This window comes from Lygodium microphyllum, chromosome 19 (assembly GCF_053477565.2).
Source record: "Lygodium microphyllum isolate KBCC chromosome 19, Lygodium_microphyllum_v1.1.10, whole genome shotgun sequence".
Classification (NCBI taxonomy): Eukaryota; Viridiplantae; Streptophyta; class Polypodiopsida; order Schizaeales; family Lygodiaceae; genus Lygodium; species Lygodium microphyllum.
The window spans coordinates 48,210,300-48,354,478 of record NC_141153.1 but is presented as its reverse complement, the minus strand read 5'-3'; the positions used below and the strand labels follow the sequence as shown (position 1 = coordinate 48,354,478).

The 144,179-nt window shown below is 40.5% G+C and overlaps 2 protein-coding genes and 1 pseudogene across 4 annotated transcripts; 1 reads left to right on the top strand and 2 right to left on the bottom strand.

Annotated features, from left to right (window-relative positions):
* The first annotated feature begins 12,986 nt into the window (after positions 1 to 12,986).
* LOC148019840 (protein FREE1-like) lies at positions 12,987 to 50,913 on the top strand. 3 transcript variants are annotated; one of them, XM_087700037.1, is made up of 10 exons: positions 12,987 to 13,124; positions 13,322 to 14,614; positions 15,935 to 16,021; positions 48,595 to 48,726; positions 48,817 to 48,975; positions 49,051 to 49,116; positions 49,215 to 49,325; positions 49,420 to 49,512; positions 50,048 to 50,350; positions 50,447 to 50,913. In XM_087700037.1, exons 2-10 carry the CDS (start codon positions 13,520 to 13,522, stop codon positions 50,519 to 50,521), a joined length of 2,121 nt encoding a protein of 706 aa, XP_087556163.1. In that variant the 5' UTR covers positions 12,987 to 13,124; positions 13,322 to 13,519; the 3' UTR covers positions 50,522 to 50,913. The 3 variants fall into 3 exon arrangements, with proteins under 3 accessions (XP_087556163.1, XP_087556161.1, XP_087556162.1); XM_087700035.1 differs by having other exon boundaries at positions 13,235 to 14,614; XM_087700036.1 differs by having other exon boundaries at positions 12,988 to 13,124; positions 13,205 to 14,614.
* A 32,305-nt stretch (positions 50,914 to 83,218) lies between these two features.
* On the bottom strand, positions 83,219 to 138,925 carry LOC148019838 (UDP-Glycosyltransferase superfamily protein). Its single transcript, XM_087700034.1, has 15 exons — positions 138,621 to 138,925; positions 138,161 to 138,194; positions 137,870 to 137,925; positions 137,642 to 137,776; positions 118,236 to 118,384; positions 99,529 to 99,618; positions 99,378 to 99,444; positions 99,002 to 99,291; positions 86,374 to 86,531; positions 85,986 to 86,096; positions 85,586 to 85,647; positions 85,448 to 85,500; positions 85,271 to 85,346; positions 84,017 to 84,143; positions 83,219 to 83,920 (listed from the first exon to the last, which is right to left on the bottom strand). Exons 1-15 carry the CDS (start codon positions 138,711 to 138,713, stop codon positions 83,904 to 83,906), a joined length of 1,518 nt encoding a protein of 505 aa, XP_087556160.1. The 5' UTR covers positions 138,714 to 138,925; the 3' UTR covers positions 83,219 to 83,903.
* LOC148019839 (putative copper-transporting ATPase HMA5 pseudogene) lies at positions 100,710 to 104,479 on the bottom strand (annotated as a pseudogene).
* Positions 138,926 to 144,179: the final 5,254 nt, after the last annotated feature.

Here is a 144,179-nt window from a genome sequence, read left to right as displayed (position 1 = left end):
TGTTTTTTTGTTGCTCCACTGTTAAATTTTATCTCGTTTAGACAAAATGTATACAAGTTACATGCATACTGAGCTTTCCTTTGTTTTTTTACTCCAAGAATCTCTGAGGGTGAAGAACAATGATTTATTAAGAACTCAACTTCTACAACATCTTTGGGATTTTTTGCAGAGAAAGCCACAGGTATATTGCCATTTTTTACTACTGTTCCATGGTTAAATTTCAACGCATTTGGACAAAGCCTATATAAGTTATATGTATGCGTTGACCCAATATTTCTTTTGTTTTTGTACTACAGGAATCTGTCAGTGAAGGAACAATGGTCTTGCTATAAGTCAACTTCTTGTTCAACATATCTAGGGATCTTTGTGAAAGAAATTACAGGTACAATGTTTCTTTTTTAAATTGATCCATTTAAATTTAATTTCATTTGGAGAGAACATTTGCAAATTATACACATGTTGATAGGTAACTTTTGTATTTGGTTGTTACAGATGTCTTCACGGAGGAAAAATATCAGTAGCATACTTGCAGTGGAGGTCTTCAACAGGAAAGATAATGGCGGTAATTGGATTTGTGATAAGTATTATAAGTTGGATTGGATTTTGATGCACCCAAGTACTCGAGGGAGTTTCAAGGTGAAGCGCAAGGATGTTGCAAACCCTAGCAAACATTGGAAAGGTAGAATTCTAGAGTTCAGAAAAGTGTTTAATGGCACAAGTGCAGTAACAGAAGTGTTGATTCAACATGTTTATACGCATAAACAAATCTCTGTACACGACGAGAACAACATTGCAAATTATAAACAAAACAGTAAGTTGTTAAATTTTATCATTGATTATTCTTTTGTATCAGAGTTCTTTTTAAAAGTCTTTGCAGTATTCTAATTCAGTCTTGTTTGATTGACAGCTCTATATCCATCGACTTTGCATGAATGGCAGAATGTGGAATGTTTAAGCGGCAAGATACATGTTTGGCATGAAGAGATAGGTTCTTTGATCTATGATAATACCTCTACAAGTCAACTTGCCACTCAAAATATCTTTTTTTATAATTCATTGTATGTGGTAGAAAGCCAGAGATTGCAACATGTCCCATTGCCGCCACTGTCTAGTGGTGAATGGTTCATTGGTAGCTTGGAGTTGTCAGGAGCTTGCAAGTCGAAGATAAAATCTGACATCAATAGTGCTATGAAACCCACCACAGGCTCCAAAGATGTGCATCTTAATTGGTTTATTCCATTCTCATTGTTTGCACATTTGTTTGGTTCATGTGATGTTTTGAAGAAAACAAAGATTACTTATCAATGCAAGTGTCCATCCGAGGAATGGATGAGTCAGCTATTGGGTGAGTCTTGGGAAGTCAAAAGAACACATTTTGATGAGACGATTGAGTGCAGGGTCAACCAATCTGATATTACATTCAGGTAAAACTTTTTTTACTACTTTGCATACCTTGATTTAATTGACATAGGTCTCGCTTAGATGAATTGTTATGTTAGTCGCATTGATCACTTACCATTATTTTTGTTTTTATTACAGGTATTTCATTGCTAGACAAACTCTGTGCGTTCGCTTTCGATATAGAAGATGGCGACTTTTGCGAGGGGAGTGGATCAGCTTGGATCAAGATATCCGAGATGACACACATACAGCGCTCGTAGATGTGGTAATCTTGTGGAGTGGTCATAATCCTTTCGTAGTCAGTGCAGAGAGTCATTGGCCCATTTATTTTCTGAGACAAGAAATCCAATTAATGTCCAGTGAGCCCCTCTACAACTGCTATTTCAAGTTAGATAATAGAAAAGTCAGGACTCGTAGTGAGCAATCCATGACATGTAAACAATGTGCTTCTCCACATATCCTTGAGATAGTGGAATCCTTGTAAAAAAAACTTTATAAAGAGCGAATACATACCTTTTTTGAACTTCTGAGTACTTTAAATTTTAGTTTACTGTGATCCAAGCGTGCGATAATACATATTGTAATTACTTAATCGTGCAGTTAAAAATCATAATTAAATTGCAGGTTAGAGGTCTATAATCTAGAGAATATTGTCTTTGCACAATGATATATTGTAGCGCATCTCTGCTGCTCGTTTCTTACATTTTAATATTAAATTGGATCCAAAGGGAATTTCAAGGCCTTTTAGATTTATTTTCTTTAAAAATTTATATATTTTCTCTCGTTAGACTTGAATATACTCAGCGACCCAAACATATTCGAGGATATAATAATGTAGAACGAAGCGTTTGTCTGTATGAGTAATTTTAACAGTGACTTTAAAGTACTGAAATAAAGAAACTAAGGTAAGAGTTTTAATTTGAAACTTTAGAATTAATAACTTTATAAAGAACCTTTATTTAAAACCCTAGACACATAAAAGCTATAACTCCAAACTCATTTTCACTTTCATTCTCCACTTCCCTACACTTGTGCTCTCATTCCTTCTCTCTTTGTGTGCCATGGCTACCACTCCCGCCTTCGCCGCATGGATCAGTTCCACATGCTACGCGCACATAGGGGACCAGATATACCCTAGGTTTTGCGTGACCTTGAGTCTAGAGAGCTCGCTTTCTGCTGTAGACCCTGACTCTAGTATACTAGCATCGTTTTGTGATGCAGTGAACCCTCTCACTTGCTCTATTCCCGACTCCACTCTCAGGTGGGTTCCCATGGATTTTTTGTATAGTTTGTGTGCCGGATCCAGCCATGCAAAGGTGATAAGTCGAGCCCTGGTGCATGTGGGGCAACATCTCCGCGCTAGAGCAGTGCCCACCTCGTCACAGGACCACGTCACGATGGATCTCATTGAGAGGGATGCCGCCTTTGCCATATATGTTATGTGCACTGAGGTGCAAGAGGACAGTGACGAGGACATCGACGCACCCTCTCGGCCACTATTAGAGTACTTTGAGAGGGAGCCTGAGGAGATCACTCTCGATCTGAGTGTTGAGGCAGCACAGAGCTTGGCCATTGTGCACCCACCTCCCTGCCCTGATGAGATGCCCACGAGCGAAGAGCCACCCCTCTCTTCTCTCCATGCTATCACCATCGAGGGGGTGGAATATCTACTCATGCAGGATGTGCTAGAGTTGTTGGAGCTTAGGGAAGAAGAACTATACTGTATCATGGTGCGTGATGCACCTAGTGATTTCATAGATTTTGATTTACAGGATGCCCCACCACATGTTGATGAGGTAGCTCGTTATGATGGCACGAGCATCGATGACATCTCTGCCATTGTGAGCATCCAGGAGCAGATTGAGGATGCGGCGCCACAGTATCAGATCTCTGATGAGGAGTTTGAGCGGTTGCAGGAAAGCCTTTTTGGTCCTCGACCCGACTATGCAGTGCCTACCCAGGAGAGAGACGAGGGCAACCCAGTGGCAGGAGCAGACCTGGATGCTCCATTACAGCGGCAGATAGATGATGCAGAGAAGGTAATGTTCTCGGTTTCATATGCCCTAGAGTCCCTACTGGTTAAGTTTCATATGAATATGATTTATATATCTTCAGCACACTCCATGCATAGTGAGTCTGATACTGAACTTGTGTGTTGCAGGAGATTGTCTATATAGATGAGTTTTCATCTAGGCAGGGTGGTCGATCTGGTAGCCAAGGAAGGGTGCAAGACTCGGCATTGAAGGAGTACGTTGGGCAGCTTGTCAATGACATTATTGTATTTCATAAGACATGCTCCCCTGCTTTTGCAGAGAACTTCTTGAAGTTGAGGGCACTAACAAAGGCCGGGCCCTTCAAGACCATCCCGACCAACTCCAGCCTGGAGAAAGTAGTGTTGCTTCGACGTTCGAAGCTTCTCTACTTATTCACGAGTACTAGGTCTGGCCCACTTTTCTCCATGGTGGCCCGTGGCATGGTTGCCGGTGTTGAAGACCCCACTGTCATTAGACAGGAACTATTGGGGCAAAATGTATTGTTGCCTATGATCAAGAATAGCTCTGACCATGGGGAGCCTAGCTCCAAGAAGCCTAGGAGAGAATAGATGTACTTATTGCCTACTGATATCGCATCACTGATATATTGCCCTTTGTAATCTTCTCTTCAAGTAATGAAAACTGATGTTTGTTGGATTCGAGTGCAATGAAGTTTGTGATACGTGTCATTTACTGTTTTTTTTTACTTGAATGTTACGTTTATTTATCGAATTTATACGTAACACGATTCGTACCCTAAATTTAATACACAGTGCTTTATCGAATTCGTGCGCGACGTAAATAAAATAAATATCAAGCGACTAAACAAAAATAAGACGCGCCAAAAACTTTGTATTTGTATTAATAACAATTTTACATGGGGTCCATTACAACCAAGGCTTTACAAAATGTCTTCAGAAGCTACATTCCATGTGCTTTTGAGTTTGTACACCTCTATCCTTGCTGACCTCCGCGAGGACTATCTTTCCATTTCCGAAAGAACCTGACTATCCGCAGATCCCTCTCGGTGACAGTGACCCTCCTTGCATGCACCGCTGCATAGACTGAGTCTCCAAATAAGTCGATGAGGTAGGCTTCAGCAGCTTCTTGTAGTGTGAGGAGGGCCTGGGCAGTCCAGCGATCCGGTTGTTTCGCGCGTGATGTGTATGGAAACTAGTTCCTGTTGTTCATGATCAGTATGCCCTCCATGATCTCCCGCACCAACTTCTGGAATGAAGCCTTCGGTATCAGGAGGTGAGTGGTCTTCTAGTAGTGGCGGATCTCGCGAAGAGCCACTGTGCCTGGCTTCCATCGACGCTTGCGATGCTGGCGTGGTGGTGGTGGTGGTGGAGCTGGAGGACGTGGCTACCGTATGGAATTTCCAGGGGGGTATCTCCGGGCCGCTTGCTTGGTGCGTACCATGTCTTCTAGGAGAGACAACTCAGAACTCAAAAGTGAAATGTGTAAAATGAGGTGAAACTTTAAACTTATAGCCAAACTTTTCAAAAACCCTAAAATTTCAATTAATGAATCCACGCTTAGGAAAAATATCACCAGTGCTCCGATTCACATGAAATTTTACCTGTAGGCTCCTCAAGGACACATCAACCACCCAAATTTTTTTTGGCCCCAACAGAAGCCTCTGGATCACCTGTCCGAAGGCTCGCGTCTGGGGCCCTGAATCTTCGCGTCTGGGGCCCTGAATCCCCAGATTCAGGGCCCCAGACGCGAGCCTCCGGACAAGTGACCCAGAGGCTTCTGATGGGGCCAAATTTTTAATATAAATGAGTTTTTCTAATGCCTAGCATGAGGGTGAAGTTTCACCAGATTCCGATTTATAAATTTGACGGTTCAATCTTTTTTTGAAAATGCGTTAACTGCATTATACTGCACTGATAATGTATTGTCAACCTCGCAACTGTAGATTAAATGTATTGATAATGAGTGTGCGCAACTGCAGATTAAATGTATTGTCAACCTCGCAATGCGAAACATTGGAAACTTAAAAATTGACAAAAAATAAATCATGGGTAAAATGGAATATCGCATCAGATATACTGTTGCCAAACCACTAAATATAGTAAGGATATAGTGCATCGGTCCATGTACAACTGATCACCGACGTGTACGTGGTTGCACATTGAATTTATCCTCAACAAAACTACTTACAAAATTGGAAACTTGGAAATTCACACAATGCGAAACATGGTCAAAATAGAATATCACATATTGGATTTAGCATTGCGAAACTATGAAATACACGGTAGATAGTGCATCGCACCAAGTACAACTAGAGCTAGGGAAAATTTAGCTCCATTTTGCAGGCCACTACTATCAAATACTTGAAGGTCTACTGGAAAGATAACCCAAAACTAAGCTCCTTACAATCTACAACCAAACCTGAGCTAAAAACATAGATCCAATTACAAGGTAGCTTCTCAAAGCATATTGTTGAATTAAATGCATCCTTGTTATTGCGGATCCTGCGAACAAGAACCAGATCTATGGGCTTAATAGTGATACGTCGGGCATGAATGGCTAAAAGTTGACCATCACTCATTAGATCAATCAAGTAGCTTTCAACTGCTTCTTGGAGAGCAAGCAAGGCTTGGCTTGACCATCGCCCCACATTCCTTGCCTGGTTCCTCGAAAAGAACTTGTGATGATGCCCTGACTGTAGATCTTGCAGTATTTCTCGCACCAACCTGGAGAATGGTGCCTTAGGAATAATCAAGTCGGCACTCTTCTGGAATTTCCTTATCTCGCGTAGCGCAACTGTGCCTGGTCTCCATCTTCGCTTTTTATGTGTTGGAGGGCGTGGGCGTGTATTACGAGCTGGAGCAGTAGTGGGAGGTGGAGCAGCTGGAGCATGTGGACCACCATTTCTGGACAATGGCGAACCATCATTATCGACCATACTAGGGCCACCATTGTTGGCCACAGTAGCGCCACCATTATTGGCTGCAGTAGGGCCACCGTTATCGGTCACCAGGGGATCTTTGTCACTCACAGTACGCTCACTAGATTCGGAAGAGTGTTGAGCTCTTGCTCTCGCAGGCGCCTTTTTGATAGGAAGCTTGGAACATGCCATGGCTGTGATGATGAAGGATAGAAAGGTGGAGGGTAGAGTGGAGAGCAATGGGAAAAAATGAAAGGAGAGACGACTTAAATACGAAACTTTCAAACTTACTGTGGTGTAAATGAATTTTAAATTTATCATTTCATTTCATTTCTCCACCCCATCCCTACCTCTCTCTATCTCCTGACACCCCCCTCATGCCCCCCCTCTCTCTCTAGGCCAATGAATGTTCCAATGTTTAGAATTTTCATATCTTTGTCTTAGGATTTCAAAATCGACTTTTCATAATTAAAAAACAAAGTTCGAAATCGACTTTGAAAAATATAGTGACAAACCTTTGAAATTTTAAAGAAAATTTATAAGACATCTCATGTTAGAGATATGAGTATTGATGTGTCATATCCTTGGGACTTGTGCTCTCTTGTGGACTCTAAATGCATCAAAATTATTATCTTTATCTAGGTCTCCATTTTTTGCCATCTCTCTCTTGGGTTGCCAACCATTCTGCGTGCCGTTGTCTAGCTGTGCTGTTTTCATATCTTGCTTTTCTCACTTCATATATTGCCCTACTTACAGATTCTGCTTGAGATGTTTTGGACTTCTTTTCTTTTTCCTCGTATCGTATCTCTAGTCTCCTATACCACCATTGGAATAATTGCCTCATAGAATTGGAATCATTGATGCCACCTCCATGATCAGTTGCCTTTTGAAAAGCACAGCGAGCTTGCCAGTGAGATCTTTCCATGCCTTGAGTTGACCATATTGCCAAACTTCCTTGATCTGCAAAGTATGGACCATGTGCTTCAAGTATATGCTGCACAAGAAAAGAGATTAGAAACACAAAGTAATTCGAAATGATGATTTTTTTTTGCAATGGTGATAATACTGACCATGTAGTGTGTTATGCTATTTGTAGTCCATGCCTCCACCATGGACTTATGAAATTTAGCAGCTGTCTCTTTAAATGCATTGGCATCACCATCCATAAACCCCAACTTCTGTAAGAGAGCTGCTAATCTATCTAGGTGTATCCACACTTCTGCCTTCGCAATCCTCGTTCGTCCCCCATTGCTCCAATCTGAAACAGCAAGGTGCAACTTTTTCCATGCTTCGTACTTCTCTGGTTGTTTTACTAGTATATTGCCTTCCTCATCTCGAGGTGGAGATAAAAACTTTCTAGCCTTGGGTCCGCCAAAGCATGGTTTACAAGGAACATTTCCACTCTTCCCCGATTTTTTCTCGTCCTTTTTTATTTCTACTTGGCCTCCGTGCAATCCAACTTCAGAGAGGACTTGTTCTACCTTCTTGCATGTAGCATCAGATTCTGACACGGGCTGCATCTTGTATGCAAAGCATATATATTCATATACTAGCTTCTCAATTATTCTAACCAAACAATGCAATGTGCAAAAGTGAACCCTTGTTAGTGGTATTTCCAAAATAGGGCGCCAGTTTGGATCCACTGGAATTAGCATTCCATTTCTCATGACTTTCTGATCACGTGTCGGAGCACCCTGTTGTCCTGCCTTGGCAAGCCATTCTTTCTTTCCATCTTTCCCTTTCTTCCTAGTTTGCATGCAGTATATGCACGGAAATTTTGCATTTGCTGCATTTGATAAACCAAACATACACTTCAATGTTTTTAAATCACCTGCAAGATGCCATGTAAAACTGCTCCATTATTTTGCTGTTGAATAACACTGGGTATATTAGTGAGGTTAAAAAAAACTTTAAGTACTTCATGGTCCTCCTTTGGTACTTCAAATGCTGCAAGCCACCATATTTCATTCTCCGATTGTACACTGAAGTATAAAGGATGTTTTTCATCGATGTTGGGATCCAATGCTCGATTCATAAGTGTTATACTCACACGCTCAAGTTTTTGCCCCTTGATAATCTCACTCTCATCAAGTTTGAGGACAAACTTAAGCTTGCCTCTACATTCTTCCATAGACATATTGTAAAACTTGACCATAGCAATCTGAACCCTACATATATCCAATACAAAGTTGTTGGATGCATTCAATACAAAGGCAACTTCTTTGGAACCATACTTCAATATGTGTGTGTGTTCCAGATGCGTAGGCTCACCAATTAGTTCTAAAACTTTCTCATTTAGTTGTTTTCGAGCCTTCTTCACGTGAAATGGTTTTGGCAGAGGCATTACTCGCTTAGTATTGAAGACTTGCTTAAAACCTGTATCCAATTGTTGATAGAGCATACTATATGACTCAGAACTCATTCCCACCTTGTCACATAATCCCTGAGCATCTGTAGCAGTAAACAAGTTGCTCACATCCCTAAGACGTTCACTAGCAACACCATCCACAATGTCCCTGAATTTACGATTTTCCAATGCATTTTTGACCATATTCTTGCTAAGGACTTTGGCAATAGTATCATTCTCTGCATGAGGAAACATATTTCTCATTGTAGTAGATTGAGCATATATCCGTCTATGATATTGTCCACTTCCTTTGGCTAATTGGCCAATTGGTTTAATGGATCGGATGCGCCGACGTGCCTCTTTGGTTTTTAAAGTGGGCCCAATCTCCAAAGTTTTTGTGAGTGAGCTTCCTCTCTATGTTTTGATTCTCCTTCTCCAAGTCATTGACTTTAGACTGTAACTCCATATTCTGCACGTGTGTAGCATGCATAGCATCTTCAATGACAGACATTGCTTGTTGTAGGTTCTGGTTCTCTCTATCCTTCTCAGCCAATAATCTATCCTTTTCCATCAAAGACTGCATATTCCCTTGTAATCTTGTCTGCATATTTGTCAAGGTTTGATGAGCCCCTGCTAATCCTTGTGTGACAAGTCTGCATGTGTATCCATACAATCCTTCATTGCCTTCACAAGCAAACTTTACAAATGATGTAAGCCCTTCAAATTGTGGTGGCCTTCGAGTGAGTGGATCGGGTGGATAAATGCACCCATCAACCCAAAGGTCCACATTTTTTTCCCCTGCATTCCTTTCTTGTTGCATCCTGCATCTTATTGCATCATCTCTTTCCACAGTTCTTTTGAACATTGGTGCATATTCATCCTCCAATTGAAAGTGAATATCTCTCTTTCTCTTGGTACATCCTGCACCTGCATTCTGCAAAAAAAAAAGTATGCAAATGTTAACTTGGATTAACATTCAAATCGCAGAACTAGACCCCTTTGATTCACTATATCTGTGTTTTTTTTTAAACCCAGTTGGTTCTTGTCTCTTTCTCTTGCTTTCAGTCTTGATAGACCCTAATCAACCCCTAATCAGCCTGTAATCTTGGCTTTTAATCTACCTCTAATTAGCATCAAATCTTATCTTCTGTTCTATCCAAAATATTCTCTCTCTCTCTCTCTCTCTCTCTTTCTCTCTCTCTCTCTCTCAACAAAAATTCATCAAGGAAACCCTAAACACATTCATACTGAAGCTTGGCTAGTGGAAAACAATAACATCATCTTATCTTCTACCCTAATTTACTATCTGTCACTCTATCACTTATTTTCTTTGTTCATCTCACACAGTCCTCTCTGTCCCCCCCTTCTCCCCTCCTCTCTCTCTCTCTCTCTCTCTCTCCCCTCTCTCTCTCTCTCTCTCTCTACGAATTGATGCTTAAGGACTGAACAACAACTGTGAAGAATAATAACATCACAAAGATTTAAAAAATAAAGATACCTCCATTATCACTGGATTGCTTGTAGTATAGACTGTTGAAGATGGAGATTTCTTACTGCATATTTCTGAAGAGGAAGATGGCTTGTAGCAGGGTAGAGTGTGTTGTAGATAGAGATTCTTTGATTTCAACAAATGGTATCAAAACTACTCCTCAATGCTGCTTCAGAAGAACTCGTATGCAAGAAACCATATTCTGGAGGGAAAGAGAAGAATGCACAAAATTTGGGACAAAACTAGAGCTTTCTGAGGGAATGAAAAAATGCCCAGAAATAGGTATATACTTGTCCAAAAAAGATGAAAATTTACAAGGAAACTCTCGAGTCAAAAAGGTGTCTCTGGGTAAAAAAATAATCTTAAAATATGATGTGTACGTCATTTTATATCGTTTTTTAACTTCCGCCCTTTTAAGAAGCGAGAATGAGAATGATTGAAAAGTCATGAGGGCACTAAAGAGGGCATTAAAGAGTCATGAGGGCATTAAAGAATGATTGGCTGCGTTTTTAGAAAAAATAGAATTGTATTTTTTTAGTTATGAGGATTTTGAGAAAAAGTGACCTTATCCTGCAGTTTGGGAATAAAATAATAGGTGAAATCTATTGAAAACACAAAAACGAGATTTGCTTGATTGTAGAAGATCTCTTCTTATAATATTATTTTGGAATCTCTTTTTAGAGAGAGAGAGGTGAGAGAAACCCCTTAAGGGGCAAAAAAGAGAGTCCATATTTCTCCTAATGACTAACTTACTATTTAACTTATCTAATCAACTAACTAAATAAACTAACTAAACTAAATAACCACAAACAACCAAAACTAACTAAATAAACTAACCAAACTAAATAAACAACCAAAACTAACTAAATAACTAAAATAACTAAACTCTGAGCTTAATGCCTCTTCGTGGATGCAGCAAAGGAGCTTAATGCCTCTTCGTGAGCAACAATGCAAATGTGAACAATGGTCTTCTTAGCACACATGGGAATGCAACAATGCAAATGTGAACTGAAAATTAGTGAGCCTAACTGGTTACTTCACTCGTGGTTATTTCCTGAACACAATTTTTTTTTCTCAAGTAAACTAACTCAAGCAACTAACTAACTCAAGTATAACTAACTCAAATATAACTCTCTCTCTCTCTCTCTCTCTCTCTCTCTCTCTCTCTCTCTCTCTCTCTCTCACGCAGGGCGAATGATCAGGGCGGACGATCAGGGCAGATGTTTTGCGCCTAGGTACACGCAGGACGAATGGACGTTTCGTAGGATTGCGTTTCTCGTAGGACGGACGAATGGATGTTTCTCGCAGGACGCTTGTCTCTCTCTCTCTCTGATGTCCGTCACAGAGAGAGAAGTAAATCCGCTTCTCTCTCTCTCTCTCTGACGTCTGTCTGTGGCGTAGGGCTTCATGGAGGATACGGGGCGCATCAAGGAAGAGCTCAAGGAGAATGAGGAATATACGGGGCGGAGAGAGAAGGTGTCCGTCAAAGAGAGAGAGAGAGAGAGAGAGAGAGAGAGAGAGAGAGAGAGAGAGAGAGAGAGAGAGAGTAAACGCGCCGACGGATGCGATAAGGGGGAGTGGCCTTGCTGGATGGGCAAGTCGAAGGTCTTGATATAGCCAGGAGCTAACGCCGACGGATACGATAAGGGGGAGTGTGGAGTGAGCGAGCGCAGAGAGAGAAGGTTAAGCATACGGGGCGTCGACGGATGCGATAAGTCGAAGGTCAAGCATACGGGGCGCAAAAGGTGTCCGAGAGAGAGAGAGAGAGAGAGAGAGAGAGAGAGAGAGAGAGAGAGAGAGAGAGAGAGAGAGAGAGAGAGAGAGAGAGAGAGAGAGAGAGAGAGAGAGAGAGAGAGAGTAAACGCGCTTCTCTCTCTCTCTCTGACGTATGTCTGAGAGAGAGAGAGGAAGAGCATACGGGGCATAGGAGTACAGAGGGAACCAGGAGTTGACCAGGAGCTGACGCCGAGCAAGCGAGCGAGTCGAAGGTCTTCTTCTTGAAGATGAAGGGGGACTATCATTGTTATCTCGCGGAGTTCAAAACGGGTGCAGAGAGGAAGAAAGGAGCCGAAACACATGCGCACGCACGGAGAGAGAGAGAGAGAGAGAGAGAGAGAGAGAGAGAGAGAGAGAGAGAGAGAGAGAGAGAGAGAGAGAAGCACGAGAGGTGTGAACTGAAGACGTGAGAGAGAGAGAGAGAGAGAGAGAGAGAGAGAGAGAGAGAGAGAGAGAGAGGACTGACCTGATGACAGACAGGCGTGGCAGAGAGAGAGAGAGACAGAGAACACAAAAATGCCCAAAGAGAGAGAGAGAAAGAGAGGACTGACCTATTGCCTGCTGCTTGCTCCTGCTGCTTGCTGGCCTGCCTCCTCCTATCCCGTGAGAGTGAGAGTGAAAGTGAGAATGAGAGTGAGAGTGAGAGAAGAAGAGAAGGTGGTGGAAGGAGACCACGTTTCTTTCTTTCTGCCCCCAATCATGTGACATAAATGGTCACTTACCTTTCCTTCTGCTCTCAATCATGTGACATTAATGGTCACTTTGGTTTGGTTTGGGAGCTAGGTTCGGGAGCACTGTGGTGGTTCGACACTTTCTCGAACCTGTAGCTCAAATAATAATGTAGTATAGACATTAATGATCACTTTGGTTTGGTTTGGGAGCATTGTGGTGGTTCGACACTTTCCCGAACCGTAGCTCAAATAATAATGTAGTATAGATTTTTAACATTTTAAACATTTAAAAAGACTTTTTCGAATGTCCTTACTCATCTTCTAAGGAATAAAGTGATCCCTTGGGGACCCATTTTAGTGGTGGCTGTCTACGGTCGGAAAATTCGGAGTTTCTTCTTGTCGTGATAAAATGGCACTTAATTTCCTGTTCTTCTTCATCGCCTACAGAGCAAGCAAGCGTCTCTTTGCAGGCAATCAACCCGCATCCCCTGAGAATCTCGCAGCACAGGTACGTTCGTCTCGCCATTGGGTATCGTGCGGTTGGCCTACTGAGTGAAGAAGGGTTGCTCTCATACGAGGATCTGGCAGCCTAATGCTGGGCCTGCCATCTTGTCACAGGCTGCAGGGATCTATCAGCAATCACACGCTCTAAAGAAAGAGATCAAATCATCTCCTCGGTTTCATGCTTCTGCATTGATTGCGCAGGTTGTCCAGGCTGCCCGATTTTGTACTGAGATCAGGGTTTTGATTCTCTGGGAGCAATCACTGCTGCACATACAGAATCGAGAGCATTCATAAATCATGCAATAACGACTGTGGAATTGCCTCCCGCGCGCCATAGCATCCAGGAATCGGACTGTACACAGAGAATTCAGAGCATACAGAAAAGCATTCATAAAAGCCATGCAACCCGCAGGGCAGTACTCAGTCGGTAGCTACTATACAGCAGCTCCCGGAACAGTGGCTGCGGTTCCTGATCCCCATCCCTACACCAATCTGGTCTGTACCTATGGTTCTGCACCTCCTTACACACCATCGACCGTCTATCATGCGCCATCGCTTGTAGATGCTCCTTATCAAAAGCAGGATGCACCAACATATGCTCCTCACTCTTCACCATATCCAACTCGGGATGCTCCATATCAAAAGCAGGACGCACCAACATACGCTCCTCAGCCTTCATCATATCCAAGTCAGGATGCTCCAACTTACGCCCCTCACCCTCCCTCTTATGTACCATCTCAACCCTCGTTGGCAGATTCCCTGGCAGCATTGAATATCTCACCTCAAGGATCTTACTCTGCCCCCCAGGCTTCTCCGTATGCCCCAACTGTTCCATCTCACGAGCAGTCCTACTACCCACAAATTGGGCCCAGTGTTTCCTCTAACATCCATCAACCTCCTAGTAATAATAATACTATAGGTGGACAATCATTTCCAAGTCATTCACAGGTAAATTTTGATGGACATTATGGAACAGATAGACAGAGCTCACAGTTGTATGGTCACGGCAGTACCCTGTCTCAGAGTAACATAGGCATTTATGAACAAGCAGGTGGACTGTATGGTGAAAGTAGGGGGTATGATAGATCTACATATGGACAAGAAGGAATGTATGGTGAAAGTAGGGGGTATGATAGATCTGCATATGGACAAGAAACAGGTTATGATAAGGCATCTCGAAGTGGTTATGACCATCAACCTGCTAAGGGTGGCTATGATTTCACGGATGTTGGGATTGGAGAAGTTTTTGCTTATGAGGGAGGGACTGTAGAGCCCTATGGCTCCAGGGGCACTGGGACCACTAGTTCTAGGAAAGCACGTGAAAGCGTTCCTTCGTCTGCAAAAGCAAGCTACCCTTCATTCCTGGAATCTAGAAGCTCGAGTCTGCCTAAGGCAGTACCAAAGGTTGATAAAGAAGAAGGAGACAATGGTGTACAAAAGTATCGTGTGAAGCTGCTGGGAGATTCTAATGGCCCTATGGATGTTTTATGCCAGGTACATAACCACACTAGGTTGTCATAACATATAGTGCAGAACAGTTTTCTGTGTTGAGATACATGGGTGTGTTTCGAATGTCACAATGTATATTAATGTGAGAAACAGTTGTGTGTCGGGGCAAATACTCTCTTCAGTCTTTTTAAAGACCATGCCACTTCTTTAACATATATATTGGCTTTCGGTATAAAATGTCATACAAAAGGTTAATAGTCAACATCCTGAGGTGAAGTTTAGTGTCAACATGCTGGTGTGAAGTTTAGTGATTCATATAGCCAAGCACTGTCTTCAAGAAAGAATCCATGGTCTTTTTTAGCGAGATGCGGATTGGGTTGCATTCAAAAAAGATATTTAAATTATTTAAAGCATTTGAGAAAATTAATGCAATTGAATACATTTCCTTATGCAAGGATTAATTTTTGTTGAGTCTCCCTTCAAGGAGCTCACCTTTTCAAATTTGCATTTCTATTTGTACCATTAGAATTTGAAAATCAGTATTTCTACTATGGCCATTTGGGGAGTTGAATGAAAATTTTGAAGTTATTGATCATGGAAAATGTGGAAATGTGAGGAACTAATTACATTTAGAGGGTTTATAGATTGTTGACCATGAACTCTATAGTTTTGCAACCAGGCATACTAGATGATCAAATATCAAGTTGGATTGCTAGAAATTTTCTAATGATTTTCCCCAATCTAACTACTTTTTTTCCTTGTTACTAGATATAAATTTTCTAGTGATTTGCCCCATTCTAACTAAATTCAAGAAGTAATTCTTTGGTATGACTTTCTGAAACTTAATCACATTTAATGATATGAATTAATATATTCTACATTTAATCACACTTAATGATATGAATTAATATATTCTACATTTGAAGGCATCTCACCTGAATGTTTCACTGGGATCCACTTGCCTTGTGAAATATCTCACCCTGAAATAATATGCAGGGGTGGGACATTTCTTTCTTGAAATGTTTTGGGATGTGATATTGAGTTATTCTATGACACCTTGAAGAACAGACTAATGCAACCCACAAAATAGGTTAACTCTGTCCACTACGACTTGCAGTTGAGACCTTTCACTTTGTGTGCATGTCTCAAGCCTTAAAGACATTCCTCCCTTTTGGCCCCCTTCATTCCCATGCGCCTACGGCTCTGTTGTGATGACATTTTGCTTGTTTGTCAGTTTGTCTTTGTTGTGACAGGGTAGGTAACTGACTGGTGTGCTTATGCTGTCAACCTATCTAGTTGTTTTTATTGTGTACTTAATGCAGTTTCTTGCCAAGTAACCAGTTTATTTGATGTTTATGTCTGTAGATTGGTTTGGATGGTGTACGAATGATTGCTCCTAGCACAGGCAAGACGGTAAAGATATATCCACTAGAGACTATCACAAGATGGGAGGTAAATTTTAATATTTTTTGGATTGATCTTTTGCAACACTCTACTACTTGTAGTATTATTCTATAGTATTTTAGTGTATAGTGGTAGCAAATATATAATTGGATCTCTAGTGTATTGAAGCCAATCATATGCTTTAGCCATTTTAATCCTGTAGGCTTTTTGTTTATTCAAAAATGCATAGATAGTACACACACCCTTTTTTCTTGAAGGACTTTGTTCATGTTATAAAATGACTGCTGCAGACATTCTCTAAAGAGAGTAAATAAATCAATAGAAGAGTCCCGATGACCACATGGTTTCGAGTTTCCGAAATGGTCAAAAGTGCCTGACACATAATGTGAGCAAAAAACTGTGAAGGTCTCCTCAAACTAAGAGGTAGGATTTCAAACATCCAGAAAAGTTTTGTCCAAAGTATGGGACAGGAATCAAAGCTCTCAAATATGCCCACCACTCTATCCAAAGGAAAAATGCCAAGAATCAGAAAATGTGATGGAGTGTCTCCACGGGTTCAATGCAACATCCAAACCTAGAACTTATAATACCTCTCCTTGCAAGAAGTGCCATAAGTTTCCATGTTCTATAGAATTTTCTCCATCACTTTATGGGCTTTGTCAAATTCCATAAGAGTATTAGCACGATCCTTTATCCACGACAAAGGAATATGCTGATTGACCTCTTTTATAGCTGCCAATTGCAAGGATAAAAGTCCAGCAGTGGGAAAATGATGCTGTAGGCTGAAATTAGACTGTCTAAACTAGAGGAGGAACTGGTTCAAAGGCTTGATGAGCTCATTGATTGTCCTCCAAATGGCCTATAATGCTTGCCCAATCCATATTGACTAGAGGGGATGGAGTGCAGATTCTATATACAAGTTATTCCTTTCTTTGCATTGTAATACACTCCTTGGTTCTAACATGGAGGGAGGGGTTTCAAATAACTTGCTCCGTTGACTACTTTCAAGGTGCATTTGATTTATTTGCTAAGTTTTCTTGGATATCCCTTTACATACATTAGAATCCTACTTCAGTTCATAATCAGTTGTATGGAAAATGACAACCATCTATTGAAATTGGCCTTCATGGAGCAAAGGGCAGTAATTAACTATTAATTTGCAAGCACTTTATGTAATCACAATTGCAGCAACTAATTCACATATGGATGGGAGCTAGAATGCTCTTGCTTAGAGACGAAAAATGGAGATAGGCCCCAAAGCTTGGCCTCCCTTGTGTTAATTTCCTTAAGATTACTAGAGCCGTTCAAACTGAGTACAAAGAACCTGATCCTGCTCTGAAACCCAAATTTGTCCAGCCCCATCTGCTCACTAGACCACAAGTTGCTCTCACCAATTATGATTAAAACAAACTCCAAAATGGACCAAACCTGCCTTGAAAACTCCAATGTCTGCATTAAGTCTTCAGAAAATGATGAAATGAGAATTGAAGGTGCAATATGTGTGGGCCCCTATAAATAGGTAGTGGGAACAAAACTAGCCAACTTGGAAATAGGGTATATGACCTGCTTGAAATCAAGTACAATATTCCAACTAAATGACCCTAAAACAGGTCCCTATGTGAGTGAACAGTAGGTTTGCAGAGATAAAACAACAACTAATGCTGGCAAAAACTTTGAAACTCAAAGAATGAATGAGTAATAACTAATGAGATACGGTGGGGGAGCTCAAGGAGCGGAGCTTGTCCAATAGCCATTCTCTGGTGGGTGCTGGCTGAGGGGGAGTGCTGGAGAGCGGCAATCCACCAATGTTGATGATCTGGAAAGTGGAGGGTGCAAAATGAAACACGGTCCTCCGGGCACTAGGATGTTTGTGAAGGCTCTAGGGCAGCGTTATGCAGGTTTCTAGGCTAAAATGCTGTCGAATCTTGATATGATGATGATATCATCAGTCCTCTTCCTGGCTGCTGTGCATGGTACACAAGCAGTAGTAGCTGCAGACAGCCTGCAAATGACGATGATATCATGAAATGGCTATAGTGGCTGACAAGCTAGGATAGTAGGCGATGACTTATTGAGACGGGGTCACAGCTCTAGCAGGTTGGTGGCAGCCTTAGGCAGTTAGGGTGGTAGTAGCTAGGCACCACCACCAAGCAGTGGGTAGCAACAGGCTGAGAGTAGGCGGCAACAAGCATGCAAAGACAACTACTACTTGAAGATGAAGAGATTATGAAGGTAGGTGATGGAGAGTTGGCACTAAAAATGAGAGATGCCACCAAACAAAGTATCCTTTCCCTTAAATATCCTTTTTGGGGTTGTTTTTGTGGAGTTAATTTATGTCAAAACTTGCAGTGATTTAACATTTATTGAAACCTTTATTTTTAATTGATCAACGTCCCCTCTCAGGCCCAAAAAAGATGCCTAATGGGGAGTGAGTATAACTTTGCCTTTGTGTACCCAAAACCTCTCCAAAGAGATCAAGGCATTGGACCAAGGGTGTCATGATTGATTGTCCAAGGGCCTACTAGGATTGGAGAGGTGATGGATGTCTTCTTTTTTGGGTAGCCCAAGTGAACGGGTCTCTTTTTTTGGGGGGGAGGAATAAATTACAATTTTGTTGGGATCTCCCATAAAGGACAATCATATGGCAAGGGTGTCAATGACAAAGTGCCGATGAGGTAAAACTCCCAAGGTGTAATGTAGCAAAAGAGAAACAATATCAAATCAATGGCTTAAGAGGAGGCCGAATCTTCTTATTGAGCCGAGAATTTGATGAAGAATGAAAAAAGCACTTGTACCATAGTTTGACATGTGAAGGAATAACAATAGTCAAGGTTATAGCTCAAGATGCATGAAACTCAAATCTTTCAAAGGGACAACTAGCTCTCCCTCTCCATGCTAGCAAGAATACAGAGGCATGCTTGATTCTAGGCTTTGGAAGAGGGAGTGGATTGTGGAGTTGACATCCAACAGCCATGTTCTCTTAGTGGAGTGTAGTGTAGATCCAAGGTCACGGCGGGGGAAGCATGTTAGCTTGTCTATGTTAGTCATGTCAGTTTGTCATCTCCTGGTTGTGTGCTCCTGTTAGAGTCTGATAGAGGCATAAGAGCTTTGGTAGTTTAGGTGCATTTTCTTCAATTGTCGGCTTCGTGTGTGCATTCCTAGGCCAATTTCTACTTTCCATAGTTTGCCTACACCTGCCGGACATTATCATTGTCATCTGGGATTTTTTCAGGGCCTCCCCTATTTTTTTGGCATTTTTCTTCAGTGGACCATCATTTCATTTATTGCTGGATGGCCAGCATTTATGGCACCTATTGGTGCTAGTTGGCCAGATTTTGGTAGTGTTGACTATTTATAGCCTCATCCCCCACTTGGCATACACAGTCTCTTCAGTCTTCAATCTTCCGTTTGCAGGTGCACACTCCGACTCTGCGTGCTTGGTGCTGCCATCATCATCAGCCTGATTTGGTGCCCTCAGTGATGCTTTGGGCTTGCAGGGAGTGATCAATCCATCCCCATTGTATCAACATTCTTCTTCAGTCAGTGTAGTATTCTTTCTTCATCTTTTGCTTCCTCTCTCTTTCTGTGTGTGTGTGTGTGTGTTCGTGGTAATCTTTTGTTGTGCACTTTCACATGGTATCATTGCCTAAGTGAGGACACGGTCTGGAGATTTTTTGCAGAGTAGGTGTTCATCGTGGAGGAGCAGCCCGGATCTTTCATTGTTGCATTTATAGCCCTTGCAGGTGGTCTAGTGAAACCAACCTTCCTCTTTGGATAGGGTGGTAAAACTTGATCAAGCACTTAATTACAACCATAATTTCAGGTGCTGAATTTAGTGTATGATGCCTTCTCCTAGTGGCACGGGTCCGAGGTGGCTGTCAAACCCTGATTTCTGCAGAAATTTAGGGTTTACAGCAGAAATCCTCTTGCTGTCCACTGAATATGATGGAGATTTGCTCTAAATGGCTAAGAAATGTTGAGATCTTTTGATAAATTACTGGAGAAGGTGAGAGAAAGCAAAGATGAGAGAGATTTGATTTTCGTCGTGAGAAAATCCTAAAATCTGCTTGCTACTTGCTCCAGTCTGCATTTAATGCAGTTGCCTACTGCTAGGCACCTCCAAAATGCTGTTGCCAACCCTTGGAAGGTGTCTCCTTGCTGTCTCTTGCTTGTTGAGGCCTCCAGATGGCTGTCTTTTGCAGCAAATTGCTGTTTTTTGATCAGAAAATGGACTAACAGTGCCCTCTCTCTCTTCCTCAAGCTGTAAGCTAATTGAATGGCTGAGATCCAGCCCTCAAAAACGTTTTCTCAGCTTGCATGGGCATTTTTGCCAAGTGGCAGCCTTCTACACCCATTTCCTAGCATTATCTAGCCATTAAATTAATTTTCAAAATCAAATAATTATGAAAATTAATGTCAGCCATTTTGACCCTACCCAAAATCAAATGTGCCCATCTATAATTAAATTGGCTAGACCATATACAACTTGGAGTGGTCCCCAACCTTTATTGACCCTTAGACTGACATGCATTAATTAATTAATGCTAGTCCCTAGTGTTACCACTAATACTTATTGGCCAAACAAGTGTGCTAGGGTCAAAACTGACACCAATTGATCCCCAAAGCCTAGCTGACATTACTTATCACAACTTTTGTCTTTGATACCCACTGCATCCTTGGGGTCCTTGGCCTATTACCATGAAATAAGTGCTATGTGCATCACATGTGCTAAACAACCTTGCACATTTGATTGATAACTTAATCAAATGTTATTAGCAAGATTAAAGCATCTCAAAATTTCATGTCCTTGTGACAGGCATCCCCCTTGAAATCCCTACAATTGTCCTCAATCGCATTGCATTGTGCCAAAGGAAAAGCATATTGCACTGGAATTTCCATAAGGCATCACAATCACAACGTTGGCCACTATTGTCTAACCATGCTATATGCCCTAGAGCTTACTGAAAAATTTCAGCCTGCATAAACATAAAATAATATTGAGAAATAGTCCAAAACTGTTGCTAGAAACCCATTGGATGCATCCATAACTCATGTTTCTTAACTGTTCTCACTTCAAAACCATAGTAAAACATATTATCAGCATAAACCATGGCTGAAATTGTCGATGGTATTTGCTAACATGCTATTGTCCATGGAACTAGTTGTAAACCATTGAAAACTGAGCATAATCTGATCATAAACTGATCACTTATTGAACTAAGAACTGATTACAAACTCTTGCAAATGTGACCCCAAACTGATCACAAACTGATTGCAAAAACTGATTAGTAACTAATGCAAAACTGATCCCAAACGTGACTATAAACGGCTCTCAAATTGATTAAAAATTGAGCTAAAATTGAATCAGAATTCGATTTCAAAACTGAGGCAAAAGCTTATGCCAAATTGACCATGAACTAGTTTCTAACTGATGCAAAAGTATGGTCTCAGAGCCGCGGTAACAAGCATACCCATTTGCGTACATCTCACAATGACTAGTACAATGAGTAGTAACCTCATGGTAGACATATTGTCAACATAGTACCTTGGATGCATGCTAAATACATCTAAGATCCACTACATATGAGAGCTATCCACAATTAGAGGAGTGGAAGAGCTACCTTTCCCTTGAGCATCAGGTAATACTCCAAATCCTTACTTTGCTAAACTTGATTGTGCCCGAACTAAAGTTGACTGTAACTGAAAGGCATCTAGATAAAGCTGCAACAATTGAGGATGGTCTTCTAAGTCATTCTCTTCCATCCACTTTACATCTATTGGTGAAACAATGCTAGGTTGTAGGTTTTTCTTCCCCTTGAGCATTGCGATGATTTATACTTTCATATTGCCACAATTTCATCTTAACTAATACGCAACATTGCATCCAGTTGACTAGCCCCTCATGTGTACCTGATGTGCATACCTGACATGCTATTTACACCAGATACATTAGGAAACATTCTTATTTGCATACTTTGAACCATTGCGAGGTGATTGTGCATGGGAATTTGCATACCACCAACCATACCAAGATGCATTTTCCCATATGTTGCATGCATTACTAGCTGCATTTTTTCTCATGTAAGCATTACTAGTTACATTTTTCCTCATGACCAACACTACACAGAGCATTTGTATGACTAGCATTAATATCACGAGTCCCAAACATAGTGGGTTGCATATATGCATTGCCAAACTTGCCACTTTGTGTCCTAGCATCATGCCAACATTGTTATAGATGGGGTTATGCATATTACCAGCCATACTCGGATACATTGGGCCTTGCACATCACGCATTAGTTGCTGCATATGATAAGGAATTGTGTCATACATCCCCGTATACGGTCCTTGGCTCACCATAGCATGGAAATTAATATCACTACCTAAGTAACCTGGTTGCCCCATAATTGCATGCATGTCTTGCTGTCCACAAAACATTGGATTGGTACTTCTGAGTTGGCCTTGCATATGCATCAATTGCCCCACTAGCATCATTTGCTTATTCTCACTACCCACATTAAGAACATCATGGTATTATATTGGCTCTTCCTTCGGTGCATTTTACTGTCCCTAAGCTCTGGAAGATGATTTCCTCTTCTTGCCTTTGCTACCCTCCTCTAAGGGGCTCAAAAAGCGTATGAACTAAGGATCATTTGCCAATTGCATTAACATTTCAGTTGTTGTCCTTAGTTGATCTTTACATTGATCATCAAATTCCTATCAAATTCCTCTTCCTCTTGCTGGTCATTAGCTTCAAGAGACCTAGAAGGGCCCACCTCTTGTCTAATTCACTCATTCTCAGCTTGTTGCCCATGCTTTGGGCCTTGTCCAAGATTAGGCATTGCATTTTTTCCAACACTTTGTGAAATTTCAGATTGAGAGGCATCATCCTTGCTTGATCCCATCTCACTATTTGAAGACATTCTTGTTGTAGTGCTCAATTGAATACAATTTCAGCACTAGAGCAAAGCTTTTGACCTTCAATCAAATATCTCATACCCACAAATTCGAGGGAATTGATGGTATCTCGGCAATGGAACCATGAAACCAGCCTTCCTTTTCGGATAGGGTGGTAAAACCTGATCAAGCACTTAATTAGAGCAATTAATAATTGAGTATAAATTGGAATGCACAATTTACCTTAATAATCTTGGACATTGGATACCCTATTGGCCCCAAAATTGGCACCCCTTTCGGTATTTCTTTAACTTTGATTGGTAATGGAATGAGTACAGGTTGAGATTTCACAATTTCCTTTGCTGTTTTAAAAGCCCCTTGTTGTAATAACAATCGGTAAGCAATTTGGGCCATTTGCCCCTTGACTTTTCACCCAGGACTTGCACAATTGGAACCACAAATTGGCTCAATGCTGCCCCATTTTACAATGAATGGGTTGACATTTGAATTCATGAAACCAACCTTCCTCTTTGGATAGGGTGGTAAAACTTGATCAAGCACTTAATTACACCAATTAATAACTGAGCATAAATTGAAATGTACAATTTACCTCAATAATCTCGGACATTGGACATCCTATTGGCCCCAAAATTGGCGCTCCTTTTGGTATTTCTTTAACTTTGATTGCTAATGGAATGAGTATAAGCTGAGATTTCACAATCTCCTTTGCTGTTCCAAAAGCCCCTTACTGTAATAACAATCAACAAAGCAATTTGGGCCATTTGTCCCTTGACTTTTTGTCGAGGACTTGCATAATTGAAGCCACAAACTGGCCAAATGTTTCTCCAATTTACAATGAATGGGCTGTCATAAACTTGCCTTCCTCCTTGGATAGGGTGGTAAATAACCCGATTAAGCACTATTTACAGCAATTAACAAATTCACAAAACTGAAACGCACACTTTATAATCTTGGACATTGGACACCTTGTTGGCCCCAAAACTGGCGCCCCTTTTGGTATTTATTTAACTTAATTGAAGAAGAAGTTGATGTACAATGGGATTCTCCCAATCCCTTTTGATATTTCAACTTCCCTTGCTATCCAAAATGACTGGCAATTCTTCAATTTGATTTGCCCTTTGATTCATGTAGTCAATTGGTCTTCACCCGCTTTGATGGAGATGGAAAATGCCCCAAATTCATTGATTTGTTGGTTCCTCCACCTGAATTTGATTGAAAACAGCTTCAGCCCTATTGAATCCAAGTCTTGGAGCTTCCAATTTCTAGCACGCTTCTTGAGGCTATTGCCAAACCCTAATTTCTACTTTGCAGATTAGGGTTTACAGTAGAGAAATCTGAGATTTCTCAGCCTTTGGTGATCTCAAAGCTGCGATCTTTGGAGCAAGGTTGTAGAAAGGCTGGGAGATGAGAGAGATTGCTGAGGAGAGAGAAAATTTAGACTTTTTTCGCGAAGAATTGAAGAAAATTAGTCATTTACTGTTGCTTCCCTGTCTCAACACCTCGTAGATGCAAAGAACTAAAGAAAATTAGTCATTTACTGCCGTTGCCCTGTCTCAACAGCTTGTAGATTCTGTCACCTGTTGTTGATTGGTTTTCTCCTTTCCCTGGTTGCCTTAGAAGATCATGCAATGGCTGCAAATCAAACCAGTAGCATCTCCATCTCCTCCCTCTCTCTTGTAGGCGGAATACACTTAAAATGCCTCTCTTTAGCCTCTGAAGACGTTTTTTAGTCTTGTATGGCTGTTTTTGACAAGTGACAGCCTTCCCAAATGGTTTTTTAATCACTAATCATAGTTAAATATTAATTTTCAGCCTTTAAGTATTGAAAATTAATCTAATAATTGTTTCGGTGCCCTGAAAAATAATGTGACTGACCAATAATTAAATTGGCTAGGCAACTTTCATTCTCAAGTGTCTTTGCGCCTTTGACCATCGGATTGGCGATAAGTACCATTAAACACTGCTTCTCTAGTGTCACCAACTAACACTTATGGACAAAATGAATGACCTAGGACAACAACTGACACAAGATACCACCAAGTACGTGTGCGACATAACTTATAGCAACTTTTGCCTTTGACATTCCGTGATTTTCTCAAGTCCTAGGCTCGTAAATTTACTTTAACCTCAATTACTCCTCACATGTGCAACATTTACTTAACCATGTGATTAAAAATTAATCTACATGTTAAGTGAGGTTTCAAAAATACATGTCCTCATGACACTGACATCTAAATTCCTTAACAATTACATAAATTTTAGGTGCTGAATTTAGTGTACGATGCCTTCTCCTATTGGCATAGATCTCGAGGTAGCTATCAAACCCTGATTTTTGAAGAAATTTAGGGTTTACAGCAGAAATCCTCTTGCTATTTATCAAATAGGCAAAAATTTGCTCCAAATGGCTAAGAAATATTGAGATCTTTTGAGAAATTATTGGAGAAGGTAAGAGAAAGCCAAGATGAGAGAGAAATCTGATTTTCTTTGCCAGAAAATTCTTAAATCTACCTGTTGCTTGCTGGAGCCTACATTTAATGCAGTGACCTATTGCCAGGCACCTTCAAAATGCTGTTACTTGATCAACTATACTGTTGTCAGTCCCTGGAAGCTGTTTCTCTATGTCCCTTGCTTGCTGAAGCACCTAGATGGCTGTCTTCCGTAGCAAATTGTTGTTTTCTGATTAGAAAATGGAGCAGCAACTCTCTCTCTCTCTCTCTCTCTCTCTCTCTCTCTCTCTCTCTTTCAAGCTGTAAAATAATTGAATGGTTGAGATTCAACCCCCAAAAACGTTTTCTCAGTTTGCATAGGTATTTTGCCAAGTGGTAGCCTTCTAAATCCATTTTTCAGCATTATCCAACCATTAAATTAATTTGAAAATTAAATAATTCTAAAAATTAATTTCAGTTCTTCTGACCTTGCCCAAAAGTAAATGTGCCCATCTATAATTAAATTGGCTAGGCCATTTGCAACTTGGAGTAGTCTCCAACCTTGTTGACCCTTAGACTGGCATTAATAAATTAATTAATGCTAGTCCCTAGTGTCACCACTAAAACTTATTGGCTAAACAACAATGCTAGGGTTAAAATTGACACCAACATACCCCAGAGCCCAGTTGGCATAACTTATCATAACTTTTGCCTTTGCCACCCACTACATCTTGGGGGTCCTTGGCTTGTTACCATGAAATAAGTGCCATGTGCATCACATGTGTTAAACAACCTTGCACATTTGATTGATAACTTAATTAAATGTTATCAGAAAAATTAAAATATCTCAAAATTTCATGTCCTCGTGACATTGAGTGCCCGATTAATCCTTTGAGACCAGGGGACATCATCCTAGGCAAGGCGATCCTATCTAAGCATTAGGCGGCTCTTGATTTCAGTGTTTTGCAGCAAACATAAATTTGTGTTTTGCAAGCGATAGCTTCTTGGGTTAGGCAATAGGTTCCTAGTGTAGGCGAACCCCTTTTGGTGGCATGTAACAACTTTCTTATAGATGACATAGTTACAGTCTATGTAGCTGACTATCTTTTGTTTTTTGCGTTGTCTCCGTCTCTTTGCAGTTTTTTGGGTGATTGCAGAATTGAAGATATTTTATTTGTTCACAAGCTTTGATAACTCAGAGGAGGAGCTTCTTTCTAGATACTCTTTTGAGCAGAGATGCGATTATTGCAATTATAGTTAGCATACCCTTGGTATAGATGCCTATCATACCTTCATTACCCAAAGAAGACAAACTCTATGGTTCCAACTATTCGTTGTGGTCGTGTAAGGTGGAGTCAATACTCGTCACCTTTGATCTTTGGGCTCTTGTTTCTAATTCTATCCCCCGTCCTAAGGAGATGATTCAATAGATGGGACTTCTATGGACTGAGTAGCCTTGTGGAATCGACTCAACTCTCGAGTTTGATCCTTTCTCTTTATGAGTTTGCAAGATTGTGTCCTTGTGCATGTTTGCAGGTTGAAGAGTGCGGTGGAATGTGGAAGAAGCTTGCATCTTTGTATCAACACAAGACGTTTGCCCACAGGATTTTCCTTGAGAAGAAGTTGTGGATACTAAGTCTTGATGATTCCTTCTCTATGAAGGAGCACATTACAAAGGACATGAGGGGTGAGCTTGTGTCTCTTGGTTGGATGATATTCTTTGAAGACATGGCTATGATTCTTTTGACTCAGCTGCCATCTCCTCGGTTTGATGTCTTCTACACCAACCCAATCACCTTGAGGACATGTGAGACATTGATGGGAGGAGCTTTCACTGCTTGTCTTGGAGCATGAGGAGCGACTCAGAGAGGTTGGGGCCAATGGTTTTGGCTCCGTCGAGGCATTTACTGTAGGTAGATGTGGAGGGAAGAAGAAGAAGACGCAAGCCAAGGACAAGAAGCAGGAGGACAAGAAGGATGAGAAGTAGCCCAAGTCCCCACACTGTAGGTAGACGTGGGGGGAAGAAGAAGAAGATACAAGCCAAGGACAAGAAGTAGGAGGATAAAAAGGATGAGAAGAAGCCCAAGTGCCCACACTATGGGAAGGGCACTTATCCCGGAGAGAGGTGTTGACAAAAGTATCCCCATTTGAAGCCAAAGGAGAAAGATTCGAAGGATACGAAGGCCACCCTCGCTACGACAGTCTATCTTTGTGTATGTATTTGGTGAGGAGGATATAACTTTTGCTTCTGTCCCTTAGGAGAAGGCTTGGCTCATGGATAGTGGGGCCTCTTCTTACATGATCTACAGATAGGATTGGCTTCAAGACATGAGTGCCTGAGGGGGCATTGTCACCATTGGTGACAACTCTACTGTTCCCATTCGAGGAGTGGGGACTATTTCTTTATTGCCAGATGGGAAATCTTCTTTGGCCAAAGTTCTCTATGTACCAACTTTAGGTTTCAACCTATTGTTGGTTCATGGTCTTACATGGCTTGGTACTTGCACGGTCTTTATGTAGGATGCAGTGATAGTGGAGGATGAGTCTACAGGTGCTGTTCTTTGGATAGGATCTTAAGAGGGTGGGCCTTACATGTTCATAGCCTTAGCCACGAGGTCTCCCCATGAGCTTGGGTTGCTTTGGAATGCTCGTTATGCCCATCTAAACTTTGGCGCTATCCTTTGGGCTTCTCGGAAGAAGATGATAAAGGGACTTCCTGATTTCCCTTCTATTCACACTTTATTCCCTAGCTCTTCGAGGGGCAAGCAACATAGGCAGCCGCATCCCCAGGTTGCCACTAGGAGGGCTCCTGCTCTGCTTGACTTGGCTCACACCGACCTTTGTAGACCTACGGGCACAGCCTTCCTTGGGAAGGCCAAGTATTTGATGCTAATCATAGGTGGCTTCAATCGTTATGTGTGGCCTTATTTTTTGGAGTACAAGATCAAGTTGTACTCTTGTTTCTGCTAGTGGAAGGTTTTTGTGAAGACACAGACTACTTTCTTAAGTTCATGGTATTTGAGCAAATCATGGTGGAGACTTTACTTCTAACCTTTTTTCTTAGTTTTGTAGGGATCGTGGCATTTGGGTGGAGTATACCCATCCGAACACACCTTCGGAGAATTGTGTGGTGGAGCATGTGAATTGGACCATGCTAGAGATGGCCTGATCAATATTGGAGCATTGAGGTCTTTCTCATACTCTTTGGGGTGAGGCGGAGGCGAGTCTATTGAGTGTAATCAGACTTGGGAGTTGGTTCCATGTCCCTCAAAGTGGAAGGTGATAGGTGTGAAGTGGGTTTATAAGCCCAAGTACCTTGCAAATGGTTCCTTGGACCAGACTTGTTGCTAAGGGCTTTGCTCAAAGGGCTGGTTTGGACTATTTTGAGACTTTTGCACCTATGACTCAGATTTCTACTATTTGGGCTATCTTAGCTCTTGCAGCCCACCACTGTTGGCGCGTTTATCAAATGGATGTAAAGTTTGCCTTTTTGAATGGTGTCCTTGAGGAGGAGATTTATGTTTCATAGCCTCCAGGTTTTCTTGTGCAAGGGAAGGAGGACCATGTCTATAGATTGTGGAAGGCCCTCTATGGCTTGAAGTAGGGTCCTAGAGCTTGGTATAAGAGGATTGATTGATTCTTTCTATAGAGTGGCTTCCATTGACCGGCTCATAACCCCAACCTATACTACAAGGTTTAGGGTGACAGGTGTGTTTTGCTAATCTTGTATGTGGATGATCTTATCATTACATGGAGCTATACTTAGGAGATTTTGAGACAAGAGTTTAACATGATGGATCTAGGGATCCTACAGTTTTTCCTTGGATTCGATATTTATTAGATGGCACAAGGCATCTTTCTTTTCTAGCATAGGTACATTACCGAGCTTCTCTCGGAGTTTGGTATGGATGATTGTTGGCCTATTTCATTCCTCAGGGACCCAAAGTCCAAGCTTTTGGCAGTTGGAGCTCCCCTTACAGATGCCACTCATTACAGGTGTCTTGTTGGCTCCCTCATTTGGCTTATTCACACTCGGCATTGTTGTCCTCTTTTATGAAGACTCCCACTCAAAGCATTGAAGAGCGGCCTTGCACATTCTTTATTTACAAGGGACTTGATTCTTCAGGATCATGTATAGAGAGGGGGTTACTCTCTCTGATTGGAGTGATTCTGATTGGGAAGGTGATATGGATTCGAGACGGTCCACTACAGGTAATAGCTTCTCCCTTGGATCGGGAGCTATCTTGTGGAGTAGTAAGAAGCAACCTATTGTTGCCCTTTCTTCTACAGAGGCTGAGTATTGTGCATTGTATTCTACATCTATGGTGGTGGTTTGGCTTCATCGCATGTTGGCAGAGTTTGGCTTTTCCTAGCTTGGACCTATGGAGCTGTGTGTGGACAACCATAGTGCTCTAGCCAGCTCTAGCAAAGAACCCTATGTTTCATGCTTGCATAGAGCACATAGAGGTTTAGTATCACTATGTTTGAGAGTGGATTGTAGATTCCAAGTTACTAGTGGCATAGTATCCTGCAACAGACAATGCAACATATCTCTTCACAAAGCCTTTGCCCAAGGCTTCTATGCTTCATCACATGAGGTTGTTGGGTCTTCAGATACTCCCAGGATTTGAGAGGGGGTGTCTATGTTAGTCATGTCAATCAGTCATCTCCTAGTTGTGAGCTCTTGTCAGAGTTTGATGGAGACATAGGAGCTTTGGTAGTTTAGGTGCATTTTCTTCAATTGTTGGCTTCTTGTATGCATTTCTAGGCCAATCTACTTTCTACAGTCTGGCTACACTTGATGGACATTGTCACTGTCATCTGGAATTTTTATGGGGCCTTCCCTACTTTTTCGGCATTTTTCTTCAATGGAGCAGCATTTATGGCACCTATTGGTGCTGGTCGGTGAGATTTTGGTAGTGTTGACTATTTACAGCCTCATCCCCCACTTGGCAGACACACTTTCTTTAGTCTTCAGTCTTTCGTTTGCAGGTGCACACTTCGACTCTCTGTGCTTGGCGCTGCCATCATCATTAGCTTGATCTGGTACCCTCATTGAGGCTTTAGGCTTGCAGGGACTGATCAGTCCATCCCCATTGTATCAACATTCTGCTTTAGTCAGTGCGGTATTCTTCATCTTTTGCTTCCTCTCTTTCTCTGCGTGTGTGTGTTTCTCTTTGTGTTCGTGTTTCTCTTTCGTTGCACACTCTCACAAAGCCATTGTACCCTAAAATAGATGGGTGAAACCTCCATAACATGAGTTGATGACATCCAATAGCCATTGTCTCTTGGTAGAGTGGATTGAAGATCCAAAGATCATGGCTTGGAAGCCACTATACTCACAATAGTTGGGGAATACCTTTGTAGTAGGTTGCCGTGGTCTCAAGGAGTGCCTTATTGTCAATGCCTCGATGTATTCAAAAGAACTTAGTGTGTGCCATGAGTGTCTTATTGCCTTGAGCAAAGAAAGAAGTAGGAGAGGGAATATCTGCAACAATTTGAGTTTGTCTCCATGAGGGCTCACAAAATGTACAACCAAGATTGAAACACAAAGACTCAAATAGTGATGTGCAAAACTCAAACCCTAAACGCAAAATGCTAAACTCAAAACTAAAAATGCAAAAAACACAAACACAGATGTTGGAAGCGATAAGGACGCAGCCCGAGCAGGAGTGAACGAGTGAATGTGACGGCTTAAGAGAGTGTGAGCAAAGTGAAAGTACGAGATGATAAGAGTGTGCCAACAATGTGTTGGTATACAAAGAATAAAATGTATTTATACTTAGGGCACGTAAAGGGTGCGTTCACATGCACAATGTGCGTGTACTATACACCGAGGTTACCGGGCCTTTATATCCTAACAACCTTCCACTTAAAGGTCCGATATGAATCTCTAGCTAACCAACTCCCACTAGTCGAATGCAATGCTCGTGCTGAGCTTTGCTTAGACTTTTAGTGAGAACATCTGCATGGTTATCTTGTGTTTTAATCTTGGTCAATGTGATTTGACCATCTTTCAGAATCTGTTTGATGAAGTGATATCACACATCTATATGCTTTGTGCGTGAGTGATGCATGGCATTGCGTCAAAGTCACCTGCCATGTCTGCATCACAATAACCCTGCAAACTAAGTGCACCTTGCCCATAGCAAATACTTTTTCTTTGTGTACCCTTAAGGTATTGAAGAATACACTTGATAGCCTCCCAATGTGCTTTCCCAGGATTTGACATAAACCTGCTAACAACTCTCGCTGCATGAGCAATGTCTGGACGAGTAGCAACCATAGCATACATAAGAGAGCCACAAGCTGATGCATAAGGAACTCCCTTCATAGCATTTGCTTCCACGTCATCTTTCGGGCTGTTGGCTTTGCTAAGCTTGAGATAAGGAGGTAAGGGAACCCCAAAAGGCTTAGCTTCAGCCATGTTAAATCTGTCCAGTACCTTTCCAATGTACTTTTCTTAAGATAAAAATAGCAATTTCTGCATTCTATCTCTGTGAATCCTCATGCCCAAAATATGCTCTGCATTCCCCAAATCTTTCATGGAGAAAGCTGATTTCAGCTGATTTTTGAGAGCATCCAAGCTAGTCTTTCTTTTCCCAGCTAGTAACATATCATCCATATACAAAACAAATATGATGGGGCTACCATTTGTATTCTTTTTCATGTACAAGCAATGATCTGCATGGCTGCGTGTAAACTCATGAGATAGCATAAAAGTGTCAAACTTTTTATACCACTGCCGTGGTGCTTGTTTCAGCCCATACAGGCTGCGTTTTAGCTTACACACCATTTGCTCTTTTCCAGGAAGTACAAAGCCCTCGGGCTGTTTTATGTAGATTTCCTCATCAATGTCACCATGCAAGAAAGGTGTTTTTACATCCATTTGATACAAGTCTAAATCCAAAACAGCAGTGAGAGCAAAAAGCACACGTAAAGTGGTCATCTTCACAACAGGTGAGAAGACCTCTTGAAAGTCAATCCCTTCCTTTTGTGCATAACCTTTGGCAACTAGCCTTGCCTTGTACTTGGGTTTCCCATCAACTGTCTTGACTTTGTACACCCATTTGTTTGGAAGTGGTTTCCTTCCCTTTGGCAATGCTACAAGATCCCAAGTATCATTTGCATATAGAGATTTAATCTCTTCCTGCATAGCTAGCTCCCACTTACTACTAAATTCTCATGGCTTGGCCTCTTTGTATTTAAGAGGCTCACCCTCATATGTAAGCATCACATAATGCAAGGAGGGGTCAAACCTATGTGGTTGCCTTCTTACGCGTGTAGACCTACGTACCCAATGATCAACATTTTCAGGAATTGGGTCTACATCTGGAGGTATATTATTTTCAGCATTTATTGATTGCTGTAAACCATTTTCAGCACGCTGTTCATGCTGTACATCACCTTCATTTTCATTTCCAGCACCTACATTTTCATAATCAGCAAGCCTTTCTTGCTGTCCATGACCTCCTTGTGCTTCTATTTGTTGTCCAACATTATCTAGCTCAAAAATAACCGGCTGATCATCAGTTTCAGCTTGTGGTACAGCACCTTGAGGCTCATTTTCTGAAGTAATGGGTGGCTGCAAACTTTGAAATTTCACATTTTTCAGATCTTCATTAGAGGTTAAAGAGCTTTTCAGTAAATTTGCCTCATTAAAAACCAACATTACGGCTGCGAATAATTTTCTTGGACTGAGGTAACCACACTCTGTAGCCAAATTCACCCTCACCACCATAGCCCATGAAAATGCCTTTGGTGGATTTTGGGTGAAGTTTATTCCTCAGCTCATCCCTAACATGCACAAAAGCATCACAACCAAATATGCGTAAATGGTCATATGAGGCCGATTTGCCAGACCAAACCTCCTCAGGGATGCCATTATTTAAGGACCTGTTGGGAGAGCGGTTGCAAATGTGAACCGCGGTTTTGAGTGTATCTCCCCAAAATGCATGAGGGAGATTAGCAATGGACAGCATGCACCGCACTCTTTCACATAAAGTCCGGCTATATCTTTTAGCCATCCCATTTGAAGAAGGGTTGTAAGGGGCTGTAAGCTCCCTCTTAATACCATGTAAGTCACAAAATGACTTGAATTCAGTCGATGTGAACTCACCCCCATTATCAGTTCTCAAGCATTTCAGGTTTCTACTTGTCTGAGTGGTCACAAATGCATGAAAAGTTTTAAAAACAGCAAACACTTCACTTTTCTTTTTCAGCAAGTACACCCAAATCTTCTTGAAACAATCATCAATAAAGGAGACAAAATATGCAGTACCACCCAATGATTTCACGGGCATACTACATACATCAGAATGCATTAAGTCCAAGACATTGGACTTACGAGAGATATCAGAGTAAAAGGAAAATTTTATTTGCTTTTCAAACTGACACTCATTACAAAAATCAAGTTTAGAGCCTTTTCCATCAACCCTCTTTAGAGAGGTAAGGACATCAAGTCCTTTTTGGCTCATATGGCCTAATCTCTTATACCATAACTCCAAGGGGCTGCAAATTTTAAGCAAGTGCAAGAAACTTGCCATTCAAGGCTTTACAGTGCAAACAATACAATGTGCTCTTCTTGGTTCCTTTTGCAATCAGCATGGAACCCTTTTTTACTTTCCACAAACCACCATCAAACAGTGTGGTGTTGCCATGCAAGTCAAGCTGACCAATAGATAGTAAACTCTTTTTAATGCGAGGCACATATCTGACATCTTTCAACACAAGCTCTTGACCATTGTCTAAAAGACAAGTGTACGATGCCAATCCCATCAATGCTACAAGCATGGTTATTTTCAAGGTACACATTTCCATAACTGCCTGCATTGAACATAGCAAAACACTCTAAGCAAGGAGTTACATGGAAAGAGGCACCAAAGTCTACAATCCAAGTCTGAGTGACACCATCATCAACTGACAAGAGTGCATCAATCACATCAGCCTTGGTAATTTGCATATCCTGCATGTGACGTACAAGGACATCATAATCAACTGCACATAATACATCAGCCTCTGTATCTGAAAGCTCTTCTATGACTACGTTAGAGGCCACATTGGCCTTCTCTTTGCCTTTGGTTGTCTTTGATGCATTTGTCTTTCCTTCTTTTTATCTCCTGCATTCTTCTTTCTCTCTTGTTCCTTCTTATAATACCTGCAATCAGGTTTCTTGTGGCCCTTCCGACCACATTGATAGCAAGTAATGTCACTCTTATCCTTTCCTTTGCTCTTGCTCCTGTTTCTTTGCCCTGCATTTGCATTTTTCTTTTCAGCCCTGCCTCTTACATTATAAGCTGAGTTGCTGCCTTCTCCACTAGACATACGTCTAATTTTTTCATTCAAGATAGAACCCCTCATCCCATCATATGAGAGATTGGGATTATTACTGAGTGAAACCACCAAGGTTTCCCACAAATCCGGCAGTGTCATGATCAAAAAGATCGCCCTCAACTTATCATCAAAGTCCAAGTTTGCATCTTTGAGCTGATTTAGAATTCCTGTAAATGCACTCAAGTGCTCAGTTGTAGGCATTGACTCATCGAGTCGCATATTTACCAACTTGCGCATTAAATGCACCTGATTAACAAGTGTGGTGATCTCATAAGTAGTTTTCAGCTTCTCCCATATTGCATAACCTGTGTCTAAACCCTTAATGTCTGTCAGAATGTCATCAATTACCCATCTTTATGTAAGCCACAGCCTTTTTATTCACTCTGGCCCAATCTGCATCAGATGTTAGTGTGGGTTTATCTTCGTGCAAAGCATCCTCACAATCCTTTAGGAACAAAATGCCCTGCATACTGTCTTTCCAAAGGTCAAAGCCATGACCATCAAACTCTTGATGTCTGAACTGGAAGAAGTTGCAGCCATTTTATCACGAACACAATAGTAAATGCACTAATTTGCAAAAGCACAAGCTGAACCATCAAAATGTACTGCTGTTCTTTCTCAACCAGAAGTAAATCTTTGCTGTTTGTATATTAACCAGCCACTGCACGGGCAAAAGATGCAGAAATTTACCAAATTCTGTGCAAATCCCCAAAATTTCAAGTCCAAAATTGCATAAATGTCAGTCAATCAGACCCAGCCGAGTAAACTTTGCCAATACATGAAAAGCCCCAAATTTCTGGGATCCAATGCCAGGATATTTTACCCAAAAATGCAAAGTTTCGACAAAATTGGCAAAATCCCCAATTTAATTGAGGTCATTGCTCGCGATGTCTGCAATTTCTGACTCAAAATTCACTGACAAGCATGAATTATGTCAAATCTGGGAAAAGTCCCAAATTTCTGGCTCGAATCCTTACAGATCTGTGATCTATGCTTCTGGCGTCTGAACTCCCGTCAGTGGCAAAGTGGTAATGAGGAGATTAGAGAAAATTTTGATTTTAAAACCAAAGGAACTGACAGGCGGGGGCGGTTCCTTGATCCTTTAGGCAGGTCGCGACCAAAGGAACTGATGGGTAGGGGTGCGGGGGGGTCCGTTGACCCTTTAGGCAGGTTGCGTGGCTTGTCTGCCGACGACTCGACGACTGGCCGCGACGACTGGCCGTCACAATCCTCCCATGTCAGCTGCTACTTGGTCCCTTCCACGTGCCACTGCCCGTTTTGCCCACGACCAACACGCTTGGCTGCTTCGCCTGCATGCATGATCTTTTGCCGTCGTGCCCGCGTGCGCCTTGCAGGTCGTCACGACTCCCTACAACGTGTGTTTGCTAGCGCTACCTGTTCCGCGCTGCGACTGTAACGAGTACGCCTGTTGTCCCATTGAACAATCAGCTGCAGCAAAACCGCAAGCCCAACAGTCGTCACCTGAATCTTGGGAAGTGTGTAGAGTCTTGGCTCTGATACTAGTTGTTGGAAGCGACAGGGACGTAGCTTGAGCAAGAGTGAACGAGCAAGTGTGACGGCTTGAGAGAGTGTGAGCAGAGTGAAAGTACGAGACGATAAGAGTATACCAACAATGTGTTGATACACAAAGAATAAAATGTATTTATACTTAGGGCACATAAAGGGTGCGTTCAGATATACAATGTGCGTGTACTATACAGGGAGGTTACCGGGTCTTTATATCCCAACACACAGATAGAGAAAGAAGAGAACTTTGAAGTGAATGAATCAATGTAGTAAATGAATGTAAGAGTATACAAAATGCTCAAGGATGGAGTGATGAGTATCAGAGTGTGATGTCCACCAAAGACAGATTCCAAGTGTCGTATCCATTAGTCAGAGATGAAGAAGATGAGGAAATTGCAAAACATTGAACACTTGGGGTTGTAGGATTCCCAGTGACAGTAGAGGAAGAGGTAAATGATGTTGGTGGTCCTCTGCTATAGGCATCCCTTCCAAACGTGTCAATCAAATCAGATTAACAAAAGCAAAGGTACACACAGTAAATGCTCTTACTACCGGTGGTTCTATTCCCATGATTAGTGTACAACTAAAAAATATGCCTCAATTTTCCTTATATGTAGATGCCCTTTTAGACATTGGTTCTAGTCTAACCATCGCTTCGTATGAGCTTTTCCCTCCAAATTGTATAAAAGTAACCACTCCTATCATAGTAGAATTGTCTAACAATAAAAAGGTCACTCTCATTCATGTGATCCAAGCATATCTGCAGTTGGAACATATCAAAGTTCCTATTGAAATACAGCTAATGAAGCAGATGCGCTATGATTTGCTCATTGGGAGAGACATCCTACAACCCCTTGTCCCATATACTTTTTGATTGGAGCATTTTACTATTTCCTATCTTGGAAAGAAAGTAGATATTCCACTACTGCCCAAAATTGGCGGTAGTATCTACTTTATATTAGAACTTCCCTCTCAACAAAAGACAGTTGCCAGAGAACAATGGATGCAGAAGAGCAGAAATATGCCCAAGCAATCCAAAAGGTAATAGAACATCTCAAGTCTTTTATGCATGAAGAACCTCTTATGTATAAAGAGAAAAGAGTCTCTTATGCTATTCCTCTTCCTTTAAAACCCAATGCCGTCCCAACCAAAACCGTACATTTTGGAATGAAGGAAGAAGATTTGCTTCTATGTAAAGAAGAAATTGAAACTCTTTTAGATAAAGGTTTAATGGAACCTGCTAACTCACCTTGTGCATGCCAAGCCTTCTATGTAAATAAACACTATGAACAAAAGAGAGGAAAAAAGGGAATGGTGATCAACTACAAGCCTTTGAATGCATATCTCATCGGCCATAGTCACCCTATTCCACTGAAGGACGTCCTGATCAAGAAGCTCAAGAAAGCCAATATTTTTAGAAAATTTGATTTATAATCAGGATTTTGGCAGCTTCCTCTGAAGAAAGAAGACATGTATAAAACAAGTTTTTGTGTCCCTCAAGGGCACTATCAATGGACGGTGCTGCCAAGGGTGGACGGATTCAATTTTTACTAAAATTTCAAATTTTTTAGTCTATATTGATGATATTTTAGTGTTCTCTGAAACCATTAAGGAACACATAGATCATCTCTATCGGCTTGCCAAAGTAGTGGAAGACGCAAGAATGGTACTCTCCCCAACAAAGTCTATCATGTTCACTACTACAGTTGAATTTTTAGGCTTAGAAATTCAACATGGTACTATCAAGCTCCAAGAACATGTATTGACGAAGGTTTTAGACATGCTAGATGAAGTGACAAGTATAAAACAATTACAATAATTTCTTGGGTGTCTACATTGGATAAACTTAGCACACCGAATTTGGCTCTTCACTCCAAAGACCTATACCCTCTACGCGAAAAGATCAATTTCAGTGGAAACCTCTCCATACAGTAGCTGTACAAATCATTAAAAACTTAATTCGTCATTTACCACCTCTGCGACTCCCTACTGGGCTACCCCTCATTCTCTACACAGATGCATCAAATTCCGGGTGGGATGCTTGCTTATGTGAAGAAGATGCGTTTACTTCTCCACTGACACTACACATTTGCCGATATACGTCAGGTATAAACAAAACCCAACAAAATTACTTGTCCTATCAAAGAGAAATCTTGGCAATGATCAAAGCCATTAAAGCTTTTTGCTAATTTGTGGAATTTGTTCCTTTCACTATACGAACAGATCTCCAGCATGTGCCAAGTTATCTTACTAAAAAACAACCAAATGAGATTGGCAATAAACGACTACTAAGGTGGTCCCTCTTTTTTGATGCCCTTGATGTAACTTTTCAACATATTCCGGGCATACACAACACTGTGGTAGACCTTTTGTGATGCCAATCACCTTGACCCACCTATTTTGTAGCCTTTTGCTTTTTGTACAATATTCCATGTGTACTATGTGCCAGCAAGTATGTACTAAAAGATGCGCACTCACATCCCACTAACATCAATGATTGTTTCCACTACCATAACCTATTTTACATCCCTTGTAACTCATTTGAGGACACGAATCAAGAAGAGCATTCTAGCATTCAGCACTCAAGCTTTGTATCCTCTCCCAAGCTTTTTTTTCAGCCTTGTACTACTCAACAAGCTAATATACGTCTTATTGCTCATCTCTGCTTCATCTTGGCTGCACCTTAAGTGTTCGTTTTTTGTGTGTTGTGTCGTCCCTGTGTCTATATCACCGCTTCCACCACGCTGCTTTGTGTTTGGTATCAGAGCCATTAACATAATACCATCTGAGAGAAGTAAGGTTGTTAGTGACGTGTGAGGTTTTGCTTGTTGTTAGGCAGTGATGCTGTTGTGCTGTTGTTTGAGCGTTTTGTCCTCAAAGTCCAGTAAATCCTCATGGCTTCCTCCAACCTGTGGCAATGTGTTTAGCTTTGCATTCAAGACACTGTTCGAGTGCTTCAAGTCGTTGGGAAATTCAACTATCATTGTGGATGAAGCAGACCCCAGTTCCAAATGGATTTTGCTAGACATTGGTGCTGCACATATTTATGGTGAGAATCAACTTTTCAAGTTCAAGGCTTCCACAGTTTATATAGAAGATCAAGGAATTCTTACAGTGGGAGATACATTAGCAGAAGACCAACATGTTAATCTATTGTCTCTAGTCCTTCCCAAAATACAAAAACATCAACAAAAAAAAGATTATCCTTATTTGCATTTTGGGTATATCGCCAGAGGCATTATCTCCTTGTTCCGTAGAGGTCTTAATGTCTCATGTATGGCTGCAATATTAGATACTAGGCATGTAAAATTGATGGATATGATTGTAGGTGCTGCTGTGTCGTCTTTGTTCAATGGTGCCATTTTCTTTGAGCTTTGCCCTAATTATGTTATAGCTATGGATGATCCATACCTCCTTGAATTACTAATGTTGCATATCAGAACTATGGGTCTACAGATGAAAGTCTCATCCGCTCATCTAGCGATTCAATATAGAATGGTCTTTAGGTGTATGTCATTAGCTATTCCCAGAGTAGTAGAAGGCATCAACTCCTCTAAAGATAGAGGGCAAATCATCATCATGAAATCGGATGAAAGGACTCGGCGCTTTCTTCCTGATTGTGTGAATTGGTCGGAGATTGAGCTACTCCATGAGTGGCAATTGGATATCTCCTCCCTTAAGAAAAAAGAACTACTACCCCCTAGAGTTATAAAAGTACAAAATATCAAAGATAAAACACTTCATCTTCCACAATGCATGGCTCCTGAAACTGTAGAAGAGAAAGCTCTACAAAAACTTCTTGTCCAAGGTTAGCCGCAGCTCAGAGTATCCCTATCTCAAAGAGCAAATGTGTTAAAATTTCACACCCAACCATGTGATCATGCTCGCATCATACATGGAATTTGCCAGCATTGTAAGAAACTCATTGACCAGGCCTCCTCCATTATCAATGCCGTCCAAGAGTTTGAGTATGAGAACAATAAGTACAAGGCTGCTGTGTACTTAAGGCCACAACATTCTGCTTCTTGAACAGCGGAATTACAAGCCTCTAATTGGACACATCTTGCTCTTACAACAAGCCTAATCAAGAAGGTTGATACTCTACACCAAACCTGTGATAATATTGTTGTCTTATGTCAGCAGTTAGTCAAAGCACAAGTGCAATCTTCATCAGTTCCTAGCAGTGCTTCTTCTTCTACCAATCCTTCTCCATCCACCTTGCTGTCCTTCACTCCTACTACCGATTGGAATGCTCTCTACTCCGAGATTACAAAAAGGTTAGAGTTCATACTTTGCTTCTCCTTCACCAGGGTCCCTTAATATGCATCAGGTTCTACTTGTATCAGCTAAAGGTAAAGGAAAAATTATTACTGTCTCTGAACAAGGCACTAGTAAAATTCATGAAGGAACCTATGATGTGCCTTCTACTTCTTATTCTGTGCTTGACTTGAATCAAGAATGGCAAGACTCTCATGAGTCTGATGACAATTTAGATGGAATCTTTAAGGAGATACAACTGATTTATTGCCCTTCTCTCATGTTTGTCATGAAAGGTGAAACTCCTATGCAACAACATAGTTTGTTTCAGTCTTCCTTACACCGCTAGGAGATACTGTTGAAGAATTGTCAGAGTATCTTGAGCTCATGTCTCCTGAGTGGTCTAGACCATGACTATAAAGTTGCTTTTGATCATATTGATGAGTATGTCTTTGAGAGAATTAGAAGACAGAGGGAAAAAAATCAAGTTCTGGACCAAATGCACCTATGTATCGATCTAGAAGACAAGCAACGGTTAAACCCTTTGATAAGATCCCATAGGTTTTGGGAGTTTAAGACATGCCTCATCAAATTGGACCAAGTGATGTAGTTAGACCCGTTGAAACGAGTTTTGCACTGAATGAGTTCTTAGCAGTTGAGGAGCTAGAACCATGAGGTGTCGGTGGAGGGGGGTAAGTGTGATGTGGTGGTGGAGGATAATTAGGGGGATAAGAAATAGGGTAGTCAGAATGAGTGCCAATTACTGCGGAGGCACTGGAACAAAGTGTTTCCATAAGGTGCCAAAGGTGTAGATGAAGGCACTGGGACATGGTAGCCCTGCTGTCTAAGAGTCGACTGGGGCACTATAGAATGACCAAGTGGTCCACTAGGTAAAGTCATAGAGGCAAACTGTGGTACCAAATGATCCACACTCGAAGAATGCCCTAGAGGGGGAAAACTTGAAAGTATGTGTGTGGGAGGATGAGCTCCCATCACGGGTACACCACTCAAATAGGAGAAAGGAGTCGTCCTAAAGGCTGTGCCTAATGAAGGACCCCTCGGTGTGGTGTGTGGTGGAAACGTAGGTGTGTGCAACGGAAGATGAGGGAGGGATGGGGTGGGATGCCAAGTGGATTTGTGATGGGTGTAGATGTGGGAAACATCATTGGTTCCTTTTGTCCATTAAATGCAACAAAATGAGATGTACCTACTCTAGTATGACTATGAGAAACAAAATTATTTGAAGGAAAAGGAAGAGTAGGGATACTTACAAGTTATTGCTTCTTTTTCTTACCGTGTTTGGAGTTTTCAAAGAAATATCTATCTTCCTTGTTACTTTCAAACCAAAAGATGTTATGTATTACCCATTTTTCAAGAGGATCTCTCAAACCATGAGGAATAGACGAATTAGATACCATAGAATCAGGAACAAGATTGTGCATACCTGGCGTTGGAGAAAAGAAGTAAGATGGAAGTGGTATGTAATCCGTGCTAGTTTCCACTTGAGGATGGCTAGTCTGAAGTGGAGATTCCGTTGTATTTGCATGGTCAATAGTTCTATGCATTGAATCTAAAGGAGAAAACTCAGGCTTACCTTCAATCTGCTGCTAAGCCCTATGCATAAGGATGAGATCATACTCAGCGGTTGAAATTTGATATGCTCGATGGGACTGTTTAAGTCAAGCTAATGCATTTTTAGCTCAACAAATAGGAGGTATATAAGGTCAACTATACGTTATGCACAGGTACGCTTCAAACTCCTCTTTTGTCAAGAGACTAAAATCTAGAACATGAGAATAAAAAGAAGGTGAAGGTGAAGGTGGGGTGTCGTCTCCCTTGCTGAGTCCAGAATGCCTCATTCAGGCCTCCAATAATGGAGAATCACGATCAGACATCGTGGGATCTTGAGAAGAGAATGTCCAAGACAAAATGAATCAGTAACGTGTCATTCATGTACCTCACACAAAACCAAGCCTCCACAATATCAACAAGATACTCTTTACAAGAGTATCGGCTCTGATACCATGTGTAGATATGCTAGGGTTTACAATATCCGCAAGATGCTCTTTACAAGAGTACCGGCCCTGATACCATGTGAAGATATGCTAGGGTTTGCATTGAGGGAACATACAATGTATGACCATGAGTGAAACACAAAGACTCAAATAGTGACTTGCAAAACTCAAATCTCGAATGCAAAATGCAAAACTCAAAGCTCAAAAGGCAAAAGGTAAGAAACACAAACACAGATAGAGAAAGAAGAGAACTTTGAAGTGAATGAATGAATGCAATAAATGAATGTAAGAGTATATGGAATGCTCAAGGGCAGAGTAGTGAGTGTTGGAGTGTGATGTCCACCAAAGATGGACCTCAAGTGTTGTAACCACCAATCAGAGCTGAAGAAAGTGAGGAAATTGCAAAACACTAAACATCAGAGGCTATAGGATGCCTAGCAATAGCAGAGGAAGAGGTAGAATGATGTTGGTAGCACTTGAAACTATCGAATGCAGCAGCAGGAACTATTGGCTGAGTGTGGAGCCTGTTGCCAAGAGCTATGGACAGCAAACGCAAGCTGATCAAACTGAGGAGAGAGGCCACCGATGGCAGCAGATACCAAATGAAGAAGTGTAGACCATACCAGGCAGCAGGGTGGTAGTAGGAGAGAAGTCGTCAGGTGTTGGGTGGGCTGATGGAGAGATGACAGTAGTCATGAGGGTTGGACAACCACTACGTGGAACGCTGATGGCTGAAACTAATTCTAAGAGTGGTGACACAACTTATAACTTGAGTTGTGTTCACTCTAAGAATTGAAAAAGAACTAAAGACTAAAACATTGGGCATTGCCCATAGAATTGGAAAATTCTAACACCCCCCTACAGTGCCAATGTGGTAAAATATAGGAATGATCAATCACCAAAGGGTAGCAAGTTTAAGGACTTGGTATAAAGCCTCAACCTTCTCAGGAGATAGTGCCTTGGTGAAATGTCTGCAACATTTTCATGTGTAGGAACATACATCAAGTTGATCTCTTGCATAGCATCTCTCTCTGACATAATGGTAATGCACCTCAATATGTTTTGTGCGATCATGAAACACAAGATTTCGTGCCACTGCACTAGCACTTTGACTGTCAGAAAGAATGGGTGTAGGACCCTCCAATGGTAATTGTAGATCAGCCAACAATTTGCGCAACCATGCACATTCCATTATTGCCGTGAAGGCTGTCTTGTACTCAACCTCACAGGACGAGGTAGCCATTGTAGGCTGTTTCTTGCTTAGCCATGAAATGCATGAATGGCCCATAAAAAAACAGTGTCCATTAGTAGACTACCTACTGTTTGCATCATCGGGCCAATTTGAATCATTGTAAGCTTGTAATTGCAAGTCTCCCCCCCGGGAAATAATAATGCATGTGACTGAGTACCTTGTAAGTATTTGAAGATCGCTTAACAACTTGCCAATGTATAGTTCATGGGCATGCATATACCTACTTACCTGAGATATTGCATATTGAATGTCAGGGCATGTGTTGCAAATATAAATAAGACAGAAGCCAATAGCTTGACTGCAACATTAGACATCTCTTCACCATCATGCATAGCCTGCTTTAAGCTTGGCTCCATAGGAGTGCACACCGGTTTTCAATCTTGCATATTAAACCTATATAACAACTTATCCACATACTGTAATTGTGACATGATGATACCATGCTGATTTTGGGTGAACTGAATCCCCAAATAATAGTATAGACAGCCCATATCTGACATAGCAAATGCATGTTTTAATTCAACCTTGAAATCTGCAGTTTTTGCTTTTGGGGGTCTAGTGAGTAGCATGTCATCTACATAAAGAATGATAATCAGCAAGTCCCCTGTCACGAGGACGTGAAAATTTGATGCTTTGCTTATGTTTAATTGACATTTGATTAAAGGATTAATCAAATGTGCAATTAAAAGATGCACATGTGTTGCATATGTGAGGTACAAGCTACTTTTTACCGTTGAAGGCCCAAGGACCTTGTGAAAAGATGGGTGTCAAAGGCAAAAGTTGTAACAAGTTACATTTGTTAGATTCTAGGTGAATTCTGGTGTCAGTTTGCCCCTAGGACCATTAATTGGCCATTAAGTGTCAGTGGTGACACTAGTGACTAGGCATTAATTAATGGATTAATGCTTGTCCAAGGGTCAATTAATGCATGGGACCACTTTGGGTTGCAAATGGCCTAGCCAATTAATTTTTGGATGGGCAAGGTCAATTTTCTGGGAATGAATTAAGGGCTGAATTAATTTTCAGAATTAATTAATTCTGAAAATTCGTTAAATGGCTGGAAATTGCTGAAAATGGATTAAGAAAGTTGCCACATGGCAAAGCTTTCCCATGCAAGTGGGGGAAAGGCTAAATAGGGCTGAAGGGAGAGAGAAATCTCGTTTTTTTTCATTTTGGAGCTGTTGGAAAGAGGTGTTGGATTGTTGCTGCCAGCTTTTGGGGCCAATTCCCAGCCATTGGAGACCATTTTGGTGATGGAGATTGCATATTCTTGACCTTGGGAAGCTGGCAATTGCTGCTAATTCACTTTCTTCTGAAGATCACAGTCTCTGATGCTCCTATTGTTGTTGGTGCATCCGTTTGGGGCTGGTACAGCAGGGCAGCATCTGATTTTGATCGGTTCTTCACGACAAATCTCAAAATTTTCTTTCTCTACAGCATTCTCTCATCTCCTTCAGCCTATGCTCAGCCATTCTCAGCAATTCTTAGCCATTCGGAGGAGATCTCAACCATTTTTGGTGGGCTGATCTGTAATTTCTGCAGTAAACCCTAATTTACAGCAGAATTTAGGGTTTAGCAGCCACCTTGGGATCCGTGCCAGAGATTGAAGGCTCAAGGGACTGAAATCAGCAGCTGATAATTGAAGATTATCAAGGGATTTCAAGAGCCAGCCCATTCTAAATTGATTTGGGGCAACATTTGGCCAGCCAAGGGTCAAATTGGAGAAGAAATCCTGCGTGAATCAAGGGGCAAATGACGCAAAAGGCTTGCTGGTCATTTATGACAGCAAGAGCGATTGGTTAGTAGGAGGAGATTGAAGAATCTCAAGTTGTACTCCTTCCAATTGAATGAAAGCTAAAGAAATACCGCAAGGGGCGTCAGTTTTGGGGCCAACAAGGAGTCTACTGTCCAAGAATGTTATGGTAAAGTGCGTATTTTCTTTTATGTGCATTTATTTATTGCTGTAATTAACTCTTAAATCAGGTTATCACCACCCATTCCAAGAAGGAAGACTGGTTTCCCCCCCCCCCCTCTCCCCCCTTCTTCATTCTTAATGTATAGAGTAGGAGCAGTTGGTCTGTTTTTGAACCCTTTGCTAGCCAAATATGCATCAATTTTAGAGTACCATTCACGAGGAACCTGTTTGAGACCCCCCCCTGGACTGTTTTTGAACCCTTTGCTAGCCAAATATGCATCAATTTTAGAGTACCATGCACGAGGAAGCTGCTTGAGACCATAAAGAGCTTTGTTTAGCTTGCATACCATGAGCTCTTTCCCCTTAACCACAAACCCTGGGGGGTTGTGACACACAAACATTCTCATGCAAATCCCCATTCAAAAATGCTATCTTAATGTCCAACTAATGTACCTTCCAACCATAATTTGCAGCCATAGTAGTTACACATCTCACCGTACTCATATGGGATGTAGGAGCAAAGGTCTCTTCATAATCTCCAGGAGAGTTTGTAACAGCCATCTCGGGATTCAAGCCTCCAAACCAATTTGCCCCTTGGTTTGCTTCGGGATTTTCCTTCATCTTGCTCCTTAAAAGACAAATTCAGACCCAAATCTGATGTTGGTTGGCTCACCTCTTGAATCTCCTTGAAATTCCTAAATTTCATAGTCTGGAGTTCCAAGTCCTAGACCCTCAATTGTGAGCACATATCCCGAGGCATCTGTCAAAACCCTAATTTTTGCTGTAAATTAGGGTTTATAGCAGAGATTGACTAAAATCTCTTCCTCTAATGGCTCAAATTGCTGGAAAATGCTGAGATGACCAGGGGATGAGAGAGAATTCTATAGAGAAAGATTTCAAAATTTCATTGTGAGAAACACTGGTGCAAACTCATCCATCGCTAAATACTTAAACAAAAAAGGATAAAAATCCACCACAGACGGCTCTAATGTACTGGCCATTGGTTCACGATACGAATACGTTCGCTGAAAACTGTTGTTGCCCTACTCAAATAGCCATGGAAGCTATCACCTGTAGCTTAGGACCACCAGAAAGACTGTTGCCCCTTCTATATACTGTCATCTACACCAGAAGAACCCTGGGCTGTTGTCACCTGCTCTTAGAGGGCTCTGAACTGCTGTCACACGCTATAAGACCGATCCTTGTTGGCTGCAAATCATGTTAACAACCTCTCCTTGCTTTCTAACAGTCTCCTTCTCTCTCACAATGGTTGGAATAGACTTTCACTAGCCCCTAAAAACGTTTTTTCCACTTGCATGGGCAAGTTTTGCTAAGTGGCAGCCTTCTAATCCAATTTTCTAGCATTATCCAGCTTATTAAATTAATTCTCAGAATATTAATTTTTAAAGTATAATTTAATAATTATTCTAGTGCTTAAAAAATCAATTCCACTAGCCAATAATTAAATAGGCTAGGCTAATTTGTCTTCCAAGTATCATTGAGCAATTATTGACACTTAGATCGGCAATGCCTAGTCTCTAATGTTACCATTGATATTAGTGGCCAATAAATTGGTCTAGGCCCAGATTTGACATTGGGTACCACCTAGCACGTGTCAAGCAAAACTTAATTACAACTTTTGCCTTTGGCACCCATTGCAATGTTTGGGTCCTTGGCTTGTTACCATGAAATAACTGCCATGTGCATCACGTGCTAAACAACCTTGCACATTTGATTAATAACTTAATCAAATGTTATTGGCAAAGCGCCAAAAGGTTGAAAAACACTTGATCGTAGGAACTTGTAACTCAACAAGAATGCACCTAGTTAATTTGCATAGTGTACCATTATTTCTCAACCCATTGTCAATCTCTATGAGCGCTTTCTCTTTAAGACCTCTTGTTATTTTGTTATTTATCCATCTTCATCCACCATATGTTAAGCTTCATCTCCATCATGTCTTGGTTCTTTACACATTGTGTTTTCTTTTCGCCGTTGTATAGAGTGTCTAGCTAAATGGAAAGATCAACTTTGATGATAGTTCCACTTGGTGAGTGGTGTTTAAAAGTGAGGAATGATCTAGCTGAATGGCTTCCCAAGTTATTGTTGATCTTATGAACCACCATAGAGGTGTGAAAATTGACTGAATCATACAATTGAGAGGCAGTGGGGCATTTTAACACAATGCTGAAAAGGACAGGTTATAGGTTGCTGTGATGAATTTCCAATATGACTACAAGCTGGCTGACTACCAGCTGAGTGCTAAAAAGTACAACTGAAAATTGTGGTAATTGAAAGCAAGTGAAGGTTGCAGTCATTCATGCTTATTTTACACCTCCGCATTCAGGGGCAAGGCCAAACTTCCTTAGGTTTGTGGAAGCAAAGAAGGCAAAAAATTATCTTGGGCATATGAAAATAAAGAGTGCAGGCAGCACTTGAGTGGACATTTTCAAGGATAAACTGTGTCAATTACCTTTCGCTGTCATAGTCTTTAGCTAGTTTATACTTGTGAAAACCTTGTGTACTGTTATATAAGATGTCGCAGCCCTGGGGTTGTCAATTTCCATGGGTATTTCAATTGAATAGGTGAGCAATACTCTGCCATCTCACCATTGGCTTTTATCAATCACTTGCAAAGTGATGTATTGAATATTAGATGGAATTATATATGAGACTGTTCTTCTATGCCTTCAGGCACAAGGCCTAGCAGCAGTCTGGTGAGCCAAGTGTAGTATTGAATCTGATAGGAAGTTTTAAGGAAAAGGTGACCTTGTTATCAAATAAACCATACACTTGGTGTGTCATCTTCTTAAAGATACCTACTATAAGGTATCTGGGTACAAAGTTCGAGCATCTCTCTATTCCACTGGTGACTGATGTATTTTTGGTGTGAGTAAGACCTTGACGGCAAATATTTTATCGCATTATTTGCATTCAAAAATATGTTTCTCAAGCGTTTCTATTTGTTAATTTAACAGGTGAATGAACCCTCAGTTTTCACATTTTGGGCAAAAAGTGCTGTTGACATAGAGCCAAGAAAGATAAAATTGCAGTCAGGCAGCTATACAACAAACACTATTTTAGACACCTTGACAGCAGCTTGCGTACAGGTTTGATCTTCTACATTCTCAACTATTTTGTAAAAAAGGGGAATAGGGAAAACTGGATTCATGCAATTGTCAATTTGGATCCTGTTTCAGTTTTCAGAGATGGTGGGCAAGGATGGATCTTTAGATTCCAAGCCAGCAAGTGACATTGGAAAGGGGACAGAACAAGCTCAAGAGAAGAAAAGGGCCGGCTTTGCAGCTTGGATGACATTGAGGAACAGACAGACTATTCCTGAGGAGAAAGATCATTGGGTAATGCAAATTTGTGAAGGAGCTCCAGTCACGCAAAGTGCTTTAGTACTTTTCTAAACTAGCTTTTCTTTGCAGGTGCCTGATGAAGCAGTTACAAAATGCTCTGCATGTTCAAGTGAATTTGGAGCATTCTTAAGACGGGTTTGTTTTTGGGAAACTCTTAGTGGGTGCATGTCTCTCATTTCTAAACAGATGATTATTGATGCTATGCTTTTTATTTTATTGTTTACTGCAAACAGCATCATTGCAGAAATTGTGGTGACGTTTTTTGTGACAAGTGTACACATGGAAGAACAGCTCTGACTGCTGATGAGGATGCTCCAATTGTGCGAGTTTGTGATCTTTGCTTGGTAGGAAATTTTCTGTTTATTCTGTTGTGTAACGTGTTATGCTTATATGGCGAGTTCCTTTTGTAATCCTGTTTCTGGCCTTCTGGCTTTTCAGGCAGAAGTTACTCAAAGGTTGAGCAATGCAAAACAGCTGAGCAGTAAGCCTCCTGCTCCTCGAAGTCATGAAGATCTGGCCAAAAAGCTCCAGGTTGTTCATCTGGCTTTGCTTTTTCTGACTTGAGCAAGGGAGGGAGAAACGTCCAACAGTCATAAGACCTGTGAGCATTGATAATACTCCTCTCATGTCATGTTGGAGATTGTTGGCAAAACCCTGCTGTATCTGACTCACCAAAAAGAGATCAATTAGGCTACAAGATCTGTGACATGGGATTGTAACGTCATGTCTGACAATTTGCTGTAGATCACTGACTTTTGAGAGTGTTGGTTGCCCCTGATATATCTGGCTCATCAGAGAGGATCAGCCTCTTAGAGGGTGGTCTGTACAGATGGCAAACCCATCTGACTCGCTGAATAAGGTTTTAGCCTGTTAGAGGGGGGATTCAACTGAAACTTGGGTTTAAACTTGCTTGTAAAAAAACAACTACCGCAAGGCAAATTTAGCAGTTTAGGTTGCATCGAGGACAAATGGTAGAGAAATGTAAACCAAGTAACTGCATGTTTCTACAGAAAATATACGGTGACCAACTTATTTTAAAAAGCTATCGATGATTCTGTTTGAGCAGGAGGAGCTGGAACGAAATGCTCCAAGGAGATCAACAAGTAATCCTTTCAGCAGTCATGGAAAGGAAAGATCCACACAGACAACAATTTTGAACTGTAATGCTTGTGGTTCCATCTCTCTGGTAAATGAAAATAGTTCGAGGTGTCCAGCTTGTGGAGCAGATACTTCTGCAAGCCGCTCTGGAAGGGAAAGAGGCTCTTCAGTGAAGAGTTCATCCATTTCTCGGTCAAATCAGTCAAACTTTGAGTCCTCTGGAAAAAGAATGCGAGAGGTGGCTTGCCCCACCTGCACAGTTCACCTTCAGGTGAGTATGTTCTTGTATGTTATATCACCTCCAAGTTGCTCTCACAAGGCCTCAGACACAGGAATCAGTTAATACTTTCTTTTTTTGCGACTGCAGGTTCAGGTCCCAAGCTCTGGCTCAGAAACTGTAGAGTGTGGTATCTGTCAACATCCTTTCCTTGTGAGTGCATAATGAGTTAGGAATTCCTTGCCAATTTACTGTGGCAGTTGAATGGGTATTTGCTGAAGCATCATGGTGCATGATGTTTGATGAGGGAACTGAAGTGTCCATCTTGTCTTCAGATCAAGTTACAGGCACATGCTTATGTACATCTTAAGAGTCACCCTTTTTCTGAACCTTTTGCTTCTATTAGGTCTGGTTCAGAAAATCAGGAAATCCCAGGTGCTCTGTTGCAGGGGCTTCTGTTTCTTTGCTGTATTTATTTACGGTTATACATGCAATCAGCCACAGCTACAGTTTGTCTGTATTTTCAGAAGGCTTTTCAATTTAAAACGTAATAGCTGACCACTTGGTTTGTACCTGGCATTGTCTTAAACTCTTTCCATATACATGGGTGCTTTGGACTTGTGGTTTGTCCAGTAGTGTACATTGCAATGTTGTATTAATGGGAACCGTTGGATTCCTAAAGAGTGTTATCATCAATACACTCTGTTCAAGTTGAAAAAAATGCAATATTGATGGGAACCGTTTGATTTCTTTATGTTCTATATTTTATGGAAACATGGTCAATCTGTCTATGTTCTTGATGCATATCAAGTTTGGTAGTAGGAGGGCATCTATATTCCAATACCACCACAAAGAGGTGATTGCAGAGTAGTAATTGAGGTTCTGTTCATTTGGGAGGTATTAGGGAGTGGAGGCCATGTTCCTTCTGCAAATGTACCAAAGGATAGAAATGCTACAGTACAAATCTACAGAAATTTACGAAGTCTAAAACACCTAGACCAGGGAGTTAATGCTGTAGGGCATATTCCCAATGCCTTCCATGCGCATAAAGATGCAAGACTATATCGGGGGAATAACTGACATACGCTTTTGTTAGGCATCCATGATGTAGAAAATGCTGTTGGCCTCCACTTGCCCTGTTGATCCCTGCTGAAGTAACACTACCCCTAGACCACAATAAGCATCTGAAGGTTGGGTACAAAAGGGTGGACTTGCCAAAAGATTTTAGACTTTTGCAAACTGGTTGATAGGGGTGTGCAAAAACATTTACATGTAGGGTTTCTATGTAATGAAGATGTGCCAAAGTATGCATGCACATTTTTCATGTTGTTTTATAAGCCAAAATCGGATGAAGGCTGCCATATCTAATATAAAAGTAAAATAATTGAACTTTGCTCATTTGAGAGGCCAAGGGTTAAACATTTACCTTGAATGTGGGAAACTTGCATTACTTTGGAAAATCACCAAAGCTTGTGCATTTCAAAGGCCAAGTTCAAAAGTAGAGGGGGAAAGTTAGAACTTGCTTTGCTCGAGTAGTAGGTAGCTAAAAGCTTTCTTGTTTGGAAACTCAAGTGCTAATAAGCTATTGTAAGCACCTTAAGTGCTAACTTCTAATAAACTATTGTAAGCACCTAGTAATCAATTTGAAAGTGCATTCCCCACAAGCATAAAGAGTAACACGATAGAGTGAACAATCATTTTGCCCTCTAGAATTGCAAACCCTTTCTCAAAAAGTGTCAGATGTGCTCATCATAACAATGGATTTGATGTATAGTGGATTGTGGTATTGGCTTTGACATGAGAAAGATTCATGGAACCCTTTGCAAGAACAACTATTGAGTAGGTTGCTCTTGTCGCTTGTTACATTAAGCTACCCTCAATTGTCCATTGGAGTGAGTAGCTATACTTAAATATCGATTCCTTATTATATTCAAGGTAAATTAGAAATAATTCAAAAAGTTTCTTGCTCATCCATCCCTTGCTTCCTTGTGAAGTAATTACATGATAAATTGTTTTGAATCTTCATGACGACTCTCTTGGAATACAAATGTTTGAAAGGGTTAGAAAATGAATCCACATGAATCTCACCCAAAATAATAAAATAGGCAATATAATAGTTGTATCCTCCCTTGTGAAAATAGATATAAAGAAAGAAAAAAGATGAAATCTCAACTATTGATAAATTATGTAATTTAAAACATCAATAAACATTGAAACAAAGTTGTAGCAATAACGATACTGAATATTATAACTCATGTATATAAACAAAATAGCTATTCAAACGAAAAAATGAAAAGCAATGAGAAAAACAAAAAATATTTGTTATTAAAAAATAAATTTTTTAAATTTAAAAGTAATGATGACTTCTTACAAAAAGGTGTAGCACTTTCATAATGTTGGTGCAAGAGGCCATGTATCCACAGTGCCATGTTTATTGAAGGATAATTCAAATTATAATTTAATGTGTTGATTAGTTATGTATCAAAGAGTTGTGCTCCAATACCATGAGAAGAATATATAGGTTAGCTGAAGTTTTGTTGGCTGACATATTTAGCTGAAAAAAGTATGAGAGTTGCAATGGAGGGTAGGAATTGCTATGGTTTCACTTTTTGATTGGAGGATTTGGATTTTGGAGGGAACTCCTTTGATGAGGACAATTAAAATTCTAAGAATATTTGCATGGCCATATAATACTAGAGCCCCAAGTGATATGAGACAAGACATATGTGTATTATTACTTAGTTAAAGAGGGAAATAAGTAATACCTTTGACGAGGACAATTAAAATTCTAAGTGAAGAGGCTAGTAGATTCAAAATTATGGAAGTCTTAATTAAGTCTCTTTGCAGCTTTTATACCTTGCTAGTGTGATTAGGTATTCCCTTGTATTTTCCCCATATTTCCCACTCTTTACAGTGAGTACCCACTTTGGTATTGTAGTATAAAACTGATAGTGAGAGTAGATAAAAACATGCTTAGTAAGACTATGATGATCACACATGTAATGTATTTATATTGATCAATGTATATGAAAAGCTATTGTTTAACCTTTACCTTTGAAGTTTGATGTTAGTTATGTGAATGTACTTTTATGGGAGATTTTCAACAACTAGATAATCTTTTTCAAGGCAGTGATACTTTGATTATCAGATGATGCCCCAGATCTTGATGTGGAGAAAATTGTGAACCAAAATCTGAAGTCCCCTTAAAATATATTGAAATCACTTTGTTGTGATGCTAATGAAATCTTGCTTGATTTGCCATAAATTGTCCCAACATATGTGAAGAGATTAAAATATTGGGTCATGTTGAATGTCCCAACTATTGAAAACCTCCAAATAAACTAGCATAATGCACATACTTCATACATTGATGTTCGTCTTTAAAAAAATGTCAATAAAGAATTTGGGTTTTCTTTTTCTTTTTTTGGGTTGTGGTGGTCGGGGGGGGGGGGGGGGGCGATCATCATGTATAAATCCAATATATCACCCACATTCAAGACTTCTTTTCAAAACCTATATTTGTAAATTTCTCCATTTAATATGCAAATTGCCTTTGTATGGTACCCTTTTTTTAGAAAGTGTAAAAAGGAGTTCCAAAAATAGTCATTTTGTTGTTCTCATGTGCTATACTTACACTTTTGTGTGATCCCTCCTCTCCCTTTGAGATGAAAAAGATGCCTTTGCTTGGAGCTAGTCACTTTAAGAGTAGATACTAGATGTGCCTCTCTTGAAGACAATATAAATATGATCGAGTGCAAAGCATACTTGTGGAACCAACACAATACCTTTTACCAATCTTGAGATGTTTTAAACCAAGACAAATGAATGCCACCTAAATCCTCCATCTCAAAAGAAAAATCAAAAAGTTTTTTTTTTTCTCAAGTAACTGCAACATTTTTTTAATTGTAATTGTGTCATCAACATATAAAGCTATTATGAAAAGCAAGTTCTCCTTTCATAGATTGTGTGTGTGTGTGTGTGTGTGTGTGTGTGTGTGTGTGTGTGTGTGTGTGTGTAAGCTTTCACATGGATGAAAAGCTGTCGCTTTGAAGAAGTCCATCAATTTTGAGATAACATGCTATAAAAAATCTTTTTGGTTATTCCATTTAGATCTCTTCTCAAACATATCCATTCAAACTAGGTAGACATATACAACCAATCTTGTTGGGCTTAGATGATGTTTGGTGTGAATAAATATCAAAATCAATGAAGATGCACTAATAAAAATAATCCACATATTTTTAAGATCTCTCATTTCATTGGCCTTCAAAATACAACTAGTGAGGTTTGCATTGGATTCAAAGCACTTAAAATTTAATGAAGATAAGAAGGTTAAACCACATTCCCCTCTTGTGGTACGTGTTACTCTCTTGGTGAATAGTACATTGTAAAAGATAAAATAAAAAGAAAGCAAAAAACTTGCTCAAATTCTATGTAAGAACTATTTACTAATTTTTCACAACAATCACATTGCAAGTTTGTAAGCAAAAGTAGTAAATATAAAAACACAATTGTGCTAATTAAATAGCATGGTAAAGAGTTGGCACGAGTCTCTTCATTCTTTCATAAATATGGATAAAAGATTTATTCGCTCATATGCATTCAAGAAGGATATTTATTTATCTATATTGTATTATTTTTTCTATTCATTACTGCAAGGTCATATTGAAAATATCTAGTTTTTATGATAGATTCTAACATTTAGCAAATATCGAATTTTTGAAGATTATGCTCATTCTTTAATAAAGTGAAGCATGTAAACATGATAATAAAACATATCATTCTACATTGTATGAGTGTTGTGCAATGCCATTAGGCTTGGCTATACATTTTATGACTTCCTTAGGTGGCTCTAGGCCGGCCAAAGACACTTGGATGATATCAGGTCTATGGTTTTTGCATTTCTGGCAATGCTTGGACATGAGCAACAATGTCATTCTAAGTCATAAGAATGAATCTCTTTTCCATCCCCACTTAATTAATCATTGTAGATAAGTAGTTGGGTGGCTCTACACCTAAGCAACACTTGGAAGTGAGAGGGTATGAATGGTACCCAAAAATCATATTTGTTCACCTTGACATTTGGCTACCATCTTTAGTGATAGGAACTTAATATGCATTTGCATCATGCAACTTTCCAACAATGGCCCTCAAATGCAAGACATCTCCCTTCTTAAGATAAGGTGAACTAGCTTTATGTTTGTTATTCTAGCATGATAAGTCACACTATGAGAGCTCTACAATGTGGGCTATTTCTGAAATAATTCTCATAGGCTCCTAGCTGTGGGCATGGAAGTGATGGAGGGTATCTTGGTCTTTGCTTTCCTAGCAAAATTTATCCCCAAACCATGTAGTAGCCTCTTGCAAGGCCTCAACTTGTGCTCCTTACCATTTGTATGATTGGAAGATGGCCATGCTCACTACTATGCAAGTTGTAAGATCTCATGGTAGAAGTCTAGGTGTTTCAATTCTTAGATAAGTTAAAGAGTGTTTATATTGTGAAATTCATATGAAAAGGGGCCAATTAATGCGTCTCAAGAGAGGATAAGGAGCCCAAATTAAAAAGGAAACTCTAGAAAAGTGCCCATTTATAAAAGCTAGAAAAATTCAATAGGAACTCATTCTAGTATATGCCAACTTATATTCAAGCTTTCTCTATCTCTTGCTTCTTGCTTCTTGCTTGCTATTGAGAGAGAGAGAGAGAGAGAGAGAGAGAGAGAGAGAGAGAGAGAGAGAGAGAGAGAGAGAGAGAGAGAGAGAGAGAGAGAGAGAGAGAGAGAGAGAGAGAGAGAGAGAGAGAGAGAGAGAGAGAGAGAGAGAGAGAGAGAGAGAGAGAGAGAGAGAGAGAGAGAGAGAGAGAGAGAGAGAGAGAGAGGGGGGGGGGGGGGGAGCAAGGGAGAGGAGCAAATGTGAGCTTGCGGGATTGTAAGGGACGAGAGCTAAAGTGCTCCAACAATCCCATCATCTTCTCCTTATTCTTCACCTTATGCTCTTGCAATGGCAACATGAGCTTGGAGGAGGCCTAGGAATTCAAATCGAGAGTGTGGAGCTTGAGGAGGTTGCATGAGGATCGTGAAGCCACCCTTGAATACACATTGAGATTACAATGACAAACAAGATTGAGGTATATTTACTTCAATCTCAAAGCTATTGGTTTGTTTTTCTTGATAGCAAGAGTTAGCTAATGGTTTGGGAAAGAAAAGTGAGTGACTAGGTGAGAGAGAGTGAGCTTTGGGTGGTTTGAGCTCTTGAATGTATGGGAGTTCTGTTTGTGTCCCACTGTTGAGTGCACTTAAGACTCAATAGGGAGAACAAGATATAAGGAAAAATATCATTACATGGCAATGTGCAAATCACTTAGAAGTTAAGCTCTTTGTAAGAAGATTTCTAGGGTTCTCATTCATGTGTATCTTGACAAGTTGTGTGGCTTGTCCTCAAGCACCTTTCTAGTGATATGATAATTCTAATGTGCCTATCTCTAATGAATCCTAATGGCATGAATTTTTGGTAGTCTATCAATAGGTAATTAAGGTAAGTTCCATTCGAAACTCCCTTGAATAAATGAACTCCATAATTTTGAACTATTTGAGCCTGCCTTATAGGGAAAGCTCCACCTAAACCCCACAAGCATTGACATGAAGTGAGGTAGTGATCGCTTTGCTATCATTCATCAAACTAAAGGAGGCCATTGCTGCACTTGGTTCAAAGAGAGTAAGAAATGAGGGGGAGTGATATGCATTGACCCCTTCACCCATAAGGTATAGTCTTGACTAGCCCTCTAAAACTACATTGGTTGAGATCCTCAATGACACACTAGGATTGTTCAGCCCTTCCTAACTTGTTCTAATCTAGTGTTTCAAATTTTCCATGGAAGGCTCTCGGCTAATGAGACCACCTTGCCATAGGAAAGATCCTTTAGGATTGAATCACTTGCTTCACTCACGGAGTAGTTTCAGTTTTATAATTCACCCAACACAATTTAGTTTGATTTATAAAACCAACTTCATTACTTAATCATTAAGTAGTATTCCTTCATGTAAGTTAAGCACAAACACAATCACAAGGGAAAATAATCCTTTGAAAAATACAATATTTATTCAAATTTATTAATTTTATTATTATAATTATTCAAAACTATTAAATTTATTATTATTATTATTATTTGTCTAGTCCACATTAGAACTCCACCCAAAGGAAAAAAAAAAAAACCCACAAAGTCCATTTTTAGCTAGCATATCAGGGCCTTCTAGGAGATCTATCCGTAGCTTGTAGGGAGTAAGATAGTCCTCGAACACCTAAGGAATTACAAATAGAGCTCCCCATGGCTCCTTAGCAACTCCTAGATAAATGACGAGTCCCTATGGAGAGATCTCTTGCATCCAACACTGGTTCTAGCATTTGGAGTGGTAATCTAGCTCCTTAGTGAAGAGCTAGTGCAATTAACTTTGGGGGGTCTAGTCCACATATCCAAGTGTTAACTTGTGTTGGACAAATTATTTCTTAGAATCCACAAATAATTCAAATATTCCTTTCAATGTGACAAGTAGTATAACAAGTATATTTGTGTATAAGTATTTTCTTCTAGGGCATGAGCCTATAAGTATAGGTTCTGCTTGTCTTAAGTCATGGTTTTGATCTTTGGTCTCAGGCTTTGCCAATGCGATGTTTTTCATTGGTCTATTTTATTGTCAATGTAACTAACACATCTATTTCAAGCATTTACAAACTTCATTCCTTAAAAGATCTAAGTATATCTAGGTTTCTTTGTTTCAATTTCATGATCTCAAATCATGAATTATTTTCCATTTAAGAATGAGATTTTTATTGATATAATTTACTAGAAAATTTTGTAGAAAAGATATGATGTTCTTCTAACCCTTGCTAGCTTAATAGATCAATCTCTCTTTACTAGTTGATTTTATGAGATAATTAGGATAGTATCTAACCATCATCCCTACTTAACTTCCTTAACTTTTTTTATCTAATAAAAATTTCATTTAAAAAGGCAAAAATTAACTTTTATTTATTTTTTGATAAATTTTCTTAATCAAGCATTTCATTATTGCAATATAAACATCTAATTGTTTAGAAAGCATTAGGCATGGCCTATGTACCAACATGGGAGGGGTTATTCCTATTAGAATTTCCTCCTAAGCACCTATGTTTTTGGATCATCTACTTAACTCTCAGGATGTCTACAAGGATCCTAGGACTCAAATAGTTGTGTTCTAATTTGTTATAATCTTCTAACCAATATTTCTATTATCATTGCAAAAGGATAAGCTCAAATAATTGTATAGAGTTTGATTGAGCAAGAAGAAAGTGTCGGCTTATGAAGAATGAGCTCAATAGTAAGATAAAGTAGGAGATATGATGGATTGGAGTTTTTTGATGCATTCTTGATTAGATTTAGGATGGAGAGTAGGAGATGTGAAAAAGGTAAAGGTGGTAATTGGATGAACTAATGATAAGGAATGGAGAGGGGGTTTACACAATTAGTTGGGAAGTTATTAGTACTGATTTGGGTGTAGACAGATGGAATGAGGAGGGTGACTTGTAGAGGGTGAAGAGATCTATGAGTTACTCAATCCTCTGAGACTCGAACATAACCCTCTTCTTATTGAATCTCTTGCTCTCCTTTCCTACTCTCCCCCACACACACACATACACGCACGCACGTACACAGACACACATTCACCCTTCTATATCTCTCCTCTCTCTATCATTTTATTGCATTAGCTAGTCTCTCCCCCTCTTGTGTTTTTTAAGTGGGTACATCCTTACCTTGGTTAGTTGGATTGATTGCATAGATCATCATTTTCGTGATTGAAGATTGTGTGGAGATCGCAAGCAAGCAAGGAAAATAGCTTTCTATGGCATCAACAATGACGATGGAGATGAAGATGGCAATGGTGATGTCGGAAGCTATCCCTATGAAAAAATATTTTGTTTTAAATTTTAAGGAATAAGGTTATTACATCCTCTCCCCCTTAGAGGATTTGAGATTGACTCATCTTGAGAGAAACTAGGGGTATTATCTATATATAGCTTCCTCACCAAGCCAAGTGGCATCCTCTTTAATATAGTCCTTCCATTGGATGGATGTATTCCCTTAAAGTTCTAATCCTAAGGATTCTCTCCTTTACATATAGTATTCTCTCATATTGGATCTCAAGGACTCCTCACACACCAATAACAAGAATTAAGGGAAAAGCTAAATGCTTCTCTCTGGTTTACATAATCCTATTAATAATCAACATTCATGTCCTTTGTGTTGGGGTAAAGGCTAAAGGCCAAATGCGTAGCCTTGTACAATAGAGGCATAAGAGGCTGCCCATTAGTGGGTAAACATACAAGATTGTATAATTCTTTATTGATTGAAGAAGGGATATTGTAGCTATGTTATCCATCGAGATAGTGTGCCCCCATCTCGTTGTGTGTGTGTGTGTGTGTGTGTGTGTGTGTGTGTGTGTGTGTGTGTGTGTGTGTGTGTGTGTGTGTGTGTGTGTGTGTGTGTGTGTGTGTGTGTGTGTGTGTGTGCGTGCGTGCGTGCGTGCGTGCGTGCGTGCGTGCGTGCGTGCGGGCGGGCGGGCGGGCGTGTGTGTGTGTGCACGTGCGCGTGCGGGTGCCACATGCCTTTGCTCTAATGCTTTCATTTTTGCCTCAAAGCATTGATTTTGGTTGATTCTGTTGATATAGAAAGAGGAGGTAGAACATACCATTTAATTTAGATATTTACTATCATTTTTAGCAACAAATAGTAGTCACTCTAGGTAGCAAACTGTAGCATTACTACTACCATTTACAATAGGCATTTGCTATCACTTTTAGTAGTATGTAGTAGCCATTGGAAGGAAAGAGTAGCACTCTCATTGCCATTTATAGTAGCAAATAGCAGCATCATTGCTACTATTGGCAACACGCATTAGGCTATGTTTTTTGTTTCAGAGTTCTCAGAGTTGCACTAGGTGATTTTTTGGGGTGTAAGTTGGTCATTTTTAGCAGTATCTAGTAACCATTTCCATGCATAATTAGGGATAATAATAAATAATGCATTTTAGTCTTGCAAGCAACATGTTCTGGGAGTATGAACTAGTGTAACCAAGCTAATAGTAGACATGGTATTCATAGAAGCAACAAGAAATTCCTTTTGGGCAATAATAATAGCTTAAGAGAGTGAGTGATAATATCATATATAGCAATAATTTTGGCAATAGTAGCTTTATGGAAGAGCGCTGCATAGATGGAGATGGATTATTTGGTGAAAAATGCTACTTTAGTTCTTTTTCCTAAGGGCAAGCATGCACTGCTATGCAAATTGGTTTACAAGTTGAAGGTATCTCCATTTGATGCATTGCCTAAGCATGAGGCAAGATTGGTGGCTAAGGGATTCAAGCAAGAGAAGGGGATTGACTACATAATAGCTTATATGGTTTGAAATAGGTTCCCATGGAATGATATCATAAGTTCAATGCCTTTATGCAATCTAAGGGATGCATTATAAGTTAGACTAACTACCTATACATTAGGAAGGCTAGGGATGGCAACCCTATGATTTTGATTCTCCATATGCATGACATCTTGATTTTGCTAGGAAGTTAGTCAAAGATGTGGATGTACTAAAGAAAAGGTTGCATGAAACCTTATATATGAAGTACTTGGGGAATGCTAATCACATTCTTGGCATGTGCATTATGCAGGATAGAGAAAAAAAGGTACTTTTTTTTATAAAAAGAATACATTGTGAAGGTATTAGAGCATTTCAATATGGAGAGGGTGAAGGTAATCAATGTTCCATTGCCTCCATATTTGAAACTTAGCTAAGAGGATAGCCCCAAGTCAAATGAGTAGAAGGTCAAAATTGCTAAGGTCGCTTATGCATCCACAATTGGTAGCTTGAAATATGCCATGGTTGTTACATGTCTAGACATTGCCTATGCAATGGGATTGGTAAGCTATATGGCAACCCCTAGCAAGAAGTATTGGGAGGTAGTGAGGAATATCATGAGATACTTGAATAGAACTAGAGATATGTGCATATGCTTGAGAATGAAGGATGCATTTATTCTTGGATATGTAGGTGCTGATTTTGCAAGGAGTGTATACTCTAGGAGGTCTCCTATATGTTCTATCTTTATTTTCATAGGCAATGCATTCTCTTGGGTATCTCGATTGTACGACTTTATCTACCATTGTGGTTGAGTATATTGCAACCATTGAGGCTTGCAAGAAAGTTGTATGGCTCACTTATCTAGTGGGAGACTTGGGCTTTACAAGAGAGGTTGCTACATTTTAATGTGATGTAGTCAAAGTGTCATTCAATTGGCATGAAACCTCTCTTCCATGCAAATATAAAGCACATTGAGGTGAAGTATCACTTCATTAGGGAGATTCTTGAAGATAAGCACATTGAGCTTTTCAAGGTCTACATGAATGATACCCCTATAGATCTTCTCTCAAAAATTTGACCTTTTGAGTGCTTTGTTGATGCATTGGATAGCATCTTCACTTTTTTCATATACTTCTATAAAGGAATATTAGCCTTTAAGTGGGATGTTGGTGGGACAAAGACTAATGGCCAATAGTTGGATGGGCACCGCTTGTATAAGTACACAATGTATAGTCATATATAAGTGAAGATAACAAAGAATAAGTGTACCATTCATTATACCTAGTAAACTATCTTGTGTGCTTCTCTCTCTCTCAACCCTCTAACACTCCATAGCTTCTACCTCACATTTCACCATTTCTTCTTTTTCAAATCATAACAAGCTAGCTAATCTAAATAGTAGCAAGTCGTGTATTGGGCACCAATAAGCTTTTGAGAAAACTATTGATAGGCAAATTTCTTTGAAGTTGAGATATTAGCTTAAAGGTCTTTTGGGAAATAGTTAACTTCTAAACAAACTATTGAGAGGAGAATTTGTTTGGAGATAAGGTATTAGATTTGAATGTGTTTTTGGGTAGTTATATATTAGCTTTTAATGTCATTTAGACAGGTATGGACCAAAATAACAACAAGCCATATTGGTCTATATAGCAGCAACCCATTGTTAGGATTGCCATTAACTATATATAGGTTGTAAGCTACATGAATTCTATTTGAAAGCCACCATTGGTAATGCACAGATATGATCTTAAGAGAAGTTGGCTCAATCAAATATTGAGCTTTGTAAGCATCATGCAAATGGATTGAGCATGTTGTCTGCATAGACACTTTAGTGTGCAAGGAGCTAAGCATCTCAGTGTAGTGGGCACTATCGTTTTTCACTTGCTTACAATATTGAATTGGATATATTATTGGACAAATGATGCATTGAGTTATGGCATACCTAGCTTATGTTATACCTTGGATTTTTATAATCCTTGCTTACTTCTAACATATTAAGTTGGACATTGATGTATTGAACTTAGAATAGCCCTTGTTCATGTCATTTTTGAGTAATGCATTGATGCTTTGAGTTTGTGGATACTCATGCTTGATATGTAGTACAATGATTCTTTGATCTATTAACAATGTCGGAAACCATTGATGGGGTTTGGATGCATAGTTAAAATCTTGCAAATATTTAGCAGCATCATGTTATGCCTTGCCTAAATATTTCCCCTATTTTGGGATCATCAACTTGTGCTAAATTCAATCAAATTTTTGAAGTATCATTATGGCTTCATCAGTTGAAGTAGATAATGCCCATCCATTTGAAGGGCATGGTACCTGGAGATTATTGATTGGATGAGCTTGCAATTCCATGATCATGTTCAACTTGTTAAAGTCATTTTACTTCAATGTTAGGGGTACAAGTGGTGGTGGTGGTTGTATGGGAAAAGCTATGCAATCTCTATGAGAGAGTGCTACGAGTTGATTCTATTGGCTTAAGAACCTTATTTATTTGTGGATGAAGGAAGATACTCCCATGTCTAGCCATATAAATGAGTTCAACACTATTCTTAGTAATTGAATTCTCAAGAGATCCATTCTAGGGTCCCATAAAAGCTATGTTCTTTGTTGTTATATTGCACGTAAGAGTTGGGATCCATTTTGTAATACCAGTGAAAATATTGAGAACAAGTTGCTCATGGAAGCAATTCCACAATACCAGCACAAATATTGAGAACAAGTTTCTCATGGAAGCAATTCCACAACACCAACACAAATATTGAGAACAAGTTGCTCATGAAAGAGGTCAAACGTAAGAATGTTGATGCTAACAAGATCTCTAATGCTTTGAAAATGAGAGAAAGGCATCAGTTAAGGGGGAATTCTTATGCTAGAGGGGACTTTCATAATAGAGACAAGTCTTGTAGTAAAGAGGGATTGCTACAAGTGGAAGAAGGATAGAAAAGCAAACAATGATAAGAAGAAAGATATCTAGAGGGACGACAAGGGAAGGCCAAAATTGAGGAAGTGAATACAATGGGGATACTCTTTATGCATCTAAATTCATTATTCTTTATACTAGTGATGATGGGGATATTCTTTATTCTTTGCATTTTTGGTGTAACCAGTAGTTGCTATCATAGAGCAGTCATGTGTTTCTTTTTGGTGTTGTTGGTTAGGGCATATGAGCCAAAAGAAATGGAAGTTGTTTCTCATTTGCAATGTTTGGCTAAGTTCAAATTTTTAGATCTTTCTACTTTGTGAACATTGTGGTTATGGTAAGTCAACTAGGGTATCTCATAGACAACATGTGTGATGATTAGAATAGGAAAATGCTAGAGTAAGTGATGTATGTGGACCAATGCCCAAAGTGTGGCTTGTTGGAGAAGCGACATACTTTTTCATGTGCATTGATGGCACAACTTAAAAGGTTTGGGCTTATCCTATATGCAAAAAACATGATGTACTAGATGTCTTTTAACAATTCCTATCATATCGTAACTTAATCAAGCAAGATGCTCAAATGCTTATGTATGGACAATGGTGATGAGTATATGTCTAATGCTTTTAAGGTTTTTGTGACAAGCATGGCGTCAAGAGGGAGTTGACAACCCCTAATGGTCTTGACGAAATGGTGTTGTTGAGAAGATGCGAACTTAAAATATACAAGAAAAGTCCTTCATATACTATCTAATGCTAGTTTACCTCAATAATTTTGGGCTACAGGTACAAAAACAATAGTTCATTGGATAAATCGATTGCCAAGCAAGGCATTAGCATTAAAAATGCTTAAAGAATCATACTCTAGCAAATTACATCATATAAGCATCTTAGAGGTTTTGGCTATAAGGCATATATGCATGTAACCAAAGAAGTGTTAGAAGCTTGATCCTAAGTTAAGAAATACATATTTCTTGAGTGCAATGGTGCAAGTGAGATAGAAAATTATGAGATCCCAAAGTCAATAACCATATTTCCAACATTTATGTTATCTTTGTTGAAGATATAGTATACAAGAAATCTATGAAAAATATTGAAGTATAAAGAGTTGTGTTTCTAGATGATGGACAAATATATTAGCCACCTAGAGATGCTAGAAATGGGCATGATGTAATCAACCTAGAAATGGTGAGCAAGAGAAAACCCACAAAGTGTTATGGTTGAAAATCTACTTCATTCTATAAAGAAGTTATGATGTAGGATGATGAGCTTAAGTGAAAGAAGTCTATGAAGTCAAAAGTGGACTCTCTTATTAGGGATTCTACTTTTGCAAATCAATTCCATCATCGAAAGGGAAGAAAGCTCTTTCATGTTAATGGTTTAGAAGATGACCGCCATCAATCTAGAAGTTGCATTGCCCAAGTATCTAAGTAAAAAGCAAGATCAATGGCAAAAGGATTCAAGCAAGAAAAGGGCATTGACTTTGATGAGATATTTTCACTAGTGGTTAAAATGGCTATTCTTCATATAGTTCTTACTTTGATTCCTAAAGAGGACCTACAACTTTTAAAAATGGATGTCAATATATTATTCTTGCATGATGGTGTTCATGAGGTTATCTATATGCAACAACTAGTGAGTTGTGTTGTGCTTGGGAATGCATGGTATGTAAAGTCCAAAAAAGTCTTTATGGTTTGAAGAAATCCCAACGGAGGGGTATCATAAGTTTGATACATGCATGCATGCTCAAGGATATAATGGAGTGAGGTGGATCACAACCTATACACAAAGAAGCTACTTGATGGAAGTCTTATTGATACTATATCCGAATGATATATGGATTGTTGAAAAGCACAAGCATGATTTGGATCCTTTCAGATAGAAATTGCATGAAAATTTTGATCTAAAGGATTTGGGTGACTATAATAATATTATTGGTATGAAAGTGTTGTGAGATAAGGAAATCTTATCTTTCTATCTCAAAAGGACTATGTTGGCAAGGTTCTTAAACATTTCAATGTGGATAGTGGAAAGATGTTGCTACTTCAATGCCTCCATATGTGAACTCAACCAAGAAGATTGTCCCAAATTTGATGAGTAGTGGGCCAGATATCCAAGATTTCATTGTTTCCATGGTTGGTAACTTGATGTATGCTATTATAGCTACTCAACTACAACATTGTTTTTACAGTGGGAGTTATTAGTAGATTTAGTTGACTCTGACAAAAAGCATTAGTAGGAGGCAGTGAAGGGGATCTTGTATAGATGTATGGTAAATGGAGATGTGCATTTTCTTTGGGAGGAAATATGCATAAGACCTTGATAATTAAATGCAAAATTTGAGGGAATATAGATCACACGATGTCTACTACAAGACACATGTTCATTATTGCTAGATATGTAGCTTCTTGGGTCTCTTATCTAGAATAATGTATAACCTTATCTACCATGGGAGAAAAGTATGTGGTACACACATAAGCATGCAAGGAGGATATATGGCTTGCTCATTTAGTGGAAGATTTGGATCTTACAAAGTAAGTTCCTATTTTGTATTGTGACAATAAGAATTCTATCTAGCTAGCATAAAGTCTAGTCTTCCATGCGAAGACAAGCCATGTGGATGTGAATTATTGTAATAACTTAGGCCTTTAAAATTTTGAAAAAGAAAGCTTGAGAAGATTTTCATAGAGGGACAATTGCCAAAGTCACCATCACCATCATCATCTCCATCATCATCACCACATAGATGCCATTGAAAGCTTCATTCCCAGCTTGCACATGATCTCCAAAATAAGCTTTGATCACAAGAAGGATGATTTGCAATTAGCTAAAGTGAGGTAAGGATGTGGCCAATTGAAAAGCATGAGGGGAAGACTAGCTAAGGCTATATAAAGCCTTAGTCACTAAGGCTTAGTGCATCATGATATATTGATGAGAGAGAGAGAGAGAGAGAGAGAGAGAGAGAGAGAGAGAGAGAGAGAGAGAGAGAGAGAGAGAGAGAGAGAGAGAGAGAGAGAGAGAGCGCAAGTGATAGAAGGAGAAGAGGGTCATTTTTAAGTCCCAGAGGATCAAATCACTCGTGGATTGCTTTTCCCTCTACAAGTTACCCTCCTCACTCCATCTATCTATCCCAAACCAGTCATGCTAATTTTCCAACTATCTATACCAAACCCTCTCCATTCCATATTGCTATTTCATCCAATTACGATATTTACCTTTGTCACATCTCCTACTCTCCATCATAAATCTACCTAAGAATACATCAAGAACCTCCAATCCATCATACCTCCTCCTTTATCTTACTATTGAGCTTGTTCTTCATAAGTTGAGATTTTCTTCTTACTAAATCAAACTCTATACTTTCCTTTGAGCTTATCCTTTTGTCTCAACAAGGCTTGACACAAGGACATGTAAGCCTTAGAAGACTAATAAATGCCCAAAGGAGAAGTGAGTCAAGGGATATGCTATGAGAAATGATGTGCACAATATGGCCCCAAAACAAAGGGATGTTGAAGATGGATGAGAAATAGCACATAGAAACAATGTTCCCATCACCAAAACTCAAGTCAATGTGCCATTTTTGTGGTTTTACAAGTAATTTTGATACAAGACATACATATATTGGTTAGAAGATAATAACAAAATTAGGATACTACTTGAGTCCCAAGATCCTTGTGGACATCCTAAGAGTCAAATAGATGAACAAAGACATAGGTGCTTAGGAGGAAACTCCAATTGGAATAATCCCTCTTGTGATGCCTAAAACTTTCTAACCAACTCGATGTTTATACTGCGATGATGAAATTATTGATGAAGAAAAATCATTAAAAAATCAAATTTAATTTCTGTCTTTTGAAATGAAATCTTTTTGCAATAAAAAGTTCAAGGAAGTTAAGATAACTAGGAATGATGATTAGGTACTATTGTGGTGATCCCATAAAATTAATTAGTAGAGAGAGATTGATCTCTCAAGCTAGCAAAGGTCAGAATAACATTGACTCTTTGCTAGAAAATTGTCTAACAAAGTATCTTGATGAGAATTTTATTCTTGAATAGAAAAAAATTCTCAATTTAAGATCATGAAATTGAAACAAAGGGTAACCTAGTTATACTTAGATCTTTCAAAGAAGAAAGTCCTTAAATGCTTGAAATAGAGGTGCTACTTAGATTGGGAATAAAATAGACCAACGAGAGGCATCTCACAAGTAAAGCCTAAGAGATAAGATCAAAACCATGACTTAAGACAAGTAGAACTTATGGTTGTTGGCTTAGGTCGTAGGGAAAAAACTTATGCATAAGTGTACTTATCTTACTACTTCTCACATTGAAAGGAATGTTTGAATTGTCTGTGGATTCTAAGAAATAATTTATCCAACATAGGTTAACTCTTGGATGTGCATACTAGACCTCTCCCAAGGTTAGTTGCATTAGCTCTCCATTGAGGAGCTAGATTACTACTCCAAATGTGAGGGCCTACACTAGATGTGAGAGATCTCTCCATAGGGACTTGTTGTTTAAGGTTCCAAGGAGCCAAGGGGGCTCTCACTATATTTCCTTGGGCATTTTAGGACTAGCTTACTCCTTAGATTCCAGGATGGATATCTGAAAAGATCTCGATACTAAGACAAAATTGGTTTTTTTTTTGCCTTTAGGTGGAGTCTTGATATGGAATGGATAAATTATTATAATAAGAATAAAGGAATCCAAAGGATTAGTTTCCCTTGTATTTGTATTTGTATTTGTGCTTAACTTATGTGAAGGAATACTATTTAATGGTTATTTAATGAAGTTGAATTTATATTTCAAACTATTTTTAATTAATTAGAAAAATAAACTACTCTATGATCGAGGGATAAAGGTGGCTAGATCTTGGATACATCATCTCTACATCAAGTTGGCCTCGGTTAGCCAAGAGGCTTCCATAGAAAATTTAAAATGCTAGATTAGGACAAGTTAGGAAGGGTTAAATGCTGACTCTCCTAGTGTGTCATCCTAGATTAGGACAAGTTAGGAAGGGCTGAATATTCATTATCCTAGTGTGTCATCCTAAATCCCAATCAATCATGTTTTAGGGGGCTAGAGTGGAGACTTCACCTTATGTGTAGAAGGGTCGAGGCATATTGCTCCCCCTCATTTCTCACTCTCTTTGAACTAAGTGCACCAATGTTTTGCTTTAATTTTTAGGGATGATAGCAAACTAGTCACCTCAAGTTGATGCCAGATAATGTTGAGGGAAAATCCTAGTAACAATTGGGTCCCTCTTCAAGTTGATCCTTATGGGTCTGATGTGGAGCTTTCGTTGCCAGGTAGGCTCAAATAGTTCATGAAGTTTGATTATCCCAAAAGAGTTCCAAACAAAAGTTACATTGATTACCTTTTGATGGAATATAAAAAACTCGTTCCATTAGGATTTGTTAGATAGGCATGTTATACTTGGTATCATAGTCAAAAGAAATATTTAGATATGAACATAGATATGGTCTCCAAATTACTAGACAAGAGTTAGTTGAGAATAAATCCTTTATGATTTATTTTTTCATTAATGCTTAATGAATTTATATCATAATGATGAAGCTTGGACTCATTTCCTTGTTTTGAGCTATGTTCACTTTAGCCATGTACTTTAGATTTTGGATGGAGGTATCAGTTTATGCACACCTTAGATGACTTTATGATTGTTGTCCATGGTATCACAAAAGGCATTGGATATGGAATGTCATATATTGCTTCATCAACATCAATTTTCTCCCTTATATTCAAACCAACCTTAAGCATATATAATGGATGGAAAATCTAAAAGTTGTTAAAATATTCATTTTTAAGAAATCTAGCATCAATCCTATTCCTTTCATAGGAGTATGGCAAATTCATCTAAATCATTATACTTATGAGACAACGTAACTAAAGTGATTCGAGTTGATAGAGTTGTTATTTCAGGCCACAACCAAAATTATTATAAATAAGGTCAAGAGGACCTTCTTTCCAAATACAGACAGGTGGATCTCTACAATAGGATCCTTATCGTGATATAATGCCTCTTGGCTATTTGAAAAAACTTAAATAAAAAATGTTTCTTTCACTTCTATTTATGCAAGATCAAAAACTCTGAAAAAATCTTACGTTGAAATGTAAGAAGGTTTATATGGAATTAATTCATGATGTAATGCTCAATTTAGTTTTTTCATTGGTTCTTGCCCTTAGCTATGATTAGACTTTTCCTTTATTTTTTGTCCACACTTAAGACAAAGCATACAATCACATCAATTGGGTCTTTATAAAGGGTAATCTATCTACACTTAAGTTTGGTCCAATTTTCTCAAGAGATTGATGAGTACTCTCTTTAGTAATGCTATAACATCTATCAATATTAATGGTTGCTTTTCCAAGCCCTTTCGTTTCAGAAGGTCCATTCATCAAGGAGGGTGCCCATTGGCACCCCTACTATTCAAACTAATCATTCACGTGCTCTTAAGTAATTTAAATTTTAACTTAATGTTTTTAACTCATGTGTTAATTAATAAATAAAATAATTAAATAAATTTAGTTTATCAGTTGTGACATTAATCCCATTGAGTTACAAGAGAAGGAATCCCTTCTCAAGCAAAGAAAACCCTTGAGTTTGATGGGAAGGGTAAGAATGTAGCAACAAACACTAGATTGAATCCATGGAGGATTATTTTTGAGCCACAGAAGGACAAGTGCTCCTAACCAAGCCATGTTAGTTAAGTTGAAATAGCAAGGGAAGCATATATTTGGTGGAAGCAATGGTGTTGAGATATTGGAATTTCGAAGGCTGTTACTACTTTGGGAGCTAATAAAGGAAGCCATACATGGAAGGTATCTTCCACCTTCCTATCACGCCTTGAAGATAAAGGAGGCCTTTGAACTCCACTTGTTATGGTTGATCCTAGAAGCATACTACTCTCAATTTGTGATCCTCAAGAAGTACACCCCATCCACTGATATCTCTCAACATGTGGATAAGTTTTGTCAACACTTAAAATTCTTCCTTGGACATTCAATTGCAAGTTATGCATCCCACAAAACTTCAAGATGCTTTCATAAGAGCTAGACCACTTAGTCTCCAAGTAAACCCAAGGAACAAAAAATATTAGGGTCAAGGATCACCCAATAAAGGATCCCATGCCTTCATAAAAAGAGCACAAGGACAACAACAATTTGATGCAAGAAATAAGGCCGAGATTAATACAACCAGCACCTTTGTCCCATTAAACTGAAGCAATGGCACTCAAATCTATTTCCATTGTAATGAACCAAGCCACTATAAAACCAACCTTCTTGACAAGGGAAATTTCATGGCCAAAATAGAGGTGCAACAAGAAGAGGAAGAGGAAAGATTGTTGTAGTGACCCTCATAAGAGGAGAAGAAGAAGAGCCACAATGGAAGGTGAAATGAAAAAAGAAATGGCCTATGCTACTATCAACAAGAAGGAACCAAATCAATAGTTACCAATGGTCTAAACATTGGTGAACTATCAAGGTAAACCCTTCTACACTTTGATAGATTGTGAAAACGCTCATTCGTTTGTTTCTTCCTTTATTTCTCCAAAGTGTGCTTAGAAACTAGACATAGAGTGCAACATGCAAACTTTTGGTAGAGTTAAGGAATGGAAAGGAAGTTATATCATCACATCAAATTAGAAATGTGGACTTTGATCTAAGCAATGAGCCCACTAGCATAAGGTTATGTGTCATGAACTTGGGTGCTTATGAGTGCTTATTAGAAATCGACTCGCTAATCCCCAATGATGCCCACATCCATTATGGAAGAGACTAAGTCTCATTTCGAAACCTAGAATGAAATTAAGTGACTACTTACAAGGTAAAGCTAGTAGTAAGCCAAAAATCTAGTTAGCCAAAGCTTCACAAATAATGCAAGGGCTAAGAAAATGATTATACGCATACTTAATAAAACTCAATAAAATTAGTTAAGATAAGAAATCAAAAGAGGATCCTTCTTGGATCAGGGAGTATGTAGACGTTTTCCCAAAAGAGTTAGTTGAACTTCCACCTCAAAGAGAAGTTGACCATGAAATCAAGCTAGTACTAAGAACTACTCCAATTGCAAAAATTACTTACCAAATATCCAATCATGAGGCTATTGAGTTGAAAGAATGACTCAAGTAATCATTGGATTAGGGATATATCTAAGCAAGCAATTTTCCATGGGGAGCTCGGGTCCTATTTAAGAAAAAGAAAGATAGAAACCTTTGTTGTTGCATTACTATGGGTTGAACAAGGTCATAGCTAAGAATAAGTATCCAAACCCTAGTATTGATGAGTTACTTGACAAACTTTAAGGAGCAAAGATATTTTCAAAGATTTACTTACGGTTTGGATACTATTAAATAAGGATAAAAGAAGAATACATACCCAAAACTACCTTTAATACAAGGTATGACCACTATGAGTTCATAGGATTGTCTTTTGGACTAAGCAATGCTCCTACAACCTTCAACAAATTAATGTAGCATATCTTTTGACCTTATCTTGATGACTTATTTCTCATTTTCTTTGATGATATTGTGACCTATTACAAGAAAGATGAGAAACATGAGCCACAACTCCATATTGTTATTAAACAATGAGGGTACACAAGCTTTATGCTAAGAAGAAGTGCACATTATTCAAGAGATAGGTTGAGTACCTAGTTTATAGTGTTAGAAGAAGGAATTGCAGTAAATCTTGCCAAGATCAAGGATGTATAAGAATGGTTGCTAGTCTAAAAAGTGCACAATTTCTTAGGATTGACTAAATGATACCCAATCTTTATCAATGATTATGCATTGATTGCTTTATCTCTCACTGACTTACTAAAGAAAAAAACTTATGTCGTATGGATCCCAATACATTAATCCAGCTTTGAAAGACTCAAGTAAAGTTTAGAAATAGCTCCCATTTTGAAGTTTTCCAACCTAAATCAAGGGTTTAAGGTTGTGATTGATGCAAGCTCTCTTGCATTGGGTTGTGTACTTATGCATGAAAGACATCCAATTTCTTATTCCTCAAGGAAGCTAAAGATACATGAAAGAAACCATGATATTCATGACTTAGAGTTGGTGGCTATGATCCATGTTCTCAAGCTGTGGAGACACTACTTGCTTGGAAAGAAATTCACCTGGGTAACAGATTATAAAGGTCTCAAATGGATCTTTACCCAACGAGATCCAAACATGAGACAACCAAGGTGGGTTGAAATCTTACAAGAGTTCGACTTTGAGATTAAATGTAGACTAGGAAAGTAAAATATAGTTGCAGATGGTTTAAGCTGCAAGGCATTCCTCAATGCTCTGATTATATAAAAAACCTCAAGGGTAGAATTATTAGTTGGCATATTATCAATGGCAAGTAACCCAATCATCCAAATGACAAGAAAAGAAGCTGCAAAGGACCCTAAATATCAACATCTAAAAAAGCTAAGATTCCCCCTTGGTTGCAACCTTGGTCTCTATCAAATCCAAATATCCCTTGGGGAGAAACAAGGGACAAAAATCAACTAAAGGTGCTTACTAATCTTGGCATTTAGATAAGATATTGGGATTCTTTAAAATCTGCAAGATATTTGAGGCTTAAATAATCTCGTCTCACCCTAGACATCCTGTAAAAAATTATCTACTAATATCAAAAGTTAATCGATATCTAACCATATTGCCTTATTGTACTTCATGATACATACATATCATGGTAGTGTATGGAAATATCCTTAGATTTTGTATGTTGCATAGAATTTCAAGAGAATAGCATTCCAATTATGTACTTAATGGTAAGAGGTGCCCTAGATCTCCAATCAAATGGCTCAACCAAACTAGATCTCTTGGTGCTAAAAAGCTATAACATTTCTTGTAATGATTACAAATACACATCTTTGCTACCCAATAAACCAAACATGAATTAAGCAAAACATAGCTACTACTTGTAGGATAGGTGAAGATCTAAGTTGATCCAATCTACATATGTATACCTTGAAAGATAGGGTGTTGAGGTTGAACGCGGAACATATTATATACCAAAATATTGAGTACCCTTAGGACATCTTAAAGATTTCTTTTCCACATTTCAATGAGCTCTTGCTAAATTTTACCATAAATTGTCCCAAATAATTTGTAGTGAATAAAATGTCAAGTCATGCTAAATGTGGGAGATATTGTGAAGAGCTTCAAATAAATTGACCTCTTCAAATAAATTAGCATGTGGTATGTCCTTTATACATTGATGTTCATCTCTAGAAATCTTCAAGCATAGAAGATTTTATTTGGATTTTTGGAAACTTCATAAACATTTGAAATTATTACTATTGGGGATTATACACCAAACAAACAATTGATATTAAATATATTGCATACTCTTAAAGCTTTTGAACTTCAAACTGTTGTAGTGATCCTCAAAACAAAGAAGGCTTGGAGTTTGACAAGCATGTCCCTTGCAAGCTCCTTTGGTAGGGCCACTACTTGGGCTTTTTCTTGTTCCATTTGCATCTTCTATTCGATCAATTGTAGCTTGGCTTCCTCTCCTTGCATTTGTGCCTCCTCTAGGCTATAATTTAAGCTCTAATCTTTTCTAGCTCCTTGTCCATGTTTCCCATATCTTTTTCCTTACCTTATGGTTGGATATATAGGCCTTATCATTGTTGATTGCCAACCTATAGGAATCCCTCATAGACTTCCATAGCTTTGTCTGGGCATGCCTTGGTGTTCACAGCTTTGTCCTTCAGCATTTGGTCCTTCTCATTCTAGACCTCTTCACACAACTACTCCATTGTGGCATGATCTGCTTTTGTGGAGATGACTTGAATTTCACATTGGTGCAAGTTAAGTGTGTTTATGCTATTTGCAAGTGTCCTTCCCCTCTAGATGTGGCCTTATCTATTAGTTTCATCCCTTAAGATCTAACAATTCTACTTGCAAGGTATGAATGCCAACATTTCTAAGGATTCATTGACCTTTTGCTTCCCCCCTTAGAGCTCTATACTTTTTTCTCTCTTCCCATTATATGCTCTTCCCTCTTGTGCATGTCTTCTAGATAGGATTCTCATATGACCATGAGTAGATCTTCTTGCTTCTTTAAGAGCATGTCATGTCCTCAATGCATTTCCTTCAAGTATTCTCTTATGGCTTGATTGAGATCAACCCTTTCCTCTTCTCTTTATCCTTCTGCTTGCTCCATTGCACCTTGCTCTCTTGTGTCTTGCCCTCTATCTTTCTCTATAGTGGATGCTATTGTGGTGGAGATTGCACCTCCCTTGGATGAGCTAGACTTTGTGATTGCTGATGAGTACCTTCTGGTGAGACTATCAAAAGTGGTACTCCCAAGGCAACACATATGACTTTGGTGAGGGAAAATCCATACACTCACACACTATCTCTTGCCTTTGTGCTTATAGGCTTTCCTAATGGTCTACAAAGTTTGCTTTCAGTCTTTAATCCAGTCCATGAATCAACAAGACATCCAAATTTTGCTTTCTAATGTACCTTGACATAATTTCCTTCCCATGATACCCTTGGGGATTCTGCTTGTTGTTGACGTGTTGGGCTTGTTGTAGGTAAACATGGTGTGGAAGACTTGAGTTGTAATCCTGAAGCCTTCATTTGTGCTTGCAAGCTTTCCCAATGGTCTACAAAGTATGCTTTCGGCCTTTGTAATTAACTCCATGACAATTTCAATCGACAAGACATCCAATTCTTCTTTCTAATGTCTCCCTGACATAATGTCCTCCATGATACCCTTGGGGATTCTACTTATTGCTTATGTGTTGGGATTATTGTAGGTGAACATGGTGTGGAAGACTTGAGCTATGACCGTCAAGTCTTCAGTTGGGATTATTTGAATAGTATCCCATTATTATTAAATTTTTTCTTGTTGTGCTACTTGTTTGACACCATTATTTCTTTCTTTGTTAGTTCATTATATCTCTTTCCATGCCTTTAGCCCTAAGGTGTACTCAACTAGCTGGGGTGTGAGGGCTACCAAGCATCTCACCATCTCTTTAAAACTCACCATGATGGCTTTGGTCTCTAGTCTACTCAACTAGCTGGGGTGTGAGGGTTACCAGGCATCTCACCATCTCTGTAGAGCTCATCATGATGGCTTTGATCTCTAGTCTCAAAGTTTGCATGAAGATAAAGCACCCTAATATCTAACCCAACATGTTCATGGCCTTCATGTAAGTAGCAAGTTTGCATTTCTTGATTAATCCTTTGGTAATGATGTTGCTCTCTATGACTTTGTTTAGATTACCCAAAAGGTGGAATTTCAATTCTCGAATGTTGCATAGTTGTGGTCAAAGGTCAAATTCTCATCCCTACTCATAGTGGAAATGACCTTCGTTGATTTTCAATTCTCCAATGTTCCAAAACTATGGTCAAAGGTCAAATTCTTGTTGATGCTCGATAATGAAGACGATCTTATCCTAATTCTTAGTATCCCTCACAACTTTGACTCCTTGATGTGGTGCTTGGTTACCATCACACAAAGGGAAAAAGTAAAAGTAAAGGCTCTCTTGATGCTTTTCTAAATCAACAATGACAATTAAACAACAATTTCTAAACTAACAATGAAAATAAGTAATAGTTTTTGAATTAATATGACAACTAAGCAATAATTTTTGAATTAACAATGAAAAATAAACAATGATCATAAGAATTCACAAGGAATTATTTGTTTAAATGATTGTGTTTAAATTTTCAATTTAATTATGGTTTTAATGATTTTTAGTTGGGAGTAGGGTTTTGTGGTTACTAAGGTGCATGTGATATGGTGGAGAAGAAACTTATTTATATACATATGAAAAGGTGAGTAATTTTATTTATGTATAAGGTTAGCATGTTGCCTATTCGGGACGTAGAAATGCGGATTATATTGTAACTTTGCAAGATTATCCAAATCAAATATCAGTCAATAAAGATGGTCCTTCAGAGTAGCTAGTGATGTGTGATTCTTCCTCCATGAAGAGCTTTTCTAGAGATATGTTATTTTATTGTAATTGTAGAGACTTGCTTGAAATGTTCCCTAAAAAGAGTGCCAAAGTGCACACGCCTCAATAGAAATAGGTGATGATATCAGTCGATAGCGATGGTCCTTCAAAGTAGCTAGCAATGTGTAATTCTTCCTTGAGGAGACGATTATCTAGAAGAGAGTGATGCTCTACCTCAAGAGGGTAGCTCAAGTTTTGTGAAAGAATGATGGATCAGAGCAAGAATCCATCACAATATGTGGGGTCGTGTTATAGTGTTTTGATGGCCCATCATTGCTCTGCATTAGTGAGAGTTGATTGACATAAGAGACAATATCAAATTGTTGAGCATACCACTCCTTCAATAACTTTTGGTGAGAAATACACTTTTGTTTTAGTTGATTGACCTCTTAGCACTTGGCATTCTTTTCAGCCAGTGTTTTAAGCGTCTTTTTGCATTGACGTGCTTTTGCAAAAGATATGCTCGTGGTCTTTTCATATGGCTTGCCAACAGGAGAAAATCTCAATCATTTATTCTTTTGTGATCCCCAAGTCAATCATCTTATAGATTCTTTGTGAGCATTTCAAAGATCTAACTAGGAAAATCAATCACAAAGTCAAAAGATTAGCTTGCATAGCCAAGGAGCTTGCCATTTGGTAAATTGATCAGTACATAGTGCTAGGTTTCAAACCAACTAGCAAACATGGTTTAGTTGCACTAATTTAGTGTTGGCTTAGGTCAACAGGTTTACAAGTTCTAGTTTTTTCTCAATAGCTTGTTCCTCTTGCATTGACTTTACACTTTTTTTGAGGATTATTTCAATACTGCCATTAATTATTTAGATAGATTTATCGGTTTTGGAGTTAGCAACACATGGTGTGCTTTTGTTGCATCTCTTAAAGAGTTAGAGCCTATTATGTTCATGCACAAGTGCTATTGATATATTATCCAAGAGAGTCTTAGTTTTCTTAGGTCCTTACCTTGCAAGGGTTTTTAGGATTGTGACTATGTGGTCAAAATTTTGTGTGTTACAAATTTTCCTGTAATTTGTGTCCGCTCATGTTTTTACTTTGCTGATGCTCAAGGGGTCTGCCAAGTTGTGTGTGAGAGCTTGGGAATCCATATTAGGCTCTTGCTTGGATAATATCCCTACGCCATTAGATTCTCAATACAAGAAGATACTAATATAATATTAGATTGAACAAAAGACAAGACAAGATAAGATAAGAATTAGAGATACATGGCTTGAACTAGAATCGGAGAGGACTTACCTTGTGCAACATTGCCAAGACTAAAGGGATTTGGGCTATTATATTAGAGTTGAGGAGGTTAAGGAAGTTTCTAGATGATGACATCATTGATGGCATAAGCATTGCTGAGAGTCTTAGGCAACCATCTTAGTGAAGTGTATTGTTGTTATGGTTCCTTTTGCGAGATGATGTAGTTGTGGGTGTGTTTTGATTAATTTTCTAGTAATTTCAACTTGTTTCTTTGGCCACCACTAGAGGTGAGTTTAAAGGTTGCCTTAGCAAAATCTCTTGCCCTACATCTTCTCTGTTCAGAAGAACGTAGAAGATGGTGGGGATGCTTTCGATTTTGATCATCAATATGAGTTGGCACTTAACTAAAAAGGAGTAGGGTTTTCCATTGTACAAATGAAGCGATGTCATTTGGCACAAGTGGGGGTTGCCCTTATTGGATCACACTCTCTTGCTCCATGGCTCATGTCACTCAATAAGGAAATAAGAGAATCAATATCTCATACCCAGTTGGAAAGTCAACAAGAGGAATGGCGCAAAGGGAGTATGCCAACATGTACAGTTGATAATGCATCAGTGCATCCCAATCCATTTGGCATAGGTGCAAGAAGGCAGGCTAGGCCCAAAATCGATTGGGCAAGGTATTGAAGTTGAAGTCCTCATCCATGAAAGCTTTGGTTTTGACTTCCTTGGAAGAGCTAGCCTGACCTTAAGGTAGGCAAAGATTGTGTCTTCCATCAAATGAATGTAAACAATGCATTCTTGCATCGTGAGTTGCAAGAAATGTACATGAGAGTTGGATCCTCATCCATGTCAAAATTTATATTGCCCATTGCCTTGATATTGAAGTTTTGTGGTTTTCCTAGGTGCAAACAATTTTGGCATAATGGCTCAATTGTTGGGTTAAGATTAGCTATAATGCTTGTCGGTGCTAAGGGTTAATTGTATTTATGATGATATGGGTGCTAGTATTTCTTTGTGTACAATCCCTTCCTCATTGAAAGATCTCTAATTCTACATTGTTTATTTGACCAACTGCATGTAGGGTCCTAAATCCCTATTATTTTTTTTGTATGTGGTCTTCTAGCGAGTATGGGAGAACTAAGTCCCTTGCATAGAATGTCCTTTGTTGCATATGCATATCAAACTAGGTCTTTTGATGGGCGTTCTTAACAATCATTGCATGGGTAACTAGAATTCTAGTTTTTATGAGATGCTCCAACTCAGTGAGGCACTCAATCCAAGCTTTGTTTCCTCTCCATTTCTCTTGCACTACTATGTATAGACTAAGGATTGGAAACTTAACAAGAATTATGGCATCACTACTATAGGTCAATCTAAATGGTGTTTGGCCCATGGCTATCTTATATGTTGTTTGATATGTCAAAAGTGCACCCATGAGTCTAGTATTCCAATCTGCTTGCGATATGAAGTTATCTTTGTCAAGATATTAATTAGGGTTTTTTTTGTTGATTTCACTTGGTCATTTACTTGTGTATAATAAGGAGTTGATATTTTGTGGATGACCATGGATATTGAGAGCAAGTGCTCTATGACTTTGTTAACAAAATTGGTATTTTGGTCACTAACAAGTTTGATGGGGCACTAAAGCTTGATAGGACCCTCCTCCCACAAAAACTTGGCCATTGTTCAAGTGACATTTTTGTGCATGGCTTACTTCGTCCCATTTCACTTTTCTTTTACTATAAACAACATGAAATGAATTTATTTAAGGAAAAGGAAACCTTTTGGAAGAGGAGGGAAATATTCAAAATTTTCCCTCCACTTTTGGACACGTTGTGGGGCCAACCTAAGATGTGAGAGGTAAAACTTTGGATTTTCTTTGGTGGGGGGGAAGTAGGTAGGGGACAAGCCTAATTGTAGTGGATCCAAGGGGGAAAAACAAAGTGGATTAAGTGCATGCACTACCCTTTCTCCCATTGGTCCACCTCAAATCTCTCATCATTAGGAAAGTCTTTTAACTCCTAAGCTAAAGGCTCCTTTTTGAGTCCATATTTTCCCTAATGCTTATGGCATAATATGGATTAGAGATGGTGGAAAAAACTATGGCATCTTGTTGATAAGCAGCAAAGGCCAATCCATAAACAAGGTAAGTACTTATATAGCAACCTAAGGGAGGAAAAATAGAAGCATCACAAGCAAGCTAATGTTAAACTTTAGCTAGAGAAATCGACAGCTTGATAAAACACAGAACACTTTGCATTGAGATGTAGATGGTAGCTAATGATAGTCAAGTAAGATGTTAGCCTTCTAGCATGCAATAAACTTGCTCTAAGAATAGTAGCTTCCCAACATAATGATATCATACATTTATTAATAAGTCCCTATGTTTGGCAACTATAGGATGATAGAAATCATGGAACTCCACTTGTAGTGGATTATCAATGCGGCCAAGTGTGGGTCCACAGCCCCACACCCACTTTAAAGGGACCCAAAGATAGAGATCCTAGATAAATACTTGCTAAATATATTGTTGTGACTAACCACTTGAAGATAGCAATTGAGTGATGCGATTACTTCTCGAATGAGATGCTCCAAGGCTGATGTAGATCATGCCTTTGTGAAGCTCTTCTTGACTTGGAAAACACCGCATTGATGTTGGAAAGTTTGTTATAGCTCAAAAGTGAGATCTTGTTGAAGCAGTTGAAATATAATTTTTTTTGTGGAACTTCTTATCAACTTTTCATGATGCCTAAACGAAATTTGAAAAAGAAAAGGAAGGTGGATTCCTAAATGAATCTATAAGAGAGAGCATCAATTCAACATGTAAGAAGCCGAACAAAGCATTGTCTAAGATGCATGTAAGTTACCAACCTAGGACTAGGTTCTAATGTTGTGAATTATGAACAATGCTCAGCTAGGAGCTTAGTGCTCTAATACTATGTGGAAAATATGCAATGACAAAGATTGGATAACAAGATAGACAGGTATAGGAAAGATGTGATGGATGGACAATTGCACTAACTAATTGCATGTTTGTGTATGTTCTTCAACTCTTCAAAAAGTATCTAAGAAAGCTTATTAGCTTAAGGCCCATTATATGCATGCATGTGAATTTTTCAATTGGTCACTAAAATGGTTTATGAAGGAAGCATTAGATCAAGGATTCCCAAGAAAGTGAGAGATCCAGTCACTTATGCACATGCCAATTGATCGCCAAAATGGTTGCTTTACCAAACAAAGGATGTAATACATATTGTGGATCGCATGCACCTTTCATGATATGCATTTTTGCCAAGTTCTCATGTAACATAGAATCCAACCAATGCATATGTGGATTTTTCAAAGTGCACCAAACAATTATGTGCTTTCTCTTGTGGAAAAGTATTTGATGCAATAGATTAAACTTCAACTCTACATGGAATGGGCTTATTTTCACAATGGGAATCGTAATATACTGGGTTGTACAAAACTTATAACAAAGTTTCATAGATGTTGAAGCAAGAATGGGCTTGGAGATTAGGCAAGTTGATGACCTATTTTTCATGCCTAAGGATGTTGTCCCAATATTAAAACAATGATGTAAGCTTTAGAGTTGCTTGCACTGACATGAAGCATTGGATTCTAGTTGTGTGAATGTGAATACAATTTACAAAGGTTGACCATAATCGTTTAAAAATGGCCTTTTTGAAACATTGGAACAAAGCATTATTGAGATCGACTTCCCATTTTTATGCAATGTATCTTCAACTCTTTGTTTCTCATATAAGAGATTGATGAACGTCAATGGGTATGTTCTTTGAAACTTCAACAATTTGACTTTCAATATATCATAATGGTGATCTAGTTAAGCATTTGTGGATGAATTTCTTATATACAATTTTGTCCAATTTTGGATATCTAGTCGTTCAATAACTATTTGATTACATTTTGAAATTACTTTAGCAACCATGATTAGGTTAGTGATTTGTGGATGCATTTACTATACATAGTAATGTTAAATGTTGGCCACTTAAGAGTTCAATGACTATTTGATTACATGTTTTTTAACTTATTAGTCAAGTTTTTAGGAGTTATCATTATCCACTTAGGACAACTTGAAAATGTCTACGACAATTTCATTCAAATGCACAAGGGTATGATTTGATTTAAACTGTATTTGCTTATGAAAATTGAATTCATGATTTCTATTTTTAATATGACCTTTTATGTGCCATGGCATTGAGTTTCATAGTCTACCTTTCACTTTCACAATCTGACCTTTCCATTGTATTGTAAAAATTACAAAATATTAACTTTTGTTGCGATAATAGTTCTTAAAAGAATTTGGCCTCAAGGCTAGTCATTGCATAGGTTTGTCCTATAGCCTTCGATAGTTTTCCACATTTTCATCGTAGAAAGGAATTTATTATCAACTTCTAATTGCCAAAATGATGGTACCAAAACATAAGGCCAAACATCTATTTTGCATTAGCTTACATAGGAGGCAATAAGTAAAATGACACACATCCTCCCCTTGATTGCCACCTTTTCATTATTATCTATGAGATTTTCCTTACTATAACAATCTCAATCAAATGCATGGGAATTCTTAACATGTATTCATAACTATATTTGAACACCAACTCATAGTTTATTTTGAGATGACAAAATCTTTAGGCTACAAATTGACAACGCAAACAATAGACAATGTACCATATATCCAAATACAAGTCAAATAGATACAAATAGTGCACGACCTTAAAACTAGGATTGGCATAAATATCTCCATAAGCCTTTTCATTTCAAGTACCATTGAAATATAGGTCAAATAGATACAAACAATGGACAAGACTTTAAAACTAGGATTGGCATAGATGTCCATGAGCCTTTTGGTTTAAGGTACCACTAAAACAACTAATTATGCTATCAACTGTTTTTTGTGTCCCAATAATAAAATGTAGAAGTTTGTGTATTAAGTAAGATTTGTGACCATTGTTGTTGCACAACCATCTACTATCTTATACTGTAGAGAGCATGCTTAAAAGATTGAACCTTACTTTTTGGTCTTTCATTCGTGTCTTAATGTTTGTTTCCACAACTCGAGAGCACTAGCAATACATTCCTCAAACATTCATTCAGTGGCAATACTTTTGGTAATGTCCATATTCCAAAGAGGGGTTATCTTTTGCCACAAAAGGATATCAAGTTAGGTTCCCTAAGATATCATACATGTTGGTTCCCGGTTTTGGATGTTGATCTTGATGATCCACATCCATATCATCTCACTTTCTTTCCAAAGGTCAATTGGAACGATTTGCGATACATTAACATGGCTCCTCAAAAAAGAGGAAACAAGAAATTGATCAACTCCTTACTATGCACTTTGCAAGAAACATGACGTCACTCGTCAAAAGAGTTTCGTTCAAACTTATTAATTGATCATTGCACCTAATTCCCAAGACAAAAAGAGATAGAAACAAACTGACAAAAAGCAAAGCAACGGTGTATGAGTTTCCAATAGGACCACTCTCCACCATTTCACGTTTTGATATTGCATAGACATTCCAAGGAAAATAAGCCACAGTAGCAAGCCGTGGATATACATACCACCTTTTTTCAGTTAAATCCGCCTTGGATCAAATAGTAGAAACACCAGTTCTGACTACTCGTTGTTATGGATGAGTGATCGTAGGCTTTTATATTCCTGAATACCCCCTGGCTGAACAACGATGATAGATGTGGACCAGCACCACTCGAACTAATGTGACATGATACAACAATTTGTTCTATTATGAGGAGCCTGTATGAGTTATCAGTGAGAGAGAAAAAGGGCATCAAGGATATTTCACCACGTGTATGACGTTCCTAATTGGTGATTATTCTCACCATTTCTTGTGGCCAAGCAGACAGCTATTGCCATAACATAGTCACTCTTTTGCAACGCCATTGACCTTGCAGAGTAAGATGTCAATCAGGTGGCAAGGGATGTATAACAGCACTGAAAGTAGGAAGCTTGCAAATGGTGTTGACATCCAAATGCATGCTCCAGCAGCATACCTCATGTTGACGGAGAGCCAGCATATATCAACATAACATCAAAATAGTATGAAGTGGTTTCATTTCTTGAAGTCACCTGCAAGGATTGAAACAAAAACACGTTCTTGCATAATTATTCAATTGCTTCATGTTCAGTGCTAAAACAAAAGCCAGTCAAGAACAATATCAGCACCTTTAAGAAGAGGGAGCATGTGCCTATCCCATTCATCTTCCCACCGAGAGCTCAAGCCAGAGGCCACAGCACCCGTTTGCAATTTGTGCAAGAGATGGCAATCATGAGGAAACCCCTTAAAAAGCTCCTGCAAAAGGAAGTAAGACAGGTTCAGTTAGTATAATAGCCTGATTTCTAGAGAGAGTAAAAGTAGACTCTCTTCCCAGAAAAGTTTGATCACACACAAACCATCATGTCTCTAGAGCCATTCCTACCAGCGTTGTCTGTACTAACAACTACTTCTGTTATTTCACAAATAGCACAACGAGCAAGCTAAGGATCAGAGGCAAACATTTGAGTTCATGAACACACCCCCCCCCCCCCCCCCCAAAACCCCAAACCAAAAAAAAAAAAAAGCATCTATAAATGGCGCACATATTCAGACCCTATGAATTCAAGGGAACTAGGAGCCTAGTGAAGTGCAAACAATCGCTGGCTGAAAGAGAGATTCCAGACATAGTAGAGCTCTACAATGGTAGGTCTGGATTGACTGAATGCCTCTAACACTTATCAGCTTAGGCATGCGCATCTAAAATTAACATTTTTATTTTATGCAATTGACTCGGTTCCTGGGCAGTGGGATTATATGGTCTGCCTGGGATTATTTAAGCTAGGAATCACAAAGATGCATGATCAAATGTGGCCTTGGGGTCAAACAAGACTCCCAAGCACTATTGCTTAGAAGTATTGAGATTTTTAACCTTCCCAAAACACCATCACCCCCACCCACAATAAAAAGAAAGGGAGGGAAAAAAAATCTCTTTCCAATGCACTTTTTTCGTAGTCAGGATCTCCAAGAAAAACGCGCGGAGTTGAGAAAGTTTTGGGGAACTTGTTCGTTTAGGGGCATCCCAAAATTTGGGAACTTTGATTGAAAATTGAATCTGGAAGAAATTGAGAGATGAGATTGTGCATGCTTAGACTCCTTTTTAAAGGTTGTCAGGAAAGAAACTCTGGATTGCAAATTGGCAAGCAAGAGAATCGAATGAAAAAGCTACTACAACATAGAAGGTCCACTCTAAAGGGGCTTCAAGTGAAGTTGTCCAATGAGCTTTTGAATTATGAACCACAACCAGGACAATTACGAAGATGCAGAGAAGCAACTCAGAAAGGCAGAGACTCTTATGATTACTTATTTATTCTTTCGGGGTTTTTCTTACATAGATTCAGATCAAAATCAAGTTCATACGGAATCCAGAAATAAGAGTCTCTCACCAAGAACTGATCTGCAAGCTGTAAAGAGGACCAGAAGAGTAACCCATTTTCATCATTCTTGACAAGCTCATCAATGCTGCAAAGTGTGGTTACCACAACAGATCCATAAATAGTGAAAAAGTAACTGCAACAGCTTTTATATTGCAAGTCACCATTCTATCAAAATTATAGGAATACCAGGAATAAGAAACAGCACAAACAGGAAGGCCACAACCGAACATGTCGACAACCTGAAAGACAGTTGTATGGATAAAGTGTTATTGAATGATGCAGTGATATATACGTATTAACTAAAATAGGATGTGATCTCCTTACTTTCATGGGAAGATCTAATCCTGAAGAAGATGTATGGAGACAGACACCAAGATCGGCTGATCCTGAACACAGAAAAAACGAGATGAGTGGCTTCAACTCTGGACTAGCAGTAGCTTAAAAGTTTGATCAGAATTGCAAACATGGGCATTGCTTAGATTCAGTACAAACTAGAAGGCAGCAAAGAGAATGCTGTTAAATGCTGAAGTCTGATAAATATGTGGAGCCTTCATGGTGACAGTCTATGCAAAAATGTGACCTTTATCACAATTTGTAAAACTTATCTACACCTCTGGTAGCCAGCCAGTAGGGCTTATCCCTTGAAGAGTCCAAAGAATATAAACAATGAATTGCTATGTACCTACAATCAGTTTTATCATCTTTGTGAAATGGAGTTTCTCACCGAGTAGAAGTGGATAATCCTGGGGTGAGACCCACATAGTCTTAAATGCTACACGTCGTAGCCGCAGCTTTTGAATACGTTTTTCATACTCTTCTCTCATTGGCCCCTTTCCTTGATACCAAAAACCACATCAACCAGATTTACTCAATTATGATTACATATGTTTAGACGCTTTTAAAGAGGGCACTTCACTCACTAGAAACTTCTGTACTAAAACAGTAAGGTTCATTTAACTTAGATAAAGCATCAAATATTTAACTTGCTATGATAGTTGAAACTCAGCAAGTGTGACAAACCAGTCACTAAAATAGTAACGTTCATTTAACTTAGATAAGGCATCAAATATTTAACTTGCTATGATAGTTGAAACTCAGCAAGTGTGACAAACCAGTCACTATAATGAGAAGATGTGGAAAGGGTGCAGATCCACTTTGCCGTTGAGTATTTTTGTTTCCAGCTGAATCATCTTCACCTAAAAGGACACTAACACGACGATCGTAGCAAACCGCTGCCTCTAAAAGCATGCCAAAATCTTCATCAACTGTCCTGCATAAGATGGACATACCCTGATCAGTCACTTCATACAAAAAACACTAGCATCAAAAGTTATTCACTCTCTCCGATGTTTTGTTCCACACAAGTCATTGTCTCTTTTGTAAATCTAATCTGTAAACACATGAATGATGAAAGAGTAAGAAGCCAGAAGCAATACAAAAAACTGGAACTGACAACTGAATGCACCGTACAGAAGGCAACCTATAAATAGGCCGAGGGTCTGCAACAGCCAGGACCTGGGGCCATAGAATGCCGGACAAAGACACTAGATATTGAGCTGGACGAGTTCAACAAAATATTTCAACAACCCAAGCTCAAGCTGCTCACGACTAAGATGCCAACAAATCCTTATTTGCTAGGTCCATGAATGGAAGATAGGGTTTCTGGCTAGAGCAAAAGCACTATGGATGTTCAGCTGGATGACAATAGGCTGCTCCTTTGCATGCCCTATCCTGTGTTCTCTGAGCTCTCTATCACTGTCCATTCTACTCAATGTTCAGCAGTTGTGCTCTTCTGCTTCTATTGCTCATTCTCACATGGCATCAAACAACCATTGTTGCTGGTTTTGGTGCTTTGCACTGCTCAATTGGGTTGTTTGATCCGCTTTGATTGTTGCATTTTCAGCTGCTCAACCTTCTCATTGCTGGGTGACCAGCTAACAATGCATACTAGATACCCTGCATTTTCTGCCAATGCTTCATTTCAGCAGCAGCTGTGTTTGACTTCCTTGACATTGCCTTTCGGCCTAGCGACTTTGTTGACGCTTCGCCGTTTCATGCTGAAGATTGTCCTTTCTAACACATGGTAATTTCATTTTTATGGCTGGTGGTAATCTGATTATGTTTTCAGCTTTAGAGAGGGTTCACGTGTGCTGGTTGTCATGTTTATTCACTACATTCTTGATATTTTTGTCCCTATCTCTTGCATTATGATTGAAATGTATGAGTGGACTGTTGACCCTTTTTGATTATTGGGGCTGGCTAAGTACCCCCAAGCATCTCTTGCTCTCTATTTGTTGGGAATAAAGGCCCTTGTGCCTTTTAATGTGCTCAGGTGTGAACACACCCTTATATATACATATATATACATATATATACATATATATACATATATATGTATATATATATATATATATATATATATATATGTATATATATGTATATATATGTATATATATAACCTAAAGTGGTACACTCGTCATTGTACCCAAACAAATCGTGCACACTCTCTCACTCTCTTTCTCTCTCTGCTGCTAACAATCCCTGCGTGTCTCGATCTTCGCGCTCTCCGTCACTACAAACTAGTATCAAAGTGGGCACAGATGGAACAATTCCCGATGTAAAAGGCAGCTCGCGTACAGCTGCTGGGTGTTTTGTCCGTCGGCAGACAGGAGTGGAAACAGTCACTTCAAACTGCCCAGCAGGTGACAGGTCCAGCCAGGCAGGCAGAATCATGGCAAGATCATGGCAGGTCCAGCAAGCGATGGGCAGCAGCAGGCCTGACAGTCAGCAGCGGGGCTCGCGGACGGGACCAACTAACAAGACGCTGGGACCAGCGGGCGAGCAGGCTGCGCTGACGAACGACCAGGCAGCGACCACGCGACTGTTAGCACGCGATGGGACGGGCAGGTGACCAAGCGGCGGGTCAATGGACCCATCATCCAACATTTTTTTTTCTCTTCAAAGTGCTCAAGTGTGAACACACCCTTATATATATATATATATATATATATATATATATATATATATATATATATATATATATATATATATATATATATATATATAACCAACCTAAAGTGGTACACTCGTCATTGTACCCAAACAAATCGTGCACACTCTCTCACTCTCTTTCTCTCTCTGCTGCTAACAATCCCTGCGTGTCTCGATCTTCGCGCTCTCCGTCACTACAAACTAGTATCAAAGTGGGCACAGATGGAACAATTCCCGATGTAAAAGGCAGCTCGCGTACAGCTGCTGGGTGTTTTGTCCGTCGGCAGACAGGAGTGGAAACAGTCACTTCAAACTGCCCAGCAGGTGACAGGTCCAGCCAGGCAGGCAGAATCATGGCAAGATCATGGCAGGTCCAGCAAGCGATGGGCAGCAGCAGGCCTGACAGTCAGCAGCGGGGCTCGCGGACGGGACCAACTAACAAGACGCTGGGACCAGCGGGCGAGCAGGCTGCGCTGACGAACGACCAGGCAGCGACCACGCGACTGTTAGCACGCGATGGGACGGGCAGGTGACCAAGCGGCGGGTCAATGGACCCATCATCCAACATTTTTTTTTCTCTTCAAAGTGCTCAGGTGTGAACACACCCTTATATATATATATATATATATATATATATATATAACCAACCTAAAGTGGTACACTCGTCATTGTACCCAAACAAATCGTGCACACTCTCTCACTCTCTTTCTCTCTCTGCTGCTAACAATCCCTGCGTGTCTCGATCTTCGCGCTCTCCGTCACTACAAACTAGTATCAAAGTGGGCACAGATGGAACAATTCCCGATGTAAAAGGCAGCTCGCGTACAGCTGCTGGGTGTTTTGTCCGTCGGCAGACAGGAGTGGAAACAGTCACTTCAAACTGCCCAGCAGGTGACAGGTCCAGCCAGGCAGGCAGAATCATGGCAAGATCATGGCAGGTCCAGCAAGCGATGGGCAGCAGCAGGCCTGACAGTCAGCAGCGGGGCTCGCGGACGGGACCAACTAACAAGACGCTGGGACCAGCGGGCGAGCAGGCTGCGCTGACGAACGACCAGGCAGCGACCACGCGACTGTTAGCACGCGATGGGACGGGCAGGTGACCAAGCGGCGGGTCAATGGACCCATCATCCAACATTTTTTTTTCTCTTCAAAATCTTTTTTTGAAATTCCCCTACCAAGGGTTCATGTGTGGAGGCACAGCTTCAAATTTTCGTACAATCTAAGCCCAGAAATTTGGGGCTTCTCCAGAATGAGCATTGTTCATGCAAAGTTGAGGCATCCGTGTCAAAAAATTGCAGACATTGTGCTAATTTGAATTGGGGATTTTGCCAAAAAAATTGAAATTTTGCTCATCTAAGTGAAATTTCTCAACATTGGACCCATAAAATTTGGGGCTTTTACTGTATTGATGAAATTATGTACAACCGAGTAAGATTGGCTGACATTGGTGCACATTTGGACCCGAGAAATTTGGGGCTTTTGCAAAACCTTTGGAATTTGGCTAATTTTGCCCATTTTATGCTTTTGGGAACATGTATTAATGCAATTGGGACAGATTGGTCAGTGAAATTTGGGGATTTTGCTAAAATTGCTCTATTTTGGCAAAGCTGGCCTATTCTATGCATGTCAGAGACAAAGTAGATGTCTGGTTGATGATTTGAGCACAAAAATTTTGGGGCTTTTGACCGTGTGTGTCAAATTTTATGCCCGTGGGTACATGTACAACAGAAATTGCAGCTAAAATTTGGGATTTCTCATGTAATGTGATGTATTTGCCCTTGGAACAGCTGTAATTAGTTGTGAAATGCTGTAGCACATGGTTTGATGCTTCTAAAAATTTACTAACAGATCTGAAATTTCTGCTTCTACGTGCTCATTTATTGCTGGTTGGTACTTATTTGTATCTGGGTCACTGCTGAATTTTTTGGTAAAGAAGCTTAAAGGAGCACATAACTTTGCAGTTTGGCAAAAACAATGCCACAATATCCTGTTGCAAAAGAAGCACGCAAAGCCGATTAACACAAAAGGGACGAAACCCGCAAACATGGAACAGGACAATTGGGATAAGTTAAATGAGCTTGCACGCTCAACCATTAAGCTATCGATTTCTAATGCCTTGTTGTTTAACATTGAAGGTTTGGATTCTGCATATCCTATTTAGACTCGACTCGAAGAACTGTATCCACAAAAGAGTGTCGCAAGCAAAGTGTATTGGCTAAAAAAGCTTATGGTTTTCATATGAAAGAGGGTACAGCAATGTCTACTCACTTGAGTGAGTTTAACTCCATTTTCAGCCAGCTGGTTGCCTTGAAGTTCTTGATTGATGAAGAATTTAAGGCTACGTTCTTGCTTTGCACTCTTCCAGAGAGTTGGGATACATTTAGGACTGCTATGAGCAATTCTAATGCAATTCTTTTGTATGCTGATGTAGAGAGTGCTCTACTCATGGAAGAAATGAATCGGCAAGACAATGCATCCAGTAAGTCTTCTAGTGCTTTGCATACTAGGGGCAGATCACAACAGAAAAGCAAATCTGATAGCAAGGGACGCAGTAAATCACGTGGCAAAGATGTTGAATCCCATCATTGTGGCAAGAAGGGTCACTTTAAACGTGACTGTTAACAAATGGAAGAAAGAGAAAGGAAAGGGCAAGAAGACAAATAATAGCAAGGAAGATAAGAAAGAGAGTCAACCTAAGAAAAGTAGTGTTAAAATTGAAGAGGTGAATGTAGTCACCCATGACAGTGACAGTGAGAATGATGTACTCTTTGTCTCTTCACACTTTGGTGCACATGCTTTACTTGCAGATATAGATGATGACATGCATACCTCGATTCTAGATTCAAGTGCTTCTTTCATGTCACCCCTCATCGTGAGTGGTTCTCTGCCTATACAAGGGATCGACACGGTGTTGTCCATCTTGAGCAAACTATGCATGTGACATTGCAGGTATTGGCAGTGTGCAGTTGCAGTTTCAGCATGGCTCTCTCATCAAACTTCAGTATGTACGGCATGTACCTCAGCTCAAGAAGAGCTTGATTAGCATAGGGCAGCTAGATGATGATGGATTTCATACCACCTTTAGTGATGGGAAATGGAAGATCTGTAAGGAATCTAGAGTGATTGCCAAAGGTTGTAAAAGTGATACCTTGTATCCTCTCCATGTATCTAGTGTGAGTAATCATGTTGTTGCCGTGACAGAGCAGCCAAGTGTTTCTTTGTGGCATGGTCGATTGGAACACATGAGTCAAACTGGAATAAATGTGCTCTCTCGTTTGAGTTACTTGCCTTGTCTTCGTTATGCTGGTTTTGAGCATTGTGATCATTGTGTTTATGGTAAAGATGGACAGACATCTCATAAAAAGTCTCTTTCGTTGATATCTTCTCCTCTAGAGTTAGTACATTCCGATGTATGTCAAATGCTAGGATTATCTTTAGAGGGAAAGAAATATTTTGTCACCTTTGTTGATGATGCTACACGGAAGGTATGGGTTTACCCTATTCGTAGCAAGGATGAAGTACCTGACAAGTTTAAAAAATTATTGGCATTGGTTGAAAATCAAACTGATAAGACACACAAGTATCTTTGCTCTGACAATGGTGGGGAATATGTGTCCAAAGCCTTTCAGGCATTTTGTGACAGCAAAGGGATCAAGAGGGAGCTCATTGCCCTCATAATCCATCGCAAAATGGAGTTCTAGAGCGCATAAATCGGACTATACAGGATAAGGTCCGTACGATGCTATCTCATGCTGCATTACCCCATGGTTTTTGGGCAGAGGCTGTTATGACAGCCGTACACTTGATTAATCGGTCACCAAACAAGTCTTTTGGGGCGGGGCGGGGGGGTCTCTCCGAGAAGCGTGGTCGAGAAAGCCACCTTCATATGCTCACCTGAAAGTGTTTGGCTGCGAGGCTTTTGTGAATATTCGTAAAGAAAAACGCAGCAAACTTGAGCCAAAGTTCTATAAATGCATTTTCCTAGGATATGGTGACGAGGGTGAAATGGGATCTAGATTATGGGATCCCGAGAAAAGGAAAGTAGTACGTAGCAATGATGTTATCTTCCGAGAAGATCGCATGCATAAACAGCCTGAAAAGACTAAGAAGGTCCGAGGGTTGTATTCCAAGAAGAAATACCTTTTGGACAGCAAAATGTGCCCGTTGTACAGCAGCAAATACCTACTGAAAATGAACCTGTAAATGCGGAAAAATAATGCTGGAAATGATCAACCACCAATTGCCCATGATAATGAGCCCCTACATGTGCAGGAACAACCAGGACAGCAAGCTGTTAATGCTGACTTGCAGGCTTAAATGCTAGGACAGCATGCTGAAAATGGAAATTTGCAAGAACAGCCAGCAAACAATGATCATTGGGTTAGGAGATCATCTAGGGCTACTAGACAACCTGATAGATTCATTCCTCGTGCAAACAATGTGGCTGATTATGTCATGTTGACAGAGTATGGTGAACCGTCTTGCTTCACGGAAGCAAAGGACAAATACGACAACAAGAAATTGTATAAAGCCATGTTGTCAGAAATGGAATCTCTTGAGAAAAATGGCACTTGGGACTTGGTGCAGTTGCCTAAAGGGCAGAAAACACTTCCATGCAAATGGGTTTACAAAATGAAGGTCACTTCTGGTTCCTCACCAAAGTACAAAGCAAGATTGGTTCAAAAGGGGTGCAAGCAGGAACACTGAATCGACTTTGATGAGATCTTCTCTCCTGTAGTCAAGATGACTACATTGAGAACCATTTTGGGCTCAGTTGCAACTGAAGATATGGAGCTCATACAGATGGATGTAAAGACTGCATTCTTAGATGGTGATCTGCATGAACACATATATATGCAGCAGCTTGAAGGGTTTGGGGAAAAAAGGAAAGAGAAGATGGTATGTAAACTCAAAAGGAGTTTGTATGGACTGAAACAAGCACATAGAGAATGATATCATAAGTTTGATACATTTATGCAGTCTCAAGGTTTCCATAGAAGTCAAGTGGATCGCTACTTATACACCAAGAAGGCAGCAGATGACAACCCTCTTGGTTCTGTATATTGATGACATGCTGATTGCTGACATGGATACTCATGCCTTGGACTCACTCAAGCAAAGTCTTCATGGCAGCTTTGACATGAAGGATCTTGGTGATGCGAATCACATTCTTGGCATGCGAATACTCAAAGATAGGTCAAAAGGATTACTCTATCTATCTCAACAGGAGTACATCTCCAAGGTTTTGCAGCGTTTCAATATGGAGGGAGGGAAAACAATTGGGGTTCCATTGCCTCCATATGTGAAACTCAGTGCAAAGGACAGCCCTACATCTGATGATGAGACAGCTGAAATGGCCTAGATACCATATGCTTCAGCTGTTGGCAGTTTGATGTATGCTATGGTTGCTACACGTCCTGACATTTCCTTTGCAGTGGGAGTGGTTAGCAGATACATGGCAAACCTTGGTAAAAAGAATCGAGAAGCAGTGAAAGGTATTATGAGATACCTCAAAGGCACAAAGAACTTGTGCATCTGCTTTGGAAAGTAGAAGGCATTTGTTGTTGGCTTTACGGATGCAGACTATGCTGATCATGCAGATTACAGAAAGTCCACTTCTCGGTATGTGTTTATCTCACAGGAGGAGCAGTCTCTTTAATCTCCAAGCTACAAAAGTGTGTTGCATTGTCTACTACAGAGACAGAGTATGTGGCCACCACTGAGGCATGCAAGGAGGCTTCATGGCTTTCACATCTGGTGGGGGAGCTTGGCATTACAGAGTTACCTGTTCTCCATTGTGACAATTAGAGTGCTATCATGCTAGCACGGAATCCCGTCTTTCATGCGAAGACAAAGCACATACAGGTGAAGTACCACTTCATTAGAGATGTACTTGACAGCAAGAGCATTGAGCTTGTCAAAGTGCATATAGATGATAATCCTGCAAACCTTCTCACGAAGGGTCTTCCAACAGAGCGGTTTGCTCATTGCTGACAGATAATGGAAGTTGGATAGATATATGTATTTCAACTTTGTACATACCTAGACTTAGTTGATTCTTTTCTCCTCTTAAGGCACATTGCCTTTAGGTGGGAGGTTGTTGGGAATAAAGACTCTCGTGCCTTTTAATGTGCTCGGGTGTAAACACACTCTTAACACTTGTACTTACATATGTATATCTATCTAAAAAACCTAATGTGGTACACTCGTCATTGTACCCAAACAAATCATGTACACTCTCACTCTCTGTCTCTCTCTACTGCTAACAATCCCTGCATGTCTCGATCTTCGCGCTCTCCGTCACTACACTATTCTCTGAAATCATCTTGCATATCAATGTATCACCAATCTTCATTATGACTATTCTATTTAATTGCTGAAGATTTCTTCACAATGGCCTAACCGTCTTCTTTTGAGGCTTTCTTTTCCAGCTTGGAGGATGCTTGGTTCTTGGTTCACAACTACAAGTTCTTCACCTCCTCTTTGTAGATCATCTCTGCACCTATGGTGCTTCATAGACTTCTTATAAGGATGGTGATTTCCGGAATGCTTCATCAAGTCTTCTTGGTGGCTGCTTTCCGGTGGCATTGACACCCACATCTATGTACTACACAAATGAGATCATGTCATGCTTCTCTAATGGTGATTGTGCTAACCAATCAATAGTAGTGACCGATGCAAAGGGGCTCGCCAAATTCATTGTTTGGTAGTATGGCTGGTTCTATTGCTGGAAAAATGGCTACTACATTGAGTTAGACCCTTAGACTCATTCAAACAGTCGTTTCGTGTTAGGGAGGGAAGCCGACTTCTCCTAAGGCATGGTTCCATTAGACCAATGCTTGGTGGGTTTGCCCATGCGAGTTCTAGCACTCTTTGATCTCCTCTATAGCAACACTTCTCCAGTGCATGCCTTGGCATGAAGTGAGGATGCTCTTGTCCTACAGTTGTAAAGTGATGCTCCTCACGTATCTTATAGCCAAAGAGGGATAATCACGATAGGGCGTAGGTAGGGCATGTTGACGCCTACTATGCATCTTCATGATACAATATGGACCTTAAGAGAGGCTTTCTATATGCATTGGTTTATTCCAACAATTCAAAGACATACAAGTCCATGACGGGATGGTTCGGCAATGAGCAATGTTTGCTCCTAGTCAATTTCCACATGGGAAACACTTCAACGGTCTAGTTTAAGGTGAGGAGTGGTCATGATGTATTTGAAGCATCCATGTTGCATCTTTGTCATTGTTTTATGTGCTATAGTGGCATAGGTTTTTGCTAGATCATCGATGTGGTACTAGAAATGGTGATGGTCCCTAGGGCCCAAGGGCTTGTTATTCTGCATCATTGTATATTTTGTTATACTAATCATCACCCATGATTTGAGAGAAGATATTAGTAATGGACATTTCATGGGGGTCGGGAAAATTCATTAGGCTATCCTAGGATGCATGTATGGGCAATCGGGTGGCTCGCTTAGGGTTAGTCCATTTGCCTCAGGTCTTGTCCCGTACTCTATATACACTCCACTCTTGTAGTATTGGATCAAATCCACTTGGAGAGAGGGAGACTAGAGATGCTACTAGTCGTCACAGATGCCATCACTTGTGTGGTTTGTATGATACATCTCATGTCCAATGTTATGAATTTTGTTACCTAGTTATTCATTCTTTGAGTTGTATCTCTCTTTCATTGTTCGTTCTTCTCGACATTCAACACTTGTGTTTTTCCATTTTTATTGTTCATTCTTAAATGAGTATCCTCCATGTGAGAACCCCATATCAATGTCACTGTCCCAATCTAAGTCTAAATAGCCCTATAAAGTAGTGTTTATAATGGACGCCAAAGGACTCTTGACCTAGTGAACCCCACATGCATGCTTGGCAATCAGTCTGCAAAGGAAGGTACAAAAATCACTCAAGATGCTAACAAAGAAGGAAAAGTCTTGCTTAACAGGCTTGGTAAAAGAGGGACCCAACCAACTATCACTATCAAGTACAGTCAATTAGCTTGTTGTTCGGATTTATGGGAGTAAATACAAGGATGCACTCGGTCATGCCATAAGAAGAGAGGATCTCAAAACAATTCTTCTGCCCAAGACGATAATGAAGCCAACCTAATTCAATCACATAAAAGATGGTGCATAGAAACTAAATCACACCATCCACCTTGGCCGCATGCGAGCTTGTGATAATAGTATCATCAGCATGAAGAATAATAAAGTCTGCGGAAAACACATAGAGCTTTGTGTCCGACTGATTGAGGATGAATCTTGTAAAAGAAAAAAATATCAATTTGTTGATATTAAAACTAGCCTCCCTCGTCGAAGAGGATGGTAATTATCTGATTTAACAGTAATCACAACAAGCATAAAATTCACATAAAATTGAAAATTCACACTTTAACACTTTAATCTTGAACAATGGGCAACCTGTTGGCCCTAAAACAAATACCCCTTGCGATATTTCTTTAGCTTTTATTGCAAGTGGATGGAGTATAATTGAGATTCTCTAACCTCCTCCGCTAATCAAAGTATCACTTGTTGCCAAAATTCACTAGCGAGCCTTCAAACCAATTCAGCCCTTGGTTTGCTCAAGAATTAGCCTTCACCTGGCTCCTTGAAAGACAAGTTCAGCCCCAAAATCTAATATTGATTGGATCGTCACTTGAATCTTTCTAAAATTCCTCAATTTCAACCATTGGAATTCAAGTCCTAGGCTCTCAATTCCAAGCACGTATCCCGAGGTGCCTATCAAATCCTAATTTCTACTGCAAATTAGGGTTTACCACAGAGATTGTCCAATATCTCCACCTTTGATGACTTAAATTACTGAAAAATACTGAGATAACTTGAGAGATGGCTAGGGAATCAAAAAGAATGTTGTAGAGAGAGATTTTAGAGTTTCATCGTGAGAAATGTTGAAAAAATGTTAATGTCCTACTCAAACAGCCACAGAAGCTGTCACCTACAGCTTAGGACCACCAAAAAGATTGTTGCCCCATCCTATATACTATCACCTGTACCAAAAGGACCTTGGGTTGCTATCACCTACTCCTAGAGGGCTCCACATTGCTATCACCTATTGTATGAATGGTCCTAGGTGGCTGCAAATCACATCAATAAAATCGCCTTGCTCTCTAATAGCCTCCTCTCTCAGAATGGCCAAATTGACTTCCACCCGCCACCAAAAACGTTTTTTTCAGACAAGCCTTGCCAAGTGGCAACCTTCTAATCCCATTTTCGAACATTATCCAGCTTATTAAATTAAATTTTAAAATATTAATTCTGAAATTCAATTTAATAATTATTCTAGTGTTCATAAAAATAATTCCACTAGCCAAAAATTAAACTGGCTAGGCCGATTTATCTTCCAAGTATCCCTGAGTAGTTATTGACCCTTAGACTCGCATTAATGAATTAATTAATGCCTAGTCTCTAATGTCACTGGACATTAGTGACCAATAAATTGTCTAGGCCCAAATCTAACACCAGTACCACTTTGTACCTATCATGCATAACTTATGACAACTTTTGCCTTTGGTATCAATTGATATTTTAGGGTCTTGGGTCCCACGCCGTGAAATAATTAACTTGCACCTCATATGTGCAAGTCACATTAGCACATTTGATTAACTTTTAATCAAATGCTAAGCAAAGTAATAAAATGTCATGTCCTCGCAATAGATACCATCCTCAAGGGGCTTGCTTCAAGCCACAAAGAGCCTTTCACACATGATTGAGACATTGCCCGTGTCCTGGAATGATGAAGCCCTCAAAGCTACTCCACATTAACCTCCTCCTAGATCTTCCCACTAAGAAGGCACACCTGATATCCACTTGATACATGGGCCAATGATGATGGGATGTCAAATTTCAAAGTCAAGACTAATCTAATGGTAGTCATATGGGCCACAAATAACAAAGACCAAAAAGAAAGAGAGAGCCTCTTCACGAAGTATTAATAAGACAAAAACTCTTCATCTGACTGCAACAAAACTTCTACTAATGCAATGGTGATACCAACTATGGCAATTGAGGAAATTTCCTTCTAACAGCAGGAAGACACCCTCAGATGATGGTAGCGAAGGAAAAGCACGAAGCAGGGGATGACAGCGGGGATGTTTTCTGCCCCATTTGTTGACCTTGGATATGTGTTCCTAGATGGGTTCCTCATCACCAACTCTGGCATGTACAAGTGTTATGGGCCTCAGCAGCAGAGCAATCAGTGGTCAGCAATTCTTGGAGTCTTGAGTTGGTGTCAAATCCAAAGTGTTGAGAGACATGTTCATAGCCCTTAATTTACAAGACAAGTGACCTTACTACATGTAAATGTCCAAGAGTGAGAGATCCAGATTCTCATGGCAAGCATTCTTAGTACTTGTGTGGCACTAGTGGCTATGTACTTTTGCTTAGAGAGGTAGTGCTATGTATTGATGCACTGAAGTTTAAATTGATCATCCTTCAGCCTAGAATTAAAGATCGTGCAAACAAGCTTCAAACGTTTTCAGAAAATAAGCTATCACACACAGAGACTCTTTCCTTGAAGAGCCTAGGTGGAGCATTGCCTATTGTTCTAATCATTTTTGCTCAAAGGAAAACTATGTCTGATCTGCTATCTGCCCTCTTCATTGAGATCATCACGTTTCACAGCTGCTGCTGGCTAGATTCCTAGAAATCATTTTGAAAGAATTTCTGGAGCTTTGGGATAAATGACACAAATAAGTCTCTAGACAACAGAGAGGGCATACCAACTTGTGCTGCTTACAATAAGAGCAGGCCTGTTTTCCCGCAACCAAACATTCTTTGCAGTATGATCACATGTCTCATGCAGGCCAGCTCCAGAAGATAGCGAGCAGCCAGTAAAAAGAGTAAATTTCATTCGGTTGTTTTCAGCCCCAGATTTTCGTGCAAGAAGCTGGTTGTGAAGCTCCCTTGAACTGCTACTTGTATCATATTCGTGGTGATCATAAAAACTTGATGTCTCTGTGTTGAAAATTTCAGAAGGCGCGAATGTCCACAGATCGAGCCTGCAAAAAAGCTACTCAAAGGAATCATTTGAAGCAGTTCAGAGGATTAATTACAGAAAAACAAAAAACAAGTTTTTGCCAAAAATATGAATCTTACATCATGCTTCTCCTCTATAGTTGTTGGATGAAAGTACCCTGGTGATCGATCATATAAAACAGTGGCCCTGCAGATCAGTTTGACAGCTTATTACACCCCTGAATCCGCATTCCTAGCTGCAGATAGCAGGAAAATGATAGAAAAACCTTACTTTATATCCCAGTTTTCTTCAAGCTCATGCTGCATAGCCTTGGTAACACACAAATGAGCATTTGCCATCTTCCCGTATCTCCTTTCATACCTGTATTTCAGATCACAGTTGGGGGCAAAGCAGAAATGAGTCTGATTGAAACGACAACAACATAACAATATGTCAAACCCACATCTAATTTGCTATTATATAATGTGAAGAGAAACTCGTACAATTCATACTGCCAGACAGTAAAATACGGTTGAGACACTATTGGGAACTTCCCACAGCAAATAAACAAAAATGAGGTCTCCGATGATACAGCAGGTTGATAACTTCACCTTAGATTTGAGACACACAGATTTGAACCGTAAGTGGCCCAGAAGGTTTGCAAGAAATCACATTTCCCAGTTCCTACTGCTAATGCTCTCTTTCTGTCCCTTTGACTGTGCTTGCTGATAGTCTTGCACATCATCCACCACAGTCATCAATCCTCCCACTCACTGCTCATCTGTAACTATCAATGGCCTGCCACTGTTACATCCCAATGCCCTATGCCAGCAGTGGGGGGTAGTAAGATGGCTAGTTAGGCAGCCACTGTCAGTGCACAGTGCTGATAAGGGGATTAAGATGACGAGATTAAAGAAGTCCCCACAAAGGACCCTTGGGATCAGTTGTGAGACGGGACTCGGGAGTAGGGTCAAGAACCAAAACATGCTTTATGACCTCGCTCATTTCTCCATCCTCTTCCCTGAGCAGGTGGTATTGGATGTTTTAAGAGGAACCGATGGAGTTCTAAGCTGACGGATGAAGCAGACAATGGGACCCTTATCTACTTAGTATACTCCTCTGAAGGAAACACTCTAATGGAGTACACTTCCGAACATCTGACATTGTCAGAAGGCAATCAAGTAGAGGTCTTATTTACATCCTAAGAAGACTGATTTGTGCACCTGAGGTTGCAGACTACTGATCATGGCAAAGGCACCTAATCAGGGACTTGCAATAGCTTATAACCAAACATAGGGACCATTTGTGCTGAGTTATCCGGCACAGGGACTGCAAAATCTGATCAAAGCATGCAGGCCCAGGAGCATCCTGACATGACATGAAGTAGGCAGCATCCAGAAGGGGTGGACAAAGGTTGGAACTCCAAGGTCAAAATGAAGGCATTATTTGAAACTTGAAAGCTATGCCCAGTCTCATGTAATTAGCATGGGGTGCCTACCAGCCTCAAGCATGGCCTGCAGCTGACTGTGTCTGTCACCAGCCACAAAAATGATTGTGCCAGTTACAAGCCTCAAGGACGGGCTATCCAAAGCAGTGGGCAGCATCTGGTTCACAAGGGCAACTACGAAAGGAGTTTCAGACCTGGTCAAAGGCACTGCCCAAGGACCTACATTGGGTGGTTATGCAGCCAAGATAGGGTGTTAGGCACTTCCTAAATGCAACCAAATTGGGTGGTTGACCAAATCTAAGCCAGTTATCACCAAGCTCAAACAGCTGAGAGTGTGGATAATTTGGCCTCTAAGACAGTCTCTTGGACCAAATAATTGAGTACCTTGATCTCTAAGATAGGGGTAATTTGGTGTCCAAGACAGTCAGCATGTGGGTAACTTGGTCTCCATGGCAGACATAACTAGGTCCTCAAGACAATCAACATCGGGCGAGTTGGTCTCCAAGGCAAGGAATATAAGGGGGTTAAAACTATCATGAGGACATGTATTTTTGAAACCTCCTTAACATGTGTATTAATTTTTAATCACATGGTTAAGTAAATGTTACGCATGTGAGGTGTAACTGGGGTTAGAGTAAATTTACGAGCCCGGGACCCTAGGAAATCACCAGATGTCAAAGGCAAAAGTTACTATAAGTTATGGCACATAGGTACTTGGTGGTATCTGGTGCCAGTTGTTGGCCTAGGTCATTCATTTGGACATAAGTGTCAATTGATGACACTAGAGAAGTGGCGTTTAATGGTACCTAACGCCAATCTGATGGTCAAAGATGACATAGAGACACTCGGGAATGGAAGTTGCCTAGCCAATTTAATTATTGGCTAGCCATATTATTTTTTAGGGCACCAAAATAATTATTAGCATAACTTTTAGTATTTAAAGATTAAAAATTAATATTTAATTATGGATAATGCTGGAAAAACCATTTGGGAGGGCTGCCACTTGTCAAAAATGCCCATACAAGACTAAAAAACGTCTTTAGAGGCTAGAGAGAGGAGAAAACAATTCTCCCTCATCTCCCAGCCTTTCTACAACCTTGCTCCAAAGATTGCAGCATTGAGATCACCAGAGGCTAAGAAATTTTAGATTTCTCTGCTGTAAATCCTAATTTGCAGCAGAACTTAGGGTTTAGCAGCAACCTCGGAAAGCTTGCTAGAAATTGAAAGCTCCAAGACTTGGATTCAACAAGGCTGAAGCTGTTTTTAGCCTATTCAAGTGGAGGACCAACAAATAATTGAATTTGGGGCATTTTTCTGTTGGGAATAAAGGCCCTCCTGCCTTTTAATGTGCTCGGATGTAAACACACCCTTAGCACTTTTACTTTCATATATGTTTCTATCTATCTAAAAACCTAAAGTGGTACACTTGTCATTGTACCCAAAAAGATCGTGCTCACTCTCACTATCTGTCTCTCTCTCTACTACTAACACCCACTGACTGTCTTGACCCTTGCGCTCCTAGCCACTACAAACTAGTATCAAAGTGGGCAAGGAGTGCACACTTCTCGAGGCGTCAGAAGTGTGCCGGCTTGCGAAAGGCGAGTAGGTCCTGAGTTCGTGGGTGACAGTTGCTGCAGGCGTGACACGGCAGCTAATATGTGAGCTCTCGACAAGCAGCAAACCAGTTGGCAGGCGAACTCTTGGCAAGCAGCAAACTAACAATCGACGAAAGTGTTGACTGTCAGACAAAGACAGCGTGGACCAACGGGGCGCTGACGACAAACACGGCACGGTCTAGCAAGCGTGACGGGCAGCAACACGCGCAACGGGCAGCAACGGGGCTCACAGACAATACTAGCGTACGAAGGACGAGACTAGCGGCACGTACCAAGGACAGGACCAACAGGGCTCACGAGCGCCAACTGATGCGTCAACGTACCCGTCACCTGTCATCCATTTCTTTTTTTTCAAAGCCTTTTTGAAATTCCTCTTCCCCTACCGAGGGTTCACCCATGGAGGCACAGCTTCAAATTTTCGTGAAATCTAAGCCCATAAATTTGGGGCTTCTCCAAACTGAGCTCTGTTTATGCAAAAATGAGACATCTGTGTCAAAAATTGCAGACATTGTGTGCATTTCAATTGGGGATTTCGCCAAAATTATTGAAATTTTGCTCATCTAAGTGAAATTTCTCAACAATAGACCCATAAAATTTGGGACTTTTACTGTATTGGTGAAATTCTGTTCAGCTGAGTCAAATTGGCTGACATTGGTGCACATCTCGACCCGAGAAATTTGGGGGTTTTGCTAGAATTGCTCTATTTTGGCAAAATTGGCCTATTCTATGCATGTCAGAGACAGCTCAGATGTATGGTTAATCCTTTCAGCACACAATTTTGGGGCTTTTGATCGTGTGTGTCAAATTTTATGCCCGTGGGTCATAGAAACATGAAACGGGGAACGGGAACGGGGAACCGGGACGGGAACGGGGACGGGAACGCCAAACCTAGGGAACGGGGATGTGGGAACGGGAACGGCATTTAAAAAATCAAAATTTATGATCTCCCTTTCAGAAATGATATTGCCATCTACATCTGTAACAAGCAAGACAGCAATATCTGGAGCAAGCTCCATAAGCTTGGCGATAGCTTCTGAAGTTTTCCCCTTGGCTAAAACTTCCAAGTATTTCCCCAGAAGTATGAAGGATATCAGCATGGCATTTGTCTCAAAAAAATCTGCTCCCACAAAGTTTGTAGAGGTTGCAGAACGCAAGACAATATATACAGAGTAAAAGTAAGCTGCATTTGTGCCTAGGGCCACTAACACATCCATATTGGCTGCAGCTTGGCGGAGGGCTTTATAAGAACCCACATAAAATTGTCTTCCAAAAACTACTTGTACAACAGTAGATAAGAGCCAGCGTAACACTTGGCCAATCGTTAGCATGTTGACAATTTTGGTATCCAAACATTCTTTGATTCCAGGAACGTACATCAACACCATTGAGAGAAGAAATACAGGGATGGTAAAGATGCAACTCCAAAGGAAAGAAACCTTGTAATGTGCAATCTCTCCACTCCTATCAGGCCCACCAATTCCCGGAGGATTGCAAACACTTGCTTTAAAATTATAAAGGGGAAATCCCGTGGATTCAATGACCTCTATAAAACACCGAGGTCCTGTCTGATCAGAATCATATGACACCATCACTGTCTCAACATGTAATTCCATTTCTACAGATTTTACCCCTGGCAGGGCTTCCAAGGAAGTCTTAATCAAGTTTATGCCTTCAATGGAATGGGCATTGGGCACCCTCGACCTTCAAAGTCAACTTATCATTCTCTTCACCTACACTTATGAGAACAGCCTCGAAGCCTGTATCTTCAATAGCCTTCATGAGCTGCTTGTAACTAACCAAGTTAGGATTGTAATCAAGTTGAGCTTCCTCTGTTGCTAAGGCAACAACAGCTCTTTTCACACCAGGTAACAAACTTAGACTAGATTCAATAGAAGTTGAGCATGATGTGCAAGTCATGCCCTTGATGCGCAGTCTGCATGTTCTTATGCTTTCCTCATTGAGCCTATGTAGAATGTCTTGAGCTTCAAAGCCAGCATCCTTGATGCTGTCACAAATTTTAACTTCCTGTTCAACTTCCTGTTCATGCATAAAGCATTCTGTTTAGGCCTTTTAATTAAAACAGCTTATTGATGAAGCAATATGTATGGTTCTGAGGAATGTCAACTAAATGAGCTTGAAAACAGGAAACCACCAACAAAAAACCAGTCCAATAAACTTGGAACTCTCATGCTGCATGCAATCTCACCAATTATCAACCTAAAGTTACAAGATACGGTGGGTCTTTTATTATAATAGAAGAACCGCAACAAGTTGAAGCAGTAAAAGGGCAAAATTTCAATAGTGAAAAGCCCTTCTGTCAAATTGAGGAAAAGGTTCTGACGATCCAAGGTCTGTATAAAGTGATCTCCTTATTTCTCTTGGCCTAGGACGTATCCAGAATGGGATTTAGAAGAGCATAACAGTAATGCAGTTAACACCATTTCACATTCCACATTTCTGGCACTGGAAGCAAAGTGGTGTTCAGGAGCTGCAAGCAGCAGATTTTTTAATTTCTCTGGTCATGTCAAGCTAATGCTACACTTCATGGGTCTAGATTAGACCTTTGTATATGAGCTGCTGGAATGGCCTGTGGGAAGGAAAAAAGAGGATTTACAGTAGTCCAGAAAATATCGGAGTACATGAGCCTGTGCTAAGGTGTTGAATGCATGGGTATTCAGGAAGTTGTCCACGAGAGCAAAAAAGTGACCAGCTTATCCAGGCTGCCCCAAAGTTGAGTTTCAAGTGTCTTATCCACTGGCAGGACTTGAACCCCTACACTGCACGACATGTGGGTGGAAATCCAACTTAAGCGCAGGTAAGTTTTGCCACGCGGCGTTCCCTGTCCCGTTTCAGACAGGGAACGCGCGTTCCCTGCTGCCTTCCCTGTCTGAAACGGGACAGGGAACGTTCCATCATTTGGAAATGCGGTCCATGACGGAAACATTCCGGGGACGGCGATTCCGCGTGCCGGGGGGCCGTTCCGGCCGTTTCCTGTCACTATGCCATGGGTACATGTACAACAAAAATTGCAACTAACATTTGGGACTTCTCATGTAATGTGATGCATCTGCCCTTGGAACAGCTGTAATTAGTTGTGGAATGCTGTAGCACATGGTTTGGTGCTTCTGAAAATTTACTTACAGATCTGAAATTTCTGCTTCTACGTGCTCATTTATTGCTGGTTGGTACTTGTTTGTACCTTGGTCACTTGTGTGACAGTTTGGGCCTACATTTGCTAAATTTTCTGTCACATTTGGGATGAAAATCATGGCTGAGAGTAATGACAGCAATAATCTCATGCACATAAACAAGCTTGAAGGAGCACATAACTTTCCTGTCTGGCAAAAACAATGCTACACTATCCTGTTGCAAAAGAAGCAAGCAAAGACGATTAAGACAAAAGGCGCAAAACCCGCAGATATGGAATAGGACCATTGGGATGAGTTAAATGAACTTGCACGCTCAACCATCGAGCTCTCGATTTTTGATGCCTTGATGTTTAACATTGAAGGTTTGGATTCTGCATATGCTATTTAGACTCGACTCGAAGAACTGTATCCACACAAGAGTATCACAAGCAAAGTGTATTGGCTGAAAAAGCTTATGGTTTGCATATGAAAGAGGGTACAACAATGTCTACTCGCTTGAGTGAGTTTAACTCCATTTTTAGCCAGCTAGTTGCCTTGAAGTTCTTGATTGATGAAGAATTTAAGACTATGTTCTTGCTTTGCACTCTTCCAGAGAGTTGGGATACATTCAGGATTGCTATGAGCAATTCTAATGCGATTCTTTTGTATGCTGATGTAGAGAGTGCTCTACTCATGGAAGAAATGAATCAGCAGAACAATGCATCTAGTAAGTCTTCCATTGCTTTGCATACTAGGGGCAAATCACAGCAAAAAGGCAAATCTGATGGCAAGGGATGCAGTAAATCACGTGGCAAAGATGTTGAATGCATCACTGTGGCAAGAAGGGTCACTTTAAACGTGACTGTTAACAAATGGAAGAAAGAGAAAGGAAAGGGCAAGAAGACAGATAATAGCAAGGAAGATAAGAAAGAGGGTCAACCTAAGAAGAGCAGTGTTAAAATTGAAGAGGTGAATGTAGTCACCCATGACAGTGACAGTGAGAATGATGTACTCTTTGTCTCTTCACACTTTGGTGCACATGCTTTACTTGCAGATATAGATGATGACATGCATACCTCGATTCTAGATTCAAGTGCTGCTTTCATGTCACCCCTCATCGTGAGTGGTTCTCTGCCTATACAAGGGATCGACACGGTGTTGTCCATCTTGAGCAAACTATGCATGTGACATTGCAGGTATTGGCAGTGTGCAGTTGCAATTTCAGCATGGCTCTCTCATCAAACTTCAGTATATACGGCATGTACCTCAGCTCAAAAAGAGCTTGATTAGCATAGGTCACCTAGATGATGATGGATTTCATACCACCTTTGGTGATGGGAAATGGAAGATCTATAAGGGATCTAGAGTGATTGCCAAAGGTTGTAAAAGTGATACCTTGTATCCTCTCCATGTATCCAATGTCAGTGATCATGTTGTTGCCATGACAGAGCAGCCAAGTGTTTCTTTGTGGCATGGTCGATTGGGACACATGAGTCAAACTGGAATAAATGTGCTCTCTCGTTTGAGGTACTTGCCTTGTCTTCATTATACTGATTTTGAGCATTGTGATCATTGTGTTTATGGTAAACATGCACAGACATCTCATAAAAAGTCTCTTTCACTGATATCTTCTCCTCTAGAGTTAGTGCATTCCGATATATGTCAAATGCTAGGATTATCTTTAGGGAGAAAGAAATATTTTGTCACCTTTGTTGATGATGCTACACGGAAGGTATGGGTTTACCCTATTCGTAGCAAGGATGAAGTACCTGAAAAGTTTAAAAAATTCTTGGCATTGGTTGAAAATCAAACTGATAAGACACACAAGTATCTTTGCTCTGACAATGGTGGGGAATATGTGTCCAAAGCCTTTCAGGCATTTTGTGACAGCAAAGGGATCAAGAGGAAGCTCACTGCCCTCATAATCCATCCCAAAATGGAGTTCTAGAGCGCATAAATCGGACTATACAGGATAAGGTCCGTACGATGCTATCTCATGCTGCATTACCCCATGGTTTTTGGGCAGAGGCTGTTATGACAGTGGTACACTTGATTAGTCGGTCACCAAACAAGTCTTTTGGGGGGAGGGAAGTTCCCCAAGAAGCGTGGTCGGGGAAGTCACCTTCATATGCTCACCTGAAAGTGTTTGGCTACGAGGCTTTTGTGCACATTCGTAAAGAAACGCGCAGCAAACTTGAGTCAAAGTCTTGTAAATGCATTTTCTAGGATATGGTGACGAGGGTGAAATGGGGTATAGATTATGGGATCCCGAGAAAAGGAAAGTAGTACGCAGCAATGATGTTATCTTCCGGGAAGATCGCATGTATAAACAGCCTGAAAAAACTGAGGAGGTCTGTGGGGTTGTATTCCGGAAAGATATACCTTTTGGACACCAAAATGTGCCCGTTGTACAACAGCAAATACCTGCTGAAAATAAACCTGTAAATGCAGAAAAATAATACTGAAAATGATCAGCCAGCTATTGTCCATGATAATGAGCCACTACATGTGCAGGAGGAGCCAGGACAGCAAGCTGTTAATGCTGAGTTGCAGGCTTAAAATGCCAAGATAGCAAGCTGCAAATGCTCAACAGCTAGCAAACAATGATCATTGGATTAGGAGATCGTCTAGGACTACTAGACAACCTGATAGATTCATTCCTGGTGCAAACAATGTGGCTGATTATGTCATGTTGAGAGACTGTGGTGAACCGTCTTGCTTCAAGGAAGCAATGGACAGACACGACAACAAGAAATGGTATAAAGCCATGTTATCAGAAATGGAATCTCTTCAGAAAAATGGCACTTGAGACTTGGGGCAATTGGCTAAAGAGCAGAAAACACTTCCATGTAAATGAGTTTACAAGATGAAGGTCACTTCTGGTTCCTCACCAAAGTACAAAGCAAGATTGGTTGCGAAAGGGTGCAAGCAAGAACACTGAATCGACTTTGATAAGATCTTCTCTCCTCTACTCAAGATGACTACATTGAGAACCATTTTGGGCTTGGTCGCAACTGAAGATATGGAGCTCATACAAATGGATGTAAAGACTGCATTCTTAGATGGTGATCTGCACGAACACATATATATGCAGCAGCCTTAAGGGTTTGTGAAAAAAGGGAAAGAGACGATGGTATGTAAACTCAAAAGGAGTTTGTATGGGCTAAAACAAGCACCAGGAGAATGGTATCATAAGTTTAGTACATTTATGCAGTCTCAAGGTTTCCATAGAAGTCAAGTGGATCACTACTTGTACACCAAGAAGGTAGCAGACGGTAGCCTGATTATCTTGGTTCTGTATGTTGATGACATGCTAATTGCTGACAGGGATACTCATGCCTTGGACTCACTCAAGCAAAGTCTTCAAAGCAGCTTTGACATGAAGGATCTTGGTGATGCGGATCACATTCTTGGCATGCGAATACTCAAAGATAGGTCAAAAGGATTACTCTATCTATCTCAACAGGAGTATATCTCCAAGGTTTTGCAGCGTTTCAATATGGAGGGAGGGAAAACGATTGGGATTCCATTGCCTCCATATGTGAAACTCAGTGCAAAGGACAGCCCTACATCTGATGATGAGACAGCTGAAATGGCCTAGATACCATATGCTTCAGCTGTTGGCAGTTTGATGTATGCTATGGTTGCTACACGTCCTAACATTGCCTTTGCAGTGGGAGTGGTTAGCAGATACATGGCAAAGCCTGGTAAAAAGCATTGGGAAGCAGTGAAAGGTATTATGAGATACCTCAAAGGCACGAAGGAATTGCACATCTGCTTTGGAAAGCAGAAGGCATCTGTTATTGGCATTATGGATATAGACTATGCTGGTCATGCAGATTGTAGAAAGTCCACTTCTGGGTATGTGTTTACCTTCACAGAAGGAGTAGTCTCTTCGATCTCCAAGCTACAAAAGTGTATTGCATTGTCTACTACAAAGGCAGAGTATGTAGCTGCCACTAAGGCATGCAAGGAGGCTTTATGGCTTTCATGTTTGGTGAGAGAGCTTGGCATTACAAAGTTACATATTCTCCATTGTGACACTTAAGAGTGCTATCATGCTAGCACGGAATCATGTCTTTCATGAGAAGAGGAAGCACATACAGGTGAAGTATCAATTCATTAGAGATGTACTTGACAGCAAGAGCATTGAGCTTGTCAAAGTGCATACAGATGATAATCCTTCAGACCTTCTCACGAAGGGCCTTCCAACAGAACAGTTTGCTCATTGCCGACAGATGATGGAAGTTGGATAGATATATGTATGTCAGCTTTGTACATACCTAGACTTAGCTGATTCTTTTCTCCTCTTAAGGCACATTGCCTTCAGGTGGGAGGTTGTTGGGAATAAAGGCCCTCATGCCTTTCAATATGCTCGGGTGTGAACACACCCTTAGCACTTGTATTTTCATATATATATATATCTATCTAAAAACCTAAAGTGGTACACTCGTCATTGTACGCAAAAAGATCGTGCTCACTCTCACCCTCTATCTCTCTCTCTGCACCTAACAGTCACTGATTGTCTTGATCCTCGCGCTCCCAGCCACTATATTTCCATCTCCATCAAAGCGGATGAAGGCCAGTTGATTGCCCGAATCAAGGGGCAAATCAGATTAAAGACTTGCTAGTCATTTTGAATAGTAAGGGGAGTTGGAATACCGAAAGGGATTGGGAGAATCCCATTGCACATCAACTTCTTCTTTAATTATGTTAAATAAATACCGAAAGGGGTGCTAGTTTTGGGGCAAACAAAGTGTCCAATATCCAAGATTATATGATAAAGTGTACTTTTTAGTTTTGTGAATTTATTACTTGCTGTAAATAGTACTTAATCAGCTTATTAACCACCCTATCCGAGGAGAAAGGCTGGTTACAACAACTCTGTCCAACATGATCATGACATGGCCAAAGGTAGTTCAAGCAAATGACTAGGACAATTTGTAACTACCCCAAGGGAAACACCAAGACAAACTTTCACAAGATGGTAGACTCATGGCAGACAAGGAGCCAAAGAGAGAACAATCTCGAAGGTGCCATAGTTGAGGCTGTAGTAGGATTGAGAAGAGGCATGGCTCATAGCTAGAGTGTGTTTCTATTCTAAGGTGGTGCATTTTAATGCTGCCTAAAACTAGCCTTTCTTCTCGGAGATGCTGGTAATGAATTAAACCATGATGCGCTTGCACTCTTTTACAAAAGTTTTGACTTGCACTTTTCCTTGTGCGCCTTTCTCCCTTATTTAGGACTCTTCTCCTTACGCGTCTTTGTCTTCCATTTCTCTTTGCCTTGGCCTTTGTCTTTGGCTTCTGCTTTATCTTTTCCGGATTTTCCACCTTTGTTCGCTTGAGGGTTAACATTACCCCCCTCCTAGACGAGTGCCAGTCCCATGGCACTCACCGTCGTAGGTAGCAGGCTGTAGCATGCACCAAAGATGTGGGTGATAAGGACGCTTGTGGTTTCCATGGAGGAGTGTTGGTGGTGGTGTGGCAGAAGGTCCTGGGGGCCTTTTGTGGCCAAGGTGGCTGGTGGAAGGTTGTTGGAGTTGGTGGTAGGGCTATTTTGTCGTGGGGATTGCATTGATGGCCAGCACAAGTGTTGGTTTGTTGGGGATTCTGCACATGATGATTCTTTGCGGGCTTGTCGGATGGTAAGGGATAAGCATTCAAAGTTGGGTGTTGATGAAGATTGAACGACACTTTCGTTGGAGTCTTCAACACCTGCAATTTGAAAACCTCTCGTGTGGTCTCTCCCTAAGGGGTAGTGCTAGTCTTCTTATCATGCACAAGACATATTTGATTAGTTTGGGAGACAGGTCGAACTCTAAGCAAGCTGAGAGTATTGTCCTGCACTTGAGGACCCAAACTGTGTATATACTTCGGTGCAGATATTATGTAAGTGCCCATGCATACTTAGATATTACGTAGTTAGAAGAATGTGGGCTAGTTTCTCGTAACAATGTGTGGATGAAGCGAAGTTATCCATGTTGAGAAGAAGTACCCATGAAGGTATATGAGACATCCTTTGCATTGTGACTGCACAACGTAGCATAATTGAATACAAGGACACCGCACTTTCGGTAGCTGGAAGCTATTGGACTTGCTTGATGAGGACGGTGTACATTTCATGGCCAATCGTGCGGTGCTTACCACAATTGATTGCAATGATTTAACAATAATTACAGCAAGTAAATAATTCATATAAACTGAAATGCACACTTTACCACTTTAACCTTGGATGATCAGCAACCTCTCCTCCCTCTCCCACAACTTTCTCCTCTCTCACAAAGGCTGGAATAGACCTCCATAAGCCCCCAACAGACCTCCCCACTTGCATGGGTAAGTTTTGCCGAGTAGCAGCCTTCAATCCCATATCAAATTTATTAAATCGATTTTCAAAATATTACCCCAAGTATCCCTGCGCAATTATTGACCCTTAGACTGGCATTAATTAATTAGTTGATGCATAGTCTCTAATGTCACCACTACCATTAGTGACCAATAAATTGGACTAGGCTCAAAGTCGAAACTGGGTACCACCAATACCTGTCAGGTATAACATATTACAACTTTTGCCTTCGGCAACAACTTATATCTCGAGATCCTAGGTCCCACACTGTGAAATAATTAACTTGCACCTCACATGTGCAAGCCACATTTGCACATTTAATTAACGTTTAGTTCAAATGCTAAGCAAAGCAATAAAATTTCATATCCTCATGACACTACCTAACCTATATTTTTAACCGCACTTACTACAACCTACCTAATATTTATGACATATTTCTTTGCCTATTTTTACACTGCTCCTCCCTTCCACTTGCCAATCATTATCATATCCATATGATACAAGCATGAAGCATGATTTGCTTCATGTGATCTATCTTGGAGAGAGGAAGATTGCAGCACTCTGCAAGTTGCCCACAACCCATGTTACACACTCCTGAGCCTTTGCACATGGATTATTTCTTTGTTTACACTGCTCCACATGTCACCACAATGAAAAATGGACTTAATGAATTAAAATAAACTCCAATTCTAGTATCCCTAACTCTTGGCACGATGTCCATTGCACTAGCAATGAAAGATTTAACATCCAAGTATGAGGTGGACAAGTATATATCTATGTGGTACAATGACAAGGTGAAAGGAATAAGGCGTAATGAGAAACTTTCATCAAATTGAAAGTTTCACCACCTCACTTAGGATACTTCAATTATAAAACAAGCCTTTAGCTTAAGTTTGGACCAATGAGTAACTCACTTATCATTAATGATCAAGTCATTAATTAGACCTTAATAAAAAACGTGATTTGATTAATGAGCAACCGGTTATTCATTTAGAAACTTAATGTTGTAGCAATGAGAGGAGATGGATTCTTGCTAATTACAACAAAATAGGTGAGATTTTGGGGCTATATATGGGCTGATTTGCATGCGAGAGCATGCACGAAGATTCAATCTCAACCACTCTTATGGTCGATTCAAAGGGCAAATTGGATTTTGTGATTATTATAAAGAACAAAAAAGTATTCCAAATGTTGTGATGAATTAGTTTGGTCAATAGAGGAAGGGGGAATCCATGGAGAGCATTCCTCTCGAATCCAGATCCTTGAAGATCAATCCTCTCACATTCTACGCAAGGCTTGACTCTTCTTGGGGATTCAAGTCAATTCTTAGTTGTACAATAGGTGGACATTCCAACCTAAGCCCCCAATTTGCTTGTTGTTTTGGATCACCAAATCATTGAAGATTCTAGGTAGAAATTAGGAAAAACGTATTCAAACTTGCATGTCTAATTTTCCAACCACTAAAAGTGAATCTAGCCTTCCTCCTCAGATAGGGTGGTAAATAACCTGATTCAACACTATTTACAACAATTAATAAATTCACAAAATTGAAATGCACACTTTACCGTGTAATCTTGGACATTAGACTCCCTGTTGGCCTGAAAACTGACACCCCTTTCGGTATTCATTTAACTTAATTGAAGAAAAAGTTGATGTACAATGGGATTCTCCCAATCCCTTTCAATATTCCAGCTTCCCTTGCTATCCAAAATGACCAACAAGTCTTCAATCTGATTTGCCCCTTGATTTGGGTAGTCAATTGGCCTTGACCTGCTTTAATGGAGATAGAAAATGCCCCAAATTCATTGATTTGTTGGTCCCTCCAGTTCAATTTGACTAAAAACTGCTTCAGCCCTATTGAATCCAAGTCTTGGGGCTTCCAATTTCTGGCACACTTCTCGAGGTTATTGCTAAAACCTAATTTCTACTGCAGATTAGGGTTTACAGCAGAGAAATCTAAAATTTCTCACCCTCTATTGATCTCAATGTTGCAATCTTTGGAGCAAGGCTGCAGAAAGGCTAGGAGATGAGAGGATGATGAGGAGAGAGAATTCAGACTGTCTTCACAAAGAACTGAAGAAAAACTGTTATTTACTGCTGCTGCATTGTCTCAACAACTTGTAGATACAAAGAACTAAAGTAAATCAGTCATTTACAAAATTGTTACCCTATCTCAACAACTTGTAGATGATGTCACCTACTGTTGATTGGCCTTCTCCTGCCCTTGGCTGCCTCAGAAGGTCCTCCAATGGCTGCAAATCAGACCAGCAACATCTCCTCCCTCTCTCTTGCAAGCTAAATCCACTCAAATCTCTCTCTCTAACATCCAAAGACGTTTTTCAGTCTTACATGGTCATTTTTTACAAGTGACAACCTTCCCAAATGATTTTTCCAGCATTATCCATAATTAAATATTAATTTTCAATCTTTAAATACTGAAAATTATTCTAATAATTATTTTGGTACCTTGAAAAATAATCTGACTGGCCAATAATTAAATTGACTGGGCAACTTTCATTCCCGATTGTCTTTGCACCATCTTTGACCATCAAATTGACGTTAGGTACCATTAAACGCCGCTTATCTAGTGTTACCAACTACACTTATGGCCAAATGAATGACCTAGGCCAACAACTAGCACCAGATACCACCAAGTACGTATGTGGCATAACTTATAACAACTTTTGCCTTTGACATCCTGTGATTTCTTCAGGTCCTGAGCTCGTAAATTTACTCTAATCCTAACTACACCTCACATGTGCAACATTTACTTAACCATGTGGTTAAAAATTAATCCACATGTTAAGTGAGGTTTTAAAAATACATAGCCTCATGACAAAAAGCATTAAATTCTATAACCAATCTCAAGGCAAATGCATGTCAAATATTAGGATTTATAAACAACAGGTTTATAAGTCCAAATTACTTCAATTTGATAGTGAATTGAAGGTACATTGGTTAGGGTAAAGCTCCACGATTGTAAGACAATCAAGGCTAAGGCCTCATTTGATGAATCATATTGGTCTAGAATTGAGATTCTTATGAATTTCTCATCGATTGCAATGTGGTACCAATGAGAGACCATGGATGCACTTTTTAATGTCATGTAGGTTAGCATTGGAGTGATTGCAGCTCTATATGCTTAAAGACACTCATTTGAGTGTGTAATTGAGACAGATTCAAAGCTCATTGAGAACATAGTAATTGGAGCAATTTTGGTCCATTAAAGAGCCAAGCATGCGAGGAATCATCAATAAAAAGAGTGTTGATCTTTGACAACCATGTTGATCACACGGATGAATCGTAAGTGGTTCACATAAAGGCTCATTTTACATTAAAGAAATACCATAAGGGGTACTCACCTTGAGGGCCAATCTAGTGTCATCTACTATGCAAGAGCACTCTAGCTTTCAGGTTCTTTGAAACCAGTCTTCCTTCTCAAATAGGGTTATAGATAACCTCATTTAACACTTACTACAGCAAGCAAATAAACTCACAAATCTGAAAGAAGTACATTATCACATTAATCTTGGACAACCAACACCTAACTGGCCGGCAAACTAATACCCCTTATGGTATTTCTTTAACTTAAATTGATTGAATTTTCATAGTATACAAAGATATAGGCTGATCTCTCTACAAATTCTAAAAATAATGGCTGTCACCAATGACCACCAATCAATTTGCCCCGTGATTCCAACACAAAAATTTGAATTGAGAACTTGGATATGGGTCAACTTCAATGTGGATGTATAATCTCTATCATATCTATCGCATGGATATTTGTGCCAAGTGACAACCTTCTAAACCCATTTTTCAACATTATCTAGTCATTAAATTAATTTTCAAAATTAAATAATTTTGAAAACTAATTTCAGCCCTTCTAACCCTGCCCAAAATTAAACATGCCCATCCATAAATGAATTCGCTGGGCCATTTGCAACCTGGAGTGATCCCCAACCTCTATCGACCCTTAGATAGGCATTAATTAATTGATAGTATCCCATGTTCACTACACATTCCACTAGCCTATCCCTTTATCATTGACATCCAATAGAGGTGGGGATAGCCTGTTTATTTTATGAAAGCCTTTGGGACTAGCTACTTATCTCACATCCGTTACTTAATCGATCGCCACCTTCCTTTTTTGAAACAATTGTTATCAAACCCACCCAAACAAACCAAAAAAACAAACAAAACAAAGTTCACTGTGATTCCATCTACCTTTGCAAGACTTGGTAGGCTATCGGGTAGCTAACGTGCACCCTTTGTCGGATACCTTGGCCTCTCTAGGGTGACCACTTGGACTCCCTTGGTAAGATAATCATCACCTCTCTAGTCTTGGTAGGCCACTAGACAACCACCATGCACCCTTTGTCCAATGCCCTAGCTACTTTCAGGTGGAACGCCTTCGGGTAAAAACCATAAAAACAAAAACACTCAAAATTTGGATTTGCCTTCCTTTCTACCTCAGTTTTTGCACCTTTGAGGGGATGTTGAGCGAACATAAGCATTACATGCTGAATTAGCCAGTTAAACAGCCCCAAAAATGCTTAATTAATCAAACCCCTAAATTGGTTTCAGCACAATCTAACATTCAAGAATTCTCCTCCATCTTCCGGTGTTGCCTTCCACCATCACCCTAATCCAGTGCCCTCACTAGTGCCTTGGGTTGCATGCAGGGACTGATCAGTCCTCTTTGTATTGAGCATTCTTTGGATTTTAGTGCAGATTTTCTGTTTCCAATCACTTCTTTCATTACAATCTTTCTCTTCACTTCTATCTCTATGTTTGTGATTCCTAATCTGTTGCGCACTCTCACAGAACACTCATCTGAAACTAATACAGGCTGCACAAAATCAGACCCTACATGTTGCAGAGGTGCATCGGTGAGGACACCAGACTGAGGCAAGAAGAAAGATGATGCAAGTGATGATTGGATAATGGAGGCAATGGCAATGGCTCAATGTGGAGGCACTCAATGTGGCGGCCCATAAATAGGCAGGGCTGCTGAAATCTGGCTCACTGCTAGGGCCAACCTGCTGCCACCCAATGGAGATAGCGGACCAGCTCCCATAATTGCTGTGGGCCGACCATGAGCTGCATAAAATGCTCAGCTGCTACATGGTGCACCCACTGAAATGCACAGCTGAATCAAGCTGAAAATCAAGAGAAGCAGGCTGGAAATGCAAATAGTGACTCCATCTAACAAATGCACACAAATGGCACATGTCAGAGCTCCTTTGTCTCCTTCAGACTCTAACAGAGCTAACGACCAGGAGATGACAGCAGGAACACACTAGAGATAGCTCATAATTGCTAAATTCTAGGAGGTACAATGCCCGATAAAGTAAGGTTAGAAAAAAATATGCAAGGGATGATAACATGTCAGAGCTCCTTTGTCTCCTTCAGACTCTAACAGAGCTAACGACCAGGAGATGACAGCAGGAACACACTAGAGACAGCTCATAATTGCTAAATTCTAGGAGGTACAATGCCTGATAAAGTAAGGTTAGAAAAAAATATGCAAGGGATGATAACACTAAGGAGATAATAAATACCAGTAAAGTTTGAAAGTTTTTTTTTTCAATGAACAAAATTCGATAGCCTTCTTCAACATTTGTTGCATGAACCTCCAATGCAAGCACATTGACTTTAAGGGAGTGAGTATAATGGATTTATCTTCAAACCACCTGCTTTTTCCTAACAATGTATCAGGTGCAAATTTGCTAGCTGGTGAATATACCTCCAATCGAGCTATATTCAAATCTGTAAGCCTACTTGCAACAAACCCTATGTATCCCACTACATAGCACCCTCAACCCAATTTCAAGCTGAGTTTGGTTAAATATTAATTGCACTGTCTCAATAAATCAGAGGTAGTATCATCATTCCCACTTGACAAATGCCTATATAGATCAAAGTGATGATAATTTCATATTTTTATTTGACAGTAGGTAAAACAATGTAAATCTAGACAAACACTAAATTGGTTGGTAACAGATTGGAGCAATAACATCTAGAGGCTTATTCTACTTAAGCATCTAGCTGTGTGCAAGAACTGTAACCTAGTCAAAGACACCAGTGCACAGAAGAGATGGAAAATAACTGAGTAACAAGAGTGCTCTTGTGACAACATGCACATGCCCCTATGCTAACCTACTTATCCCCAATTTATTGAATTGTACCAACCATCATATGAAGCAACGCCTATGTTGTCTATTCTCAAAAGCTTACTGTGAGGAGTATCAGCTTCCCAGCATTTGAACTTAATAAAAAGGCAAACTACAGATGAATGGGTAACAAATGTCTTCCTCTCACTTTTAATACATGCATTTCAAAAGCATTGTAAGCGTAAGTAAGTTGCTAATATGTCACAGAACAGTATAGTGAGACTTAAATCATCAGCAGCTGCCAATCTTTTCAAAGCTATCCTCAGCAATTAAAGGCATTCAGCTGTACCATGAATACATCCGCACTAGTGGATGATTTGTACCAAGAGACATTCCAAGGATCGTATGCCCAAAGTTATGCCAGTCGATTATGATTCCTGCCTTGCGACACCAAGAAGCCAAACTTGCAGCAGTGAACGTGGGAATTGAAGGAGGATTCTACCAGAAAAATAAGGGAAAAGCATTCATGATTAGCCAACACAAGGGGAAGTTCTCAAGTTCATAAGAAGCTGAATACAGAAAAACTTCAAAAGTTCACTATGGCAAAACATGAAAGGTCCAAAGCATGTGAAATTCAAAAACTTAAGCATAATTAAATATGTATGCAATTTTGTTCTTGTGTGAATACCTTGTTAGCAGATTAGTCATCTCATGTGTGAGTCTGAGCATGTGTTACTGGGCTGAGCACATTAACTTATCAGTGCTTTTTTCTTGGTGCCTAATTTATGTGATCTATAGCTGGTTGACCTAATCCACATTATTGGCCTATTTTGGCTCAATTTTTTGGGCTGGATACAGCAATGGGTCCTTCTATTTATTGCCCGGCTCCCTCCTCCTCAAATATATTGTCAGCATACCCTGCTACTTGCAGGTCCTGTTGGAGAGAGGGAGTTGGAGCCAATGGTCACTCGGCCGGTGACTTGCTGTTGTATTCAACTATCTCATGTCATGGTATTGTCAGAGTGCAGCAATGTGGAAGCGTAGGACAAAGACTGAGAAAGAGTGAACACAGAGAGAAGAGAGAGAGAGAGAGCAAAAGAGACAGTGTAAACGCAGAAAACCTGCAGTGCAATATGCTGTATAAGAGTGTAGAAATACACAAGGGGGCAGAGGAAATATCTGCGTATGTCTCTGACTTGATGACCTCAATCTCCGTCAGCCCGAGCACAATCTATCACAGCCAACAGATCTTCAAGATTAGAATCTGAAATCACTGAAGAGTGAATAATAAAGTGTGCCAGAAACCGGCTATAAATAGCCAAGAAATAATAAAAAAACAGCATCAGCCGACAGCAGAAAACTGGCCGACTGTGCAGTCCGACTGCCCTACTGACGTGGCACTGATGACGTGGCACCTCCTCTGACGTATGGTGCTGACGTGGCACTGACTGTCCAGGAAATTATCTGGAATGCTGCCGAAGAAGAGCCTGGGGAAGCACCTTCGTAAACAAATCTGCAAGATTATCCTCCGTCTTGCAATACTCCACATCAATGATCCCATCCAAAAGTTTCTCCCGAATGAAGTGATACTGGATCTCAATGTGCTTCGTCCGGGCATGGAATACTGGATTCCGTACCAAGGCAATGCAACTCTCATTGTCGCACCATAGAAGAGTGGGACGAGTCTGGGGGCAGCCAAGCTCCTCCAACAATCTCTAAAGCCACACAACCTCACATGTGGTGGAAGACGCAGCCCGATACTCTGTCTCAGTAGAAGAAAGGGCTACCGTGGGCTACTTCTTGCTACTCCAAGAGATAACACCTATACCCAAGATAAAGCAGTAGCCTATAGTAGACTGTTGGTGGTCCACATCTCTAGCCCAATCCGAGTCACTCCAACCTACAAGAACCAGATCGGAAGCATCTGTACCTGCAGGATGAGAAATCCCTAAGTCAGAGGTCCCCCTCAAATACCGAAGAATCCTCAGGGCAGCTTGTCAATGCACCTGTTTGGGTTCCGTCATGAACCCTCCCAAAAGACCCACAGCAAAACAAAGATCAACACGAGTGTTGAGAAGCCAAATCAAGGATCCAATCAACTGACGGTAGCATGAAGCATCCATCACGGGAGAATCTGAGTGTGAAGTGGCCTTCCAATTCGGATCCATAGGAGTAGTAATGGGCCGACAAGTCTCCATCTCAAAAGTCACCAAGGGCTCCTGAATGTACCTCTGCTGAGAGATGAAAATCCCCCCTCTGAGACTGATAAATCTCGTGACCCAAGAAGAAATGAAGAAGCCCCAAATCCGTCATCTCGAATGCCTGATGTAAAGCTATATTGGTCTCTCGGACCTTCTGTGCATGATCCCCTGTCAAAATCAAATCGTCAATGTACAACACAAACAACACACGACCAACCTCGGAAGTGTGCACATAAAGCTGCGGATCGGCCTCGAAGCGCCAATATCCCAACTTCGACTGAAGAAACGAGTCAATCTTCTCGTTCCATGTACGGGGAGCTTGATTGAGGCCATACAAGGGCTTCTTCAACCTGTAAGCTTTCCCATCCGAGGATCCAAAGCCAAGAGGCTGCTCAACATAGATCTCCTCTGCAAGTCACCATTCAGAAAGGCCGACTTCACATCCAACTGATAAACAGGCCATCTCCTATGGCCAGCCAAGGCAAGAACAGCTTGAATAGTTGCCATACGAGCAGTGGGAGCAAAAGTATCATGGAAATCAATGCCTGGGCACTGAGCAAAACCTTTAGCAACAAGGCAAGCCTTGTGCTTGTCCAAAGAACCATCGCTAAGGTACTTGGTCTTGAAGACCCACTTGACACCAATCTCCTCTTTGTGAGAGGGACGAGGCACAAGAGACCAGGTGACATTCCTCTCAATAGCCTCCAACTCGGCTTCCATGGCCTTCCGCCAATAATCAAACTGCAAAACCTCCTTCACGGAAGTGGGCTCTCGATCCTGCATAACACGGGTCAGCAAACAATAGTTGGAGCAAACAAGCTCCAAAGAATGTGCCTAGTTCCTCCGTGACCTCCGCGGTCCATCCTACGGTTCCCACTCCTCAGGGACCCCCTTGATCCTTGAATCTCGGAGGGTGTCACGGGCCCAATGAGGAGGAGGACGAACCTCTCCCCGTCGCTCTCCATCTGCTGAAGACTCAGGAACATCCACCGGCGGAAGCTCCTTGGGGGTGGCCGGTGGAAGAGAAGACTCAAAATTCAAAGAAGAATCTCCATCAAGAGGCTCTGGCTCCAAAGAAACTGTCTCGGGAGCCCAACTCTCCCCTGGATCTCCAAGGACGGAGTGCTCCTCACCCCCCTCTGTGGCCGGTACTTCCACAAACCGCACATCTCGGCTCGTGTAGACATCCCGCTTAACACGATCAAAGAAACAACAACCTTGGGATTGGGAGCTATAGCCAACAAAAACCTGTCGTCGGGAAGCCGCCTCGAATTTATCACGCTACGTCTTCGGAATGTACACATAAGCGTCACACCCAAAGATCCTAAAATAAGAGACATCAAGATTAGTCCCAAAGTAAGCCTCAAAAGGTATCATCCTGTCAACGGCCAAAGTGGGAGAGCGATTAAGAATGTGAACTGCGATAGCCACTGCCTCGGCCCACAGAAACTGAGATGTCTGTCGGTGCTCCATCATGGTGCGTGCCATCTCGATCACACTTCGGTTCTTCCGCTCCAAAATGCCATTCTCTTGGGGAGTGTTGGTGTTAGCAAACTCCTGGTGAATGCCCCTGTCTGCACAAAAACGAGCAAGCTCATTAGACATAAATTCACCTCCCTTGTCTGAACACAAGGTCTTCAATCGCCGGCCAGAACAGTTCTCCTCAAAAAGAAGCCAATCCTTGAAATGAGAGAAAGCCTTCAACTTCAAAGTCAAGAAATAGGCCCAAGTCATCCTAATGTAGTCATCTATGATCAACATGAAGTACAAGCTCCCCTTCAGGGACTCGATCCTCATCGAGCCATAAAGATCCATAGATACAAGCTCCATGGGTGAAGTAGACCACCTAGAATCTTTGTTTGGAATCGCATCCCGATGTAGTTTCCCACGAATGCAAGAGACACATGGCTGATGGCTCACCACTATGTCCAGCAAGCCTTGGACAAAGGACCCTCGCGATGTCTTTCAACGGTACTCGTAGTTCAGGTGGCCAAACCGAGCATGCCATATCTCGGACTGTGTCTGAGAAGTAAAAAAAAGATAAGTAAGAGCTAAAGAAGACTTCAATTTGTAGACTCCATTCTTCTCATACCCTGCAGAGAGGACCTTCCTCGATCCACGATCAAGGACTCGAACAGTATCACTGTCAAACTCCACCAAGAGACCAAGAGCACAAATCTTATGAACCGAAAGTAAATGATACCCCAATCCTGGCACATACAATACCTCAGAGATGTGGATACCACCACATCCATCTGGAATAAGCTGCATCTCATCCCGCGCAGCAATAGACACAGAAGAGCTGTCTCCAATGAGACTCTGCCCACGTGAAGATCGCAAATGGGCAACACCAATGGAAGAAGGAGTCATGTGCCGTGAGGCGCCACTGTCCACAATCCACTCTCGAGCTTAGGGAGCTGTCATCGCAGCATCAGAAGTTATCGGTGTAGAGTCCTCAATGACTGCTAAGTGTAGAAAAGCAACTGATGAGGGTGTAGCCACCGCTTCAGAGTCCTTCGTATCCTTCTTCTTGGTATCCTTCTTGTCTTTGTCGGGGCAATCCTTCTTCCAGTGACCGGTCTTTCCACAAATATGGCAAGTTGATTCCTTCTCCTTGTCCTTCTTGGATTTGTTGTTCTCCTTCTTTTGGTCCTTTCCCTTTTTCTAAGAGGATTGACCAACCAATGCCTCCGATTTGGAAGCATTCTGTCCTTTCAATTGTTCCTCCTGGTCCAAGCCCATAGAAACCAACTCTTCCCACCAAAGAGTCGACTCCCACCCTAAAGAATAAAAAGTACTGAATCGTGGCGGCAACTGGGATAGTAAAGTGATCGCCATGTCTTCGAAGGAGATAGGCTTCCTCGCATTTTTGAACCTGCATCTGAAGCTGCCGAAGCTTGTTGATGTGTTCCCAAAGCGAAAAAGACTTATTCACGGACAAAGTCCGCATCTACACCTCCAAAGAAACCCTCTTCATCAAGGTCATCCGGTTGTACATCTGGTCGAGCTCCAACCATATCTCACGAGCCACCGTCGAGTGCTCGATGTGAGCTATCACAGCTGTGGTGCAAGACAAAAACAAAAAAGATCGAATCCTGGCATTCAAATTGTCACAATGAGACTGGGCCTTGGTTAACTCCGCACGAGCATTGGAAGAGAGTTGGGACTAGTTTCTCACTGAGGGCCTGTTAATCTCCTCCATCACTAGTTCCGCCAAATCATAAGACTCTAAAATGGCCAACATGTGACCTGCCAGATGCAGTAATTGTCACCATCAAGCTTTTGATCCATTGGAAGAGCCGGTAGGACAGGCACCTTCCTGTCCATGATCGCCTAGAACTCCAAATCAGTCTCTGTAGACATGTTAACATGCAATACCTGCACAAACGCAAAAGCAACCCCCTCTAACTGTGAAAACGCAGCCTTCTAGGACTGATTCCTCCGCTGCCCAAACCTTCTTCACCTGCTAAAGGCGATGAAAAGGTAAAATCTGCAATGGAAGGCCTTAAACGCAGCCTTCCTCCCCTTCGAACAACAATAACCTGCAGCAAATTCACCGATTAGACTCCTTTCCTGCACGCCCACGCTCACTTCAGCCTTGATCCGATGTGCAGCCCTCCAGCTCGCCTTCAAATCCTAGAAACACAGCCTTGTGTCGCGTTGAAATCTCCTCTTCAGATAGATTCAACCCTCAATCAGTTCATCTTCACCACTCCGATACCATGTCAGAGTGCAGCGATGCGGAAGTGTAGGACAAAGACTGAGAAAGAGTGAACACAGAGAGAAGAGAGAAGAGAGAAGAGAGAGAGAGAGAAAAGGAGATAGTGTAAATGCAGAAAATCTGCAGTGTAATATGCTGTATAAGAGTGCAGAAATACACAAGGGGACAGAGGAAATATCTGCGTATGTCTCCCACTTGATGACCTCAATCTCCGTCAGCCCGAGCACGGTCTATCTCAACCAACAAATCTTCAAGATCAGAATCTGAAATCACTGAAGAGTGAATAATAAAGTGTGCCACAGAAACCAGCTATAAATAGCCAAGAAATAATAAAAAAACAGCATCAGGTTGGCTGCATTAAATGCAGCCGACAGCAGAAAACTGGCCGACTGTGCAGTCCGACTGCACTGCTGATGTGGCATTGATGACGTGGCACCTCCTCTAACATACGGTGCTGATGTGGCACTGACTGTCCAGGAAATGACTGGCTAACAGGTATATGGACTCCATTTCCTTAGAATTCTTCTCAATTCTATTTGTAGTGTTCTTCTCTTTCTTTGCAGTCTTTTTCTTTTCTTGTGTTGTGCAGTCTATTACAGCAATCTCACATGCTCACATTGCTGCACCTACTTCTAAGATGGTATTAGACGTCCATGTCAGGACTTGGAGTGTTGTTCTCTGCTGTTGCTGATCATCTGTCTACTGCAACCACTTTTCAGCCTAGGCAATACTTGTCTCCTGCAAACAGCCTGTTTTTCAACCCCTACTACCTGTGTTTTACCTTCAGCTGTCTACAATTTAATTTCTGCATTATTCTACTGCTATATAGCCTGCATTTAATGCTGTTACTGACTGTGTTTTGCCTTGCAACATCTGCATTTCAGTTCTTCCTCCCCCTGCAGCATGCACAACCGTACTTTTATAGGCTCTACTAGCTGCATTTGATCAGATTTTCCCTGTATCAGCAGACTTTTTTGTGATCATCTATGACTACACTCCATGTGAACTCTTGACAGTACACTCTCTCATGGGTTTTAGCTGTACTCTGTTATTGTTTCTCTTCTCAACTTTATCTTCTCATCCTATCCTCTCCAAATGGCACCTCCTTGTTGCTCCACTAATGATAAATCTCCTGGTCTTGATTACCTAGCCTGGAGTGTTGCTATGAAAGCATGGTTTGTGTAGAAGCGATTATCATGCATGGTTTCAAGAGCAATTGTGTGGCCCCAAATTCCAACTCCTCTACCAAAAGATGGGACCACAACAACTATGAGGAAGTTGTGCTTACATGGGATGCAAATGATGCTCATGCGTATTCCACTTGTCTCTGATGCATTTCTAAGGAGGTTGTAACATCGGTCCCCTCCTATAAGATAGCTTCAAAGGTATGGGAGAAGCTACACATGTTGTACAAGGCTCCATCAATCATATGAGTTGTGACCCTCTATGGTCACCTCCAATTAATGAAGTTCAAGCCTAAAGATACTATCGAATCTTTCTTGCGTATGTCACATCATCGAACACAATGTTAACATTAAAATTAATATCAACATTAATGCCAACATTAAATGTTGAAATCACAATAACATTTAATGTCACGTTGATATTAAAATTAATTATAACATTGAACTTTATTAAATCGACAAAAATCATTGTCGATCAAAATATTGATGCTTATTCCGGCTACAAGAATTCAACTTCCAATGATGGCCTGCCATAGCCCTAGAGTAGCAACACCCCCAACTCCAATCATCAAAACCACCGAAATTCTTACGCACAAAAATCACCCCAACACACAAAACCTAAGCACAGGTATCAGACAAGAAACATACCTTGTCATCATACCCACCACCCACAACACCTGCGCCCTATGCACACCCCTCCTACTAGCACCATCCCATACCACCCTAAATGAGATAAAGGTGTACCTATCAAGTGAGAAGCATCACAGTTCCATGAGCAAAAGTGCTTTTCTATATGCCATCAAATCTCCCATCAAATTGCAAGTTGACACTCTGATACCAATGATACATCCCCCTAGGATCCCACCTACACACAAGACACAACACAAGCCATATCCACAAATAAAAGGGATTGGACATCATATTCACCTTCCAAACATAGAGCCAAACAGGCTCACCCCGAGCCTAGGAGCTAGCAACACTCCAAGTCACGACCACATCCCAAGGGTTGGCGCCCCATATCACCAACCCACACCATCCTAGTGTATGGATGCGCCAACCAACCGGCCAAAAGTCCAATTCATGATCACACAATCATGTACACGATAGGGCCTTGAGTCTTGTAAATAGGACTCAAATGCCCTAGCCCCAAGGTATACTTAGTGCATTCACACTAAGTCACTTCCTAACCACTGTGACCAATGCTACTAGCACCCATCCAAATGTCCAAGCACGTAACACTCTCTCATTCACACATTCCCCTATATATTACCTTGTTACTCTTTATTTTTTATTTCCTTTTGTTTTGTTTTACTTTGGTGCATCTCACCATGAAGCTCTTTTTTGCAAATCCTAATCTCTTTTATAGGGCCTTGTATTTCAATCTAGGACTAACATACAGGTTAACACTAGTCCTTCCTGTGTAAGTTACATGTGATGCACATGGCAATTACTTCATGGTAACGAGCCAAGGACCCTGAGGAGGCAGTGAGTGTCCAAGGCAAAAGTTGTGACAAGTTATGCTAGGTGGCTTTTGGATGTTAGTTAGTGTCAGTTTTGGCCCTAGGACAATTAATTGGCCATTGAGTGTCAAAGGTGACACTAGGGGCTAGGCATTAATTAATTAATGCCAATCTAAGGGTCAATTGAGACTAGGGACCACTTGGAGTTGCAAATGGCCTAGCCAATTAAATTGTGGATGGGAAATTTTGATTTTGGGCAAGGTTAGAAGGGCTGAAATTATTTTTTAGAATTAATTAATTCTAAAAATAAACTAATTGACTGAAAAACACTAGAAAATGGGATTAGAATGCTGCCACTTGGCAAAAATGCCCATGCAATGGGAGAGAAGGCTGTTTGGGGCTGGGAAAGACTCACTCAATGCATTCAACCTGTGAGAGAGAGGAAGGAACTGCTACTAATCAGATTTTGGACCATCTGGAGGCCAATGTCAACAAACAACAACCACCTCCTAAAGGCATTGGTTTTTCCACATGAAAACTCTAAATTCTCTCTCTCCTCAGCAATCTCTCACCTTTCCAACCCATTCTATGAAAATTTCAGCATTTTTCAACCAATTGAGGGTGCTCTCAAACAAATTTGGTGGCAGCAATGAGATTTCTGCAGCAAACCCTAATTCTCAGCAGAAATTAGGGTCTAGCAGCCACCTTGGGACCTGTGTTAGAAATTGGGGGCATCATACACTGAAATCAGCAGCTGGAATTTGAGGAATTACTAGGGATTTCAAATGCCAGCCCATACCATTTGATTTGGGGTAGCTTAGTGTACTTGATTTTCTTGTGTTTGTAATTCCAGCCAAGTCTTGAATTTTGTCAGGTCCAAGTACTCATGAGTCTAGTGCTGCTCTATGAGCCACCATAGCTGCCATGCTCTAGATCCGTGTTTTTCACATTCTAGATGGAGAGAAATGCAACCGACATGTGCCTTTATGATGAGGAAATCTTATTCTTACGAGATCATTTGTGCAAAGGTTTCTACAACCAACAAGGGGGTTCATCAACCTCATTAATGCATTTGAAAAATGTTTGTATATTAGCTTATTATTAGAGTGGGACATGGATGGAAGCATGTGTTACATGCTCTGCTCTCCCCTTCTAGAAGAAGATTAAAGAAATACCACAAGGGACGCCAATGTCCAATATTATTATGGTACAATGTGCATTTCAGTTTCATTGATTTACTAATGTCTGTAATTTAAGTGCTTGATCAGGATTTCACCACCCCCTCCGATAACGAAGGTTGGTTTCAATAGTCCTTGCCAAGCAACAATCTCTGACTGTAGGCAACATCACCCGAGTGCAGATGACAGCATTTATTGTGCATGCAGCACATCTACACCTCAACTGTAGCTAATTCTATGACTCAAAAGATGAGGTCTCTCATCATTCCTCGAAGAGAGGCAGAGATTATCATGCTAGTTCACATGAAGGTCAAGAAGAACGGAGGTCACCAAGCCCGTTTCTACGAGAGTCTTCTTCTATTCCCTCCCTTCATGTTTCTCACAATACCCGACACCATGGTCTTACAATGCCCCGATAGTACCCTTTGTACAAGTGCCCGTGCTTCCTTCCTTACCCAAGGAGGACTGCTTGGATGGTTCAGCAAGTTTTGTTCTAACCTATTTTCTGAGTCTTGCAAGGACCACGGTATTCGAGTGGAGTATCCCCATCCGAACACACCATCAGAAAATGGTGTGGTGGAACGTGCCAATCGAACCATGCTTGAAATGGCCTGATCGTATTGGAGGATAGGAGTCTTCCCCATTCCTTATGGAGTGAGGCTATATTGTAGTGCAATAGCTCACCTACTTCGAAATTGAAGGATATGACTCCCTACCATGCTTTCTTTGGGAAGAAGCCTTCAATTTCACACTTTTGCATTTTTGGGTGGGAGGCATATATCCATGTGGACAAGAAGAAAAGAGGGAGCAAACTTGACCGTAAGTCAAAGGAGCTTATCTTCATTGGTTACAGTACGACCATGAAGGGCTATCAGCTCTATGACCCAAAGACTTGAAAGATCGAGGTGAGCAAGAATGTGATCTTCGATGAGCCTGCAACCTCCAAAGCTCCAATTGATGCTTCATCTGTTACAAGTGGTTCTTCGTCCTCATCAACTGAGACACGTCCCCCCCCAAATCAGCCCCCCCCCAAATCAGCCCCTCCCCTTCTTGTCAGAGTAAACAATGCGGAAGCGAATAAACATGACAAAGAGTGAAAGAAGAGAAAAGAGAGAGAGAAAGAGACGGTGAAACGCAGAAAATCTGCAATGAAGAATCCTGTATAAGAATGCAGAATTATACACGGGTGCAAAGAGAATATCTTCATATGTCTGTGCCTTGAGGACCTCGATCTCCATCAGCCTGAGTGCTATCTCCGTCAGCAGCAAGCTGTAATCTGTCAGATACAAGTACAGAAAACTGCTAGAAACTCAGCCTTTAAAAAGGTTGAAAAGAATGCCTCATAAAATGCCAAAATAGGCAAGTCGGCTGCATTTACCTGCATTTAATGCAGCCGACTGCAGTGGGACAGTCCAACTGCTGCCATGTGGCACTGCTGACATGGCAGGGAGTTGATCGCTAACACCACCTCTCAGATCCTAAACAAGGCAGCAGATGTAGGGATCTGGAATGTCGATGAAGCAAAGCTTGGGGAAGGGCCTTCGTAAACAAATCTGCAAGATTTTCTTCAGTCTTACAGTATTCCACATCAATGGTCGCATCCAAAAGCTTCTCCTTGATAAAGTGATATTGGATCTCTATGTGCTTCGTCCGAGCATAGAATACGGGATTCCATGCCAAGGCAATGCAACTCTCATTGTCTCACCGCAAGATAGTAGGACGAGTGTGGGGGCAACCAAGCTCCTCCAACAACCGCCGAACACAGCCTCACATGTGGTAGAAGACACAACCCGATACTCTACCTCAATCGAAGATAGGGCTACTGTGGGCTGCTTCTTGCTACTCCAAGAGATAGCACCAGCACCTAAGGTAAAACAATAACCTGTAGTAGACCGTCTTTGATCCATATCGCCGGCCCAATCTGAATCACTCCAACCTGCAAGAACAATATCAGAAGAACCTGTACATGTTGGATAATGAATCCCTGAGTTGGAGATCCCCCTCAAATACCGTAGAATCCTCTGAGCAGCCTACCAATGCACCTACTGAGGCACACTCATGAACCCAGCCAAGAGACCTATAGCAAAACATAGATCAATCTGTGTGGTGAGGAGCCAAATCAAGGAGCCAATCAATTGACGGTAGAGAGTAGCATCCGCCAAAGGAGAACCTGCGTGTGAAGTGGCCTTCCAGTTCAAATCCAGAGGAGTAGAAATGGACCGACAATCCTCCATCTCAAAAATCACCAAGAGCTCCTGTACATATCTCTGCTGAGAGAGGAAAATCCCCCTGAGACTGAAAAATCTCATGGCCCAAAAAGAAATGGAGAAGTCCTAAATCCATCATCTCGAATTTTTGATGTAGGGTTGCCTTCGTCTCTGCAATCATCTGGGTATGAGCACCTATAATAATCAAGTCATCAACATACAAACCAAATAACACACGACCGCCCTCGAAAGTGTGCACATAAAGCTGCGGATCGGCCCTAGAACGTCAATATCCCAACTTGGCATGGAGAAACGAGCCGATCTTCTCGTTCCAAGCACACAGAGCCTGCTTCAGGCCATACGAGGCCTTCTTTAACCTGTAAACCTGCCCATCTATAGAACCAAATCCAAGAGGTTGCTCTACATAGATCTCCTCCTTCAAATCACCATTTAAGAAGGCCAACTTCACATCTAACTAAAGAACAGGCCATCTCCTATGGCCAACCAAGGCAAGAACAGCACGAATAGTCGCCATGTGAGCTGTAGGGGAAAAGGTATCATGGAAGTCAACACCTGGGCGCTGTGCAAAACCTTTAGTAACAAGGTGAGCCTTGTGCTTGTCCAAGGAGCCATCACTATGGTACTTCATCTTGAAGACCCATTTGACACCAATCACCTTCTTATGAGAGGGACGAGGCACAAGGAACCAAGTGACATTCCTCTCAATAGCCTCCAACTCAGCTTCCATCGCCTTCCACCAATGATCAGACTGTGAAGCCCCCTTCACTAATGTAGGCTTGTTGCCAATGAGATTCTCTTAGCGAGTAAGTTTAAACTACTTTGAGACTTTTGCACCAACAACTCAAATATCCACTATTTGAGCTATCTTGGCTTTAGCTACTCATCACCATTGGCCAGTTTATCAAATGGATATGAAGTCTACCTTTCTAAATGGCGTCTTAGAGAAGGAGATTTATGTCTTGACTCATAGCCTCCTGGTTTTCTTGTACAGGGAAAGGAGGACTATGTTTACAAGTTGCAAAAGGCCCTCTATGGCTTGAAGTAATCTCCTAGGGCTTAGTATCAGCGGATTGATCAATTCTTCTTGGAAATTGACTTCCATTGATCAGACCATGACCCCAATCTTTATTATAAGGTTAAGGAGGACAGGTCTATATTGGTCATCTTGTATGTTAATGACCTTGTTATCATAAGGAGTGACACATAGGTTGATCAAACTTGAGAGATATTAAGACAGGAGTCCAACATGACGAATCTCAGGATCCTACACTTCTTCCTTGGTTTAGATATTTATCAGATGGCACAACGCATCTTCATTTACCAGCATATGTACATTTCCGAGTTACTCTCAGAGTTTGGTGAAACCAATCTTCCTTCTCGAATAGGGTGGTAAATAGCTAATTAAGCACTAATTACAACAATTAATAACTGAGCATACACTAAAATACACACATTATCTTAATAATCTTGGACAATAGGCACCCAGTTGGCCCCAAAACTAGCACCCCTTTCAGTATTTCTTTAACTTATATTGCAAATGAATGGAGTACAACTGAGATCCTCTAATCTCCTCCACTAATCCAAGTGCCTCTTTCATCAAAACCAACCACCAAGCCCCTTGGTTTGCTTGGGGATTGGTCTTCACCCTACTCTTGCAAAGATAAATTCAATCCCAAATCTAATATTGGTTGGCTGGTCTCTTGAATCTCCCTGAAATTCCTCAATTTCGACTACTAGAATTCAAGTCCTACGCCCTCAATTTTGAGTGCGCATCTCGAGGCAACTGTCGAAATCCTAATTATGCTATAAATTAGAGTTTATATCAAAGCTTAACTAAAATCTCTTCCTCCAATGGCTCAAACTGCTAGAAAATGCTGATATAACTTGAGAAATGATTGAGAGATGAGAGAGAATGTTATAGAGAGAAATTTCAAAGTTTCATCGCAAGAAACACTGATAAAACTATTGCTCCCTACTGAAACAGCCATGGAAGCTATCACCTACAGCTTAGGATCACTAGAGAAATTATTACCTTCTCCTGTATATTGTCGTTTGTACCAAAAGGGCCTTGGACTGCTGTCGTTTGCTCCTGGAGGGCTCCAAACTGTGTCACATGCCATAGGACTGATCCCTAGTAGCTGCAAATCACAGCAGCAGCCTCTCCTTGCTCTCTAACAGCCTCTTTCTCTCTCACAATGGCTGCAATAGATTTCCATCAACCCCTAAAAACGTTTTTCCTACTTACATAGGCAAGTTTTGTGAAGTGGAAGCTTTCTAATCCCATTTTTCAATATTATCCAGCTTATAAAATTAATCTTCAAAATATTAATTTTAAAAATGAATTTAATAATTATTCTAATGCTCAAAAATTTAATTTCACCAACCAATAATTCAATTGGCTAGGCCAATTTGTCTTCCAAGTATCCTTGAGCAATTATTAACACTTAGACTAGCATTAATTAATTAATTAATGCCTAGTCTCTAATGTCACCACACTAACATTAGTGGCTAATAAATTAGTCTAGGCCCAAATCTGACATCGGGTACCACCTAGTACCTACCAAGCATATCTTATTAGAACTTTTAGCTTTGGCACCCACTACATCCTTGGGACCCTTGGCTTGTTACCATGAAATAGTTGCCATGTGCATCACATGTTCTAAACAACCTTGCACACTTGATTAATAACTTAATCAAATGTTACCGGCAAGATTAAAGCATCTTAAAATTTCACGTCTCCATGACATTTGATATGGTCGAGTGTTAGCCTATTTCTTGCCCCATGTTTGAGAACGGACCGTGGATTCCCAGTTAGCGGTGGTGGCCTATTGTCCCACAGAGGACAATGCCGTAGATCTCTTTACAAAGCCTTTGCCCAAGTAGTCATGTTAGTCAATCATCTCCTCGTTGTGAGCTCCTATCAGAGTCTGACAAAGATATAAGAGCTCTTGCAGTTTTAGTGTCCATTTCTGGTTCATTTTCTGCATTTTTCAGCCTATCATCATCTACCTGACATTGTCTGGTCAGCTGGCATTTTTCCCGACATTTATTGCCACATCAACAATGGCTGCGACTACATTAAATTCAATCAATCGGTCACTTTTGGCCACCTAGACAAGTCAGCCAGTTTCAGTATTTTTTGCTATTTATAGTAGTCACTGGCTGGGGCAGCATTCACTCATCTTTTGCAAGTTGCTCCTCCAACTTTAGCATTCTCCTCCATCTCCAATGCTGCTGCTGCTGCTGCCATCATTATTTCCAGCCTGATCTGGTGCCTTCACTGCCACCTCAAGCCTCATGCAAGGACTGATCAGTCCTCCCTTGTATTCAGCATTCATTTTTAGTCAGTGTAGATTTCTTCCCTCTTATTCCTGCTGTCTCTATCTTTGCTTCTTACTGTGTTCATGTTCCTTCTTCCGTTGTGCACTCTCACAATTGAGATACCAAAGTCATTAAGTTCATTGTATTCCATTATGCCTGTCTCGGTTTCCATTTACAACCCCAAACAGGCTTTATTTGTACTATTTATTAGTGTGTGGGTGCTACTCTCAGATAGTTCAATGACTCGTGCCTATAAATAGGGCATGGGAATTCATCAGTCTACACCTCACACTCTCATTCTTCAATCGATCTCTCTCTCCACCAACTGTTGATCACCTTCACCTCTCCAATCCCCAGTGGATGCTTCCCATGGGAGTGGCTCATGTGCTGCCTTCTAGAGCTGATTTGCTACCGCCTTGATTCAACAGGTTGCTGCCCAATCCACCACCCTATCAAAGGAGCTGCCTAACCTGTGGTTTCAGCTTGGCAACCTATTCTTCATCATTTCCACTGCTACGTTTGCTGGTTTCACTCCTCCCTAGGGTAGCACAGCGGATCATCTTCATCATTATCACCTATTTTCAACTCCTCCTACCACATCAGCACCCATGCAATAGTTCCCAGCAATAAGCCACTTCATGGAGATTGCTTTGCAGCAAATTCAGGCCATCTATAGCAGGTTACACCCTCTATATCAGCCCTACATCAGATACCTACGTTTTTTAGTTTTCTTCACTCCTTGAGAGATGCCCAATAGTCAGATGTTTGCAGCCACTTACAAGGAGAGATCTCATCAACATTCTTGCATTTTGTTCTCCAATTGGCTGCCCAACAGTCATCTTGACACTAATCATCCCAAAGAGATTTCAGCATATCCTTCATCTCCAATAGCTCCTAAGAAGCGTGTTTCGTTCCCTCTACTAATGTCCTTCATCTTCTAGTGGCTACTCCAACATTCCACTGCACTACATTTCACTTCCTCCATAGAGCATCTAATTTCTACATCATTGCTAACTCTACCCGAAGGAATGTTTCGCTCCCTTCACAGTGCAAATCTCTTCTTGGTGCTATTGCTTAATTAATCAAGACAGTGCCGTCATCTCCAAGCTCCCCTCCATTGTATCAACATGATTTAGCGCTCATCATTTTTCATTCTTCTTCAATGTTTCGGAGTTTCTTTGTCTTAGTGTTAATTGTACATTCTATGTTTCTCCCTGCAAACCCTTCTCTCCCTTGACATGGTATCAAAGCATATTGCTCCATCTCTATACACGTGTCAACAGACACCTATTCTCACTGACACTCAAAAGTGCTATGGCAGTAACATGGAATCCTATTTTTCATGCATGAACCAAACATATCAAAGTTCATTATCATTATGTCAAAGAGAGGCTTCATGCAAGAGAGATTGCCTTGACTTATTGTCCTACATAAGATAATGTTACAAGTTTTTTTACAAAGGCACCTCAAGTGTGTCAAAAGATGACGTACCAACGAGACAGTAGGGTTGGCGGGGAGGAACATGAGGTGAACTCGGCAAACATGGAGAAGAGAAGAGAAAGTCTAATGAATGGAATGATGAAGTTCTGAATCATGGAGTGAATGTGATACAAGGGACCAAGGGTGCTGTAGCACAAGGAAGATGATGATGACAGCCACGAACCGCAATGTCCTCTTGAAGGGGTGTGAGGGTAGTGGAGAGGCTGGAGAGAAGAGGTAACAAACTGAATGAATCAGTCGTAAGGAATGAATGAGAGAGTGGCCTATAAATAGGCATAGTCAGTCTAGGATGGCACCCCTTTTTGGGGCTGCAAACCCTAAACGCAAAACGCAAAACGCAAAAACACAAAAACGCAAATTGCAAATGAAGGGTGCATGCTAAAGAATGCTCATGCAACAGGTGCCACTTGGACAGTGTCCCTCATGGGGAAATTGTTCACGTGCCCAAGCGTCCTAGTACAAAGATGATGAAATCATGCAATGCATAGGAGAAATGTCGGACTTTGTGTGGTGCCGAGAACCATAAGGATATGCCTGTAATCGATCTCGGGAGGTGGCTCCATGCTAACCAAGTGACCAAGGCAAGAAGAGAAGAGAAGGAAGAAGATGTAGAGGATCCCTAAGATCCAAGATTTCCACCGGAAAGGGAACCTCCAATAAAGACCAGGAGACAGAGTGAACTGGAGAACCCGAAACACAACCTCGAGAGAGAAGCCACTAGCTCCATGCATCCATGCTCGAAGGAATACGAAGGCCTCGTCACCAAGTCACGGCTGAACCTCCGAGGTCCCGATCTAGGCGGTACCTAAAGATCTGGGTATTAGCAGAAGAGATGACTGGTTGAAGATAGCCACCCCAAGAAAGTAGAGGATGGGTGAAGAACTTCATGTGGAGGAGGTTCCCCCTCTGAGGTGGGAGGTGGAGGGGACCCCGCTGAAGTCGAAGAAGAAGTAGATGCCCCCTCTGAGGACAAAGAAATAATATCCCCCTCTGAAACCCCCTCTGAAGTAGATAGGGAATCCAAAAACTCATGGATCACAGACTCCGAAATGTCTGATGACAAAGGAAGTGTTGCCAGTCGAATGGAGAATGGCAGTTTGGCAAGTAAGCCTCTTCCAACAGGTCATGGTGGTGGTTCCAGCCATGCTCTTCTATCATGTCTATGATTCTTTTGTCCGTAGTTGCCACGAAACACATTTCATACAAGTAGGAAATGTTAGAAATGTCCATGTGTTTCTAAAATGTAGGAAACAGCTGAATTGAAATTTTGGTCCATGAAGATTACAGTTGGTCCAATTTTGCACATGGAATCAAATTGTTCACTTTTCCCTAGTCAAAGCTGGCCTATAGAGAGATGGAGTCGAAGTTTGAACATGTTTAATAGCAACTTTTATGACTCATGTGACATGTCACATGGTCCATGGATTCATTTTGAAGCCCTATCAAAGGCATGGATTGTTATTAATTGATAGCAGTCAGTATGTTTAAATAGTTTTTTATCTATTGCATTATGCTTCTTTTATATTTATGAAATCTGCATGATGAATCGTGAAATATGGTATGTTGTGTATGTAATTTGTTGATCTATTGATTGTTCGTTTAGATTTTGTATATAATACTAAATCATGTACAATATGTGTTTTGTTGTGGCCCATGGGACTTAAGGTACATTTTAATGTATAAAAATTTTACATAATTTCCATCTCAAATGAAACCCATTTCATACCTCCTATTTCTGAAACAACTGGCAACTTTTGTCAAGGGTGTTGGATGCCACTATTGACAGGACTTTTGAGGATGCTAGATTTTCCTTTCTCCATTCTCACATTCAGCTGGCAGCAGGTGGCCACTGTTCTCAGCCGAACACTTTTGATGGTGGTTCATGCCAATCAAATAAAGTGCACCCTTCACAAAGTTGCACAAATTCACTAAATCCTCCCCCTTCTATGGTCCATGCTAACTTTCCCTCTCAACAAGTTCATAATTGAGCCACATACTCCATGGAAGCAGACACTTTTGTAGTGGGACTGAACATTTACTTAACAGAGAGAGCACAGGAACAAATAGGCCAAAAATTATCATTCTCAAGTTCAGCAGTGAGTGCAATGGCAAGGTCATTCAACACCCAGGGTCAATAAGGTGAACAGTTACTCATTTTCTTGCGCATGGAGTCGTAGGCTGAGGTGCACTCAGTCATGGTGCCACATTTTTTTACTATTAACCGCGAGCTCAAGCCGACAAAGGAGCAAAATTCCTTTAAGAAGAACAACAACAAAGGATTGACAATTTCCTTTACCTCTTACTCTAATAAGAATGTCAAATCAAATTCTGGATAGATATATAGATTCCATTTGGGACGTGGGATGCACAGAAGCCAAACAGCTTGGAGTGCAAGTGGCAAAAGCAAGTTTGCACAAAGTGTTGTTGAGTTCCTGGACATAGTCAATCAACTACCTGTTCAGGCAGATTCAAATGCTATAATTGAGCCCTGTTGTAGCCTTCTCTTCACTGAAGCCAGCAACAAAATGCTTCAGCAAATCAGACTGCTATTTCCAAGGGGCAGCCTACAGCCAAGATCAACCTTATGCTGAAAGCACTACGCCCTGAGTAATTCTAGCAATTAGCATGAGGCTGCATGCTACTAGTCACAAAAACACAAACAAAGTGCACTTATATATAAAAGAACAGTTGGTGCACGTTTCAATGGCTAAAACTCATCTTTTTCTGACATAATTTACATTTAAAATTATGATAAACAATATCTGGACTTTTAATCATATATATTGTATAGAATTTCCAATTATGTTCATCGTTCAGCATATGTCATTCAGTTCACACAGAATGCAGCTATACATTTCCTTTGCAATCAAGTGCTATGAACCAACAAATACAAGACAAGCCACCAAATCTATAATAGGGCATGACCTCAACCACATCTATAATAGAGTGTGCCCCAACTCACCTGGACAAGAAAAAAATCAGGAGCAGGTAGTCTAATGCAGAGGATCCACATGAGCGAAACGAACTGGACAGTCAGCTTTATGGGTAAAGCCATCAGATATAAGATTCTTGGCAGCCCTGAAGGGCCTGGAGCATTCTGTTTTCAGATATAGAATGAACAAGGTGGATAACATGAGACTTGGTTTCCAAAACAAAAGTAAATCAGAGAGAAAATCTGGAAAAAGCATACCATTAAGTGCAGGTGAATGTGTGGATGTTGTATTAAGGCAGAATTGGGCTCACTCCCTTGCATACAATACAAACCAAAGACTTTCAGTTCATGATGAGCATGACACTTATGAGAAAGCATCTTTATCTAAAAGAAATATCATTATGATCCTTAGTATCAAACCGATTCAAACCAAAGACTTTCAGTTCATTACGAGTGTGATACTTATGAGAAAGTAAGAATTTATTGCATCTATAAGAGAGATAATTAAGATCCTTTGTGGCAGTATTCCTACAACAAAAGAAATATCACCTGAATAAGCAACGACATCAACCTCCATTTTAGCCTACAACACCAAAATCTCTTTAGCAACTAGTTCAAACGTTAATAGCATTCCCCGTTATAAATTTTCTGTGAGTACACGAGCAAACGGGGAATCTCATAATGCATATGCTTACATTTTTCATTATAATTTTTCTGTGAGTACACAAGCAAAAGGGGAATCTCGTGATACATTAATAGCATTTTTCGTTACGAATTTTCTGTGAGCACATGACCAAAGGGAGAATCTCATGATGCATGTGCTTACTGGGATAAAAACAAAATGCTGCACATTAAATTGTCACTTGCGCAATCGCTTAAACAGTCAAGGATGAGCCGTGGATTTTCAAAAAAATACACGTGATCAATCGTTAAGTGATCAACGATGAGCCATGGATCGCCGATCGGTCGAAAATGTGCGTTTCTTTTCAGGAAGACTGAACATTGTTACCTGGTTTGCAAGGGAGAGGGCATGGTACTGCATGCGAGGGCTCCGTCCAAGATCTCCCAGCACCACCACAGCAGCTCGATTTCGTTTGGCCATGGCGAATAAAGATTCGAAAGAGTTGCTACGATTGATTACTGCTACGACAGGAAATACTTGGTCTCGCTCTTGCGCTCAGAGTTTTCCTTCTATCTGAGAAGAAATGGCGAATACTTCCACCTGATGTCCAAACTTACTTACACCTTGCACAAAACAATGTGGGAGTCGGACATTCGAATTTACGACATAGGTACTTCGCATCTCTTAAGCCTAATAAGAGGCTCACACTCCAGGCTCCACGGATTACACAGCATTATTGTTTTTTCTTTAACTCTTCTGGAAATTGGGATACTAGAATTAAGTTGGTTTTTGGTATCTGCTAGTCCTTCAAGAAATCTAGTAGGTAAGCACCAAACATGTCTCTCAATGTAATCAGGTTGGTAGTCCTTCGAGAAATCTAGTAGGTGAATACCCAACAAGTCTTCGAAGGAGAGATTTTGCATGTAGCTTGACCTGGATACAGCCAAAAATATGGTGGTATTTGAGTCTGTTGTGTATTGGGGGCAACTTTACTCACTCAATGTTAGGCAAGTTAGCTAAGTGGCTCAGCTACTAACTCCCTTTTGTAATAGCAACATTTATTATTTATACTAGTACTAAAATACTTTTTCACTACTAAGTTAGTTTTTGAAGGTACTAAGAATGTCCATTGGCAAAAAATTAAATGCAATGTGTAGTGGTATTGGTATTGGTGATTGTCGATATGGTAGGTAAAATAGGCAATGAGGACTTAGCTAAATTGGCAAGTTTGCTCAACTAGCTTGTTAGTTATGTTTATTAAAATCGATCTTTTCTTTTCGCATCTAAAATTATGTGGTCAAACTTGGGTCTAAGGGCAATGTTATGCCAAATTTGTTGTTACTTTTTTGGAAGTATAGCAAGTACTGCAAGTTGCATTTTGACCTTATTACTTTTTTGGAAGTATAGCAAGTACTGCAAGTTGCATTTTGACCTTATTACTTCCTATACTTACAAGATTTTGAAATAGTCAAGTTGATACCCATGGCCCTAAAATGTGTAAAGTCCATCTAACCTTATGTGGCCCAACCAAATTTTGGACTATCAAAGTGGTCCATTTGCACATGGTGGACAAACAACAGGTTAAGATGAGGTGTGATCCATATAACCTACCTAACTCGAAAAGGTTTTTAGACATAGATTCAACACCATAATATACGCTACCTTGCATTCTTGCCTCTCCTTCTAGTTTGTGAAGACTCTTCATGTGATTAATGTAACCTCTCCATTCCTTGCTATAAATTACAACAAACAAGGTTTGGACTTTTTAATTATCTTCTATAGCCTATGAGTATTGTGTTGTGTTGCACGTGCATGTGTGTGTGCGTGTGCGTGTGCACACATGCATGCATGTGCATGTGTGTGCGTGTGCGCACACTCGAGTGTTTTCATTTCATTTTCCTTGTTATTTTTGAGTTAATATAATATGGTTAGATACATGAATTCTTTTGTGTCATAGGCCATCCTTGTCCTTTAGAGAGGTAAATACATCTTACTTTCTTTGTTTCTGTCTCCCTATATGCATTCTCGCACACTAAAGGCCACAAAATCCCTCCATCTCAAACACAAGGCATGAGATATATGAGGAAATGTGAGCACATTTTGCATCATAGAAAACTAACATAAAAGGGGGTTTGCATGAGTGCAAAAAAGCCGTTGAGCAAATATACCCACATACAATATAGAAGAAATAAGGGACATTAGATTCGATGTGGAACAAGGAATCAAAACATGGACAATGAGAGATAATGAAGCAAACAACACAATGATGCTCCATTTGATCGAAGCCTCCCAAATAGAGGCCAAGATACATCAAGTTTAGGTATGAAAAATGCATTGAGGACCTTGGGTCATGGATGATCACTCATAATAGTGTGAATACTCTACCTTGGATCATTCTACCTCCTTACAAACTAGGACTTTGCTAATTGAGCAGCCATTGCATGAGTATCTTGGTAGCTATGCTATTACCCTTCCTTGAGCCTTCCTTTCTCAACACTCCCCCTAAGAGTAGGTTGTGTTGATTTCGAAAGACATTGATATAGAGTGCTCCCCTCAAACCCATGCTTATTAGCTACAAGGTTAGAGCCGTGGCTTCTCTAGTGACTTAGATCAAATGAGTAGTGAGATGTATAACGATTCTAGATGAAATATATTGTCTTCTCTTTAATGATCTCTTAGTATCCAAATGTGTTGTTAAAAACTCCTCTTGTTTCTCATGTATTAAGTTGGCTTGGTTATTATATCGAGGTTCTACGTTAGAACTCCTTAGTAGTATGCCTCAACTCCTCACACTTGTAACACTTTTACTTTTCCTAACGGTAACATGTGGATGCTTCATGGTCGATCTTTCCATAATGACCATGAACACTTTTGCCTTAAAAAGGCAGTCTCTTTGCAAAAACATACCATATTTTCATTGGGAATATAGTTGTTGTAATTGTTTTCCCCTAAGAGTGCAAATACAAAATGCTCCGGGGTTACAATGCTTTAGAGTTACATTCTCCATGTCTTGTAGGGAATCCTTGGGAAAACCAATTGATAGCATAGCCATGACATATCTTCTAAGAACCTTAATATTTGATACCAACAATTGGTCCACTATAATATTTCTCTAATTAATATGTTTTGCAACATAGTCCTTTTCCTTGTGTTTTAAGCTCTACAATTTTACCTCAAGATTTAGCTCTTGGTATTGGGCCTTAGGACCAAAGATTTTGTTCAATTCCACCCAAGCCTATCTTGTTGTCCCTTAAACATCAATATGATGTATAAGTCCAAGTGCAATGCAAAGGCCTATTGAGATGAGGCATGTTGATCTTTCTCCTTACAACTAGAAATGTTATTGTCTTGTGCATCTTCACTAACCACTTCCCACTGTTACCGTGTTTCCGCAGCACAAAGGAGCCGGAGATGGAAAAAAGGGAAATAGCAAAAAAGGCGCAGGTTAAAAGCAGAAAAAGGTGCCTTGACCGGTAGCCAATCCCTGAAAAATTCAAATGTTCGGGCATGACCCTCAGAAAGCTTCAATGTCGGGCCAAGGCAATGAAAGAGAAAAAGGCGCACCATTAAAATGCGGAAGCGCCCCCGAATCTGTGTAAAAGAGTGCCAGGCTCGCTCTTGTGCAAAGTGTATGCATTAGTTGGGAATAGGATAAATTAGAATGGTGGGAAATGGGAAAAATGGCCTAGGCTACGGCCGGCCATGTAAAAGAGGGAAAAGGGGATGATCGCCCAAAAAGGATTTAGGGCTTTGTATAGAAAGTTGAAAAGTGAATGAGAAGCTCATTCTTTGGTGTGTGGCAAAAAGAGTCTTCTTCTTCCTATCTTTTTCTCTCCTTCTTGCTTGGGTGTGCTCTTGAGAGAGGGAGTGTGAGGGAGTGAGTGTGTGTGACAGTGAGGGATCAAGAGGGTGAAGCTCTTCACCATCTCCTCTTCTCTTATTCTCTTCTCTTCTCTTGCATGCGCGACTATGGAGGATGGAGCTTGGAGATGGAGGAGGCTTGAGGATGCTTGAGCTAGCATCAAGAATCATGGAGCTACCGGAGTGCAAGAGGGAGAAGGGTACTCGATCGAGCATCAAGGTAAGCTCACTACACTCGTAGGATTGACGGCGCGTCAGCTAGGTGAGAGATAGCCATTAGAGCTCGCTTGGAACGCTTGAAACAATAAGCGGTCCGTGGGTCTTGGCGGTTGAGCGAAAGCTCCCACATTTTGGTTCCGTTGCCGGGACCAACGGATTCAAGCTTGAGCACTTGCGTGCCTCACATCAAGCATCGAAGTAAGGTACTCATCCCCGAAACAGAGCTTGAGATAGGTAGGAAGTTGGGTGTTTTTAATCTTCAAAACAAGTAAGTATTTTGGGATATTTTGGTTGATTGATGATTGGAAAGCATGGAGGATCTATTTCAGTTTTTTGCCTTTGATTTTCGTTGCATTTAGCGTAGGTTAGAGTTAGGAAATCGAACCGGAAAAGGGTAGGGTTTACTGTTTCAAAACAGGGCAAAACAGGGAAAAAATCCTGCAAAATGCGCAAAATGCTGGCTAATGAGGTCTAAGATCGACAAGAGCGTGATTGGGGGCATCAACACCACATTTGGGAAGGCATATAAGAGCCAGGAGGCCAAAAGAGAGCTCATTGCCATTTCAATGAGAGAGAGAGAGAGAGAGAGAGAGAGAGAGAGAGAGCTAGAGAGCCCCAGCCCGTGTGATTCGATCACATCATCGACGCACTTACCGACCCGTTCAGGTATATGAATCCCTTCCTCTATCTCCCTAGATAGGATCTGGAGAGTTGTGCTTGGTATGATTGTGTAAATCCCAAGAATCGAGCGAGATCGACATCGCGCTGTTTCTGTTGCACCGCGTTCGGCCCGTCCGAGCGGTCGCTTCTGGGCCGAGTCCCAGAATCGGCCCTTGGCCCCTTACCATTCGACCACTCGGTCTGAAACCCTAGTCGGCCCTCAAACCGTCCGAGGCAATGGTCCGAGTCAACCCACTCGGTCGTTCGAGTCAAAGCTCTTGCCACGTGGCACATCCGCCATTCGGCCAGTCCGAACAACCCGTCCGAGTCCCAAATTCGGAACTCGGCCACACCCAGGATTCGGCCCTCGGCCAAGAGCCGTTCGGCTCGTCCTAATTACCCTGTCCGTACCTGCCATTCGGCCCGTCTGAATAAAAACCGTCCGAGTCGAATCTGGAGATTTCGGCCCTTGATCCTGTGCCATTCGGCCCGTCCGAGTGACCCACTCGAGGACCCGTATAGCCCTTGATTCATGTGTTATTTATTTATTTTTACCTTTTTTATGTTAATGTTGGTTACCGGATACAATTTTATTTAATTGTTTTTAGGATAGGAGGACCCTGCAATTCGGACCAATTGGTCCAAGTGCAACTTTTTGTCAAATCTGTCAGAAATTCGACCCGACCCGGCAAATACGCATTAGCACAACTTGTCGAAACCCTTCGGGCGCTCAGAACTTGATTCTAGCACACGTGATAAGAGAAATTGTAGTACACAGCCACTTAGCGGTTGGTAGTAGACAATTGAGGGACCCAAGGACTAGGACGTGAGCCACTGAACCATAAGACCTGATCGATCGGAAGCAAACAAGGCAACATACAAGGAAATCCTAAACCTTGACTAAACGCGCCGGGTGCAAGCACCGCGACAGGACAGCAGATGCAATCATTGCAGACCTAGAGGAGGAGAGAAGGCTAGCCCGCAAGGCATAGCTGATTATAATAGGGATCAACAGGCTAGGAGCCAAAGGCAAAGCATGGAGCTGCATGAGGTGCAGCGAGTGTGTTCCTAGACCGCCTGGTCCTTATGTGACCCACCCACCGAGCGACGCTCTAGTACACCACGTGGAGGAGCCGAATGATGAAGAGACCTACATATACCCTTACGTCTCGCATGACGACGACAGCAACGCAATCCTCATGGATT

Bases quoted from the DNA above. Each gene is read 5' to 3' on its own strand.
- LOC148019840 (XM_087700037.1), top strand. From the start codon at position 13,520: ATGCAACCCGCAGGGCAGTACTCAGTCGGTAGCTACTATACAGCAGCT. The intron at 14,615-15,934 runs GTACATAACCAC...TTATGTCTGTAG, and splicing joins CTATGGATGTTTTATGCCAG to ATTGGTTTGGATGGTGTACG. The intron at 50,351-50,446 runs GTGAGTATGTTC...TTGCGACTGCAG, and splicing joins CCTGCACAGTTCACCTTCAG to GTTCAGGTCCCAAGCTCTGG.
- LOC148019838 (XM_087700034.1), bottom strand. From the start codon at position 138,713: ATGGCCAAACGAAATCGAGCTGCTGTGGTGGTGCTGGGAGATCTTGGA. The intron at 99,619-118,235 runs GTACAGCTGAAT...TCTGAAATACAG, and splicing joins CTAGTGCGGATGTATTCATG to GTATGAAAGGAGATACGGGA. The intron at 99,445-99,528 runs GTAAGGTTTTTC...ACTGATCTGCAG, and splicing joins GAAGAAAACTGGGATATAAA to GGCCACTGTTTTATATGATC.